The following is a 144179-nucleotide window of genomic DNA, read 5'->3' as shown; positions in this document are numbered from 1 at the left end:
ATGTGGACTACTATATTCAATTTATTAAATTTTGTTCCCTTCTCCAAAAATGTGGACTATCATATGCGATTTTTGGAGTTTATTTCACTTCTCCAAAAAACGTGGTCTATCATATAAAATTCGGAAATTGCTTTCCCCTCTCCAAAAACTTGAACTATCATATGCAATTTCTGGAATTTCTTTCACTTCTCCAAAGTTATGAACTATCATATGCAATTTCTAAAATTGTTTGCCCTCTCCAAAAACATGGACTATCATATGCAATTTTTAGAATTTATGTTTCCACTCCAAAAACGTGGAATATCATATGCAATTTCATGAATTTATTTCCCTTCTCCAAAAATGTGAACTAACATATGCAATTTCAGGGAATTTTTTCCCTTCTCCAAACCGGTGTATATCATAAACAGTTTATAGAATTTTGTTCCCTTCTCCAAAAACGTGGACTATCATATGCAATTTTCAAGAATTCCTTTCCCTTCTCAAAATACGAGGACTATCATATGAGATTTTTGGAATTTCTATCACTTCTCAAAAAATGGTGACTAGTATATTCGATTTATTGAATTTTGTTCCCTTCTCCAAAAACATGGACTATCATATGCGATTTTTGGAGTTTATTTCACTTCAAAAAACGTGGTCTATCATATAAATTTTTGATATTATTTTCCCCTCTCCAAAAACGAGGACTATCATATGCAATTTCTGGAATTTCTTTCCTTTCTCCAGAAATGTGGACTATCATATGCAAATTCTATAATTGTTTACCCTCTCCATAAACATGGAGTATCATATGCAATTTCTATAAATTATGTCCCCACTTAAAAAACATGGACTATCATATCAATTTCTGGAATTTATTTCCCTTCTCCAAAAACGTGAACTATCATATGCAATTTCAGGAAATTCTTTCCCTTCTCTAAACACCTGTACTATCATATGCATTTTATGGAGTTTTGTTCCCATCTAAAAAAACGTGGACTGTCATATGCAATTTTCAAAAATTGCGTTTCCTTCTCCAAAAAGCGTGGTCTATCATATGAATTTCTGAAATTACTTTCATCTCTCCAAAAACATGGACTATCATTTGCAATTTTCAAAAATTTCGTTCCCTTCTCCAAAAAGCGTGGTCTATCATATGAATTTCTGAAATTACTTTCCCCTCTCCAAAAACAAAGACTATCATATGCAATTTATGGAATTTCTTTCCCTTCCCCAAAAACGTGGACTATCATATGCTATTTCTGGAAAGTATTTCCTTTTTCAAAAACGTGGACTATCATATGCAATTTCTAGAATTTCATTCCCTTCTCCAAAAACGTGTACTATTATATGCAATTTCTCGAATTTATTCCCCTTCTCTAAAATCGGGGTCTATCATAAGCAATTTCAGGAATCTCTTTCCCTTCTCCATAAACATGGTCTGTCTTATACATTTCTTGGAATTTATTTCCCTTCTCCATAAACGTGGTCTATCATATGCAATTTTCAAGAACTCCTTTCCCTTCTCAAAATACGAGGACTATCATATGAGTTTTTTTTGAATTTCTATCACTTCTCGAAAAATGTGGACTATTATATTTAGTTTTTTGAATTTTATTCCCTTCTCCAAAAACATGGACTATCATATGCAATTTTTGGAGTTTATTTCACTTCTCCAAAAAACGTGGTCTATCATATAAATTTCGGAAATTACTTTCCCCTCCAAAAACATGGACTACCATATGCAATTTTTGGAATTTCTTTCCTTTTTCCAAAAATGTGGACTATCATATGCAAATTCTAGAATTGTTTACCCTCTCCAAAAATGTAGACTATCATATGTAATTTTTAGAATTTATGTCCCCACTCCAAACACATGGACAATCATATGCAATTTCTGGAATTTATTTCCCTTCCCAAAAACGTGAACTAACATATGCAATTTACGGGAATTGTTTCCCTTCTCAAAACACATGTATATCATATACAATTTATGGAATTTTGTTCCATTCTCCAAAAACGTGGACTATCAAATGCAATTTTCAAGAATCCTTTCCCTTCTCAAAATACGAGGACTATCATGTGAGATTTTTGGAATTTCTATCACTTCAAGAAAAATGTGGACTATTATATTCAATTTAGTGATTTTGTTCCCTTCTCCAAAAACGTGGACTATCATATGCAATTTTTGGAGTTTATTTCACTTCAAAAAACATGGTCTATCATATAAATTTCGGAAATTACTTTCCCCTCTCCAAAAACATGGACTATCATTTGCAATTTCTGGAATTTCTTTCCCTTCTCCAAAATTCAAGGCTATCATAAGCAATTTCTAGAATTTTTTACCCTCTCCAAAAACATGGACTATCATATGCAATTTCTAGAATTTATGTCCCCACTCCAAAAACGTGGAATATCGAATGCAATTTCTTGAATTTATTTCTCTTCTCCAAAAATGTGAACTAACATATGCAATTTCAGGGAATTTTTTCCCTTCTCTAAACAGGTGTATATCATATACAATTTATGGAATTTTTTCCCTTCTCCAAAAACGTGGACTATCATATGCAATTTTCAAGAATTCCTTTCCCTTCTCAAAATACGAGGACTATCATATTAGACTTTTGGAATTTCTATCACTTCTCAAAAAATGGGGACTAGTATATTCAATTTATTGAATTTCATTCCCTTCTCCAAAAACATGGACTATCATATGCGATTTTTGGGTTTATTTCACTTCTCCAAAAATCGTGGTCTATCATATAAATTTTTGAAATTATTTTCCCCTCTCCAAAAACGAGGACTATCATATGCAATTTCTGGAATTTCTTTCCCTTCTCCAAAAATGTGGTCTATCATATGCAAATTCTAGAATTGTTTACCCTCTCGAAAAACATGGACTATCATATGCAATTTCTACAAATTATGTCCCCACTTAAAACACATGGACTATAATATCAATTTATGGAATTTATTTCCCTTCTCCAAAAACGTTAACTATCATATGCAATTTCAGGAAATTCTTTCCCTTCTCTAAACACGTGTACTATCATATGCAATTTATGGAGTTTTGTACCCATCTAAAAAAACGTGGACTATCATATGCAAAAACGTGTACTATTATATGCAATTTCTCGAATTTATTCCCCTTCTCTAAAATCGGGGACTATCATAAGCAATTTCAGGAATCTCTTTCCCTTCTCCATAAACATGGTCTATCGTATACATTTCTTGGAATTTATTTCCCTTCTCCATAAACGTGGTCTATCATATGCAATTTTCAAGAACTCCTTTCCCTTCTCAAAATACGAGGACTATCATATGAGTTTTTTTTTTAATTTTTATCACTTCTCGAAAAATGTGGATTATTATATTTAGTTTATTGAGTTTTATTCCCTTCTCCAAAAACATGGACTATCATATGCGATTTTTGGAGTTTATTTCACTTCTCCAAAAAACGTGGTCTATCATATAAATTTAGGAAATTACTTTCCCCTCCAAAAACATGGACTATCATATGCAATTTTTGGAATTTCTTTCCTTTTTCCGAAAATGGGGACTATCATATGCAAATTCTAGAATTGTTTACCCTCTCCAAAAATGTAGACTATCATATGTAATTTTTAGAATTTATGTCCCCACTCCAAACACATGGACCATCATATGCAATTTCTGGAATTTATTTCCCTTCCCAAAAACGTGAACTAACATATGCAATTTGCGAGAATTGTTTCCCTTCTCAAAACACGTGTATATCATATACAATTTATGGAATTTTGTTCCCTTCTCCAAAAACGTGGACTATCAAATGCAATTTTCAAGAATTCCTTTCCCTTCACAAAATACGAGGACTATCATATGAGATTTTTGGAATTTCTATCACTTCAAGAAAAATGTGGACTATTATATTCAATTTAGTGATTTTGTTCCCTTCTCCAAAAACGTGGACTATCATATGCGATTTTTGGAGTTTATTTCACTTCAAAAAATGTGGTATATCATATAAATTTCGGAAATTACTTTCCCCTCTCCAACAACATGGACTATCATTTGCAATTTCTGGAATTTCTTTCCCTTCCCCAAAAATGTGAACTATCATATGCAAATTCTAGAATTGTTTACCCTCTCCAAAAACGTGGACTATCATATGCAATTTCTATAAATTATGTCCCCACTTAAAAACATGGACTATGATATCAAGTTATGGAATTTATTTCCCTTCTCGAAAAACGTGAACTATCATATGCAATATCAGGAAATTCTTTCCCTTCTCTAAACACGTGTACTATCATATGCAATTTATGGAGTTTTGTTCCCATCTAAAAAAACGTGGACTATCATATGCAATTTTCAAAAATTGCGTTTCCTTCTCCAAAAAGAGAGGTCTATCATATGAATTTCTGAAATTACTTTCATCTCTCCAAAAACATGGACTATCATTTGCAATTTTCAAAAATTTCGTACCCTTCTCCAAAAAGCGTGGTCTATCATATGAATTTCTGAAATTACTTTCCCCTCTCCAAAAACAAAGACTATCATATGCAATTTATGGAATTTCTTTCCCTTCCCCAAAAACGTGGACTATCATATGCTATTTCTGGAAAGTATTTCCTTTTTCAAAAACGTGGACTATCATATGCAATTTCTAGAATTTCATTCCCTTCTCCAAAAACGTGTACTATTATATGCAATTTCTCGAATTTATTCCCCTTCTCTAAAATCGGGGACTATCATAAGCAATTTCAGGAATCTCTTTCCCTTCTCCATAAACATGGTCTATCTTATACATTTCTTGGAATTTATTTCCCTTCTCCATAAACGTGGTCTATCATATGCAATATTCAAGAACTCCTTTCCCTTCTCAAAATACGAGGACTATCATATGAGTTTTTTTTAATTTCTATCACTTCTCGAAAAATGTGGATTATTATATTTAGTTTATTGAGTTTTATTTCCTTCTCCAAAAACATGGACTATCATATGCGATTTTTGGAGTTTATTTCACTTCTCCAAAAAACGTGGTCTATCATATAAATTTCGGAAATTACTTTCCCCTCCAAAAACATGGACTATCATATGCAATTTTTGGAATTTCTTTCCTTTTTCCGAAAATGGGGACTATCATATGCAAATTCTAGAATTGTTTACCCTCTCCAAAAATGTAGACTATCATATGTAATTTTTAGAATTTATGTCCCCACTCCAAACACATGGACTATCATATGCAATTTCTGGAATTTATTTCCCTTCCCAAAAACGTGAACTAACATATGCAATTTGCGAGAATTGTTTCCCTTCTCAAAACACGTGTATATCATATACAATTTATGGAATTTTGTTCCCTTCTCCAAAAACGTGGACTATCAAATGCAATTTTCAAGAATTCCTTTCCCTTCACAAAATACGAGGACTATCATATGAGATTTTTGGAATTTCTATCACTTCAAGAAAAATGTGGACTATTATATTCAATTTAGTGATTTTGTTCCCTTCTCCAAAAACGTGGACTATCATATGCGATTTTTGGAGTTTATTTCATTTCAAAAAATGTGGTCTATCATATAAATTTCGGAAACTACTTTCCCCTCTCCAACAACATGGACTATCATTTGCAATTTCTGGAATTTCTTTCCCTTCCCCAAAAATGTGAACTATCATATGCAAATTCTAGAATTGTTTACCCTCTCCAAAAACGTGGACTATCATATGCAATTTCTATAAATTATGTCCCCACTTAAAAAACATGGATTATGATATCAATTTATGGAATTTATTTCCCTTCTCCAAAAACGTGAACTATCATATGCAATATCAGGAAATTCTTTCCCTTCTCTAAACACGTGTACTATCATATGCAATTTATGGAGTTTTGTTCCCATCTAAAAAAACGTGGACTATCATATGCAATTTTCAAAAATTGCGTTTCCTTCTCCAAAAAGCGAGGTCTATCATATGAATTTCTGAAATTACTTTCATCTCTCCAAAAACATGGACTATCATTTGCAATTTTCAAAAATTTCGTACCCTTCTCCAAAAAGCGTGGTCTATCATATGAATTTCTGAAATTACTTTCCCCTCTCCAAAAACAAAGACTATCATATGCAATTTATGGAATTTCTTTCCCTTCCCCAAAAACGTGGACTATCATATGCTATTTCTGGAAAGTATTTCCTTTTTCAAAAACGTGGACTATCATATGCAATTTCTAGAATTTCATTCCCTTCTCCAAAAACGTGTACTATTATATGCAATTTCTCGAATTTATTCCCCTTCTCTAAAATCGGGGACTATCATAAGCAATTTCAGGAATCTCTTTCCCTTCTCCATAAACATGGTCTATCTTATACATTTCTTGGAATTTATTTCCCTTCTCCATAAACGTGGTCTATCATATGCAATTTTCAAGAACTCCTTTCCCTTCTCAAAATACGAGGACTATCATATGAGTTTTTTTTGAATTTCTATCACTTCTCAAAAAATGTGGACTATTATATTTAGTTTTTTGAATTTTATTCCCTTCTCCAAAAACATGGACTATCATATGCGATTTTTGGAGTTTATTTCACTTCTCCAAAAAACGTGGTCTACCATATAAATTTCGGAAATTACTTTCCCCTCCAAAAACATGGACTATCGTATGCAATTTTTGGAATTTCTTTCCTTTTTCCAAAAATGGGGACTATCATATGCAAATTCTAGAATTGTTTACCCTCTCCAAAAATGTAGACTATCATATGTAATTTTTAGAATTTATGTCCCCACTCCAAACACATGGACAATCATATGCAATTTCTGGAATTTATTTCCCTTCCCAAAAACGTGAACTAACATATGCAATTTACGGGAATTGTTTCCCTTCTCAAAACACGTGTATATCATATACAATTTATGGAATTTTGTTCCCTTCTCCAAAAACGTGGACTATCAAATGCAATTTTTAAGAATTCCTTTCCCTTCTCAAAATACGAGGACTATCATGTGAGATTTTTGGAATTTCTATCACTTCAAGAAAAATGTGGACTTTTATATTCAATTTAGTGATTTTGTTCCCTTCTCCAAAAACGTGGACTATCATATGCGATTTTTGGAGTTTATTTCACTTCAAAAAACATGGTCTATCATATAAATTTCGGAAATTACTTTCCCCTCTCCAAAAACATGGACTATCATTTGCAATTTCTGGAATTTCTTTCCCTTCTCCAAAATTCAGGACTATCATAAGCAATTTCTAGAATTTTTTACCCTCTCCAAAAACATGGACTATCATATGCAATTTCTAGAATTTATGTCCCCACTCCAAAAACGTGGAATATCGAATGCAATTTCTTGATTTTATTTCTCTTCTCCAAAAATGAGAACTAACATATGCAATTTCAGGGAATTTTTTCCCTTCTCTAAACAGGTGTATATCATATACAATTTATGGAATTTTTTCCCTTCTCCAAAAACGTGGACTATCATATGCAATTTTCAAGAATTCCTTTCCCTTCTCAAAATACGAGGACTTTCATATTAGACTTTTGGAATTTCTATCACTTCTCAAAAAATGGGGACTAGTATATTCAATTTATTGAATTTCATTCCCTTCTCCAAAAACATGGACTATCATATGCGATTTTTGGGTTTATTTCACTTCTCCAAAAAACATGGTCTATCATATAAATTTTTGAAATTATTTTCCCCTCTCCAAAAACGAGGACTATCATATGCAATTTCTGGAATTTCTTTCCCTTCTCCAAAAATGTGGTCTATCATATGCAAATTCTAGAATTGTTTACCCTCTCGAAAAACATGGACTATCATATGCAATTTCTATAAATTATGTCCCCACTTAAAACACATGGACTATAATATCAATTTATGGAATTTATTTCCCTTCTCCAAAAACGTTAACTATCATATGCAATTTCAGGAAATTCTTTCCCTTCTCTAAACACGTGTACTATCATATGCAATTTATGGAGTTTTGTACCCATCTAAAAAAACGTGGACTATCATATGCAAAAACGTGTACTATTATATGCAATTTCTTGAATTTATTCCCCTTCTCTAAAATCGGGGACTATCATAAGCAATTTCAGGAATCTCTTTCCCTTCTCCATAAACTTGGTCTATCGTATACATTTCTTGGAATTTATTTCCCTTCTCCATAAACGTGGTCTATCATATGCAATTTTCAAGAACTCCTTTCCCTTCTCAAAATACGAGGACTATCATATGAGTTTTTTTTTAATTTCTATCACTTCTCGAAAAATGTGGATTATTATATTTAGTTTATTGAGTTTTATTCCCTTCTCCAAAAACATGGACTATCATATGCGATTTTTGGAGTTTATTTCACTTCTCCAAAAAACGTGGTCTATCATATAAATTTCGGAAATTACTTTCCCCTCCAAAAACATGGACTATCATATGCAATTTTTGGAATTTCTTTCCTTTTTCCGAAAATGAAGACTATCATATGCAAATTCTAGAATTGTTTACCCTCTCCAAAAATGTAGACTATCATATGTAATTTTTAGAATTTATGTCCCCACTCCAAACACATGGACTATCATATGCAATTTCTGGAATTTATTTCCCTTCTCCAAAAACGTGAACTATCATATGCAATATCAGGAAATTCTTTCCCTTCTCTAAACACGTGTACTATCATATGCAATTTATGGAGTTTTGTTCCCATCTAAAAAAACGTGGACTATCATATGCAATTTTCAAAAATTGCGTTTCCTTCTCCAAAAAGCGTGGTCTATCATATGAATTTCTGGAATTACTTTCATCTCTCCAAAAACATGGACTATCATTTGCAATTTTCAAAAATTTCGTTCCCTTCTCCAAAAAGCGTGGTCTATCATATGAATTTCTGAAATTACTTTCCCCTCTCCAAAAACAAAGACTATCATATGCAATTTATGGAATTTCTTTCCCTTCCCCAAAAACGTGGACTATCATATGCTATTTCTGGAAAGTATTTCCTTTTTCAAAAACGTGGACTATCATATGCAATTTCTAGAATTTCATTCCCTTCTCCAAAAACGTGTACTATTATATGCAATTTCTCGAATTTATTCCCCTTCTCTAAAATCGGGGACTATCATAAGCAATTTCAGGAATCTCTTTCCCTTCTCCATAAACATGGTCTATCTTATACATTTCTTGGAATTTATTTCCCTTCTCCATAAACGTGGTCTATCATATGCAATTTTCAAGAACTCCTTTCCCTTCTCAAAATACGAGGACTATCATATGAGTTTTTTTTTTAATTTCTATCACTTCTCGAAAAATGTGGATTATTATATTTAGTTTATTGAGTTTTATTCCCTTCTCCAAAAACATGGACTATCATATGCGATTTTTGGAGTTTATTTCACTTCTCCAAAAAACGTGGTCTATCATATAAATTTCGGAAATTACTTTCCCCTCCAAAAACATGGACTATCATATGCAATTTTTGGAATTTTTTTCCTTTTTCCGAAAATGGGGACTATCATATGCAAATTCTAGAATTGTTTACCCTCTCCAAAAATGTAGACTATCATATGTAATTTTTAGAATTTATGTCCCCACTCCAAACACATGGACCATCATATGCAATTTCTGGAATTTATTTCTCTTCCCAAAAACGTGAACTAACATATGCAATTTACGGGAATTGTTTCCCTTCTCAAAACACGTGTATATCATATACAATTTATGGAATTTTGTTCCCTTCTCCAAAAACGTGGACTATCAAATGCAATTTTCAAGAATTCCTTTCCCTTCACAAAATACGAGGACTATCATATGAGATTTTTGGAATTTCTATCACTTCAAGAAAAATGTGGACTATTATATTCAATTTAGTGATTTTGTTCCCTTCTCCAAAAACATGGACTATCATATGCGATTTTTGGAGTTTATTTCACTTCAAAAAATGTGGTATATCATATAAATTTCGGAAATTACTTTCCCCTCTCCAACAACATGGACTATCATTTGCAATTTCTGGAATTTCTTTCCCTTCCCCAAAAATGTGAACTATCATATGCAAATTCTAGAATTGTTTACCCTCTCCAAAAACGTGGACTATCATATGCAATTTCTATAAATTATGTCCCCACTTAAAAACATGGACTATGATATCAAGTTATGGAATTTATTTCCCTTCTCCAAAAACGTGAACTATCATATGCAATATCAGGAAATTCTTTCCCTTCTCTAAACACGTGTACTATCATATGCAATTTATGGAGTTTTGTTCCCATCTAAAAAAACGTGGACTATCATATGCAATTTTCAAAAATTGCGTTTCCTTCTCCAAAAAGAGAGGTCTATCATATGAATTTCTGAAATTACTTTCATCTCTCCAAAAACATGGACTATCATTTGCAATTTTCAAAAATTTCGTACCCTTCTCCAAAAAGCGTGGTCTATCATATGAATTTCTGAAATTACTTTCCCCTCTCCAAAAACAAAGACTATCATATGCAATTTATGGAATTTCTTTCCCTTCCCCAAAAACGTGGACTATCATATGCTATTTCTGGAAAGTATTTCCTTTTTCAAAAACGTGGACTATCATATGCAATTTCTAGAATTTCATTCCCTTCTCCAAAAACGTATATTATTATATGCAATTTCTCGAATTTATTCCCCTTCTCTAAAATCGGGGACTATCATAAGCAATTTCAGGAATCTCTTTCCCTTCTCCATAAACATGGTCTATCTTATACATTTCTTGGAATTTATTTCCCTTCTCCATAAACGTGGTCTATCATATGCAATTTTCCAGAACTCTTTTCCCTTCTCAAAATACGAGGATTATCATATGAGTTTTTTTTGAATTTCTATCACTTCTCGAAAAATGTGGACTATTATATTTAGTTTATTGAATTTTATTCCCTTCTCCAAAAACATGGACTATCATATGCGATTTTTGGAGTTTATTTCACTTCTCCAAAAAACGTGGTCTATCATATAAATTTCGGAAATTACTTTCCCCTCCAAAAACATGGACTATCATATGCAATTTTTGGAATTTCTTTCCTTTTTCCGAAAATGGGGACTATCATATGCAAATTCTAGAATTGTTTACCCTCTCCAAAAATGTAGACTATCATATGTAATTTTTAGAATTTATGTCCCCACTCCAAACACATGGACTATCATATGCAATTTCTGGAATTTATTTCCCTTCCCAAAAACGTGAACTAACATATGCAATTTACGGGAATTGTTTCCCTTCTCAAAACACGTGTATATCATATACAATTTATGGAATTTTGTTCTCTTCTCCAAAAACGTGGACTATCAAATGCAATTTTCAAGAATTCCTTTCCCTTCACAAAATACGAGGACTATCATATGAGATTTTTGGAATTTCTATCACTTCAAGAAAAATGTGGACTATTATATTCAATTTAGTGATTTTGTTCCCTTCTCCAAAAACGTGGACTATCATATGCGATTTTTGGAGTTTATTTCACTTCAAAAAATGTGGTATATCATATAAATTTCGGAAATTACTTTCCCCTCTCCAACAACATGGACTATCATTTGCAATTTCTGGAATTTCTTTCCCTTCCCCAAAAATGTGAACTATCATATGCAAATTCTAGAATTGTTTACCCTCTCCAAAAACGTGGACTATCATATGCAATTTCTATAAATTATGTCCCCACTTAAAAACATGGACTATGATATCAATTTATGGAATTTATTTCCCTTCTCCAAAAACGTGAACTATCATATGCAATATCAGGAAATTCTTTCCCTTCTCTAAACACGTGTACTATCATATGCAATTTATGGAGTTTTGTTCCCATCTAAAAAAACGTGGACTATCATATGCAATTTTCAAAAATTGCGTTTCCTTCTCCAAAAAGCGTGGTCTATCATATGAATTTCTGAAATTACTTTCATCTCTCCAATAACATGGACTATCATTTGCAATTTTCAAAAATTTCGTTCCCTTCTCCAAAAAGCGTGGTCTATCGTATGAATTTCTGAAATTACTTTCCCACTCCAAAAACAAATACTATCATATGCAATTTATGGAATTTCTTTCCTTCCCCAAAAACGTGGACTATCATATGCTATTTCTTGAAAGTATTTCCTTTTTCAAAAACTTGGACTATCATATGCAATTTCTAGAATTTCATTCCCTTCTCCAAAAACGTGTATTATTATATGCAATTTCTCGAATTTATTCCCCTTCTCTAAAATCGGGGACTATCATAAGCAATTTCAGGAATCTCTTTCCCTTCTCCATAAACATGGTCTATCTTATACGTTTCTTGGAATTTATTTCCCTTCTCCATAAACGTGGTCTATCATATGCAATTTTCCAGAACTCTTTTCCCTTCTCAAAATACGAGGACTATCATATGAGTTTTTTTTGAATTTCTATCACTTCTCGAAAAATGTGGACTATTATATTTAGTTTATTGAATTTTATTCCCTTCTCCAAAAACATGGACTATCATATGCGATTTTTGGAGTTTATTTCACTTCTCCAAAAAACGTGGTCTATCATATAAATTTCGGAAATTACTTTCCCCTCCAAAAACATGGACTATCATATGCAATTTTTGGAATTTCTTTCGTTTTTCCGAAAATGGGGACTATCATATGCAAATTCTAGAATTGTTTACCCTCTCCAAAAATGTAGACTATCATATGTAATTTTTAGAATTTATGTCCCCACTCCAAACACATGGACTATCATATGCAATTTCTGGAATTTATTTCCCTTCCCAAAAACGTGAACTAACATATGCAATTTACGGGAATTGTTTCCCTTCTCAAAACACGTGTATATCATATACAATTTATGGAATTTTGTTCCCTTCTCCAAAAACGTGGACTATCAAATGCAATTTTCAAGAATTCCTTTCCCTTCACAAAATACGAGGACTATCATATGAGATTTTTGGAATTTTTATCACTTCAAGAAAAATGTGGACTATTATATTCAATTTAGTGATTTTGTTCCCTTCTCCAAAAACGTGGACTATCATATGCGATTTTTGGAGTTTATTTCATTTCAAAAAATGTGGTCTATCATATAAATTTCGGAAACTACTTTCCCCTCTCCAACAACATGGACTATCATTAACAATTTCTGGAATTTCTTTCCCTTCCCCAAAAATGTGAACTATCATATGCAAATTCTAGAATTGTTTACCCTCTCCAAAAACGTGGAATATCATATGCAATTTCTATAAATTATGTCCCCACTTAAAAAACATGGATTATGATATCAATTTATGGAATTTATTTCCCTTCTCCAAAAACGTGAACTATCATATGCAATATCAGGAAATTCTTTCCCTTCTCTAAACACGTGTACTATCATATGCAATTTATGGAGTTTTGTTCCCATCTAAAAAAACGTGGACTATCATATGCAATTTTCAAAAATTGCGTTTCCTTCTCCAAAAAGCGTGGTCTATCATATGAATTTCTGAAATTACTTTCATCTCTCCAAAAACATGGACTATCATTTGCAATTTTCAAAAATTTCGTTCCCTTCTCCAAAAAGCGTGGTCTATCGTATGAATTTCTGAAATTACTTTCCCCACTCCAAAAACAAAGACTATCATATGCAATTTATGGAATTTCTTTCCTTCCCCAAAAACGTGGACTATCATATGCTATTTCTTGAAAGTATTTCCTTTTTCAAAAACTTGGACTATCATATGCAATTTCTAGAATTTCATTCCCTTCTCCAAAAACGTGTATTATTATATGCAATTTCTCGAATTTATTCCCCTTCTCTAAAATCGGGGACTATCATAAGCAATTTCAGGAATCTCTTTCCCTTCTCCTTAAACATGGTCTATCTTATACATTTCTTGGAATTTATTTCCCTTCTCCATAAACGTGGTCTATCATATGCAATTTTCCAGAACTCCTTTCCCTTCTCAAAATACGAGGACTATCATATGAGTTTTTTTTTAATTTCTATCACTTCTCGAAAAATGTGGACTATTATATTTAGTTTATTGAATTTTATTCCCTTCTCCAAAAACATGGACTATCATATGCGATTTTTGGAGTTTATTTCACTTCTCCAAAAAACGTGGTCTATCATATAAATTTCGGAAATTACTTTCCCCTCCAAAAACATGGACTATCATATGCAATTTTTGGAATTTCTTTCGTTTTTCCAAAAATGGGGACTATCATATGCAAATTCTAGAATTGTTTACCCTCTCCAAAAATGTAGACTATCATATGTAATTTTTAGAATTTATGTCCCCACTCCAAACACATGGACTATCATATGCAATTTCTGGAATTTATTTCCCTTCCCAAAAATGTGAACTAACATATGCAATTTACGGGAATTGTTTCCCTTCTCAAAACACGTGTATATCATATACAATTTATGGAATTTTGTTCCCTTCTCCAAAAACGTGGACTATCAAATGCAATTTTCAAGAATTCCTTTCCCTTCACAAAATACGAGGACTATCATATGAGATTTTTGGAATTTCTATCACTTCAAGAAAAATGTGGACTATTATATTCAATTTAGTGTTTTTGTTCCCTTCTCCAAAAACGTGGACTATCATATGCGATTTTTGGAGTTTATTTCACTTCAAAAAACGTGGTCTATCATATAAATTTGGGAAATTACTTTCCCCTCTCCAACAACATGGACTATCATTTGCAATTTCTGGAATTTCTTTCCCTTCCCCAAAAATGTGAACTATCATATGCAAATTCTAGAATTGTTTACCCTCTCCAAAAACGTGGACTATCATATGCAATTTCTATAAATTATGTCCCCACTTAAAAAACATGGACTATGATATCAATTTTTGGAATTTATTTCCCTTCTCCAAAAACGTGAATTATCATATGCAATATCAGGAAATTCTTTCCCTTCTCTAAACACGTGTACTATCATATGCAATTTATGGAGTTTTGTTCTCATCTAAAAAAACGTGGACTATCATATGCGATTTTCAAAAATTGCGTTTCCTTCTCCAAAAAGCGTGGTCTATCATATGAATTTCTGAAATTACTTTCATCTCTACAAAAACATGGACTATCATTTGCAATGTTCAAAAATGTTGTTCCCTTCTCCAAAAAGCATGGTCTATCATATGAATTTCTGAAATTACTTTCCCCTCTCCAAAAACAAAGACTATCATATGCAATTTATGGAATTTCTTGCCCTTCCCCAAAAACGTGGACTATCATATGCTATTTCTGGAAAGTATTTCCTTTTTCAAAAACATGGACTATCATATGCAATTTCTAGAATTTCATTCCCTTCTCCAAAAACGTGTACTATTATATGTAATTTCTCGAATTTATTCCCCTTCTCTAAATTCGGGAACTATCATAAGCAATTTCAGGAATCTCTTTCCCTTCTCCATAAACATGGTCTATCTTATACATTTCTTGGAATTTATTTCCCTTCTCCATAAACGTGGTCTATCATATGCAATTTTCAAGAACTCCTTTCCCTTTTCAAAATACGAGGACTATCATATGAGTTTTTTTTTAATTTCTATCACTTCTCGAAAAATGTGGACTTTTATATTTAGTTTATTGAGTTTTATTCCCTTCTCCAAAAACATGGACTATCATATGCGATTTTTGGAGTTTATTTCACTTCTCCAAAAAACGTGGTCTATCATATAAATTTCGGAAATTACTTTCCCCTCCAAAAACATGGACTATCATATGCATTTTTTGGAATTTCTTTCCTTTTTCCAAAAATGGGGACTATCATATGCAAATTCTAGAATTGTTTACCCTCTCCAAAAATGTAGACTATCATATGTAATTTTTAGAATTTATGTCCCCACTCCAAACACATGGACAATCATATGCAATTTCTGGAATTTATTTCCCTTCCCAAAAACGTGAACTAACATATGCAATTTACGGGAATTGTTTCCCTTCTCAAAACACGTGTATATCATAAACATGCACTATTATATCCATAAACATGCACAATTATTAGAATTACTTTCCCAAAAATGTAGACTATCATATGCTGTTTCTTGAATTTTTTACCTTCTCCAAAAATGTGGACTATCATATGCAATTCCTAGAATTTATGTCCTACTCCAAAAATATGGAATATCATATGCAATTTCTCAAATTTATTTCCCTTCTTCAAAATCGTGGACTATCATATGCAATTTCAGGAAATTCTTTCCCGTCTCCAAACATGAGACTATCATATGCAACTTATGGAATTTTGTTCCCTTCTCAAAAAACGTGGACTATCATATGCAATTTTCAAGAATTCCTTTCCCTTCTCCAAAAAAATGTGGTTTATCATATGAACTTCTGAAATTACTTTCCCCTCTCCAAAAATATGGACTATCATTTGTAATTTCTAGAATTTATGTCCTTGCTCCAAAAACGTGGACTATCATATGCAATTTCTTGAATTTATTTTCCTTCTCCAAAAACGTGGACTATCATATGCAATTTCAATAAATTCATTCCCTTCTCCAAACACATGGACTATCATATGCAATTTATGGAATTTTGTTTCCTTCTCCAAAAATATGGACTATCATATGCAACTTTCAAGAATTCCTTTTACTTCTCCAAAAAAACATGGTCTATCATATGAATTTCTGAAATTTGTTTCCCCTCTCCAAAAGCGTGGACTATCATTTGCAATTTCTAGAATTTCTTTCCCTTTTTCAAATAATGTGGACAATCATATGCAATCTCTTGAATTTTCTACCTTCTCCAAAACCGTGGACTATGATATGCCATTTATGGAATTTCTTTCACTTCTCCAAAAACGTGGACTATCATATGCAATTTCTGAAATTTATTTCCTTTCTTCAAAAATGTGGACTATCATATGCAATTTCAAGAAATTCTTTCTCTTCTCCAAAAACGTGGACTATCATATGCAATTTTTGGAATTTCTTTCACTTCTCCATAAACGTGGACTATCGTATGCAATTTTCAAAAATTCCTTTCACTTCTCCAAAAATGTGGACTCTCATATGCAATTTATGGAATTTTTCCCCTTCTCCAAAAACGTGGACTATCATATGCAATTTTAGGAATTTCTTTCCCTTCTCCAAAAAACATGGTCTATCATATGAATTTCTAAAACTTCTTTCCCTTCTCCAAAAACGTGGATTATCATATGCAATTTCAGGAAATTATTTCCCATCTCCAAACACGTGGACTATCATATGCAATTTATGGAATTTTGTTCCCTTCTCCAAAAACGTGGACTATCATATGCAATTTTCAAGGATTCCTTTCCCTTCTCCAAAAAACGTTGTCTATCATATGAACTTCTGAAATAAATTTCCCCTCTCCAAAAACGTGGACTATCATTTGCAATTTCTAGAATTTCTTTCCCTTTTTCAAATAATATGGACAATCATATGCAATTTTTTTGAATTTTTTACCTTTCTTAAAAAACGTGTTCTATCATATGTAATTTCTAGAGTTTACGTCGCTACTCCAAAAACGTGCACTATCTTATGAGAAATTCTGGTGTGATAGATTCAGCTATTGAGAAAGATATCGAGACATCCTGTCTGTCAAGGAATACTACAACAAGATACAGACATAAAATTATGCAATACTGAAACATAAAGAACACAAGTAATTGTTTCCCCAGTTCGGAGCAACCTCTCCTACATTTGGGGGCATACCAAGCCAGGAACAAGATCCATTATCAGCAGTATTAATTCGAAGCTAAACTCCCCGTCTACAGCTTCTCACTTAATCCCTACCAAATGCAATCTCTACCTTAAAAGATCCATCTAAGACACGAGGAACCCACCTCAATTCCCTAATCTTTCACCTGTACTAATTAACCTTTCAGAAGACATACTTCCATGACAATACCTAGCCAAGCCCCCTTGACTAAGAACACTAACTTAGAGTTGCTTAAAGTTTCCTCCAAGAACAATACACCTTTTGCCTACGGGCTTCAAGGTGAACAACATGTCTGTTGCTTAAAAGCTTCGAGACCTACACAGTTACCTTCCCACAACCCCAGAGGTTCACCTAACCTAGCCCTAATGATTACATCTTTTCAATACTCGACTGCCTTACCAAACCTAGGTTAAAATACTTCTATTTATAACCTATTCCCAACTAGATTTGGTCTTCTAATAGCAGCTTATTTTCTATTAGGCATATTTAGTTACTTCTGCTACAAGCAAGGTCTTCAATCTTTAGCTTCCTAAAATATCTCCATATTTAGAAACTATATATTCTTCATATTCTTTGAATATTCTACCATGATTCTTCTGATTGATTCTTTGAATATTTCTATTGATTCTTCAGACCTGTTTCGCAAATCACACATTGATTGATTGAGTGCATTATATTCCTGAATATTCTGCAATACTCTATAGTAATTAAATCACATAGATTTAATTAAAACTCTTCACTTCAGCTCAGGCATGATGTCGTGACATCCCATGTGACATGTTATTTTAGATGTTGAATTACTTCAACATAGCATGTTCTTGGCATTCCAGTGGGACTCTTGTTGTACCTGTTCTTTTTTATATATTACATTATTAACACTTATTATTTGTTTTACAAAAATTAGGCCAACTCACAAAATAGAGAACTAATAATCTCCCCCTTTGGTAAATTTTTGGCTAAAACAAATAAGTTACATATTACAGCACTTCAAACAAACACTGTCTACTAGTATCCCTCAGCAGTTGGATGGAGTCAATCTTCAATTAAAATGTCAGAGCATCTCGTTCAACATCTTCATCTTCAATTCAGTAGATCAAGAATACCGTCTTTAGATTGATTTCTTCTTTCAGTCTTCTGAGTGAGTTCCAATACAGCACAGACCTTAACACCTACTGCACCACTTATAGTGCTAAGAAGGTTTCGAGATCATTTGATGTCCACGAGGAAGAAGATGACCAACACTCCCCCTTAACCTAGACATCAATTCTTGTCACAGAAGACCTATGGGGCATAAGAGAGTTTACTAATCATTTTCTGATCAACACCCACTAGTCGACCTAGAGCGTAAGAGGAAACTTAAGAAGTATTTGCATGCTCCTCCGGATAACTCAGAACGCAAGTCACAATTGTGTTCATAACTCAGATCACAACTCACAAAGACACACTCTTCAGCAGATGACACGACTTCCTCTTTGACATGTCCAGCAATGGCAAATCAAGTTCCAAATTTATTTGGATTAAACCTAGAATTTTCTCTTCCTTTTATAAAATATTGTTGATATGTAAGCTAATGTGGCATAAGATCGCCACAGATTATCAACTAAAATTTAGAGAAAGACAGTTTGCCTATAAATGCAGTTTATGTCAGTAGGTAGAGGAAATTTCTCAACATTTATATGTATGAACTTTCATTAAAAAAATATATAATTTCTAAAAAATATAATTTTTTTTATTAAATAGACGAGATAATTAAATTTTAATAGTCTAGATTATTGACCCGTGTAGGTCGACTTGATCTACTCTTATCTTTATAGTTAAACATGAAAGAAAAAATGAAAAGAATAAAAACAAAATAGAGAGAGAAATATATGACATTTATGAACAAATACTATAAAGAAAGGAAAAAGTAGACAAATCGGCACCCCACAAATAATACAACAAAGTATAGATAGATAGATTTAGAAATTTATATTTGATTTTTTTTAATAAAAAAACAAAGCAACAAGCACAAAAATGGCATGACACGTGTACTCGGTGGGAGTTGCTTCATGTGAAGCCAATTGCTGGAACCTTCAAGGGTCACATCAATAAATATCACACCATTTCTCAATTTTCAACCAACTTTTTAATATTCTTTAATTTCAATTTTACATTTCTTCCCTAACAATTAAATTAAATCGACATAAATATTGACACCATTTCTTATTTTCCACCCTACTTTTTAATATTATTCAATTTTAATTTTACATTTTTTTCTCTAACAATTAAATCGACATAAATATTCATACCATTTCTCATTTTCCACCATACTTTTTAATATTCTTCAATTTCAAGTTTACATTTCTTCTCTAACAATTAAATCAACATAAATATTCACACCATTTCTCATTTTTCACCTTACTTTTCAATATTCTTCAATTTCAATTTTACATAAATTTTAAAGATGATAAAACGGACACGGTCAGTTAAATATCTTCACTGTATACACAATTTTTTTTCGGAATTTAAATTTTTAATTCAGATTCTTTAATATAATCTGTTTTATATACAACACTTTTTTACGACTTTTGCAAATATGATTAATCATATTTCTTTTAATGTAATTATAAATTTGAAAATTGTAATGTACGCTAAATAGGAATGAGAATAGGCTTGGTCGAGCTAGGCTATGCTAAATTTGAGTATAGTTTGTTAAAAAATTCAAAACTTAAGTCTGACCTGTAGTCTATTGTAGGCTTATTTTTTTGGCATGAGTCTGACATTTTTTAAGGTTTGATTGGCCTATTAGCCTACTTAAAAGTCTATTTCATTTGAATATTTGTAAATAAATCATTCAACTCAACTTTATATAGATTAACAAATTAAAAGATTAGTGAGATTAAATGTTTATTTTCATTGACTTATTTTAGTTTTACCTAGTAGCATGAATTTTGTGATACTATTTATTTGACAAAACTTATGGAAGCAACTTATGACATTGTTCATAAGATTTTTTTCATCTTATTTTGATAATTTCTTTAACATAACTAAGATTTATTTTTATATTTTAATTCAAAATACAAAATACAATATAATAATAATAAAATTATTCATATCTATTTAAATAGGTCGACCTCATAGGCTTAAAAGACTTTTTTAAATGACCTGTGGCCCAGCCTTTTTAGCTAAAACGGCTTATTAAAAAGCCTAGGCCTTTTCTATTTATCTAAAAAGACTAGCCTGACATAGCCTATGTAGGCTAGAGCTGTCAAAATAGACTCGGTCCATCGAGCCGATCCATAAGCCCAACAATTTAGTCGGGTTGGACCACAAAAATACCTTTAAAAAATACGATCTTGTCTTTTTGGGCCAATCCATCGGGCCTATGTTTTCATGGGTTGGGCTGGATCGAGCCAAGCGGGCTTTGGACTGGCCCATTAAAAAAAGATTTTGGTAAATTTTAGAGAAAAAAGATTGAGATAAGATATGATTGCATAAATGTGTTTTCAAATATAAAGAAAGGTTAAAGAGGATGAAGATATATTTTCAAGATGATGTGATCAAGGAAATGAATGTGAGATGAAGAGAAAATTTGATAAGTATTTGTGATAATATTAAGTTACTTTGTACTTTTACATGGACGTTTTTGTGGTATTCATGTATATTTATGGATAAATATTTTAAATCTCACTTATATACGTTTATATGACTCTCTACTTATATTATGTTACATTTATCCATTACATCATTTTTATAAAATTAAAACTATAATATTGAAATATGGGGCGGGCTGACCCATTGGACCGCACGGGCCTTTGAGAAATGGGTCAGACTCATTTTATGTAGTCCATTAAATAATCGGGTCAGACTGGGCTATTCTATTTTAACGTAGGCCCACCGGGACAGGCTGGACTGACCCATTTGATAACTCTAATAGAGGTTGGACCTTAAACCCCTGTTAGTCGGCATTGCCTATTCCCACCCCTAACGCCAGACCACCTCTGGCTCTTTTTATTCAAAATTTTACAATTACACCATCATCTATGTCTTATTCTCTTTTTTAAAAAAAAAAATTGAAAAGAGATTAAACGATACACACTTTAATTTTTTTTATTTAAATTATAAAATGAACATTCATTTTAAGTAAATTCATAAGATTAATTTGAGAAAGAAAATTCAAAAGAGAAAAAGTAATAGAAAAGAATAAAGGAAACTTAAAAAAAGAGAAAGAAAGAATATTAGCCAAGATAAGATGCACTTTCTACTATATTCAACTATTTTATCATTATTATTATTATTTCTATACTAAATAGTAGTAAAAGCAAAGATATCTTTTCCAAGAATAAACAAGCTTTATAAATAGTAATAAAAATTAACTTAAAGCGTTTTTTAATTTCATTTTTTGAATAAATAAATAAATAAATATATAAATAAATGCAACCATAGATCCAAAATCAATATAATTAAATAATATAGTATTAAATAATAGGGTAATGTTACAAAGTTTCAAATTAAGAGATAAATATAATAAAAAAAATTAAAAATTATAAAATAAATATATAATTAATAATTTTTTTTAATACAAAATTTTTATTTATGAATTTATTAACTTGTGTCTCAAGCCCTTAAGGCACAAGTTAGTTACCCTAAATAATATATAAATTAATTAATTATAGTTATAATATTTTATAACATAAAGTATTAAAGTTCCTCTCTCTTCTTCTTCACATTCATTTCATAATAACGCTTTTATTTTTCTTTTTCATTTTCATATTCATTTTCATTATAAGAAAAACTTCATTTTTTTTTTCTCTTTAGCTCAAAAACTTCAAATTAAATTCGAAAAATAAAAAAATAAAAATCTCTACGTTTTCAATTTTCGAAGTTCGTTTCAATGCTAACTGGTTCATACGACAATCTCCATCGAGTTTTGAAAAGTCTCAAACGACAAGTCGTTTTTCGAATCTGAGGTTTTTCTTCGTTTTTCTCTATCTTTCTGTGTAGTTTTCGTTTTCGCATTCGATTTGATTTTCAGATTCGAAGCTGTAGAATCAGCTCAAGTAATGTAGATTTGTATATTTTTAATTTTTTTATAATTTTTTACTTTTTTTTTATAATTTTTTACTTTTTTTTTGGGTATATTTTTCAAGAATTATTGTAGCATTAGTTTAATTAAGCTTTGATTATGATGATGAAGTTGTTATAATGATGATGAAGTTGTTATAGTTTCTGTAGCACTGACACCTCTGAAAAATGGTGGCAGATACTTTAATCTATTAGTTTTTCAAATTATTATTGGTGTTGCCGTGTCGGTATCGTGTTCGGGGTGTCTGTGATTCATAATTGAATTTTTGTTTATTTATTAATTAATTTATTAATTTATTTGTTTGAATTTTGTAGAAATTGGAGGAGTGATTTATGAAGCAGTTTGATGTGAATTTGATTTCCTGATTCAGAAATTAGGTTAAACATTCTTTGGTTTTCAGTTGGATTGAAATGTCAGGTATTGTATGATATTTACTTCTTTTGTAGTGATTTTTTGTTTTTGTTTTTGTTTTTGGGTTTATGATGTGTGTTGTAAATTGTGATTGATGTGATTTTGTGTGTGTGAGAAATTTGATTTTTTGTATTTGAAATGTGGTGGAAGGATTTGAAGGGCAATGTAGTAATGATGAAATTAGGGAGAGGAGATCAGATGTTGAGAATTCGGAAGATGAGAGGCGACAGTATTCTAAGATTGGAACATTGAAGAAGAAGGCGATGAATGCTTCTTCTAAATTTACTCATTCGCTTAAGAAAAGAGGGAAAAAGAAAATCGATTATAGGGTTCCGTCTGTGGCTATTGAGGATGTGAGAGATGCGCGAGAGGAGACTGCGGTGGTTGAATTGCGTCAAAGACTTGTTGAAAGGGGGAGTTTGCCTTCAATGCATGACGATTATCATTCGTTGCTGAGGTACTTTTCTTTATTTTTGTCCCCAAATTGTATCGCCAAATGGACTTTTTATCTTAGCTACATTGGTGAACTGTTCAACTTACAAGTGTGTTTTCATGAATGACAAGTGTTACGTTTTTATTCACTGACACAACATTGACTCTTGTTGCTATCTATTTCCCGGTAGGTTTCTTAAAGCTAGGGATTTTAATATTGAGAACACAATACAGATGTGGGAAGAAATGCTTGCGTGGCGAAAGGAATATGGAACTGATACAATTCTTGAGGTAATGATTCTAATTTATGACATAGCCGTGAAAGGTATAGTCGATTTAGACTGTAGAATGTTTTGGTGTAACAGAAGGACATTAGTATTTGCATTCGAGCTCAATGCTTGTTAGAAGATAGAACCTGCAAATAGTTCTTGATAGCATAAGGATTCAAGTGATTTGGTCCTTCTTGACAGAGCAGAATATTTTGCTTTTGTATTATTTGAATGTTTCATATCAGCATGTGATTGTGTTCTTTGCATAAGAGGCTTGATTCATGTCTTATTTGCTTCTAATGCGACGATTATCCTTTGAAGGATTTTGAATTTGAAGAGCTGGAAGGAGTATTGCAGTATTATCCTCAAGGTTACCATGGAGTCGATAAGGAAGGTAGGCCAGTTTACATTGAGAGGCTTGGGAAAGCTCATCCAAGCCGCTTGATGCGCATCACCACAATAGATCGGTATTTGAGATATCATGTCCAGGAGTTCGAGAAAGCTCTGCATGAGAAATTTCCAGCATGTTCCATTGCAGCAAAAAGACAGATTTTTTCGACAACAACAATCTTGGATGTACAAGGCTTGGTATGTTGGATTATACTAATACTGAAATCTGTCGATTATTCTGCGTGTCTGATAGTCTATGTTGCTTGCTGATAGTAGATTGTTTATATGTTTTGGATTCATTGAAAATGGTATCTGCCTAAAAACCAATCCATTTAGTGATCAATGTGGGTACAGGGAATGAAAAATTTCCCGCCATTGAAATGTTTTTCTGCTGAAATTTGAGCTGCCATTGAAATGTGTGATGCAGGGAATGAAAAATTTCTCGCCTACTGCAACAAATCTCTTGGCTTCCATAGCTAAAATAGATAGCTGTTACTATCCTGAGGTTTTTATCCCGCCATTCTCAAAGTAAATTTTATTTTCAGCTTTTTTCATTTCCGTGTGACAATTCTCCATTTGTATTTACAGACATTACATCAAATGTATATTGTCAATGCTGGTACTGGCTTTAGGAAGATGCTTTGGCCTGCTGCACAGAAATTTCTTGATCCCAAAACTACTTCAAAGATACAGGTGAAGGATATAACTACCAACCAGTAATCTTTAACACGCTCGTTTCCTACAAAGCTGCTGTTTCTTACATTCATTTCCCTAATTTTCAGATTCTTGAATCGAAGTCTCTATATAAATTACAGGAAGTCATTGACTCTAGGTATACCTCTGGCCTTTACCATGCGGCATTGTAGTTTCTATTTAACTAACTGATGTATTTGGTGTGTGCAAATGTATTATGCAGTCAGTTGCCAGAATTTCTAGGTGGTTCGTGTACATGTTCCCGCGATGGTGGATGTCTTAGGACTAACAAGGGTCCATGGAATGATCATAATATCATGAAGGTAATGTTTCTCTGCTATCTCGCATCTTAGCTCTTACTTGTGCATGCTTATGAAAATATATATGGCTTAGAAATGCTTTGTTAAACTAGCATTTGGAAAACTGATGAAGATATTCTGATTTTAGCTGGTACGAAACACGGAGGGAACTTTTGTGAGGCAAATTACCAGGTCGTCCAATGAAAAGCACAATTTTGACTCCTTTCAGTTACAGTCACTGAAGGCAAGTTTCAGTCTTTTGGACATAAAAAAAAATTGGGATTTCACAAGTGCTTACTATTTTACGGTAGGTACACGCGTTCCTTACAATTGTATGGTTTTATAACTTTTTCCTCATCCCCCAGGAACGATGCGGTGATTCGTCAACAGCAGAATCAGGGTCTGATTTTAATGATAACTCATCTCCTACAAGACAACGGAACTATAATTATCCTCGTTTAGCACCCGTTCGGGAAGAAGTGAGTTTCAAAATCTGCTCACTCTTATTTTAGAATCCTCATTCTCATCTTAACATACTCCATGTACATTTTGTGGGATTGTCTTTAGCTTTTAATCATACCTAATCACTATACCTATGCAGGTCAGGGTACCGGATGCCAATGGCTACTACAGCTGTGATGATAATACTTTATTGACTCAGAATGTGATTGAAAATGACCAACTTCACCTTACTCAAAAGCATTCATTGGAAATTAATGATACCGAGAATGGGAATGTTGCTTATAGGACAAATTCAGAAGGTATTGAATCAATTGTAATTATATGTTCCTTTCATATATTCCATGTAGAATTCAAGTTGTGCATATACCTTGGTATATTTGGATGTGGAATTTGGAAATATTGACAAGTATTTCAATATTATCCTTATCTTTCTATAGTCGCACTAATTTTTTTTTAATTTTTCAGGGGCTTTGGTCAGAAATTTGTTGAGCGTTATGAAGGAAAAATTAGCTAAAATAAATTTCTTATATATGCCACAAGCGCTGGCATCCTTCATTGAAAGACTTGTTGAGTTCATCTTCAGTCTAAGATTTGAATTTTGGAGAACACCTAGCATTGTTCACCCATCAAATTCCACAGAACATGATATTAATAACCATTCAGAAGCTATTGAAGCTAGTTCTGAAAGAGAGTGCATTCTTCCTTGTGAACATCGTCTTCAAAGACTAGAAAGAGTATTCGACGAACTTAACAACAAACCCGACGGTATGCCTTTGGAGAAGGAGAAAATGCTTATGGATTCCTTGGATAGAATAAAGTCTGTTGAGTTTGACCTTGAGAAGACAAAGAGGGTATTCATCTATGCTTTTATCAATCGTCTATTTCTTTTGATTATGGTGTCTAAATTTAGTGAGTTTTCTGCAGGTATTACATGCCGCAGTGATGAAGCAACTTGAAATTACTGATTTACTGGAGAATATGAAGCAGCCAAAGTTTCGAGTAAGTTCATCGTTTTATGATACTAGTGATTAACACCCGTGGAAGAAGTTATTTCATCTTAATACTTGTAAAGTTGTTGGGTGGTATAATGTTTGAACTTGGAAAAATATAGAAATATATGAAAGAAATTTAATACTACATGTGAAATAGTTACAACTATATATGATGATGTTCTGCAACATATGATTAAGTGATAACTTTTTCTTGTTTCTTGTCTTATTGAAACTTAACATTTAACAATAAAAAAAATATCAGTCTTACATTCCATGTAATAAACTAATTCTTCATAAAATACCTTGAAAAAAAAGAAAACAAAATATTAGCTATTTTTTCATTTAGCACTACAAGTCTACGAAATATGAAAAAGTTATGATTATAATATTAACTTCATAAAAATAATAAATTATCATACGGATTAACATATAGATTATCAAAGTGTTAAATCTTATAAAAATTGAAATTTTTTAAAAGAGTTAAATTAAGAAAAGTGGAGATGGGTAATTTGTCCTGGTACATTCAACATCTTAAAACATTACAACAAAACATCATTGTACTTGGACACATGCCAAACTAAAACTTAAACACCTTAAACCTACACATTTAAACACATCAAACTTCATATTAAACATAAATATTTTTTCTACAACAAAATGATTGGTACCACTGAGAGTTTATGAATAGTTCTATAGTCCTGCATGCCTCAGGGCGACAACATTGAAGTATTGAGGAGGCAATGTGACCGGAAACACCAACTTATCTCCCAGTTTCTGTTCCTTCACAAACTCATACCAACCCTTGCCAATATATTTTTTCTATGCATCTCTGTTGGAGGTCATTATCTTGCAGTCATGATGTGTTCTAAAGTTTTCATCAACCAAAGTTATAGTTGTTTGTTTGAGACATTTTTCTCTTCGACTAATACACAGTAAGAACTTAAGTGTTGTTACCAAAACCCATTATCCTCACCATCCTCATTGTTACAAAAACACAAATCCAGTTTGTTGCAAAATTGGTTCATCCAAATTATAGACACGCATAGTAACTATTCCTGAGCTCTTTGTGGTACCAATCATTTGTTGCGGAAGAAATATGTTTAATATGAGACTGATGTGTTTAACTGTGTGTGTACGAGTACAATGTTGTTACTATGTTTTATGATGTTGAATGTATCAGGACAATTTACAAATATGTATGATGAGCGTATGCTGTAATATAATAGTATTTATGTTACTAATTTGTTGTGATGATTTCACTTTTTTAATTTAACCTTAAATAATTTTGATATTTATGAAGCTAATATCATAATCTGATATAACCCTTTTAAAAATAAATTTGAAGAGTGGGAAAAACCTCGAAAATACAAACTTTTCTTACTTCTGTAATTAATCTTTTCAATCCTATAGATTGCTTCTGTGAACTTGAGTTGGGCCTGTAATGGTTTCTTATTAACTTTTGCTCTATTATTCCTGCAGCAAAGAAGGCTATTCTGTTGAATCATCGTTTTCAGTTACAGAAGTTCTTAAAATGTCATATACGAAGTCGAAGCGCGACCGTTGATCCTCAAATGTTGATCCGACCCAACCCAACGAAGCATGAGTTGAGGGAGTAGACAATTCAAGCCTAATGGGTTGCTAACAGAGCATACATACATACTAAAGAGATTCATGAGAATTTGGTATAGTACACAGCTCACTTTGTTTTATATATGTTACTAATAAATAATAAACAATATATAATGTAGATTTCTTCTTATATATGCTCCTTTTCCCCTCAATTTTCTCAGTAAATAAGGGACAAAATTTGTATTGTAATGTTATATTCAGTATTATACAGTGTAGAGAATAGAAAGATAACAGAAAAGTTTACAGTGCTAAAAATTTTAAAAATTCGTGTGTATTGTTTATTGAATCTATAGTAGAAATGATAATATTAGACAAAATGTTCGGGGTAAACCTATAATAGAAAAAATTGTCGAAAATAGATTAGATGAAGAGAAATCAAATAATTAGTAAGAGAAATTTTTTTTAAAATTATAAGAGAAATTATTAAGATCTTGAGATTAATGTTAGATAGAAACATGGTTTATATATAATATTATGACGAAAGTTGATTCATGTGGCTGACCGACTTTATTTAGTGAAATAAATTTCGGTTTCTTGTTATTGTTGATGTGTAATCTAAAGTTTTATTCAAAACATTTGGTAGACATGGAATATAATATAATGTATATTAATTAGTAACTAATATGTTGAAAATGAAATTTCTTGTCACATTCCAATGTCCAACATAGTGGCTTTGCCTACTTTGCACTTTTTTTTGTAGACAAAACCTACTTTTCACATAAAACAAGTAAAATCATAAGTAGGATTGCAATGTATTAAGAGCCAAAAAAAAGAAAAGAAAAATAGATAGCAATGCATTACAATCAATTCCACATGAAGCAATATTTTGCACAAGTGGATTACCTAATTCTAGCACTAATTTGTAATTTTCTTATTGTCTTGTTTAAACTTAAATTCAATTTTACCTCACTATTTTGAGAAGAAGGTTGAATTAAAGTGGTATTACTATTAATGAAAGTTGAGTTAAAGTGGTATTATTTGAGTTTGGTCCATTGAAACTACTTTGAATTTTATAACTATACAAGCTAAGAGTTTAAAAAAAAAATTATTTTTGCATCCAAGATTATTGTTATTATTATTTACATGTTTAAAAAACATTTAAAGTTTCATCTACTAAAATATTTGTTCATTTTAAACTTCTAATAACGAGATAAAAGATCTATGAATAAATGTGATAGCTAAAGAATGCACTTTTAAAAACAATAAAAATAGTATTTTGACATTTTCAAGAATTTTAAAAATGCTAAAATGTGAGTACATAGTTTTTGAACATTTCATAATTTTTGTTGCCATTGCTTCAATATAATTCAACTATTTATTTCCACCCTTTGACTTTTTTTTTGGTTAATTGTATTTTCAAAAGTAATTTGACATTATCCAACATTGAATCAATTTTTAAAAATAATAGTTTAAACTCCAATTAGCTTTCCAAAAATATTTCTCTTAACATTAATTTTATCAAAGTCTAAATCAAACTACTAATCTATTGATTGAATGTCAAATAATAATTTTTTTCTTGACTCAATATAACTAAATAATTCAACAATGGTACTCGTCATTAAACTTAAATTTTATTGATTTAAAATTTTAAAAATATTTTTTATGAGAGCTTTTTTTATAATTGTGGTAATCATTTCAAATTTATTTGCTTAAAACTTAAAAATATAATTTTGATATTCTATAACATAAATATTTATCATTAATATAATTAAAATCACATAAAATTTTAAAATTATATAAAAGGAACTAAATTCTGTAACACGAAGAAGAGACACATATATTAACACCCATTGGCTTGTATTTTTTCTTCAACCTAAATTCTTTATATCTTAGACGATCTTTATAAGTAAACAAAATTTGGAGTGCGTATGATATATCAAAGGAGCATAGATAAATAAAAAATATAGTTAACTAAATTATATACTCGCATAATAATATTATAATATAATAAATTAAATATTTAAATTAATATTACAACAGTTTCCCACCAGATAATTATGCATGCATTTAAATATTATTTATCTTTAAATTTTTGAGATTTTTAGTCAAAGAATTTATTATAAGTCGGTTTTTTAGAATTGAGAATTCTGAACATCACAAATCACTCTCTTTTTTGTTTTTGAAGTCACTTGGTCAACATGATCCAAATCATTCTTCTCTTTCATCTTCTACAACTCAGATTTCAAATTTTCTTCCATTTGTTTCGTGAGGCCTGTAGCTTGAACCAGCACAATACTTCTCATCAAATATGTCTCTAGCAGTTGGATCATATTTTTGAAACCTGTCTTTTTGCATTGTTGAGATATCTAGAAGCATTCAAGTGGTCAAAGAGAGAGAGAAAAGTCAACCCATTTTTTCCCAAAAATGGAACTCAGAGGCACCTCGTTGTGAGGTTGTGAGAACTGCTATCTTCAATGCCTTGGAATGACATTTTATGAGTTAAAGGAAGAGGAAGTCTCCAAAACAGCGTGACTTTTCTCAAGACCACTTTTCTGCTTCTTGAGCGAGGAAGATGGCTTTACTTTAGAATTAGTTATGAGCTGTTGAATTTTTAGAGGAAGGCCTGGACAAGTTTCTCTTCAACCATTGTCTTCCTTTCTTTTAAGAGCCCAAGTCATCAAATCGAAGGAACCGCTTTTCTAGTTTGGAGGACCCGTTTCATTCCTCTTGACTTTTTCCCGATTCATCATCATCTATTTATTCTTTTTAATAGACAAGAAAGTCATTCTTATTTTAAAATAAAAAAAGGGGAAACTGAGATTAAAAATAAGGGTTGAATATAACGTATATGTGTTAACAAAGGACATCACTTACCCAAAAAAAATCATGAGAGAAGGAAAGTCTCCATCATACCTCATCAAATCTTTCACACTAAAAGGTTGAAATTTCGATAAGAAGTTAACCCCGTCTTTCTCAGTCTCGTTATGCTTATCAAAATTATAATAAATAATGGATAGAGGCACACATGTCTAGTAGATAGGAAACTAATAGGTGTCATCCTTGTTAAAAATAACCTTGTGGTAATTAACATCACCCCGAACTAGGATGGACTTATCTTTCCAGTCCTTATAGTTAGACAAGTAAGGGGTAAGAAGGACTTTCCAAGAATATTAGTAAAGGAAACTTAACTCCCTTTGTTTATACCCTTTTGATTTCATAGAAATAAAAAAGATGTCCACGTTATGGGTAATGTCAAGACCTCTGCAAATAATTTCAAAACCACAAACAAAGACCCAAATGTTAGGATGAAATTAGGAAGGATCAACATTTATAGCCTTCAATGCCTTCGCTTAAAAACAATGAAGGGTACGCCAACTCCAAAGTATATATCACCCCGGTATAAAAATAAAAATATTCATCGTCTACTCTAGGTCGTCACGTGCACACCTTTTCACCATCCAAAAAGGCCCTAGCACTACGTCGGCTTTATTTCCCGTATTGGATACGTTGAATCCAACTCATAAAGTTTGTACCAAATCTTTGTCATTATAGAGGAAATCATTACTTGTCACTTTATCACATAAAGCGGTGCTTCCTGGAGTGGTGACAACCATAAGCAACCTCGCTAATCTTGGGGGAAGAAGACATTAAATTAACACTATTATCACTAGATAAACTATTGTAGCCACTCAACACTTCCATTTCTACAAATCTCTAATCTACCTAACCATCAACCTGTTTCAAGTTGTTCAAATAACAAATACATAACTCTCATCTCAAAATTTGTTTTTGGTTCAACCTTTTCCCTGAAGAATCATACTCCTTAATAAATACCACGCCTAGATAAGTAAAAATGGAAAAGATAAGATGATAAAAAGAAAGTTTTCTGAGCGTAAAAGAGGAAAAAAAGAGATAACAAGTGTTCTTTATTCATTAAGTTTAAAGAAGACAAATCAGTGTAATAAAAAGAAAGAAAAAAAACAAGAGAAAAATATGACCCAAGGTCTAAAATTTCATTAAAGGATATTGATGCGAAAGATTGAAACCCTAGTTTTATAGGCTAGAAGCTCCTAGGGTCATAATCATTTTTCTAGTTTAAAGTGGAAGACATAACATACACGCCTCGTGTTTTGGAAACTGTGTACCTTTATGTCTATACTGACCTCCATATGCTCGATTTCCTTATAATTTAAAGTACGTTGCCCCTACATCCCTCTTGCTTGAGGGCATGTGTACATATTTTCATATACTAACCTCTATATGCCCAGTTTTCTTATAAGTCAAAGCATTTCGCCCATAATCGCCTCTTGCTTGAGGAACTGTGTACAAGTATGTCAATACAAACCTCTGCACTACATGCATAAAGCCTATAGAGGACTGGGAGGAAAAGAGGACTACGACTTTTGGAAGAGATGGTGAGTTCGCACAATGATCTCGTGATCAACTTAAGTTAAGGGTCAGATACTAGTTCATCGTTAAGCAATCATACTCTTTAATAAGCTCATCCAATCTCGTGGCCGAATTAAGTTAAGGGCACAATGCAAGATCGATGTCAATAAACAATCCATAATTTTAAATAACCGTTTCATATATATATATATATATATATATATATATATATATATATATATATATATATATATATATATATATATATATATATATATATATAGGAGGGATCAAATTACACCCGAAGAGTTACACCACGAGTTACACTCGTTCAATAACTACATCTCGAATTAATATTTTTTAAATTTAACCGTTGGATTGAAACATAATATCATATAGATCATACCTATAAAGTTTGAGCTTAATCTATAATGATTTACTATATCATCAAGATATCCAAAGATTAACGTCAAAATGAGCTTTCATATAACGTTAATTTTAATGTAATTCAATGACATAGTAAATCATTATAGATTAAGCTCAAACTTTATAGGTATGATCTATATGATATTATGTTTCAATCCAACGGTTGAATTTATAAAATACTAATTCGAGATGTAGTTATTGAACGAGTGTAACACGTGGTGTAACTCTTCGGGTGTAATTTGATCCCTCCTCATATATATATATATATATATATATATATATATATATATATATATATATATATATATATATATATATATATATATATATATATATATATATATATATATATATATATATATATATATATATATATGAAAAGTTAAAATATAAAAACACATAAGAATAACCGCTCAAACCGTACCGCAAACATTCCTATCCATATCTATACTAACATCAAAGCTACAAATTTCATTCTTCATAAAGCCCTTTTTACTGCCTCTAGGAGACATGTTGAAAATTTTGAAATTGAAAAAGAGAGTGGAATATAAAAAGAGCATTTACATTTGCAGCTAGTTCTTTTTATTTTTGCGCGTTTTCTGTCTAGTGTGTGCTGTCATACATTAACTTGTTATGGATCCTCTCTGTCATCTTTTTTTATTTTATTTCCAAATGTTAGTTCAACCTCCACACGTATATCATTGCCACTCATTTTTCTTTTTCTTATTATAAATCTTTTTATATATCAATATTCAATATCATTATATCAAAATTAACTAACCAACACATTTTTGATAATGGGGGATTTTTTTAAGTATAATTTCTTTACTTTAACTAAAAATAACCATATTCAATCTATTATCAAATATCAATTATAAATAAATCTTTTAATTTTAATTTTTTAAAATAAATTATAAATAATTTTATAAAAATTTATCAATGTTGATTCAGTTGATAAAATTAAGAAAAAATGGGTGATGCACTGGTTAACCAATCACAATCATGTATCCAATTCTATCACACATTTATGTTTAAAAAAATTTAATGACATAATAAATTGTTTGTTTTCTATTGGATGACAGTGTAAAATTGTTTTACACTCTCATGTGCATATCCATTAAACCCTAAAATTAATATAAATTACTGATTTAATATTTAATATTTAATTATTATATTTATATGTAATTAAATATTTAATAAATTTTTATTTTTATTTAATAATCATTGATATTTATAAATATATTAAAATTTAAAATAAAATATTCAACGAGTTTCAACTCTAATCTCGAACACCAATTCACATAAATTTTAAAAGTTTTTATTTCAAAAGTATACAATAAATAAAAATTTGAATCTTAGATAAAATAATTAAAATTCAAATAATTAATATTAAGTTGAAATAAATAATTTTGTTTTTAAATTTCTTATTATTTTAAAAATAATTTGTATAATATTGAACAAAACAAAAATATCATAATTGTATTCTAGCTGTTTTTGTTTCAATATGTGTTTCATATAATAACATAAACACTAACACTTATTTAAAACGCATTAAAAAAAAAGCACTTCTCAACAAAACTTCTTCCCAATTCACTCCTCCATTTGAAGAAACAATAGAAAGAGAAACAAAAAAAACACATTTTTTTCTGCAAATCTAGAACAACAATTGGATCTGTCTCCAACATCATGTCTTGTTCTTTCAACCAACAAAGCTTCTTGCTTTGTTCTTCACTTCTCCTTATCATGGCTCTCTCTGTTACTTCTTTTCACCCAACTTTTCTAAACAGTAACTCTTTCTCTTTCTCTCTCTTCTTCACTTCACAATTTTTCTGTTCAAAAGTTTATTAATTTTTGTAACAATTATGAAAAAAGTTCAAATTTTTATATCTGGGTTTTTTTTTTTTGTAATTGCAGATACTATTTTTGATTCTGAGATACTCTCTGGTCGTCATCTTCTTCAAGCTAAAAAAGGTATGCTTTTGGATCTACCAACATTTTTTATTTTTCATAAAATTATCTAATTTTTAATATTGATTTCTTGTCTCTTTTATTGGTTTATTTTCTTCATTTGGTTTTTTTTTTTTATGAAAAAAATAAGTTATTTAGTTGTTGTTAATTTTGTTTATTGTTATTATTATTGTTGTTGTTTGTAGTTATGGATTTTTCTATTTATAGAATTTGTTTTGATGTGATTGAAGAAAATTATGTTTATTAACAACAATTTGTTGTCTAAAGATTCATGTTAACAAATTAATAACATATGTTAGTGTTCTGTTTGTATCAGAGTGTTTGTACTCTGACACAGACACGACTCTAACATATGGATCAACTTTAAATGTCGGTGTCTGTATCAGAGTGTTTGTACTCTGACACAGACACGACTCTAACATATGGATCAACTTTAAATGTTGGTGTCTGTATCAGAGTGTTTGATACAGACACGACACTATCATATGGATCAACTTTAAACGTCGGTGTTTGTATCAGACACTCTATACAGACAAGACACTAACATATGGATCAACTTTAAACGTCGGTGTCTGTATCAGACACTCTATACAGACAAGACACTAACATATGGATCAACTTTAAACGTCGGTGTCTGTATCAGACACTCTATACAGACACGACACTAACATATGGATCAACTTTAAACGTCGGTGCTACATATAGTTCAACCTTAAACACGGTTAGATATTCGTTTTCTTGATCGATAATAGAGTTTTGACGAAACTGTTTCACATTAAATTTGCAGGTTGTTCTGTGAATTTCGAGTTTCTAAACTACACCATAATCACAAGCCAATGCAAAGGGCCTAAGTACCCTCCTAAGCCATGTTGTGGATCGTTCAAAGAGTTTGCTTGTCCTTACGTTGACGTGCTCAACGATTTAACCAACGATTGCGCTTCAACCATGTTTAGTTACATTAATCTTTACGGAAGATACCCTCCCGGTCTCTTCGCGAGCGAGTGTCGCGAAGGAAAAGAAGGTTTGGCTTGCGATGCGTTGCCTCCATCAGAGTCGGCCAATGATACCGCAAATCAAGTCGTACATACTCCGTCTCTATTACTGGTAGTTACTGCCTGCATATTCTTGATCTTGTTATTCTGATATCGAAATTTCTGAAGTTCAATTCATTTGTTCTATTGTTGTATTATCGATGAACGTATTTTATTTTATATAATACGAAAAGTCGAAAGTTCGTTATTGTCGATGCGGATTGATTGTGCTAGAGATGTTACTCAGAGAATGTACTTATATATAATATATAGTTACAACTTAACATACTCAACTATGTTGTATTTGAGGGTTGTTTAATGATTGCATGTTTTGTTGGATCTTGTATTCTTGCAAATGAATCACACTTAAAAGTTTTTATCCAATGGCTCGTTAATTCAATTCAGTTGATAGCTATAGAATTCAGTTCAATTGATAGCTGCAGATAGCTGTAGAATTCAGTTAATATTCAGTTCAATTGATAGATGCAGTTCAGTTGATAGCTGCAGAGACATTTGATGATAACTATAGAATTCATAACTATAGAATTCAGTCAATATTCAGTTCAATTGATAGTTACAGAGACATTCGATGAACTCTAGTTAATATCTAGTTCAGTTGATAGTTGCAGAGACATTTGATGATAACTATAGAGTTTAGTTAATATTCAGTTCAACTGATAGTTGCAGAGACATTCGATGAACTCTAGTTAATATTCAGTTTAGCGATGAACTCTAGTTAATATTCAGTTTAGTTGATAGCTGTAGAGTTTAGTTAATATTCAATTCAATTGATAGTTGCGGAGACATTCAATGAACTCTAGTTAATATTCAGTGAGTTTAGTTAATATTCAATTCAATTGATAGTTGCGGAGACATTCAATGAACTCTAGTTAATATTCAGTTTAGTTGATAGCTGCAGAGACATTCGATAGCCGCATAAACATTCAATTGAATGATGTATGTTCACATATGTGACTTATTATTTATACATATTTAAACTACTTTAAGGGCTCGTTTGGTGCGCAGGATAAGAGACAGGATAGGATAATTGTATCATATCCTATCTCAATTCAGTGTTTGCTGACACAGCAGGATATGATAAGTTAATCCTGAAACTTATCCTATCCTACCACACTAGTTCAAATTGTTATCCTGAATATAAGCTGGGTTAGAATCCGGCAGGATAGGATAAGAAAATGATCTTATAATTTATCCCTATAAAATATAATTTAAAATAAAAAATTAAATATGACAAAATATAAATAAAAATTAATTTAATATTAAATTAAAAATATTAATAATTAATTTTTTAAAAAAAATATATGAATGTCATAAGGATAATTTTTTAACTTAATAAAATATAAAAAATTAGAATTTTTAAAAATAAAATAATTATTAAAATTTTAAATATATGAATACTAATTTTATTTTTTATCAAATTAAATATATGTTCTTGCAAGGGTAATTTTGTCATATATATATATATTATTTCGTTTATCTAATATATACTAGATAAATTGAAATTGAAATTATTTACTCAATAGTGTTAATGAGTTTTTTTTAATTATAGAAAATTATTATTTTTATTACCAATTTATAAAATTTAAAATGTTTTTCCTGCTTGCTATCCTTTTTGAACCAAACACATGATAGGATAAGTCTTATCTTGTCTGTATCATATCCTATCTTTATCCTGTTTGTTATCCTATCATGTCTCTATCATATCCTACGCACCAAACGGGCCCTATAGTATGGTTGGTTTTAAGGTGGAATTAATGGATGCACGATGCAACTACCTAAAAGCAATTTGACATTATAAAATTTTGGTTTGGTACTTTCTTGAGGAATCAATTTTAGTGGCTAAGCTCAATTTTATACGTTTGGTTATGTGGTGATATTAGTTGATTTCAATATAACTAATTTTAATAAAATTGATTTTGGTCAAATTTGTGTTTGATTTTTAATAGAATGAATTTTGATAAATTGATTTTGATTAAAATTGTGTTTGATTTCACTTTTTTTAGCAGTCATAATTGATTTAGAAATATAATTGATTTCTAAATCAATTATAGTTGTTTTTCAAATATAGTTGATTTTAATTTTTACTGTCTAAATGAATTTTAGCTTAAGATATATTGCTTGCACCTTTTAAATATAAATGTGATTTCTATATTTAAATGTATTGTTCTTTTGTTAAATTTATTTTACATTACTCATTTTAAAATAAAATCAATTTATTTTAAATTGAATTTTATAAACAAAAAATTATAGTATGGATTAAAATTAAATTTAAGTAGGTAATATCGAAAATGAATTTTAATTATACTTAAAAATAAATACTTAAAATGAATTTTAAGTAGGCTATTAAGGGCCCGTTTGTTTTGGTTTTTTTTAAAAATGATTTTTATAGTGTTACCAAATTTTGTGAAAAAAACTTTTACAAAGAATTTTTTTATAAAAGCTTCAAATGAAAAATTTGTTTGAATAGTTATTCTTAAAATGTGATTTTAGGTATTTCATTTATGGGGAAAAAATTTGGATATCAAAATTTCAAAAAATCACTTAATTTTGAAGCTATTTCAAATAGATTTTCATAAAAATCATTTTTGAAATACAACTTTTTGAAAAAATTATGATTTTGACTAAGTTTTGGTCTTCAATTATGTATGTTTATGTTATATGATGTCAAATTAAGTGTTTCATTTTAAAAAAAACAAATATAAAAAAATTTGTAATATTTTCAAAAACAGTTTTAGAAAATCTATTTTAAAAAATACAAAGAAAAAATATATTTTTTAAAGCTGAAACAAAGTGGCCCCAAATTCAATGCGTATAGTATGGATTAAAATCTTAAAAACTGTTTCGCTTATTTCAACGGAATCATTCAAACTTAGTTGTGTGCTTAGTTGTCTAGACCACAGACAACTAAGCGTGAATGACTTCGTTGAGATAGAAAAAGAAAAATCTGATTCCATTGAAAATAAACTATGGTACACGCAAACACAACTTATTACTTTTCAAATAACTTAGTGGCTCAAATTGAATAACCGAAATGTCATGAATTTGAACATCCTTAAAATTTGAAAATTTGATGTCCCTATGCAGCTATCAACTGAGCTGATTTAACTGGACAATTTATTACATTATTCTTATCAAGCCTAATGTTTATTATATGCTTTTAGTCACCATAGACATCATTCTATTTATAAATATACAAAAGTAATTTACATTAATCACCATATGAGACTGAGCCTAGGCTTCTGGCGGAACTTCGATTTTTCCACACACCAAGGACCGGGAAATGTGCTCAACTGTAAATCAATTTCGACGTTATTTCATCTTTTGTTATAGAAATAGCTTATAATTAAACATTTATATGAAAATCACTTATGTTATAAGTGCTTAATTAAGTTGTTTAGCCAAACAGAACCTTAAATATTTATCATCGAAGTGGGAGGGAACTTACATTGCCAATCATCTTTGCTCCGAACCATGGAGTATCGACGCCGTATGGAGGAGGTACGACTCTAATTCCATTGGATGCGTGTGGAGGAAGAAAGCTATGGAGTTCCTTCTCTAATCTTTCTGCACAACATTGGTCCCGAAAATAATAGAATTAGAACATGTTTGGATCGACTTATTTGAGTTTTTTTGTGACCCTGTTTGAGAGACCTTGTTAAAAAAACTTATGACATTTTTCATAAATTTTTTGAACTTAGTTTTATAAGTTATCTAAGATAGTTTATACAAAAACAATTTAAATTAATTTTATAATAAAATAGCTTATTCGTAAGCACTTATTTTGATAAGCGCTTATGCTATAAAATGTAAATAAGTTGTTTATCCAAACATGCACTTAGGCCAAATTTGAATAGCTTCTAGTTTGTGGGAGTTTACATGTAAGGACGTGTTTGGATTGATTTATTTAAGTTTATCTATTGGTAAAACAATTGCGAGAATGTTTGAGAGAGTTTATGAAAGCAATTCGTAACTTAATTTTCGCGAACTCTTTAGAATAGCTTATATGAAAAAGTGATTTGCATATTTACCTGCCAAACCTGGCAAACATGCAGTTCCTCCCGATAAAACGACAGTTTTGTACCAATCACTTTCGCCCGGTAGCTCTGCGGAATGGCAATGCAACATACAAAGCGCTACGACCTGGTGCAAACCCATCGATTGCCTATACAAAGAAGTGAAACATTCGCTTAAACTACGATTAAGTGAAAATATAAAAATAAACTAACAAAGACGATATAATATTGTAATAGCAGGTGATCCAACAAATCTTGAATAGACTCTGATACCGTAGTATCAGGTGATCCACCAGATCTTGGATAGACGCTGATACCATATAAATTTTTTACATTAGAATACAAACATCTTCGAAAAAGTTATACATCGTCAATTTGTTGTAACCATATTGCAAGAAATACGAATAACTTACATTCCAGCAAGATGCGGCTTGAATAAAACCTCGGCTGCCTGAAACCGCTCTTTCGAAAGTGTAAACAATCCATCTCCCGCAGCTTGAAATGATGCTTGTGTGTTTTTCTTCAATAGCTCCGCTTCGTAATCAAGAGCAACGTAGCATAGATTCTGTTACAAAACCAGAAAAACCGTAACGAAATAAAATGAATTGTGAGATTTGAAAACCGAATAGAAATAATCATATTTATCTCCCGACTAAACTTCGGATTACTATAACCGGAGAAAACTAATACCTCTTTCAAAGCGCGAACAGTGTACAAAGATTGAAAGTTTAAGTTATTCAATTGCATCTTTTCCTTAAGAAATCCCGTAACTTTCAGCGCTCCGAATCCCATAACTTCCACACCGATCTTGCGCATTACTTTACCATTAAAAACTGTAAAACGATAATGCAGCTCACATTAACACAACAAAAAAAAGTGTGAAACAAATCGACAGACCTTTTCTTCTAATACTGGTATCGAGAATCATGCAACACGAGAAAAAGAACGAGCGAAGAAAAGAAAACGGTAGGGCATACTTGGAACTATCGATGTGACTTGAAAACCTATATTAACCACTATTCCAGAAGTTCGTTTCGCAGCATATAAAGCTAGAGTCGCCTACATTTTTTGCAAATTATACAATAAGTTAAGACATAAATAACCGATTCGTATATATGGTATTCGGTAACTTATCTCGTTTTTTTTGTCGGTTAAAATATATTACCTGGTTGACAGCACAAACAGAAGGAACATTCAAGTCGAACAGGGAAGCATAAATCGCTTCTTTAAGTTGTCGTCTCGATGCTCTGGCTGATTCAGAATCTGGAAAAAACGAGGCAACAGTTTGTAAAGCAAGAAAATCATGGTCGGTTGAAAACACGAAACCGTTACGTGTTCATCACCGTCGCTTAAATCACCATACAATAACCGAAGAAAAACGTAAAATGTAACTTACCTTCATAATGGCATATCGGTATAGTAACAATAACCGGTTGATTATTCGGTTTCACTTGCATCCTGCCGAGAAATCGACCAATACATTAAACATCAAACAAGAACAACATAAAAAATGATTAGGGAGAATCAAAATGCCGATATACCTGTTATAAATAGTTGCGAAAAAATGTCGAAGTCTAGTATACATTGGTGACTCAATGTTGCCGAATTCCTGCATACCGAAAAACGGAAAAAGGAAATGCTTAGTATCAGCGAGAAGTGTTTTCTGCAGCTTAAATCTTTTCTCGTTCGAAGTCAAAATGATGATGTATATATATATGATGAACAAAGAAAAAACCGAACACGGTCAATTTTCATCAACTAGTCATCGTTACCAAAAATGTTGCGGATCGGCCTGACGGACAAGCGTATTTGCTCCAACCAAATTTGCAATAGCCAGAACCGCCTTAAGAAAAGAAAAAAAACAGATAAAAGAGAAATGTTTAAGTTTTAAAGTAAAAATAAAAATCGAATCATAACGCAAGATCATAGAATGAAAATATGCGAAACTAACCGTCGATGATAATAGCACCGGGAACTTTTGCTCTTTGGCCATAGATATGTTTGAATGACAACTGAGGCCTCTGACCAACAAAGGATCTGCAATTCATGGAATTTCAAACACTCGATTTCACGAAATACCGATCACTCACAAGACCAATCAAAACACAATATGACACTCGTTTAAACGATAAACCATAAAAATTGTCAATCACATTAATCCTTTTGGGTCGATCAACTTATTTTCACGACCGAGTTGACGATCCCTACAATTTGAAGGATTGAACTAATGATTCCATCAAAATCACTTGCACAATTTCACGATGATTCAATCATCGTTTTAGTCCATCAGGTTGTAGGGGTCGCGCAATTCGGTATCAGAGATTACCAAAATTTTAAAATAGTCTATGAAACTAAAACTATTCTATCACAATAAGCCTTTTCGGTCGATCAACTTAGTCCTAACAATCATTTACATCACAAAGCATCAAAATCCTCAATCACATTTAGTCTTAAAATTTATTTGAATGGACAAATGCAATCCAAAATTTTCAATTTCAAAGACCATTTCTAGATTACGTCAAAATAATCACTTGCAAAACCCATCAAATAACAAAATCACATGCACCACAATATATCAAAATTAATCACTTTTCACCCATAACAACAACAATCAAGCCTTATTCCACTACATGAATCAACTTCTGCCATAATGTTTTATCAAAGATCATGCTTCTATCCAAATCGTTAAAATTAATCACTTTTCATCAAATCACATATTTTCAATAATACAAAACCTACCAAAATCACTTATTTGCAATCCCAAAACCACAACCATTTCCACAACCCATCAAATTTAAACCAAATCACAAATCATCAAAATCACTTATTTATAATCACAAACACAACCCATCAAAACCACTTATTTGCAATCACAAAACAACAATCATTCCCTCAACCCATCAAATTCAAACCAAATCACAAATCATCAAAATCACTTATTTCCAATTACAAACACAACCCATCAAAATCACTTATTTGCAATCAAAATCATTTATTCCCAATTACAAACACAACCCCTCAAAACCCCTTATATACAATCACAAAACAACAATCATTCCCACAACCCATCTAATTCAAACCAAATTACCAACCATCAAAATCACTTATTTCCAATCCCAAACAAAACCCATCAAATTGAATTCAAAGAACCCTCATAAAAATTCAAACTTTGAACCACTTACGGAATAGGGTAACCAGAAGTCAAATTAGTTTCAGCAAAGAAAACAGAATCCCAAGAAGGATCAGATTGATGAGTCTGAAGGAAGTGAAGCCACAAGCGATTATCAGACACAAAAAACCTCAAAGACTTGCAAATCACACTCAGTTTTGCAACCTCTTTGGGACCCAAAAGCCTCAAAATTTGTACCAAAATATCACTAGGTAGTTGATCCAATTCACCCAAATTGAAATCACCACGCTCCAACAATTGTTTTGAATTTTCATCTGAACATGTTGTTGGATTTCGTCTCAACATGATCTCAAACAGTTTCCTTAGTAACATCGACATGTTGAGATTTGGGTTAGGAGAGAGAAAGAGTGATGAAGAGATGTTTGGTTATGTTTGTGACATGATGAAAACGAGTTCAGGTATGCTCCATTTAAGATAAATTCCTTTTACTCCTTTTAGGTTTATGGATGTAAGACATGTGGCAAATAACAAATTAATGGTTGAGATTTAAAATTAATAGCTTTTTTTATTTAATAAAAAAGAGAGAGAGAAAACCACTTTCTCTTCCCTCACGTTGCAATTTTATTTTATTTAATAAATAGAGAGAAAACCATTTTCTCTCCCCTCACATTGTAATTTTTATTCTCTGTCAAATTTTCTTAGTCTCATTCTTTTTTCTTCTTTTTTATCTCATCTCCTCCGCCACAATTCATAAACTATTATAATTCTATTATTGTAATTTTATTATCGAAATTTATAAATTATTGTAAATTTGTAATCAAAATTCATATATTATCGTAATGCCGGTGCCGGAATTCGCCGGCATTTAGCGTTGCCTGCAATCACCTGCAATCACCATTGTTGGCCATAGTCATATCTCCAATAACAATTTAATTCAATTAAAATCTGGAAAATTCAATGTCACCAATAATTTAATATCGTTGCTGTAATTTCAAAACAAATCACAACGTTATAGTAACAACACAACACATGAAGATTTCTCTTAAATGCATATTATCAAATTAAAAATCTGACAGAAATCACAACATTACAGTAACAACACATAAGGTAACAATAAATATGTTTCTAACAAATATATCAAAATACTTAGATATAATATGTCTAAAAAAAGTTGTGAAATCCCAATGTGTCAATTTGACTTGATTGTGTTGTATGGATAGTAGCTTGATGTTGAGTTTCATTCTCAATCTGACTTGATTGTGTCGCTTGAAAGTTAGCTTGATGTTGATATTGATACATGGACCATTCCACTTGATTTTTCATCCACATATTCTTTTGCTAACATATCATCAATTATTTTGCTCGACTCTTCATAGACTTTGGACAAAAATGTGTAAGTTTCATGTGATTCCGAAGCTCTGTTGGTCAATTTGATCATTCGAGGACATAACTCATTGTATCGCTTCATGAAGTGTGCTTTCATGTCTAATTCAACATGCCTTCCATCCCAATCTTGATTACTTCCCAACCTTGCACCTCTTGTCCATCTCTTGAGTATATACTGTTCCGGAATTAATTTTATGTTCATGACATCTAGAACTTTCAAAGCGTGACTACATAAGATGCCATGTGTCTCAAATTTACGACAAGCACAAGAAACTTTTTGTTCCATAGGATCTCCCATTACTATCCTTTCTTTTGTATTGTCATAATTTGTGACAACAAACAAACCTCCTTTCAAATCCTTTACACAAGTGTCTTGATATTCTTCATACTCCTCTTGGAATTCCTCAAAAATTCTTGGAGTGTAAACACTTCCGGCTTGTATGAGCATACGAGCCTTCTTCATTTTCAATTTAGGCAACTTATGTATTGACTCATATTCAGCTTCTGACTCATTGTTCCGTTTACCATTAACAGCCCTTTTAAAGTGAGTAAAAAATTGAACCAAATTTAAATCTGACTTCAAATGGTTTTTCAAATCAGCATTAAAGCTTTCACTTAATTGAGTAGATCTCATACCTGCAGTGAATGTTTTTCGAACATAAGTCCATGCCCATTTTTCCTTTGATTGAAAAATTGTATGCAACCATGAACCTTCCAGCACATTATGTTCAACAAGTAAAGAATCCCACGCATTCAAAAAGTCACCTTCCTCTTCGTGTAGATCTATACATGCTTCAAAATCCAATCCGAATTTTGAACTCTTCTGATATAAATGATTCACATGCCTTAAAGCATTTTGTCTTATATGCCAAGTGCACAATCCATGAAAAGTTTCTGGCATAACCAAGGAAATAGCCTTAGCCATTGCAGCATCTTGATCTGTTAGAATGGTTTTAGGCTTTCTTTGGGTCATCGCTTTGAGAAATGTTTCAAACAACCACTGAAAAGAAGGTATTGTTTCATCATATAACAATGCTGCCCCAAAAATGATTGTTTGCCTATGATTATTAAGTCCAACAAATACTCCCAACGGTCGACAATCTTTATTTGTCTTGTAAGTGGTGTCAAAAGTGACGATATCACCAAAGTACCCATAATCATTTATCATTTGTGCATCCGCCCAAAATATATTTGTTATTTGTTCTTCAACATCCATTTGAAAATCATAAAAGAATGATGGATTTTCACTTTCTTGTTTGAAATATCTCATCAATGCACCCACTTCACCGTATTTTAGAGATTGCTTCCTTTTGGTTTTAAGCAAGTTCTTCAGGTCTTGTCTGGTAAAACCAACTGTCTCTATTCCACCGGATTGCTTGGATATATATTCATGCAAATCTTTTGGTCTTAATCCAGATTCTTCTCCCAAGATAATTTGTGATGCTTGTGCCTCAGAAATGTGTCGATGAGAGCGAATCATATGAACATACTCCTGCGGCAAAAGAGGGTGGTTATGTTGAGCTACAAAGTCAACAACTTTATATTTCTCAATCTTCCGATCAAGTGAAATAACCATACGTGCTAGACATCCTGTTCTGGTTTCTGCTCTAGGTTCTCCCGTTGGGTTGCGTCTTTTGTCAATAACTCGAGCACCCTCTTTGAAGCATGTGAATCTTCTTGAAGTCAAAACTCCATCTATTCGGCTTTTATTTGAATATTCTCGGCGAATACCAAACCCAAATCCTTTACTATATTTATTATAAAACTCATAAGCCTCTGCTTCAGATAGAAACTCCATTCCTAAGTGAGGCTCAATTTTGTCAATACTTTCTTGGCTTTGTTCCATACTTTGTTCATGTATATGGTTCACCCATTTATCAACACAATCTGGAATTGATGATGTGTTCATAGTTTCTGAAAAATATAGGCACGATGTTTATAAAACAATAAGATTTGAATAAGCATAATAAAATAAGAAAATTTCATGAAATAATATCAACATAACTAAACTTACAGCAAAGATGAGTAATCAGATTTTAAAATTAAAATGAATTGCAGAATCATATTTTCCTAAAATAATAACAATGTAAAAGTAATAACAACGTAAAATTTGAGAATAACCGATGCATGCATTTAGCTTAAATCATTCTAGTAAGATTATTCTTCCTATTTTGCCACAGGTACCCATATCCAAGATGGTATCATCTAGTTGAAATGGATACACTTCACATTTGAAAATAAGAGAATCTGTGTTATTGGCATTGCAGATCTCTAACAAAATAAAATAAGAGAATCTGTGTTATTGGCATTGCACTTCATTTTGCAAGGTAATATCCGTCATAATTCATAAAAACTGCTGGGTAAAAAATACTAATGATTTCCTTTTCCTTCTATAATAACAATTTGTACATTGAAAATAAGATGAAGGAGAATAAAGATCTTTCGCATCAACTAGTTTCAACACTAAAATCTTAAAGGATTAGCTAATAACAACTTTTTTTCATGTAATAACAAAGTAGATTAGCTAATAACAACAAAAAACTTAATGAAGTAATTTCTGTGTGCATAAAGTATACTAATTACATACCTTTGACAAGACAGTAACAACGATAAGGGAGGTGAAATAGTGAAATTCGGCGGCGGCGATGAAATGAAGATATCTAACTGCGGTAATACGATAATGACTGATAGAGGTGAAAGATTATTAGGTAGAGATGAATGAAGAAAAAAATGAATCATAGGAGTCTATAAGCATTTAACAAGAGAGAGAATATATTGGAAAAATGGTACTGTAATATGAAGAAGATGGACTGCTGGAAGTTAGAACGTGAGGGAAGAGAGAACGTGATATTTTTTTCCCTCTCTTCATTTTTATTAAATATTTAAAAAAGTTATTAATTTTAAATCTCAACCATTAATTTGTTATTTGCCACATGTACTACATCCATAAACCTAAAAGGAATAAAAGGAATTTACCTTAAATGGAGCATACCTGAACTCGATGAAAACGGGGGGCAGATTCTGTCCATTAACGTTTTCTAACATTCCACCATTGATTTTTCCAAATAATCAATATAATGTATTTTATTTATTTTTAAAGCTGAATTTTATGTGTTTGATTGTTGAAAAGATTAAATTATTTTAACAAAATTAATTTTGAGATATGGTTATGATAATACTTATTTTATTTTATTTTACAATTTCTCTTTACACCCCATGAATCTCTTAGACACCATGCAAAATTTTAGTTATGTCCTCTGTTTTTGTAGATGTCTTTTCGGAAGCATTATTTTCAAAAAAATTGTTTCTTTCTGTAGGCACATCTACGGAAATATAATAAACTAATGTATAAACACACATAACTTCAGTTCAGGAATAATTATGTGGGCGCATCTACAAAATAGCTTAGCGCCACAATATTTCGTAGATGCATCTACAGAAGTAACTGATATAGTTTGAACCAGTTTGATCACTCCCCCACTGCTACATTTCTTCATCAACACCTATGTTCTCTTTTGTTTCTTCTACAATGTTGGCCACAAATGAAGCTACTACTGGATGTTGCTGACTATTTTCTTTTTGTTGCAGACTATTTTCTTCTCTGAGATGTTTTGTTTCATGAATCTGAACCTCCAAAGTATAAGTCAGAGCCATGAGTTTAATATCAACATCTGATAGAGTCTGTAGATCACCAATAACCCTAGCAAATTTGACAACTATAACCATGTTCAATTTGTAAAAAGATGTCCAAGTTAGAATTAAAAAAAAAAAAACATCTTTGTATACCAACAAAAACATCTTCATATTAAGGTCTTGTTCGGATAAATACCATGACAAAATAAAGTCAAACTTTTGTCATGTTAACTATAAGTTGTTTTTTTAAGTTATCCTAGAGAGTTTGTGAAAATAATCTGAAAACGGATCGCCTTGCAACATATAGACATGTCATAAGTTATTTTCATAAGCTCATCTCATGGTTTTAAATTGCAGTCGCAACATTGCTGGTGTAGTAGCCTCTGCAACCGCATCAGACCGCAATTGCATTATAATTTTAAAATCACGAGTTTGGCCGCATTAGGAACTCCATCAGACAATTTCTTCCTTATTTCTTCAGTATTTTTATCAAAACTCATAATTTCATAAACACAAAACTCAATTTATTTACTATTAATACTAAGTGTTTTTCAAATTTTGTTTAGAATGCCTCTTAATCAAAATTCACGCAGCATCGACCATAATATACATCGCAGCAACTGCATTGACCACAATAGGAACACTCGCAACCTCATCCACAACAGCAATTTAAAAGCATGGCTCTTCTAAACATCACAACGGGACAAGTATTTATATCATTAGATAAACTCAAATAAGTTTATCCAAACACACTCCAACAACTAATTCTACAAAAATCCTCATAATCATAAAATGATAACAATGTGAAAAAACTAATAAAACATAAAAATCAAATAAAAAACACCTTTGTTAATGGATTCAGGGGTTGGTTCCATGGTTTGTATAGTAAACGGAAGAAAAGAAAGTTTATGCCGAGAAACAAGATCACAGATTTCCTCCAAAATCTTCGGGACAGACACAAACTTATCAGCAATACTATGAAGCTTCTCTCCACTTGCAATAACAGCATTAGCATCAACAATGGCAACCGATATCCCATGACTATTACGTGCATCTTCCAAAACTTGTTGAGTCTCTAAAAGTGGCGAAGGTTGTTGAGGTGGAGGTGCCTCCTTCTTCACTATGTTACTCCAGCATGATGCTTTTGGTGGTGGCGGTGTTGTTGCTGAACTTCCTCCATGATTCACGATTATAGTACTGTAGGTAATATTTAAATATACTCATTTCAGTGTATTAGATGTAACATGAGATTAATATTGGTATTAATTTGTGGTCTAGCGATGAAACGCTTAGGTCTTGGGAGTATGCTCCTCTCAAAGACTAAAGTTTGAATCCCGTTTAACAACTTAAAATCTATATTTAACATACATCAAGACAAGTAAGCAAACATTCCCTAAAAAACAATGAATCAATCGGGTAAGCAAAGATTGTAGCCTCTAAATTCTATGTTAAAATGAGAGAGAATGAGACACATTTAGTTCAATCTTGAAGGTTCTATTATGAGACATAGGAGCCTTCAAAATTAACCTCTCACTTGCATCGATAACTCTTGTCATCTTGTCTTTGATCGAAACCTTGTAGTTCTTTTGAACCAACTGCCTAATGTTAAGCAAGTTGCTTTTCATGCCTAGTATGTACAACACAATGGAAATTACTGATCTTTAACAATGTTGAAGCATGCATAGCGGCAAGCAACAAAAGTTTTGGAAATATTACTTCGGGAATTATCGTGTCCACGGAGATGGTAAGAATGCCATTCTACACTTTATATGGTTTCGAACTCTGGTTTGAATGAACAAAAGTGTAAAAACAGAAAAGTAAATATCAACACAAAAGAATTCATTCTTCATAAAGATAAGACTTATCAAGCTTTGCATAAAATCTACTTCTCACAAACTTAAACTTGTCGACCAGTTATACTCAACCCACGTTATTCGTCTATGTTATCGCGTATCTCTTACATAAGTTTTCATCTCTGAAGCACCTACGAGACAATTCACAACTAAGGTTATCTCTAACGCAAAGCTGCGAGAACATCCGTATTCTCGCGTCGGCGATCTCTTGCGCGCCACTTAAACACGAAAGCATTAAGTACGGATACCCACAAGTGATTGTCAGCTCTAAATCTATCTCTATAGTTCAGAAGCTAATAGATAATCATCCTAGATAAGGATTCAAAAAGTTTATGTCTAAAGCAACTCAAATCCCAAGCACAAAGCAAAAATCTAAGACAACAATCAACACAGATTTATAAAGCAAGTTTTATATAACGCCATAGGCAACAAATATACATGAGTTCAAAGTAAATACATACATAAAACCCAACTATAAGAGAAAACACAAATAGGAAGAGAAATGAACTGAAAATCTCCCAGTTTGTCAGCTTCGATCGATGATCAATCCACCTCCAATCATCCAAATGCAAGTTCCATAGTTGTTTTCTAATTGAATATACCCTAAGAATGAAGGTTTGATGAGTTGGGAACAAATACCCCAAAACATAACCTAAAAAATGTGATTTTCCCCCTTTTAACGAGCTGCTATATCAGGAAATCCCGCTTAGCAAGCATGGTCTCGCTAAGCGGGTAGCAGAAAAAACCAAATTTTGTTTTTCGTCATAATTTGATAACCGTAACTCCGAATTGCGCCCGGTACGAAGCGTTGGAAAGCTTATTCAATGCTCTATATAACAATGATTAAATGGCAACCAAATTGATGATTTTTATCATCTTTATTTTGAGCCTTATTCTTTGATGAATTGGTAAAATTTGCATTCTTGAAGCTTAGCCTTTGGTCTTTATTACTCAATGCTCCAAATATGCATGAATACCTATAAAATGAATGGAAAACTATTAATTGGTATAAAAATGAATCAAAAACACAAGTATGCACATATTTACACATAAGTTAGGATTTTATTACAAAAACCATAAGAATGGAATCGATAAGTGCCACAAACATATACTCAAAATATCGACATTTTGACACTTATCAAACATCACAATACCTTTAGATGCTAGAGTATTGTCATTTATAAATTTCACCATGTTCTTTATCGAGGGCTTTATATTGACAAACCAATCTTTCTTTCCAGACATGTGTGATGAGCATCTTGAATCTAAGTATCATTGGTCCTTGAATTTATATTCATTTTTTGTTGTGACCATCAACAACATCTCTTCTTCTTCTTCTTCTTGTTCTGCAAAATTTGCATCACTTTCTTGATTTTTTTTGCTTTTCTGGACAAACTAAAGAATAGTGACCACACTTCTAACAATTGAAACACTGAATGTGACTCTTTCCAGGCTTTCTACCACCACCTTTTCCTCTACCTGCAGTACCACCTCTTTAGTTGCTTTGGTATGAGGATTTTCTATGATTCGACCAACTTCCTTCTTGTTGACTTCGACTAATTGAATTGTTGTAGCCACCTGTACCTTTATTTCCATTCCAACTTCCTTTGCCATTCTTTTCATTTGCTGACTGAGCCTGTAGAGCCACATCGCTCTTCCACTTGCCTGCATCTCTTTCAGCCGTTCTTAAACCAATATCGCACACTTTTTTTATAGAAGAAATTAAGAGAAATATTTATCGATACTATATACATTTCTAAAGAAATAAGTGTCATTAAAGTGGCGAAGCCAGGAATTTTATGCAGCCTGGGCAAAAACTTTACATCATTGATTATTCATCTGTTTTAATTTTCACACCATATTTTTACTAATTTTGCCCCTGATTTTGTCTAAAAATCAACAATTAAATTGGGGAAAGTACAAAGAAAATAGGGGTTGAGCCTGGGCGCCTGCCCAGGCTAGCTGGGCCTTGGCTCCGCCCCTGATTTTGAATATAGTATCATGTGATTACTAAACTGATAAATTTACTCACGACTTTAATAGTTTACGAAAGGCTAAATTACTCCCAGGATCCTTTAAGTTATTTAATTGTAACAGTTTGGTCCTTCAAGTTTTTTTTGTAACAACTTGGTCCTTTTGGGGGATTTCTGCCTCCTTTTTCTCTCATTTTAAACATTTAGAAATGTTGATTGTTGTATTTTTGGTTGCATTTCATCATTTTTACCACTCAATATAATTGCATCCACAATTAGCACATTTTCTCTGTTAAAAAAGGATAACGGTGTGCACATTAGATAAAATAAAGGACCTAGTTGTAGCGAAAATAACACGAAGGACTAAACTGTTACAATTAAATAACTTAAAGGACTTTGGGAGTAATTTAGCCTTTACGAAATTATCAAAATTGAAAATGTTCTAAGTTTTTGAAAGATTAAATTTCAAAATAAAAAACATATCCATATAATTGCCACTCTTCTAACTATATCAAACTCAATGAAAACGATAAACCAAAGTAGTATATATTAGTAAGAGAAATGTTTGAAAAATAAAAGTAATGTCAATCCAATTAACCCAAACAAGTGATTCCTATAGATAATCAGGAGCAACCGGTTGTTTAATTTTATATACTTATTTACTTTATTTTTATTTTTTTATTAATTACAAATAAGAATTGTTTTAATATGTTAATTGGGATTTTTAAAGTGTAGAGAAATTAAAAGTTTAAACTCACTACAATAAGTTGCTTGTTGAGTTTTTATTTTCTCCTCAAATAGTCAAATGTATATATTACAAAGGTATTATTTATTTCTAAAATTGGTTTTACATGAGTATTATTTTTGACCTATTTTGCCTATTGTATATTTATTAAAAATAAATAAATACTTAAATTATTGACCCCATATTATATATTTATTTTAAAATTAAAAAGTACATTTAAATATTATATTTAAACAATTTTAGAATATTATAAAAAATATTTTAGAAAAGTGAATATTGTATCATATGTAATATTTAATAATTAAAAAAAGATAGTACTATATGAATATTACTAAAAAAATGAATATAGTACTGTAGGTAATATTCAAATTACTCATATGTAACATGATATCAATATTAGTACTAATCTACAGTAGAATTTAACAACTTAAAATCTATATTTAACATGGTATTTTTTATAAAAATATTGGAATGATAATAATTAATCGTTTTTTTTTTTGTATAATATCAGTTGTTTGTTGTCGTATCTAATCCAAGTGAAGAAGATGAAGCCCTCATATCCTAACCTATTATCCTGACAGCCATTGCTCCTGGATCCTGAAAGCTATGTTCAAGCATAGGGATGACCTTGTTCATACAGACATTTAGAAGGACTTCTGTAATACAGGTAAATATATTACTCGAAAAGTTTATAACTTGTTGCGAGGGGAAAAACCTAAAGTGACTTGGAGAAAACTCTTCTATGGGAATTTGGCTAGATCCAGAGCCAAATTTATTCTCTGGATGACTTGTATGGAGAGGCTTCAAACCAAAGATCGCCTGCAGCATTTTGGTATGATCAATGATGGTAAATGTGTTTTTTGCGAATTAAATGAGACGAATAACCATCTTTTCTTTGAATGCGTTATCACAAAGAGAATTTGGCATGACATCCTCAGTTGGATTAATATAGTACACATTCCGGGAGGATGGCAGTCAGAATTACTTTGGCTATGCCATGCGACGAGTGGAAGAGGTAACAAAAAATGTCTCCTTAAATTAGCTATATCTGAGGTTGTTTATGCAACATGGATATGGCGAAACAAGATTATTTTCCAAACCAATCAGGGGGGTCCGATCCGCAGTAATGAAGTGATTGATGTAACACACTTCTAAACCCCGCGGCAATTTAATAATTAATCAGAGTAAAAAAAACATACGCACAAGGGTGCCACAATTATTTAAAATAATTAAACCAACCATAGTCAAGTCATGCTTCATTAGGAAACGGTTCACCAAATCATAATCATGTTTATCACAGCGGAATAAGAAACATCATCAAATACATCCAATGGAAATGTAATCCAACACCAATTAAAATGGAATAGTCTCATAAAACGCTAAAACTATCGTTCCCCAGTGTTACAGATCAGAGCATGACCGACACGACCCAACATAAATGGATAAACTCTATGAGTCATCCTCACCAAGCACTAATGCCGCTACTCCTCAGTCTGAAAATGACAACATGTAAGGGTGAGTCTCATTCTCAATTAGTAAATATTATGCAATTCATAAGTAACAAGCATCATAATATACCGTTCACCCAATTATACATGTTCAAATTCACATCTATTATTCATTAATTCACACAATAATAGATTACAACACATACTACAGAAATCCATACAATCATGTTATGACAAAATGCATATGACACAACTGACACTATGCATGTGGTACCAATAAACCGTGGAATAAATTCACCTAACCGATCTACGCCTCATAGAGATACGACCCACCGACACAATTTCCGCACAATGGAAAATATGTCCACCAACGATCCTCTCATCAACGGGATCCATCATCAAATGCACATGAATGAATGAAACACACATATCATACTTAAAAACATCACCGAGTCACGATGAACAATTTATCTCAACACCACATCACCGAATAAGTATGTACATGTTTTCAACATCATTCAAATAGTCATGCATCCATCACAATCATAATGACAATCACAACCAATTCATCATCACATCAACCACATTGTCACACCTATCTCATATGCACACAATGTTCAATTCTCATCAAGTAATTAAATCGAGTTTTTAAAGAAATAAAGTCAGCTACTGCCAATATTCATCATCCATCATATAAAACATTTAATTACTTGCACAACGCCCAAAACGGCACTAAGAAATGATTCACGGATCAAAAGATACGTTATTTTAAAGTTTGGAAAAATTCACACACAGCAAGGTTCGCTCAGCGGAGCAAGGCAGAAGCGAAATCCTTCAGACCTCCGCTCAGCGGACCTCAAGCGACGTCAAACAGAAGCGAACTATGTGGGGACCTCCGCTCAGCAGACCCCCTCCGCTCAGCGGACCTACGATTTCAGCAAACCCCAAGTCTGCGACAGACCCTGCGATTTCACATCCTTTTCACCCAAAAACGATTCCAGACATCACATACAGGCATATAATCATCATAAATTCAATTATACACCATAAAACATCATCCAAACTCATTATTAACCAAATAGTTCACACAATTATCATCAATTCAATCCAATTATAACACCCTAACCTAACAATCCCAATATCTAATTGAACCAAACCATACATCAATCTACCTATCACCTAAGACCACATAAGAGATACTAAAAGGAAGAGTCCCCCCTTACCTCGATGAATTTCTTGAATGCTCTTCTTTCGGTTTCACGTTCTTGCCTCTTTCTCTTCTCTTGCCCTTTACACGTGTTCTTCCTTTCTCCCTTCCCTTGGCTCTTTTCTTATTTTATGAAAATAAAATAAAAATGAATACAACTTAGTAAAAGGCTTAACCAACTAGCACCCCTCTTTACTATCATCACACCATAAGCCCAATAGCCCTTATTCCATCATTTTCCAATTAAATCCAAATAAAATACTAAAATTCCAATTATTTAATTTAAATCCAAATTAAATTAATAAACTGAAATTATGGGGTGTTACAATTGACACTATTCTGCTGAGAGCTAACAACAGTAGGAAATTGAATAGATATTGCAAGAGAACCTTATTTGTTGTTTCTTTGTCGATTTGGTTTTCTTTTTGTAAGGTAAGTCACCTTGTTATTTTGATACCTGGATCGTTGTGATCGGTTTATAATATCCTGTTTTTGGAAATATATTCTTCTTTTGATCCAAAAAATAAAATAAAATCCCAAATCCAGTGACCAAATTCTATAATAAAATCCTACTTAATCAAGACTTCAAACAAACACCTCCTAACTCTAACAAAACTAAGACACACATAAGATACCCAAACATGCAATAAGTAAGCAAAATACCAAGTTTAATCATTTATGCAACCACCAAAGCATCAACAAGACAAGTGATTAAAAACAAGACAAGTGATTAAAAACAAAGCATCATCGTAATTACAAACCGTTACTATTACCAAATATAGTACAAAATAAGAGTTTTGTTGTTATTGTTATTTTGTTGATAACAAAACTATACAATGTAATAGAACAATGTATCTTTTAAGAGTGCATAACCAAACTCATGTGAATCTCATATTTCAATCATCTACTATTCCTTTTCAATTTGGCTGCAAGTAATATGTAAAAATTATACTACTATGTAATTTGTTTGAAAAATCAATGGCAAGTACAAAAACATTAGAACATAGTCAACAAATGTCGCAGTTAGATCTTTGGTTCCTTTTGCTCATTCTTCAAAGTTCAATGGTCAAAGACATTTATATATCTACATCTTCCACTGGCAGCACCCTCACCTGTCTATCACAAAAATTGAAACAGTTTCCTATCAGATAAATTCAAAACATCAACATGACACAATCTGAGCTAACAACCATGACACAGTTAGACCCACACAATGTTACTCTAATCAGAACAATAAAGAAGATCCACCTCAATACCATCCCATCCCAAATAACCCCCAAATGAAGATGAAGATCGACCTAAAGGACAAGTATTTTAACAAACTTCAAACACACAACACAATCCATTACAACAAATCATGTCAGCGAAGATCGACCTAAAGGATAAGTATTTTAACAAACTTCAAACACACAACACAATATCCATTACAGCACAAATCATGTCAGCGTTCTGTGTAAATTTCAGAAACACAAATCATATACCTGAATATGCAGCGGTGACCAGTACCCAGGTATATTCAGCACCCACCTGTGATCAGTACCCGAGTTGTGGACTTGAATCCCTACCCACCCGTGACCAATACCCGAGTTGTGGACTTGAATCTCTATCCACCCGTGACCAGTACCCGAGTTGTGGACTTGAATCTCTACCCCACCTGTGACCAGTACCCGAGTTGTGGACTTGACTCTCTACCCCAGTGGTTGATTGTGGGAAAGAAGTTTTTATATAGCATTGGCTATAATGGTCCCTTCATCTTTGTTAATTTATAATATCTCAAATTGCAAAGATAGAATTTCCAAGATTCTCTACTAACCACTTCGAAAATACTTGCAATATAATATTTAATTTTTTTTTTGTAAAGCAGATAAATAAGTTTTACAGAAGAACATTATTGTGTCTTGAGTGCGGTAGTGTTTACAATCAACTTCTTAACATTAAGGAGGCCCGCAGACATACAAGAGAGGTTGCTGGATGTTTGCAGGGTCTCTCCTGAATGTTTGCAGGGCCTCTTTAACGTTAAGAAGTTGATTGTAAACACTGCCGCACTCAAGGTAGAATAACATTGTTCTTTAAAACTTATTTATCTGCTTTACTTGGAAATTCTATCTTACAACTTGAGATATTACAAATTATTTACAAATTAACAAAGATGAAGAGACCACTCTACCCAATGCTATATTAAAATTTCTTTATGACAATCCACCCTGGGTGGAAATTCAAGTCCAGAACTCGAATATTGGTCACAATTAATTCTTGGGTCTATCATATCCTATCCCGAATACTGGTCACAATTAATTCTCAGGTCTATCTCGGGTCTATCAAATCCTATCCAAGTGAAGAAGAGAATCCTAACCTGTAATGGTCATGGTATATGAAAAATCCGCAAATCCAAAGACCAAGTTCTATAGTAAAATCCTACTTAATCAAGACTTCAAACAAACATCTCCTAAGTCTAATAGACTAAAACACACATAAGATACCCAAACATGCAATAGGAAAGCAAATTATCAAGTTTAAGCATTTAAGTAACCACCAAAGCATAAGACAAGTGATTAAAGCATAGCATCAATATTACCATTTAATGAAGTATCATACAAGCATGTACCAACAAAGATTCAAGAAGGTACTTAAACAAGTATCAAGTTGTTATATGATCAAACCGTAGCATAAAAGCAACACTTAACTAAGTATTGGACAATCATGCATCAAAAGACTTAAGAAAGCATCTAACAAGTATGAGATAAACAAGTGATCATAGTATCTTAAAAACAATACTTAAACAAGTATCAAGGAGACCTTTGATCAAGGAATCGTCATGCAACAAGTAACACAAACAAGTAACATCAACATGATATCAAAGCATGGGATAAAGAAGGATGTCTATTAAACAATCATACATCAATCCTTAAGAAAAGTGTCAAAACATATAAAAGGAGGCCTTTTTAAACCCTAAAGGTTATCCCAGTTAAACAAGTAAAACATCAATACAAATAAGCAAATATTCACTAAAAATAATAGTGAATCAATCGGTAAGCAAAAATTGTAGCCTCTAAATTCTATGTTAAAATGCGAGAGAACGAGACACATTTGAATAAAACCGTTTATATGAATAACTCTACAAAAATTGGATTATAAATAAAATATACACCTCATTGCATTAATTAAATATTAAATATTTTATGAAATATTTTATATATACAAATATAAAAATATAAATAGTATAGATTTGAGATTAGTTGACTTAGAGTTCGGAAGAATTGATTTAGGAAGTTTCTTATGAGTTATAATGAAGATAATAGGTAATTAAAGATGTTTTAATATTCAAAACAATAATGGCTTGTGGAGCCCTCAAAAACAACTATTCATAAAATAACAATTATAAGATGTATATAATAAAGATTAAGGATCTTGCTAACGAGTGTCTCAGATGCTCCCTTTAAGCATTTCACATAAATGCGCAGATTTTCAAGAGAAATTTACTATTTTAAGATTTTAAAGAATGTCTCCAGGTTACTCCTAATTTCTCATCACACAAAATAAATGTCCATATAGTTCTATCGTAGCATTAATTTATTCATATATCTCAAAAGAAATCAAAACAATTCCTTCCAACAAACAGAAGCTCTTCTAATTAATCAAAACATGCCTCATCAAAAAGGAGATGATGTTGAACATTTGAGGGAAGAAAACATAATGAAAGATGTAGAAGATGATATGGATATTCAATCTATTAATAGAGAAAAATACTATTTTGATTATGATGAAGACGATTTCTCGGTAAGTAACATATTTCTTAGTATGTTTTGACAAATTTTTTTGTTTATGAATTAATATGATGCTAATGATGTTGCTATTGTGTCGTATATTAGATACGTCTTCAATTAGAAAAGTCGATTCAGACAAGTTATATATACTTTTCTATGAGTAATATTGCAGTTATTTTTGCAGAATAGAAAATTGTTGGATACTACAGCTGCTCAAGCTAAAAAAGGAAAAGACATCCAAGGGATTTCTTGGGACAAAATTAATGTCACTAGAGAAATTTATCGACAAACTCGGCTAGAACGATACAATAACTATGAAAATATTCCACATTCAGAAGACATATTAGGGATGGTAACAAAAAAAGGATACTCATTTTATGAGTTTAGAAGAAACTCGAGATCAGTAAAACCAACAATTCTTCATTTTCAGGTATGTTGTATTATTCTTTTTTCTTTTTCTGGGTTTCTATAATCGTCTAAGGCTTCATTAGAATGGTAGTCCATGAGAATATAATCTTTCTTATGGTTATGCAGTTAAGGAATTTGGTTTGGGCTACCTCAAAGAATGATGCATACTTTACGTCGAATTTCTCAGTTATGCATTGGTCTTCTTTAACTTGCACAACTTCTGAAGTACTCAATGTTTCGGGACATGTCGCACCATTCAAGGTGAATGTCTTTTTTAAAAATAATACTTTTGAATTCGATAGCACGGACTTCTGATAGTTTCTGATTATTGAGACCAATAACTCGTAACACAAACTCCCCTTATTTTTAATAATTGGTTTTCTGTATGACTTGTGTTACAAGTTACTAATTTGAGTCTAATTTTGATGTTATCAATTTTCATTGAAGAATCATTTTGGAGGTGTATCAGAGGGACTCACACAAACAAAAGTCACTACACTTGCAGTTAAAGATAATCTTCTAATTCTCGGCGGGTTTCAGGGCGAACTCATTTGTAAGGTAAATGGTTAACTTGCTCGGGTATACATAATTACATATTTCTGTAATTTATAGTGAATAGAATTGCTAACTATTCTATTTTTATCGCTTTCTTTGTTACTGAAAATGCAGCACCTAGATCAACCTGGTGTTAGCTTTTGCACAAGGACTTCTTATGATGAAAATGCAGTCATCAATGCCATTGAGATTTATGCTTCTCCTAGGTAACATCTTTAATGTACTTGCTTATAACATTTATATGTAACATCCTTAATTTACTTGTTTTATGATTTTTAGTGGCGCGGTTCATTTTACGGTATCAAATAATGATTGTGGAATCAGAGACTTTGACGTGGAGAAATTTCAACTTTCAAAGCATTTTTCTTTTCCCTGGCCAGTAAATGTGAGTCTCTTAGATTTTGTTCTCGTCTTAAATTTCCTACACCCTCGTAATATTGATAACCGATTACCTTTTTGTGCTATGTTGCAGCATACTTCTATCAGTCCAGATGGTAAGTTACTTCTAGTTGTTGGAGACAATCCCGAAAGTATGTTGGTGGATTCACAAAATGGAAAGGTAGAATTCATATTCCTTTTCGGTCAAGCAACCAAACAATGCTTCTATTACTTATATCCTAAGATATCTATGATGAAAAAGTATCTAATCCCCGAACTCTTTTTTTGCAGACTGTTACTGCGTTATCCGGACATTTAGATTTTTCATTTGCATCGGCATGGAATCCTGACGGCGTGACCTTTGCTACTGGGAACCAAGACAAAACATGTAGAATTTGGGACATACGAAATCTGTCTAAATCAGTAGAAGTGCTGAAGGGAAACCTTGGAGCCGTTCGTTCAATCAGGTATACTTCTGATGGTCGGTATATGGCTATGGCTGAGCCTGCAGATTTTGTGCATGTATATGACGTGAAAAACGGGTATGAGATGGAACAAGAAATTGACTTCTTTGGTGAGATATCAGGTATTTCATTTAGTCCAGACACTGAATCTCTTTTTATTGGAGTTTGGGATCGTGTGTATGCTAGCCTCCTTGAATATGGTTGGAATCAAAATGTAAAATGTGAAGAAGACTGATTTAGTGTATGTTTGGATTGTCGTGTTATCTTGCGACTTAGTGTTGTATGTTTAGATTGTCCTATTGTTGCATTGTGACATGCGAGGCACCATGTTTCTTAACATGATATCAGTGTTGATTTGTAGCAAAGAGAGCAGCTAGCATTATTAAAAAGACTAAAAAAGCACATTCTAATATAAACACTAATCAACAGATTCAAAACACCTCCAAGATACAAATATTAAAAAGACAAGACATATTATTTAGTTGGTGACAACATGAAGCATTTAAAAATATTAAAATGACATTATTTATATGGTTATGATCTAATGATGGGATTGATTGGTTCTGTTAGTAAGAAATTATTTTTTGTTCTGCAAATACGTGAGTTTAACTTTCGTTCTCAAAATGAGAAACTCTTTCGTGCAAAATTAATAAAATTATTTTTAAGTGTTTTATGAATTTTGAGATATAACATCGGTTTGTTTCATCTATAAAAAAATGGTTTTTTATTTATTTTTTAAAATAGATTTTACAAAATTATTTTTCAAAATATTATAAGTTTTTTTATATTCGTTTTTTTTTTTAAATCAAACACTAATTTTGATATTCTATAACATAAAGATACATTATTGAAGATCAAAACCTAGTCAAAATCGCAATTTTTTCAAAAAGTTGTATTTCAAAAATGATTTTTATAAAAATCTATTTGAAATATCTTCAAAATTAAGTGATTTTTTAAAATTTTGATATCTAATTTTTTTTCATAAATAGATAAAATACCTAAAATCACATTTTAAGAATAACTATTCAAACCAAATTTTTATTTGAAACTTTTATAAAAAGTTTTTTTATAAAAATTGTACGCAAAATTATGTAACACTATAAAAATTAATTTAAAAAAAGTCAAAACAAACGGACCCATATATTACGACTCAAAGATCATAAGGGAGTCTCTAAAACTTAAATCTTATAAAGTTTGTTATATGAAAAATAAACAAAACAGTCTATTAAATCATCTCAATTAAAAATTGTACAAAGACATCAAATATAAAATTGCATGTAGAAATCCGCAACATCTCATTTATTCATTAAAAAATATGTAAAAGCCATATGAAAAAACAAAAGTAACGAGAGAGAAGATAAACTATTTTAAATGTAGGATACTTGAGTTAATTATTAAGAGGGGACCATAAAGAATAAAATCAAAATCTATAAAAAAAAAAAACAAATTTTAGCTTTCCTCCAAAATAAGACCATAATTTTATTATCTGGACTTAAATATTATATTCAATAACATCTTTAAGTGCCACAATTATAATAAAAAATTAATTTTGTATTTTCTCTTCATGAAATTATCTCAAATCATCTATCGTACAAAACATTTAAAAAATACAATTGTCTTTTTCTCCATTCCTTTTGCTTTCACTAAATTTTAAAATTCTTTTCATGTGCAAGCGTAGGAAGTGTTATAACATAAGGTCTTAAATTTTGGGAGGCTTTAAATTTTAAAAGGTTCAATTTTTCAGAACAAATTGTATTTTTTAAATCAGAAATTTAGCTAAAGATTAGGTATGAAATTTTTATGGGCTCAAGTATTATATTGACTTTAGCCACGTGGCATATCACGTCAACATATTTGAAAGGTGACACTGTCATGTCAACTCTGTTAACGGTCGTTAGCAGAAGGAACCAAAAGTGTGAATGAAAAATTTAGAGGGACTAAAAATGAAATTTGAAATATTTTGAGGGACCTAAAATTTATTTAACCCTTATTTTTAAATGTGTTTAATTGGAAGAAAATGAAACAACTAAGAAAAAATGGATATTTTTTTTTTAATTTTAGATGTTTAGTTTGAGAAAAAAAGTAAAATATGCACTAACAAAGAAAATAGAATATACACTAACAAACCATGTAATTTGTCAACTAATGATTATCGTGTATTTTGTTCAATTAGATAAAAAAATTTTAAGTTAGTGATATGACACGGTAGAATGATAATATTTTTTGGACGACACTTTAAAATTATTAGGGCAAGTTCATTAAGTTTAATTTAATTTGGGTAGTTGTGTGTCATATGAGGGTTTAGAGAGAATTTGTAATTTTTTCGTTTAAAAATTATGGTTGCGAGGATTTATAATTTTTCCACCTACAAATTATGATTGAAAGAGTTTGCAATTTTTCTGTCTAAAAATTGTGATTGAGAACGTTTGTAAATTTTCTGTCTAAAAATTATAGTATAGTTGAGAGAGTTTGTAATTTTTTCATCCAAAAATTGTAGTTGAGAGCGTTTGTTATTTTTCAATCCAAAAATTGTAGTTGAGAGGGTTTGCAAATTTTCTGTTAAAATATTATGGTTGAGAGAGTTTGCAATTTTTCTGTCCAAAAGTTGTGGTTGAGAGACATTACAATTTTTCCGTTCAAAAGTTATCATTTAGAGAGTTTGCAAAATTTTCGTTCAAAATTTTAGTTAATAGTGTTTGCAATTTTTTGTCCAAAAACTGCAGTCGAGAGAATTTGTAATTTTTCCGTCCAAAAATTGTAGTTGATACGGTTTACAATTTATTTGTCCAAAAATTGTGCTTGAAAGGTTTGCAATTTTTTCGTTCAAATTTATGGTTGAGCAAAGAGAGATTATTGAGAAACAAATGTGAGTTAGAAGTTTCACGTTGCTTGAAAAAGTGGAGGTTGAACACTTTGTAAGTGAGAGGGTCCATATACCTAATGTCTTAAGGTTTTTAAAGAATATATGATATCTTTCTCACTAGGTTAGGCGAGTCTTTGACCAAATGTGGATTATTCCCCTCACGATGACCACCAGTGGTATTAGAGTCAATGGTTCGAATAAGGAACCAACTCCTTGTATTAAAAGTCTTCCTAACATGGTGGTGGTCAGACGACATTTGTCCCATTAAAGTATTAAGGGTGTCAAAGACGATACAAATGTATGTGAATGAAAAAGTTTCCGCTTGAGAGGGGCATAGTAAATAAACTCACACTTAAAGGGGAGATTATTGAGAAACAAGTGTGAGTTGTAAATCACATTGCTTGGAAAAGTGAAGATTGAATATTTTATAAGTGATAGAACTTATATACCCAACGCCTTAAGAATATTTTATGAATATTTAGTGTTTCTCTCATTTATTTGGGCAGACCTTTGACCTAATATTGACACTTTCCTTTGTAATCATTCGTTACTCCCGATAAAAAATTTCATATTCTCCCACAATGTAAGTTCAAATCTCATTATCAAAATAAGAAACTATTTAAAAGAAATTTAAAAATATATTTATAAATGTTTTATGAACTATTCTGACAAGTAACTCTCTAAAACTTAAATCACATAAATTTTGTTATTATAAAAAATAAACAAAAGACAAATTATTTTTAATTTAAAATATTTGAGTCAATTATTAAGAGAGGACCATATAGAATGATATCAAAATCTCTAGAAAAGGTCAATTTTAGCTTTCCTCCAAAATGAGACCATATTTATATTATTTGGATTTAAATATTTTTATATTTAATGATATCTTAATAATAAAAATATAATTTTGTATTTTCTTTCTATTAAAATATCTCACATCATTTATCTGACAAGACATTAGAAAAAAGATATTCTCCTTTTCCTCCATTTCTTTTCCTTTCTCTATATTGAAATACTTTTCATATGTGTTTGGTTGGAAGAAAATTAAAGAGGTTATGATTTTAAACTTGAGATATGTGATTCAATTATTTAGAGGGCACATATGAAAAGAAAGTAACTAAAGTTATTTCATATTTGAATTTAAATACCATTTTATTTCATTTGATCTTAAATACGACAATTGTGTAAAATTTAATTTTACAATTTTTTTTTCTCATTAAAATCTCTCTTCCTCTTCCAGTCTTCCATCTATTTCATTCTCAATAAAAATCTCTCCTCGTCAATTTATTTATGAATAAAATAGACTCTAAAATGATAAATAACTTCAAAAATAATATTATAATATTTGGTCATAAGAAAAATTAGAGACTCTTTTCAATATGTTTGTTTTATATTAGCATTGTAATCATAAATTAAAGACTTGTAAAATTATTTGAATTGAGTTAGAGTACTCTTTGTATTTTTTTTAATATCATTCTTATGAGAAAATCATGAAATAGAACAAAATATTATTTGAATTTAAACGAAAAGTAAAATAGATTCGTCTAATAAAATTTATTTGATAATTTTGTTAAGGTAATTTAATTGATAGCCGTGCAGAAATATTGATGCAAAGATCGACATTCCATTTGTTTAATTTTAAAAATAAATTCTAGCTACTAAACTATTTGAATAAATTTTTTTTAATTTAATAAATAACAAAAACTCTATTTAATAAGTATATATATCACCACAATTATAAAAGACACATATGTTATTTTTGTTACTTTTCCTACCACTCATAAAATAAAATAAATAAAAAGAGCATTTAGAAACATTGAAAAAACTAAAGATGGTTAAGAATTAATATTCGTATATAGAATATTTCTTATCCTATCTAAAATAAAATAGATTATACTGTAATATATTTCTTATGTAATTAATTCAATAAACTATAAATCTCACTATATAGTACAACCTTTGTAGTGATATTCAAACACTCGATTTTATTCAAATGTCTCTCATTCTTACTTATTTTAATATGGTATCTAGAGTTTGGTGAGAGGTAATTTTTCACTGTGCTTTACCTGATTGATCCATTGTATTGTTTCAAGACCAAGTTCCGTAGTCTATCTTAAACATGCAATAGGATCTCTACCTCCTTCCTCTATGCATCTTTGGTTGCACATGCTTTGTTCATGACCTCAGTCTAGGTAAAACCAAATTGTTAGTTTCATGGTTTTAGGATTGACAACAATTTTGCTAAAATATAGTTCTTGACAAATGTTGAATAAGATGTCGTAACATCTTGATCATACTGATACAACCAAGTTTGAGCTTACATTTAAGACAAATGTTGTACCATGTTGAACCATAACATCTAGGTAAAAACAAATTGTTAGTTCCATGGTTTTAGTATTGACAACAATTTTGCTAAAATACAGTTCTTGACAGATGCTGAACAAGATGTGGTAACATCTTGATCATACTGATACAACCAAGTTTGAGCTTACATTTAAGACAGTTGTTTTGACAAATGTTGTAACATGCTGAACCAGAACATCAATACAGACTATTTTAAATCTTGACAGATTTGATTTGATATTGTGATATTTCTTTCAGATATATCTCAATCATATTCGCAGGTTAAGAAGATTTAATATGGAACAAGTGAATCAAATCTCCAATAGAATAAAAGTTTCTAAAATTGGACATTGAGATAACTTATGAAACTTGAAGATTTGTTCCAAGATTTAAAAATATTTTCTGTAGAATTGTTGCAGCTCTCAGCTTGTGGATCAGGTAATATTTGGGTAAAAAGTTCAAAGCCCAATGACTACTGAGTAATATTTAAAGAGAACCCTAGACCTAATGTAATCAAGTCTTTCAAAATTGTAAAATTAGGGGAATGTTAGAAGTCTTAGGTTTTGAGAGTCTCTTGTGTTTTAAGTCACCCACATATCTTTTAATACGATATGGTAGACTGATTGTTACTTGACTATTTGTCAAGTTGCTGTTCTCATTCTTTAAGCTTTTAAGCATAGAGTTGAGTATTGTTCTCAGTTGAAGCTTTGAAGCAAGACTAAGTATATTGTACTGGAAGTGTAATCTTCTTTTTGTCACTAGTTTGTGATTAGTTTTGTCACTGAGATTGTGACTTATTTTGAAATAGTAAATGGGATTGAGACTGCTTGTTTATCACTGAGGTGATTGAAAGTGAGATGTCGATTTCTCATATCTAGATGTTGATTTCAAGGTAGAAGTTAAACTGGGTAGTGATTAAGTGAGAAGTTATAAACTGATATTATTTAGCTTTGAATTGATATTACTAATAGTGGATTTCATTCCTGAATTGGTAGCCCCCAAATTAGGAATTGTTACACTGAACTGGGTTAACAACTGACTGTGTTATTAACCATTTTGCAATTGAACTTTGCATGCTTAAGTTGGGAGATCTTCATGCCAAAAAACTCATATGCGACAATTAAACGACACTCCATATTGCATCTAATTCAATTTTCCATGAATAAACTAAACACATAGAACTAGTTTGTCATTATGTAAGAGATAAAGTACTTTAAAGAGAAATCATCACAAAGTTGGTCGAATTTGAAGACTGATTGACTGATATGTTCACTAAATCTTTTAAAGGTCCTCGAGTGGATTACATTTGTAACAATCTTAACTCATATGCCATATATGATCCAACTTGAGGGGGAGTGTTAAAAAATAATATTCTTTATTCTATCTAAAATAGAATAAAATTTACCGTAGCATATTCCTTATGTAATTAATTCAAGAAGTTGTAAATCTCACTATATAAAAGTTGTAAATGTCACTATTATTTATTTAAATGTCTCTCATTCTCTCTCTTATTTCAATAAAGATAAACAAATATGATGGTGGAGAATAAAGTAAAATATTGATTGACATTATTTTTAAAATTATGTTTCATTGTAAGAAAATGAAACAAATAAGAAAAATAGCCTTTTTTTTAGTCTTAGATGTTTAGTTTAAGAGAAAATATGATATGTACAAGTTATTAAATTGTCAAACAATAATCATCGTATATTCTATTAAATTAGATTAAAATTTTAAAGTTAATCGTACGTCATAGTTGAATGATGGATTTTTATTGAACGAGAGAGTAAAATTATGAATTTAGTTGTTATGTATTGTCGTTAAAAATTTTACATCATTAATACATTATAACCATTCAATTGTATTATTTAAAAAAATTAAAATAAAAATCAAACATTTTAAACTAACCAATAATTATAATTAAATTGACACACTATAAATTCTTTCCACATAAGTGTATTTCAATTAAATTTTAAAATTATTAGTGAAGTCCATTGAACTCTTATTTTAATTATTAATGATAAGAGGATAAAAATCCCTCTCTTTAAAGATACTAGATTTTATCTATCTTATTTTTTCCTAATAACATCTTAATCATAGATTTATGTTTCCAATTAACTTTTGTAATCTTTCATCATAACTTAGATTATTCATAGATTATATAAACATAATTTAAATTTAGAGTGTAAATTATTTTTATAGAGTCATTCAATAAAAATAATTCATTTTTCATGTTATATATTATTTTTTCCTAATTTAGAGTGTAAATTTTTTAGAACATGTAGTTAAAAATTATTTACTGAATATTAAAAAAAATTCTATTTATTGAATTTAGTGAACAATAGATTTGTCATTTTTGTCTCAAGACACAAACCGTTAAAAAATAAAATAAAATAATTAAAAAGAGAAATAATTCATCATCATCATATTTATATATATTCATTTGTTAATTTGTAGCATTTCGGAAATTATTAGATCGAAGAAGCTCCTTCTGATAAACAAACAAAGGTTCGCATCATATTCTCAATTTTCGATTTTCCTTTCAATTTTTCTCTCTTCCAGATCTATAAATTTTCATCAAATTAACTTCAAATTCTTGATGAATTTCAGAAATTATTATCGTTAATCAAAATTCTGCTCGTGATTTTTTTTTATCATTTCATAGGTTATTTTCCTGGAACCCTAATTTCTGTGTTGTATATAGGTTATGGAATTGAAATTCCAGATGAATTTGATAAAATTGTTTAGTTTTTTAGTTTTTATTTTTTTATATGCAATTGTGTTATTTTGGAGGATATGTTATGGTGAAACCCTAATTTATCGGTTGTTTTAAGTAATTATTTTTAATTTCTATTTATGTTTTATTTTCTTAGGGTTCGTAGCTACGTAGCACCGACTTTTCTGAAAAAAATGCGTGTCTGTGTCTGGACAATTGTAATTACGTTTAATTTATTAATTTTTTAAATTTATTAGCGGTGTTAGTGTCGGTGTCGTGTTTACGGTGTCTGGGCTTCATAGTTTCATAACTATTTATGGACAATTGTGATTACGATTAATTTATTAATTTTTTAAAAATTATCGGTGTCAGTGTCGGTGTCGTGTTTACGGTGTCTGGGCTTCATAGTTTCATAACTATTTATGGACAGTTGTGATTACGTTTAATTTATTAATTTTTTAAAAATTATCGGTGTCAGTCTCGGTGTCGTGTTTACGGTGTCTGGGCTTCATAGTTTCATAACTATTTAGGTAACATGTGAATCATGATTTTTCTATGGTTTTGCAGTTTGTGAAACATGTTGGTTATAGTGTTGTATAATAAGAAAAAAAAGCTAAAACGCGCCAACGATGATTTTATAATTATGGTTTAGTAATTAGTGAAATATGGTCTGGATAGAATATTATGACAAAAGTTGATTCATGTAGCAGATCCCACTTAATGCGCCAATTGTGATTTTATTATTTCGGTTTTGAAATTGCGGAAACATGGTTGTTACTTATTATGACATTGTGTAATGTTTACCTTGCTTGTTTTTTCATCATTAACGTAGTTATCCTCGAGGGTCAAAAACATGTCTCATCGCCAAGGGGGTGATGCTGAATATTTTGCGGATGAATATGAAATGGATGATGTAGAAGAGGATATCGATATTGATGGTGAATCTATTAATAGAGAGGGAGGTGACGTCGACTCTGATGTTGATGAATATGATTACTCGGTTCGTAGTATGCTGTTTCTTACATTTTTACTGTTATGAATATGATGTATGTACATGATGATGTTTTATTGTACAATAACTCATTTTTTATTTAGGAGGTGTCATGAATATGATGATGTTTTATTGTACAATAATAACTCATTTTCCATTTATAGGGGCGTCGACTAACCCTCCTTCTAATTAAATAAATAATTCATCAAGCAAATGTGAATTATGTATATAGTTATATTTATCGTTCTACGAGTAACATTGTAGTTATGGTGGCAGAGTAGCAAAGCGGTAGACACTACAGCTGCTCAAGCTAGAAGAGGACAAGACATCCAGGGGATTCCGTGGGATAGCCTTAGCATCACCAGAGAAAGGTATCGGCAAACGAGGCTCGAGCAATACAAGAATTATGAAAATATCCCCCAATCAGGGGACAGGTCAGGGAAGGTAACAATTTGATGCATTTTCTCTTTGATATTTCAGAGAAAAATCTTCTTCATATATGTCATTGGCTATAACTACGACCGATACAAACCATAAGTACATAATTCGCCACAGTAGACAGAACTGCGGATGGGTCCTTTGCGATATGGTTCACACAATTTCATGAGGAATTTGCAGGAATCCGCATACCAGAGAGCAAAAACGATCTCCGGTTTAATTGAGCATAATAATAGCTAAGTAAAATAAAAACCGGCTAAAGAAAATTTTATTTAAATACTGCACTGGCAATGGGAAACACTCAATGCCTCACGTGCACTGTACCTTGCTGTATACCGGAACGTTGTTCTACACTTTTTATATTCAATTTACCTCTATGTTTTCGAAGCTTCCAATATGGGACTATTGTGCTATCTCGTTATGTCGGACTACTGCTATAGCGCTATCTCTCTATAATTGACAAGCAACATACGTCAGGTGCATATCCTCTTTTGCTGACGACTATTGGACTATCATTTTTAATATGACTTTTGTTGGAATCTGATAACAGATGCCTAGATAATAGATACTCAAATCATTATTTAGACAAAAGAGAATTAGTTCCTAAAATTAAATTGAATTTTTTAATATTAAAAAATGCTATTGGTCTATTATATTATAAATCACAACTAAACAATATAACACTTAACACCTAATTATTTACTGCTCAATTTTTTAATAATTAGAATTTTTTTGACAATTTAAATGATATAAACTTTAATTTAAATTACAAAAGATGTATTTTACATAATTCGTAAACTGAAAATATTTCTAAAACTTTCATTTATTTGAAAATGCGAACTATCAATTATTTCATTACTATTAAAACATATTTATGGATAGATTGAGTTATTTTTTAATCATTTACCCTGTTGTTTTTAACTACATATTTTTAATTCATAGTGTACCGATTAGTATATTAGAATGTACTGCGAACCGAAATAGTGCATTGACTATGTATACCATGTACCTAATACTTTGAGGGTTGTGTGCCACATATCCGAAACCATCACATGTACTGCAGAAAATTGTGAACCAGGTACCTATGATATAAATAACACCATGCTTACTTGTTTATTATTATCTATTACAAACAGGATTGTAACAGTACAGACAAAGGATACTCATTTTATGAGTTCAGGAGAAATTCAAGATCAGTAAAATCAACAATTCTTCATTTTCAGGTAAGCTGTAGCTTGTATCTACTCCGGTTTCTATAATGGATTAAGGATGCACTAGGACATTTTACTGCACAATGGCTCTGTTTAACCTTTTTATATAAAGTTAGAAGTTAGATCAGCTTATTACTGTTCGAAATATACTAAACCAAAGGTTCAAACTGTAAGTCAAGTCTGTAAAGTCTTAGTACTTAATGCACCTTGTATTGAAATTGATTGCAAAAGCAAAGGGAGGCGGAAGTGACTCTACATCACTCACCCATACCGAATGTGCACCCGATAAAATGCTCATAATTATAGAGTAGGTTCAAATTTAAAAAAAAATGCAGATAATCCATGCCTACGACATTTATCTGGTGGACAGTTTAAAACACGCGGTTGCTGGTTTGAATTAGTAGGTGGTATGTAACTGAATTTGGTAGAGAGCTCTGTGAGGTTTTCACAGCTGCAACACGCGATTGACGATTCATTATATATTATGTCAAAATTTGCAGTCTGTTCATAGGATGTGAAGCTTAAGCAGTACCTGGCACTGGCATGCCATAGGCATTGAAGAGATATGATTTCGCGTGGTTTGACTGATATTCCCTCCTTTTTTTGATACTTATGCAGTTGAGGAATCTGGTTTGGGCTACATCAAAGCATGATGTATACCTTATGTCACAGTTCTCAGTAACACATTGGTCTTCTTTGACTTGCACAAGGTCTGAAGTACTCAATGTTTCAGGACATGTTGCACCATCAGAGGTGAATAGCCCTTTAAATAATGTTTTTAATTGGATAGCCCTCTAAAGCATGTTGCACCATCATGTAGCACAAGGTCTAAATAATGGTTTGCCTCCTGATTGTTCATTGCGTTAATTTTGAGAAAAAAATTATCCATCATGTTCGTAATCTTCCATGCCATCAATTTTCGTTGTCAGAAACATCCTGGAAGTCTATTGGAAGGATTCACACACACTCAAGTTAGTACACTTGCTGTAAAAGATAATCTTCTAGTTGCTGGAGGATTTCAGGGTGAACTTATTTGCAAGGTAAATGTTAATCTGCTTGTGTTTTGAGGAATATCGATTTTTTAAATCTGTTGTGGATAGATCAGTAAGTATAAATTACAATCCTGGACATCCACTTTCTGATCACTCTGAGAAGCATTTTAACATAATTTAAAGAATGCAATGCACTACTTTTATAAGTTCATAAGCAACACGCGCAAGCAGACATGTGACTTATATATGGTAATGAATAACTCTTTTAGGTAATATTGTAAAGACTGAAATAACTTTTTTGTCTATGTAAAGATACTGGTTTTTCCTTCAATCGCGTCAAAAACTTTTTTTTTTTTAAATTTGTGATCCCTGTAAAGTCCAAAAGTCTCTGCACTGATTCCCTACCACCGCTCTCATATAAAAAAAGTTATGACTTAGCTAATAGACGTCCATCTCAATCCCATATAGTGTCTAAATTGGATGATAGTGTGGCATTGAGCCTTATTTTCCTCTTTCCACTCTCCCTTGCCACCCCTACTTCAATGTGTTTGCTGTGGTGCTTAGTTCATCATTGTACTGATTATGGTTTATGTGTCAGATTCATGTTTTGGGAAGATCTGCCTAATTTTATCATTTCGTGGCTTTGTAAATATCCCACGTAATGTTTTTAAAAATTTACAGACCATATGGAACATAAGAACAATTAATGAGAAGCATTGTTTTTAGAACCATCAGCTGATATTCTTCCATCACTTTCTTTGTTACTGAAATGCAGCACCTAGATCGACCTGGTGTCAGCTTTTGCTCAAGGACTACTTATGATGATAATGCTATCACCAATGCCATTGAGATTTATGCTTCTCCTAGGTATTTAATTTTCCTTCTCCTTAATGTTGTTATTTTAATAATGGATATAGGTACCCGTGTTTAATATGATTGGTTCCTGCTTTTTAGTGGGGCAGTTCATTTCACAGCATCAAATAATGATTGTGGAATCAGAAACTTTGATATGGAGAAGTTTCAACTCTCTAAGCATTTTCGTTTTCCCTGGCCAGTGAATGTGAGTCTCTTAGATTATATTCTAATCTTTTAGCTACCTACCCTCTCTTAAGATTGATAGGTGAATACTTCAATTTTGTGCTTTCAGAAGTTTTATTGGCATTTCTTTTTGCATTATGAAACATTGCTTACACATTGGCAATCTTTGTCATCTATTCCCTGCCTACTTTGACTACTTTTATTCTTGATGTTAAACAATTCGATGAAATAATGAACAAGTTCGGGTGTCAATATGGCCTTCAGCGATTAACTAGAGTTCTCGATATCTTTCTGTTTTTGTGACATTCCTTTGCTTTCTATTTATTTTCGATTTTTCTCATCTTTGTCCTTTTTTGCTATGCTGCAGCATACTTCTCTCAGTCCAGATGGTAAGCTACTTTTGATTGTTGGAGACAATCCTGAAAGTATGTTGGTGGACTCTCAAAATGGAAAGGTAGAGTAACCAACCACTTCTTCAAATAGTTGTATCCTAATTGCAAATCATGCTAATCTGAATTTCTTTATTTTGCAGACTATTTCTCCATTATCCGGGCACTTAGATTTTTCATTTGCATCATCATGGAATCCCGATGGTGTGACCTTTGCTACTGGAAACCAGGACAAAACCTGTAGGATTTGGGACATGCGAAATCTATCCAAGTCAGTGGCAGTGTTGAAGGGAAACCTTGGAGCTATCCGTTCAATCCGACATTCTTCTGACGGCAAGTATATGGCTATAGCCGAGCCTGCAGATTTTGTCCATGTATATGACGTGAAAAGTGGGTATGAGAAAGAACAGGAAATCGATTTCTTCGGCGAGATATCAGGCATATCTTTCAGTCCAGATACCGAATCCCTTTTCATCGGGGTCTGGGATCGTACTTATGGCAGCCTTCTCGAATATGGCCGGCGTCATAATTACTCATACGCTGACCTAATGTTTTAGTCGGATAAAGTGACATAACCGACGGAGCACTTGAACAAACAGCTTGCTTTATGTATCCTTTTGGGGTAGGTTGTTAATGTATAAATTGAGTGTCCTGCAAATTACCTCAATTTGTAGTTATAGTAGGGCGTGTTCGTGTTTATACTGGTGTGTGTATGGAAAGCGAGGTAATAGGAGGCTAGAAGAAGATGATGATGGTGCAAATAAAGTGGAAACTGCATCATCATCAGTATCACTATGTAATGCAGTAACTTCCTGTCTTGAAAAAACTCACTATGGCAATAACATATATTGTATTTTAGAATGAATTTGATTAGTACTATTAGCCTTTTGTATTTAGTTTCTCTATGTGAAGTTTTTATGTCCATGGTGATATATATATTACAAAAATTGTTGGAATAAAATAAATATTTAACATATTAGAGTTTTATAAGCTTATTAATTTTTTTTATCGATAAAATATTTAAATTTATTATGCATAAAAAAATGCAAGCTTATATCAATTTTAGAAATTATCATAAATAAAAAACTAATTTAAATTTAGTGAGTACACATACCATTGAATTTAATTCAAGTGGTTGATACACAAGAGTATGTGATTATTGTAGATTTAAGGTTCTTAATCCAATTTTAAATAATAAAAATTTATGAGATTTGAATAAAAAATAGTTTTAAGCTTAATTTTTAATGATAAAAAATAATGTTATTTGGGTTTTAAAAAAAGTAATTTGAGGGAAAATTTTAAGAAGGTCAATTAGATTTTTTTTTGGCAGAAATTAATCATTCAAAAAGTCATTATGAATTATACAAATTTAGTCACAAGTATTTTTCAATGTATATTACAAAATTATACACAAAGACATTCAATGTACATATACCACAAAGAAGAAAAAATCTACAATCCAAAAGAAACCAATAAAACCAAGCCAAGTCACTAGCCAAAATCTTCACTCCATGGTCTAAAATCACAATCACAAACCACCTTATCTTTCTCTCCCACCACATCTTTTCATACTATATCATATAATTCCATAACCAATCTTCTCTTCCATTCACTCATCAAACCAAAAACAATGGCAGCATCAGCCTCATCCATGATCTCTACAAACGCCCTAACAACCACCATCCAAAAACACCAAACCCCTAACCTCAAACCATCAAACCTATGCTTCCAAGGCTTCAAACCCTTAGCAAGATCCACAAAACTCACACAAACCAAAAAGAGATTCTCATCTCTTGTTGTCAAAGCTGAACTCAACCCCTCACTTGTGATAAGCTTAAGCACTGGCCTCTCATTGTTCTTGGGAAGGTTTGTGTTCTTCAACTTCCAAAGAGAGAATGTTGCCAAACAAGGCTTGCCTGAACAAAATGGTGTGACACACTTTGAAGCTGGTGACAAACGTGCTAAGGAATATGTTAGCTTGCTTAAGTCAAATGATCCTGTTGGGTTTAACCTTGTTGATGTTTTGGCTTGGGGTTCTATAGGCCATATTGTTGCTTATTATATCTTGGCCACTTCTAGCAATGGTTATGATCCTAGTTTCTTTGGTATTTAAGATTACTATGTTGTTCATGGTGTTCTTCATTTATGTTGTTTTGATTTGTCTTTTGTTGTTCCTTTTATGTAATGTATAGTTTATTTGTATGAGATATCCAACATGTTAAGTTCCTTGGATTAAAGCAATTTTATTTGGATTAAAGCTTCTATGGACTATGATGAATGGATATTGAGTTATGTTTAATTTTGTATTGTTAGCATTTGATTATTAGTAGGTGTGATGTTGGGTTTGGTGGCATCTTAAATATAATTATTTTACTTGCAAAATAAAATTATGAGGTGGAAACCCTTAACACGATCCACAAAACTCACACAAACCAAAAAGAGATTCTCATATAATTATGAACTTACATTATTTCAGTCTTGGTTGGTGCACACTTAAAATCTTTCTTACCTTTTGGTGAGTCCCCTTATTGCCTTACGCAAGAGGGATTTGTTTCCTCTGCGATCCCCGAGTCATGAGTTTTCAATCCCCGAGTTGTAGATGTTTATCATATACTTCCAATAGTTGTTTATCAACACCTGGTTATCTTTACTGGTGTCTTTCATTCGTGAGTCTCCATAATGTCTATTCTCTCCCTTTTGCACGAGAAGCCTTATTCTCTAACGAAATCTGTGTTCACCTTTGGCAAGTGCGCTTGGTTAAGCATATTTTCCATCTTTCATTTTGTTTTTGCAGATATGCAACACAATTTCTCTTTCCTTTGTGAAAAACCTTCGGAAATATCATTTCTTATACTTTTCAAAGCTTGTTAGTTCAGGCATCCAAAAACAATATATCATCCACCTGTTCTTTGGAGCGCAAATTTTTTCAGTTCTTTGGTATTTAATATTCTTCCACCTTAAAGTTCGAAAGGCTAGTGTGGATATCACTTTCAGGTTTAAGACGATTAAATAGGGACAACTGTTTCACCCAAAAATTTGCCCTCTTTCTTATCTTGCTTTTATCTGACTTAGCCTTCTCATTTCATCAGCATAACATACATGCATGCATGAAATACTTTGGTTCAAAAGGTCAGCAATATAAGGTTTCACAGTGGTTTGAGATTTCTTCATCAAATAAAGCCTGATTCTTTTGGTTCTTCTTTAAGCAGTGAAGTACGGAATTAGGGTTATGATTTATAGTCATCCTGAATTTCTTTTCCATCAAGCTAACATGATTATTCTTCTCCAAAATTCACCAAGGTTTTGAATCAGAGTTTATTTCTATGTACTTCAGAAGATCTGTGTTTGAGTATGGAGTGAATTTGGGTTTCTCCTAAGCTTAAAAGGGCTTTCCTTCATCAACCTTCTTCAAGATTAAAGTTTCTTATCTTTCTGCTTCAACTCAAAGTGTTCGGTTGGAGTTTCTTCAAAGTATTTCACTTGAGAATCTTATGAGCTAGAATTTTTGTCATGAGCACTTCCCTTATCAAAGTGTATCAAATTTCTTCAAGATCTCTCAAGGATAATTAGGGTTTCATTCATTATGCGCGAGCATGTACGTTAATCAATGATCATGAGATTATGACTTGATTTTCATCAAAGGATTTTCTCAAAGAACATTATTTTTGTGTTAAAAATCTGTTTGGTTGAAATACAAAGTGTGAACCATGGTACAAGGTATTGAGTTTGAAGACTCATTCAGTTCAGTTCATCATTCTTTCAAGTACTCGTTACTTAAACAACAAGATAACTTGGATTTGAAATTGAAGTTTTGGTTCAAAGTATTACATGATCAAGTTTCTTTGACTTTGGTCATAATCAATTTAGAAAAGTTGACTTTTTGACCAAAGGTGCTAATATTCATCAAAGGTATGGTACTAATTTCAAACAATGAACCCAAAGATTTTTTCAATCAAAGCATTCAAGACAATATAAATCCGAGGTTAGGCTACAATACTTCAAGTCATGTTGATTGTGTTGCAATTGACTTCATACCAACCATTGGATTCCATACAAGACTACAAATCTTGCAGCCATCATACTTAAAATTGTCCAACCATTACCAAAAGAACTTTTCATCATGAAGCTTGCAACTGAGTGACTCTATTCATAGGCAATGATCCAAGCTACAATGTCACTTCCAAATCATATGCAAAACAAGCTGTTACATTAAACCAAAAAATAAATCAGTTCAAGTTATATCCAAAAAAAAGTCAGTTCCAAATCTCACCAAAATAAACACAAGTTCAGGCCCTGCTATACTAAACAGAAATACTAGGCTACACATGAACCATGCCTCAGTGAGAAAAAGGGCATTAAAGTCAGAGAAAATATCCAAACCTAACTTGTCCTTGAAACCGTACTGCGGAATAAAAAATTCAGAAATAAAAGCTCAGAGATTGATCCTAACACTCCAATTTTGTACCTAACCTTTTGAGTTGATGGCTCAGATTTCTTCTGATATAACGACTCCTTCCTACTTTGAACATGTTGATGCATTGATCCCGGATTCACCAACACCAAAGCCCAAGTGTAGTGCTAATAAAAGAGCCCGTATTTCGAAGCCGCCGTGCACACCTCCTATCAAAAAACCTCTAATGATATACATTGATGAGATGCCGCTTTTTATGCAAAAATATATTGATAACATAGTTGATGTTGGCACCGACGGTAATTGTGGATATCGGGCCGTTGTAGGTTTGCTCGAAAAAGGAGAAGAAAATCACACTCTTATTCGACAGGCACTTATATCGGAGTTGACTTCGCATAGGGACATTTACGGCCGCCTTTATGAGAATCATGACAACTTTCAAAAAATTCATGATTCCCTTGTTCCATCACTAAGCGGTCACACCCTCATTTCAAAATGGATGTCATTCCCCGAAATGAGCCATCTTATAGCAAGTGCGTTCGATCGGGTGTGTATCCATTTGACGAGATTTGGATTATGTGAGTCATTTTTTCCGCTTCATAGTCGCCCGCCTTTGGACGCGTCTAGACGCATCATATGTATCAGGTATCTAAGGTCGCGCCACTTTGTGCAAGTCTTTTTGAAACCGGGGTGTCCTATACCGGCTACTTCTTGTCAGTGGACGACACATCATACAAATGAGGCGGATACTTGACCGGATTCTTTTGTTGAAAGAATGGCGGAGTTTGAAGAAATGATGAAGCAAGAGCGTGAGGAAAATAGAGAGCGGTCGAAGGACTTACCGGTTTTAGATTTAAGCGCCACCGATTGGTTCGACGAATTTTAGTTTTTACCGGACCCTTTTTGTTTGTAATGACTGAATGCGTGTCATTTTTTGTATGTATTGTCGTTTAAAATGTAAAATCAAACCGATTCAATACATATATAATATGCCTATATTTTATGTTGTCATTGTTTATGTTATGCTTATGCTTGGTTCAATTTGCGGTTAATTGTCAAAACACACTACACAGTCCAAAACTCAATTTTCATTTCTATTTCTGCTAACTTCGAAAGTATATTTCCGAAATTTGGGGTGTTTTCGGAAGTACATTTCTGAAATATCAACTGAAAGCAATATAAGGTTTGTTGGGTCATTATTACTCCAATAAGTCTATAAATACTACTCCAATCCTTTTCATCAACATCAAGCTTCAAAACAACAATGACACAGACCTACCCCCACCTTGCGTTTGTCTACTTCAGCAGTGGCTACCCGACGCCGTTCCAATTTTGCTTTTCGCGCGACATGCCGTTCGCGGAATTGATAACGTTGCTCAACACTCTCTTACAATATCCGGAAAATCGGAAGGTTGTCAAGCTTGAGTACCGCTCGCTTTCACTTAATGACGAGGGAGACGTTGAGTTCACCCCATTTGAAGTCAAGAACGACGAAGATTTAGCGGTTTTGTGGATAACTTTTGATCGATTTTCTTCGAAGGGTCCGATCGAGTTGGATGCGAAACTTCAAAGATCGGGGGCCGACGTTATCAAAATGTTGACTCATCCTTACCTACCCGTATTTAACAATATGTAACTTTAATTTTAATTTTATGTTATGTGATGTTTGTAATTTCCATGTTTTATAATAAATCGAAGCGTTGTTGTTTGTTTCATGATTTCTGTATCAGAGAAGATTTTGGAAGTACATCTCCGAATTCTTCCAAGGGGGTGAATTCGGAGATGCACTTCCGGAAACACTTTTTTTTCTGGAAAATAACTTTATTTCGGATATGCATTTCCGAAAACACATTTTTAAAAAAAAAAGTGTTTTCAGAAGTGCATCTCCGAAACCACCTTTTTTTTCATAAAATGTTGACTTCGAAAATGCATTTCCGAAATAAAAGAGCATTTTAAGGATTTCAGTGCGGGTGACCAAGAAGACTAGGGGGTCTAATAAGAAATTCTCTTTTTTGGTTTGATATTTTTAGCCCAATCGAAGCCCATGGTTAAGGCGAATAGAGAGGTTATATTGAGAATGATTAAAGCCTAAAATAAAAGTAGGAAATTGAGGAATTTTATTTTATGTGAAACAATTAGGGCATGGAAAAGTTAAAGGAGACGAAGAAGAATGATAATTCAGCAGCGAGTGTGGATATCGATTATCTAGATCCACCTCGACTGAGATACATGTTCACTCGCAAGAAAATTGAGGAACCACCTAAGATTGAAAAAGAAACTCATAGGCTCGCTGTTGTTAATATGAACTGGAGGAATGCTAAGATATTGGGAACTGTTGCTAGCGTATGACGATGAGGACGACGCCAACGGAACAGATGACCGTCTCAAGTTATTTACTGATCATAATATTTAACATCAACTAGTAATCTTTTGTCAAGAAAGAACTTAATCATGCAATGCTTATTATTTACTTTTTTTTTCTTTTTTTCAAACTAGCTGGATATTTTCTGTTTTGTAATATATAACTATATAAGAGAAACCACTTTTTTTTAAGTATCTAGTTACATAGTTGATACATACACCTCTTTGCTACACTTCCTAATAACAATAATTGCAATAAAAAAAGAAACAAACTTCATAATAATGCTAACTGCTCTCTTTGCTACATATCAATGCAACAACTGGATAATCCAAACACACTAAGTCGTGCAATAACACGACAATCCAAACATACACTAACTACGTCTTCTTCACATTTTACATATGTCATTTCTGATGCCAACCATATTCAAGAAGGCTGTCATACGCACGGTCCCAAACTCCAATAAAAAGAGATTTAGTGTCTGGACTAAACGATATACCTGATATCTCACCAAAGAAGTCAATTTCTTGTTCCATCTCATACCCGTTTTTCACGTCATACACATGCACAAAATCTGCAGGCTCAACTATAGCTATATACTACCCATCACAAGTATACCTGATCGAACGAATGACTCCAAGGTTTCCCTTTCAGCACTTCTACTGATTTTTACAGATTCCGCATGTCCCAAATTCTACATGTTTTGTCTTGGTTCCCGATAGCAAAGGTCACGCCGTCTTGATTCCATGCCGATGCAAATGAAAAATCTAAGTGTTCGGATAATTCAACAACAGTCTGCAAAAAACAAAAGAGTTCGGATAATTATTTTTCATCATACGATATCTTAGTATACAAATAATAGAAGCATTGTTTGGTTGCTTGACCGAAAAGGAATCTGAATTCTACTACCTTTCCATTTTGTGAATCCACCAACATACTTTCGGGATTGTCTCCAACAACTAGAAGTAGCTTACCATCTGGACTGATAGAAGTATGTTGCAACATATGTTAGGCCGATTATCAATATTACGAGGGTGTAGGAAATTTAAGACGAGAACAAAACCTTAGAGACTCACATTTACTCGTCAGGGAAAACAAAAATGCTTCGAAAGTTGAAATTTCTCCACGTCAAAGTCTCTGATTCCACCATCATTATTTGATACCGTAAAATGGACTGCACCACTAAAAATCCTAAAACAAGTACGTTAAGGATGTTACCTATATCTGTTATAAACAAGTACATAAAAGATGTTACCTAGGAGAAGCATAAATCTCAATGGCATTGGTGATAGCATTTTCATCATAAGTAGTCCTTGTGCAAAAGCTAACACCGGGTTGATCTAGGTGCTGCATTTTTAGTAGCAAAGAAGGCGATAAAAATAGAATAGTTAACAATTCTATTCACTATGAATTACAAAAATATATAATTATGTATACCCGAGCAAATTAACGGTTTACCTTACAAATAAGTTCACCTTGAAACCCTCCGAGAATTAGAAGATTATCTTTAATTGCAAGTGTAGTAACTTTTGTTTGTGTGAGTCCCTCTGATACACCTCCAAAATGATTCTTCAATGAAAATTGATAACATCAGAATTATGCTCGAATTAATAAATTGTAACACAAGTCATATAGAAAACCAATTAATAAAAATTAGGGGAGTTTGTGATACGAGTTATTGGTCTCAATAATCAGAAACTATTAGAAGTCCGTGCTATCGAGTTCAAAAGTATTATTAAAAATGACATTCACCTCGGATGGTGCTACATGCCCCGAAATATTGAGTACTTGAGAAATTCGACATAAAGTATACATCATGCTTTGATATAGCCCAAACCTAATTCCTTAACTGCATAACCATAAAAAAGATCATATTCTCAGGGACTATCATTCTAATGAAATCTTACACGATTATAGAAATCGAGAAAAAGAAAAAAGAATAATACAACATACCTGAAAATGAAGAATGGTTGGTTTTACTGATCTTGAGTTTCTTCTAAACTCATAAAATGAGTATCCTTTTTTTGTTACCTTCCCTAATATGTCCTTTGAATGAGGGATATTTTCATAGTTCTGGTATTGTTCAAGCCGAGTTTGTCGATAACTTTCTCTAGTGACATTAATTCTTTCCCAAGAAATCCCTTGGATGTCTTTTCCTCTTCTAGCTTGAGCAGCTGTAGTGTCTGACAATTTACTTATAGAAAAATATATATAACTTGTCTGAATTGACTTTTCAAATTAAAGGCGTATCTGATAGACGACACAATAGCAACATCATTAGTATCATATTAATTCATAAACATAAAAATTTGTAAAAACATACTAAGAAATATGCTAGTAACCGAGAAATCGTCTTCATCAGAATCAACATCATCTTCTACATCTTTCAATATGTTTTCTTCCCTCAGAATCAACATCATCTTCTACATCTTTCAATATGTTTTCTTCCCTCAAATATTCAACATCATCTTGTTGTTAATGAGACATATTTTGATAAATTAGGAGAACTTCTGTTTGTTTCAATTTCTTCTGAGATAAGTATATGAATAAATTAATGCTGCAATAGAATTATATAGATATTTATTTTGTGTGATGAGAATTTACTTTTATGATAGAGAATCCACTAACTTTATATTTTGCCGACTCAGTAGAAACTTCCTTCCTAAATCAACTAATCTCAAGTCTATACTATTTATATTTTTATATATAAAATATTCTATAGAATCAAGGTAATCAAAATTGAGATCCTATGCAGAATCAAAGAGAGGTTACAAGATCGTGAATGTGAGTATTTGTAACGGATCATAAGATCTTACCAAATTCAGAAACTCATATATTGTATATATATTCATATAAAAAACATAATATAGAAGAAAAAAAAATCAAATCAGAGCATAAAACTAAAAATATAAATAAAAATTCTTATAAAAAAATTTAAATGGATTGAATATGAATAAAAATAAAAAAGTGACACAAGGATATAATGAAATAAAATTCAAAAACTTTATTATGCGTGAAATGAATACATAAGATGTAATTGTATTGATAAGTTAGGTGGATCTTTACCCAAAATATACAATGAGAATTACTTTAACAAACATTAATAATAATATTGAGAACATTTTCTAAAAGTATATAGTTTATATATTATATTTTTTCAAATGATGCTTGAAAAAAAATATTGACAATTTACCATATACAAAACATTAATAACATTATTAAGAATATATTATAAGAATGAATATATCTGATATAAATTCCCAATAACTCTAGTGAACCTTCACGTCCCTCTACATTGTAATAATGCTTCGTTCAAGTATAACAAATTGCACAAATTTACAAGATTATCATCAAAAGAATCAAAGAGTTTTCAAAGAAGAATTGATGGTGATTTCACGGTCATTCATTACAAATTGTTTGGTTTACATCCTATACCAAATACTACAAAGGCACATAATTTGAAAGTTATGTTACTTGTTTATGCACAACTTTTCATGGCATTTCAATTGTTTATAAGGAGTTGCCAAGATAAAAAAAATTTACAAGAATTTTGCTACTAAAGGTGGAGAATGTTACAATGGTATACAAGTACCTATGCTTCAAGCTTAGTCTTCAAATCCGATCATTCCCTCCAAATTGTGTCCATAAAACTACAAACCCATGCATCTGCCCCTACCTGCAAAAACAGTACACAATAGTCCAAACTTTGCTCAAAATGGACAAACAAAAACTTGTATAAAAAAGCATTAAAACAGTTCCACAATTTTGTTCAAAAGCTATCCTATCCCCCTACCTACTTCAGTCCTTGAAACAACAACCTACCTCCTTCAGTCCTTGAGAGCCACATAATACCAATACAAAAATCGTATGAAACTCCTCTCCTTCAATTCATTACCTTAAACCACCGTTGTTAACTTCACCTTCAGCAACCCTATCAAACTCACCCCCACCCCACCATCCACAATCTGACTTATCAAACATCACTCAATCACTTTCACTCAAGCCGTCAACAGATTCATTTCAACCCGGTAGATCTTTTGTTGTTCTCCAGTTTTCCTCTTCGAATTTGCATATGCAATTGTAAGTCCATCACTGAATTAATGAATTTGGGGATTTAGGGTTCTGTGATACTTCTTGTTTTGTTGCTTTTTCTACATCAGCTGCTAGTGATACTTGTTGTTTTGTTGCTTTTCGATTTAATGAGGTAGCAAACGAAGGTCGAGAGTCGAAGAGAAGAAACCCTATAGGATCGGAGATGAGAAAAAGCAAAGGAAGTTGCAACTGAGAAGAGATAGAGATCATGAACGGAAGTTCGAGTGACCAAGACGAAGACGTGAGGCCTGTTGATGTTGTGTTTCAGAAACACAAATCAAATACATGAATATGCACCCGATATATTCAGCACCCACCTGCTACCACTATCTGAGTCGTGCACTTTAATCTTTATCTTCAGTGGTGCAATGTCATAAAAAAATTTAATATAACATTGGGTATAGTGGTTCATTCATCTTTATTAATTTGTAATTATCTTTGTTTGTCTTATTTAGGATTGGCTGAGATAATTACAAATTAACACAGATGAAAGTACCATTATAACTCATGCTATATTAAATTTTTTTTTCTGACAATGCAACACCGGAGATAGAGATTCAAGTGCACAATTTATATACTGGTCGCAGATAGGTGTTGAATATATCCGGGTAGTGGTCACTGTTGATGCATATTCAGGTATTCGATTTGTGTTTCTGAAATTTACATAGAACCCGACATAATTTGCTGTAATGGGTTGTGTTGTGTGTTTGAAGTTTGTTGAAATACTAGTGGTTGATCTTTATTGTTCTGTTTTGAGTAACATTATGCGGGTCTATATGTGTCATGGTTGTTAGGTCAAATTGTGTTGATGTTTTGAATTTCTGTGATGGATAGGTGAGGTTGCTGCCAATGCAAGATGTAGATATATGAACAAAAGGAATCTGAAAATATCTAACTGCAACCTTTGTTGACTATGTTCTAATATTTTTGTACTTGCCACATATTTTTCAAACAAATTACATAGTAGTATAATTTTTACATATTACTTGCAGCCAAATTTAAAAGGGAGAGTAGATGATTGAAATATGAGATTGTCATGAGTCTGATTATGCACTCTTAAAAGAAGCGGTATTACATGTATAGATTTGTTATCAACAAAACAACAACAAAACTCTTATTTGGTAATAGTAACTATTTGTAATGACGATGATTTTGCAACTAAGTCTAACTTTATTTTATTCTTTCTAATGTGCTTTCTTTAAACATCACTCAAACACTTTCACTCAAGCCGTCAACAGATTCATTTCAACCCGTTAGATCTTTTGTTGTTCTCCAGTTTTCCTCTTCGAATTTGCATATGTAATTGTAAGTCCATCACCAAATTAATGAATTTGGGGATTTAGGGTTCTGTGATACTTGTTGTTTTGTTGCTTTTCTATATCAACTGGTAGGTGATACTTGTTGTTTTGTTGCTTTTCTATTTCGTGAGGTTGCAAACGAAATTCGAGATTTGAAGAGAAGAAATCGTATAGGATATGAGGTGAGAAAAAACAAAGGAAGTCGCGATTGAGAAGAGAGGGAGATCACGGATGGAAGTTTGAGTGACGACGACGCGAGGCCTGTAGTGTTGATGTTGTGTTTTAGAAACACAAATCAAAGACTTGAATATGAATATCTGGCGTGTGACCATTACTAGATATATTCAGCCCCAGCGGCTATGAGTAATTCAATTGTGCACTTTAATCTCTATCCCAATTGTCAGAGAAATTTTAATATAGTCTATTCATCTTTGTTAATTTGTAATTATCTTACTTAGGATTGGCCGAGATAATTATAAATTAATAAAGATGAAGGGACCATTATATCCAATACTATATTAGAATTTCTTTCTGACCATTGAGGATAGTGATTCAAGTCCCCAATTTGGATACTGGTCGCTGGTGGGTGCTGAATATACCCGGATAGTGGTCACCACTGATGCATATTCAGGTATTTGATTTGTGTTTCTGAAATTTACATAGAAGCCTGACATGATTTGCTGTAATGGGTTGTGTTGTGCGTTTGAAGTTTGTTGAAATATTTGCTCTTTATCTTATTTATTTGGAGGTGGATGGTATTGAGGTGGATCTTTATTGTTCTAATTTGAGTAACATTGTGTGGGTCTAAATGTGTCACGGTTGTTAGGTCAAATTATGTCATGTTGATGTTTTGAATTTCTGTGATAGACAGGTGAGGGTGCTGCCAATGCAAGATGTAGATATATAAAAGTTTTTGTCCATTGAACTTTGATGAATGAGCAAAAGGAATCTGAAAATATCTAACTGCAACCTTTGTTGACTATGTTCTAATGTTTTTGTACTTGCCACATATTTTTCAAACAAATTGCATGATAGTATAATTTTTACATATTACTTGCTGCCAAATTGAAAAGGGATAGTAGATGATTGAAATATGAGATTGTCATGAGTCTGGTTATGCACTCTTAAAAGAAGCTGTAAATAGATACATGGTTCTATTACATTGTATAGTTTTGTTATCAACCAAACAACAACAAAACTCTTGGTAATAGTAACGGTTTGTAATGACGATGATTTTGCAACAAAGTCTAACTTTATTTTATTCTTTCTAAAGTGTTTCTTTTAATAGAAAAAGTATTCCTTTTTATTGAAAAACACTTTTAAATCTTTGTTCCTTTTTAAAAGTTGATATTTATCAATTTTATTATTATTTCAATTTTTTGTAAATTATTTTATTATTATTCTTTACAATGGAAATTAAAGAGTATGGTTTCAAATAGAAAATGTTTATCACTAGGAGATTAATTTTATTTAATTTTGTTTTTTAAATAATAAAAATTTAGCTTATGGTTTTATTCCTCTCTCCAATTGAATTTGGTTTTACAAGCTTTTGAGGTATGTTTTTAAGAGTTTACATGATAAAAATGTAGCTGTGTTGTGAGTTTACATGATTTTTGGTTGCATTATTTTAGCGCTAAGATAACGAAGTATATGTGTTTATTCACTATTTTGAATGCACTATTTTATCCACTAGTCGCACCGATGGACTCATCAAAATCAAATCAGTAGCTATTTATCCAACTCTGTTTGGCCTTCGACGTATCAAACAGATCAAACAGGAGGAACAAGAGGAACTTGGTCGTCAAGTTGAATATCAACAAGTCATGGATGACCTTGACAAACGTAACAATGCCTGGCTTATTTATACATTTGGTGAAGATAAGTTCAATATTGGTCAGCAAACACGTTGTCCTATTGTTCAATTTGACGATGATCCATGGAAAACTTGGCCTAATATTCTATATGATAATGATGAGAAAAGCAGGTACTATTTTGCTGTGGTCGAATGTTCAAATCATTAGATAGTAACTCATAAAAATAGTAAAACAAAAAATGTTCACTACATCCCTTTAGGTTACAAAGCTAAACTCTTGCCACTGAGTTTGAAGTTATATATGGATAGAACTATTTATATTGAATATGTCTATGTAATAATTTACATTTTACCACTTTTATAAAACTTCTATTAGTAAGGAATTTGGTAAATGTATAAATTTTTTCATTTTAAAATATTTATCAATGCAAATTTTTACTTTAGACGCTTAATTTTTAAAATATTAATGCAAATTATTTTTTAAAAAAATTATACCGAGAGGTATATGTATATTCTCTTCGAGATATCAGTAAAAATAATATAGGAAAAAAGAGTGAAGAGAAAAATTTTCTCAAGAAAGTTTTGACTTATGTATCTAGAAAGTCAGCCATTAATCAAGTAGGATCATCTCTTTTAAAGATCTAATATGTGTGTATTTCGGATAATTTGAAAATGTATTTATTCAGATAAAAAGTGGCATATATATCTATATGTATTCAAAAAAAAAAAAAAACTTTGGAATAGTGTAGAAGTGGTTTGGTAGGTCGACAAGTACTCCATTTATTTCGGAAATGCATTTTCGAAGTCATCTTTTTATGAGAAAAAATGTGATGCACTTCCAAAAATATGTTTTTTAAAAAAAAAAACTGATTTTCAAAATGTACATCCGAAATAATGTTTTTTTCTAGAAAATAGATGAATTCGGAAGTTCATCTCCGAATTCACCCCCTTTGAAGAATTCGGAAATGTACTTCAGAAATAAGGTCTGATACAGAAAAAAAATCAAACAACAACGATTCGATTTATTTAAAGCATGAAGATTACAAAAATCACATTATATAAAATTAAAGTTACATATTGTTAAATACGGGTAGGTGAGGATGAGTCAACATTTTGACAACGTCGGCCCCCGATCTTTGAAGTTTCACATCCAACTCGATCGGACCCTTCGAAGAAAATCGGTCGAAAGTTGTCCACAAAACCGCTAAATCTTCGTCGTTCTTGACTTCAAATGGGGTGAATTGAACATCTCCCACGTCGTTAAGCGATGGCGAGCGTTACTCAAGCTTAACAACCTTCCGATTTTCCGGATATTGCAACAGCGTGTTGAGCGACGTTATCAAATCCGCGAATGGCGTGTCGCGCGAGAAGCGGAATTGGAACGTTATCGGGTAGCCACTGGTGAAGTAGACAAATGCTAGGTGGGGGTAGGTTTGTGTCATTGGTGTTTTGTGGTGTCATGAGGATGAAAAAGATTGTGTTGTATTTATAGACTTATTGGAGTAATAATGGTCCAACAAACCTTATCTTGCATTCAGTGGATGTTTCGGAAATGAACTTCCGAAATAAATCCAAAAACACCTATATTTCGAAAATGAACTTCCGAATTTAGCAGAAACAGAGGTGAAAAATCAAATTTTGTGCATTGCATTCTGTTTTGAGATAACCATAACAAATACACATAATATTACAAGATAGACACAACATAAACAATGACAACATTAAACATACTTATATTATATATGTATGGAATCGGTTTGATTTTACATGATAAACGACAATACATACAAAAAATGACACGCACCGGTCATTACAAAAAAAAAGGTCCGGTTAAAACTAAAAATCGCCGAACCAATCGGTGGCGCTTAGATCTAAAATCGGTATGTTCTTCGACCACTCTCTATTTTCCCCACGCTCTTGCTTCATCATTTCTTCAAACTCCGTCATTCTTTCAACGAAAGAATCTGGCCAAGTCTCCGCCGCATTTGTATGATGTGCCGTCCACTGACAAGAAGTAGCCGGTATAGGACACCCCGGTTTCAAAAAAACTTACACAAAGTGGCGCGATCTTAAATACCTGATACATATGATGCGGCTCAATGCGTCCAAAGGCGGTCGACAATGAAGTGGAAAGAATGTCTCACATAATCCAAATCTCGTTAAATCGACACACACCTGATCGTACGCACTTGTTATGAGATGAACCATATCGGGGAATGACATCCACTTTGAAAGCGGGGCGATACCGTTTCGTGATGGAACAAGTGAATCATGAAGTTTATCAAAGTTTTCTTGATTTTCATAAAGTCGGCCGTAGATGTCCCTATGCGAAGTCAACTCCAAAATAAGTACCCGTCGAATAAGAGTGTGATTTTCTTCTCCTTTTCCGAGCAAACTGGCAACGACCCGATATCCACAATTGTCGTCGGTGCCAACATCAACTATGTTATCAATATATTTGTGCATAAAAAGCGGCATCTCATCAATGTAAATCATTGGAGATTTTTTGATCGGATGTGTGCAAGGCGGCTTCGAAATACGCGCTCCTTTGTTAGCACTACACTTGGACTTTGGTGTTGGTGAATCCGGGATCAATGCATCAACATGTTTAAATTAGGAAGGAGATCGTTAGATTGATGTGTCTTCTTGGGTATTTTTTCGGCTTTTTTGGCGCACCTTTGGTTTTAACCGGTTGAGATGGCGATTTCAAATTGGTGGTCTTCGCAAATGCAATTTTTCGCAATTGTTCTTCTATGTGCATTTTCATGGTGTCATCCGCTTTAGCAAACTTATCCATTATCACTTCCAACTCGTCGGAGATGGTGATTTTGGAATCATTTTTTTCGGCGGCTCGAAATCATCAAAATAGAGCTTTTTCCAATGGTCAATTACTTCATCCATGCGTATCAGTGAATTCAACTTCATCTTTTAGAAAGTATACAAGCACATGGAAGCCCGTATGTTTTTCTGATTGTGCACCCGCATTTAGAACTATCCGGACCCGTTGTTTCCGCCCGCTTCGCCTCATGAAACATAAAATTCAACCCCGAATGGGATATGTTGTAAATCAATTGCGAGAATAGATTTTGGCCCTTAAACCGGTGTTCCATAACCGTCTTGCTCCGACCAAAAGATGTTTGAATTTTATTGTGTTGATTTTCGAGCATTTGGTTCACAGTGTCCCATCCCCGACATAAATCCCCCTTGCTATCACCCAACCATCTCTTCAACGCCGCATGTGCGGATTCAACTCGGTTAGTTACAGTGCAACCAAGATATCTTACTCGATCCGTCCAAGCACAAATAACTTTTTCCTTTACTTTGTCAAGGATAGTGGATTTGACATAATGAAAAAAAATCTTAATAGAAACGCATAAAGACCTAAAGTGTACCAATTTCTTGGTATACAACTCTTCGGAATGTGCATCTAAAATCTCCCTCCATGCGGCCATAATCGTATCCACCACAACACCGGCTTTGATGACTTTACTGTTTTCACCCGGTCTATCTTTCATGCCAACCGCGGGTTTGAGCTTACTTCTCACTTTGCACGTTATGTGATATCGACAAAGTAATGCGGTTGATGTCGGGAAGACGGTATCGACTGTATTCATCAAAGCATTGTCTCAGTCGGTAACAATGACACATGACATATTTTTTGATCAACCAACAAAGACTTGCATATTTCCAAAGCCCATGTAAAGTTATCTTCTTTTTCACATTCCAAAAAAGCAAATCCAACCAAAAATGTCTTGTCCGTCGAGGTTACACCGACAATCTCTAGAAGCGGAAGTCTATACTTGTTGGTCTTGTACGTCGAATCCATCACAAGAATGGTTAGAAATGTGTTGAACAATTTGATACTTTCGGGATGAGTCCAAAAAATGTCACACACCGTAACTTTGTCCTCGCACGTTCGTAAGCTTGACACATATTGGTTATCGCCTAATAGTTTCAAAAGTTGTTGCATTTCCGACCTCGGACCCGTTTTCAAGACTTTAAGATTGTGTCGTTCATTGTATACTTGCTTGATATTTGAAACGCTATCCGGTTTTTTCATTTCAAATCGGCAAGTATGTTTCTCGGCGCCACTTTGATTATCGATAAATTCGAAATAACATTCTTCTCTTCGTGGGACAACCGACACGCCGTTGGATGCCTGTGTAGCTTGACATCCAAGGCATGATTATGAATTCCACAAATGACGCTTAAATGCCACAAATCATCAATCCTCCGAGTCACGCGCAACTTAAACGGACACCCACATTTTCTCGATCCCGTGTCTTCGTGTTTTAACACCGGTTTGTTGGTACATACCTCCCACCCCTCTCGCAATTCAAAACGACAAAAGCTTTCCGTCTACTATTTCTATTGTCGGACCTTAATATAACAATGCCAAATCCAAGTTTACTAGCTTCACTACGAACCCAATCAAACAATTGTTCACGACAAGCGAAGCTCCTATCATTTGTAAATTGTTGTCGTACATCCACCGCATCGATCATGGATTTAACATCGTTAACCAGATCGTTATTAACGTTAACATCTTCCGGAACTACTACGTCATCAGCGACAATGTTGTCCGGATGCACCATACCTAACATATGCAAAAATTAGCAAAAATGGTCAAAACTGTTTTTTTTAATTCTGCCAGACATTATTTCGGAAGTACATTTCCGAAATTTGTTAGGTGATTTATTTCGGAAATGAACTTCCAAACTGACGGAGTTGTCATCACAGAAATCAGCAATAATGTAGTGAAATAGGGGATGAAAAGAGAGATGTTTACCTCAAATCATAGCTTTCTATGCTCCCTTTAACGTGATCAACGGTTTGAAACTTGATTTTGATACGAAAAATGGATTGATATTAATGGAAGTTTTGGAGAGGGTTTGAGTTTGTTTTGGAGAAAAATGATAAAATAGTGAAGGAGGAAAAATGGTATATGAACACATTATTTCGGAAATATGCTTTCGAAATAATACCTGACCGTTAAAATCAACATATATTTTGAAATTTGATGCATTTCGGAAATGCATCTCCGAAAACACTAATTTTTTGGTGTTTTCGGAGATGCATTTCCAAAGTGAAAAATCTAAAAAAAATATTTTAAAGATACATCTCCGAAACAGAGGCAAGTTGAAAATTTTGCTGGAGGTCACCCCATAGGAAAGTCAATAAAAAAATTCTCATTTTTAATTCTTTGAATGTCTTTTGGCCACAGTAAAAAAATGGATGTCACAAAACTATTGATTGCACACAAATAGGAAAGAAAGCTGGAGGAGTTGGACAGCTGGCCCCAACTTTGCAAGAAATATCCTTTCAAAGCAAAACTTAACCTTTTTCCACTGTGCTCCTATCTGCTGCCCCTACGTCTGTGCACAGGCCTACACTTTGGTGATTATCTGGTTGAACAGCCATCTGAAACTCATAAATAGGTTCAGTTCCTTTCCTGATTTGAGACCCTACTTTTGACCATCCAATAGCAAAAGGATACGTGCCTCACTTATCATGCTGGACTCATTAGTACTGCTAGATGGTAGAATAGAATCATTGCAAGCTTATAAAGATTGTTAATTCTCTACTGAAATTGTTGCAGTACAACTCGGAGCCTGAAATTGTTGTCCTTTTAATGGAGATATCTTTGCTTTGTAACTTGTGGTACCTTGGTTAAGGTAAAGCTAAGCCCAATGATTTAGAGATGTTTGATTTACCTTATTGAAAAGGCTTTGCTTACTTGTCTTGATGTTTTACTTGTTTAAGTGGGATAACCTTTAGGGTTTAGAAAGCTCTCCTTTTGTATGTTTCGACACTTTTCTCAAGGATTGATGTATGATTGTTTAATAGACATTATTCTTTATCCCGTCCTTTGATATCATGTGTTGATGTTACTTGTTTGTGTTACTTAGGAAACTTAAGCTTGTTGCATGATGATGCCTTGATCAAAGGCCTACTTGATACTTGTTTAAGTATTGTTTTTAAGATGCTATGATCATTTGTTTATCTCGTACTTGTTAGATGGTTTCTTAAGTCTGTTGATGCATGATTCAATACTTGTTTAAATGTTACTTTTGTGCTATGGCTTGATCATATAACAACTTGATACTTGTTTAAGTACCTTCTTGAATCTCTTTGGTACATGCTTGTATGATACTTGCTTAAATGTTAATATTGATGCTATGCTTTAATCACTTGTCTTTTTTATGCTTGGGTGGTTAGCTAAATGCTTAAACTTGATATTTTGCTTACTTATTGCATGTTTGGGCATCTTATGTGTGTATTGAGTTTTGATATTGGTAATATCTCAAGTTGCAAAATAGAATTTCCAAAAGTTCTGTACTAACCACTTTGAAAATGCCTGCAATATAATAATATTTAATTAAGTTTTTTTGTTAAGCAGATAAATAAGTTTTATATAACAATATTATTCTACTTGGTGTTTACAATCAATTTCTTAACATTAGGAAGACCATGTAGACATTCAATAGAGGTCGCTGGATTATTAGCGACAGGTGGAGAATAATGAATTTCTCACACTTTCAACTAAGATCTTGCACCGTCAGATCACCCGATTCTTGGAACTCTCCTTGCATATACATCCACCACAAGACTAAGTGCATGAAGTTTTGGGCTATCAAGTAAGATCCCGTTGATTAAAACAGAATTCACTGCCAGTCCTAAGTAAGACAAATATGGATTTTCAATCAAAAGAGTTGTGGTACTACGCCCGCAATGGCCGAGAATAAGTTCTTCTAACTTCTCAAAGGAAGCAAATGGTTTTACCGCCACATTACAAGTGTAGGGTAACTTGTAATGTGGCGGTGAAACCATTTGCGTCCTTTGGGAAGTTAGAAGAACTTATTCTCGACCATTGCGGGCGTAGTACCACAACCCTTTTGATTGAAAATCCATGTTTGTCTGACTGGCAGTGAATGCGGTTTCAATCAACGAGATCTTACTTGATAGCCTAAAACTTCATGCATTTAGTCTTGGTGGATGCATATGCCAGGAGAGTTCAAAGAATCTGGATGACTGACCGTGCAAAATCTTTAGTGAAAAGTGTGGGAGTTCATTATACTCCACCTGTCCTTAATCATCATCCAGCAACCTCTCTATAATGCCTACGGGGCCTCCATAATGTTAAGAAGTTTATTGTAAACTACAACACTCGAGGTATTGTTCTTTAAAACTTATTTATGTGCTTTAAAAAAAACAATTAAATATTATATTGCATAGATTTTCAAGGTGGTTAATATAGAATATTGGGAGTTGTATCTTGCAACTTGAAATATTACAAATTAACCAAGCTGAAGGGACCACTATACCTGATGCAATATTAAAATTTCTTTCTGACAATGCACCATTGGGGTAGAGATTCAAGTCCAAAACTCCAGTACCGGTCACAGGTAGGTGCTGAATATATCTAGGCAGTGGTCACCGCTGCATATTCAGGTATTTGATTTGTGTTTCTGAAATTTACACAAAACACTGACATGATTTGCTGTGTTGTGTGTTTCAAGTTTATTGAAATACTTGTTCTTTAGGTCGTTCTTCATCTTATTTATTTAGGGGTGGGATGGTGTTGAGGTTGATATTCTGTATTGTTCTGATTTTTATAACTTTGTGTGAGTCTAACTGTGTCATAGTTGTTAGTTGAGATTGTGTGTGTGAGTCTAACGGTGTCATAGTTGTTAGCTGAGATTGTGCCATGTTGATGTGTGAGTCTAACTGTGTCATGGTTGTTAGCTGAGACTGTATCATGTTGATGTGTGAGTCTAACTGTGTCATGGTTGTTAGCTGAGATTGTGTCATATTGATGTAAGTCTAACTGTGTCATAGTTGTTAGCTGAGATTGTGTGTGAGTTTAACGGTGTCATAGTTGTTAGCTGAGATTGTGTCATGTTGATGTGTGAGTCTAACTGTGTCATGGTTATTAGCTGAGACTATGTCATGTTGTTGTGTGAGTCTAATTGTGTCATAGTTGTTAGCTGAGATAGTGTGTGAGTCTAACGGTGTCATAGTTGTTAGCTGAGATAGTGTGTGAGTCTAACGGTGTCATAGTTGTTAGCTGAGATAGTGTGTGAGTCTAACTGTGTCATAGTTGTTAGCTGAGATTGTGTGTGTGAGTCTAACGGTGTCATAGTTGTTAGTTGAGATTGTGTCATGTTGATGTGTGAGACTATCTGTGTCATGGTTGTTACTAGTTGAGATTGTGTCATGTCGATGTGTGAGTCTATCTGTGTCATGGTTGTTAGGCGAGATTGTGTCATGTTGATGTGTGAGTCTAACTGTGTCATAGTTGTTAGCTGAGATTGTGTCTGAGTCTAACTGTGTCATAGTTGTTAGTTGAGATTGTGTCATGTTGATGTGTGAGACTAACTGTGTCATGGTTGTTACTAGTTGAGATTGTGTCATGTTGATGCGTGAGTCTATCTGTGTCATAGTTGTTAGCTGAGATTGTATCATGTTGATGTTTTCAATTTCTATGAAGGACAGGTGAGGGTGCTGCCAAAGGAAGATGCAGCTATATGAATGTCTTTGTCCATTGAACTTTGAAGAATGAGCAAAAAGAACATGCAACATTTGCTGACTATGTTCTAATGTTTTTGTACTTGCCACTGATTTTTCATACAAATTACATAGTTTTACATACTACTTGCAGCCAAATTGAAAAGGAATAGTAGATGATTGAAATATGAGATTGTCTTGAGTTTGGTTATGCACTCTTAAAAGAAACAGTAAATAGATACATTGTTCTATTACATTGTATAGTTTTGTTATCAACAAAACTCTTATTCTGTATTATATTTGGTAATAGTAACGGTTTGTAATGACGATGATTTTGGAAAAAAACAACAACACTATATTTTTACTAAACTAAGTCTAACTTTATTTTAATCATTTTAGAGTGCTTTTTTTAATAGAAAAAGTATTTATTTTTTATGGAAAAACACTTTTACGTCTTTCTTCCTTTTTTAAAATTGATATTTATCAATTTTATTATTATTTACAATGGAAAGTTAAAGAGTATGGTTTCAAATATAAAATGTTTATCAGTAGTAGATTAATTTTATTTAATTTTGTTTTTTAAATAATTATAATTTAGCTTGTGTTCTGGTTTTATTCCTCTTTTCAATTGAATTTGGTTTTACAAGCTTCTGGTTTTAATCGTGGGGTTATAATAATGAAATATCGTTGGTATAATGAAATAACATGATTGAATGTATATGGTATCGTGATGCTGATATCGTGATGATGTTGTAATTACGTGGCATATACAATTATATACATGCAGAATTGAGACGTAATTATAAACTTGAATACAATAAACAGAATAAAGAGCATACCATGACAGAATTCCAAGGCATTGTGGGAAGGAGCTAATTGAACAAATCAGTGAAGCCTAATTCTTCAATCAACCAGTTATCACTGTCCCAATCAATGATGGTTTTGTCAAAGTCAAAAACAATAATAATATTAGACATTGTTTTGTTTGTGAGATTGAGGATGGCAAAGATTTGAATGACAACTGGTTCACCATGCTTCTTGGCTTGAATTAGAACACATGAGATAAAGGTATTAATAGGGAAGAAGTCGGAGAACATTTGAATTTGATTCTAAAGGAATATTACATTATATTCTTTGGCCAAGAAGCTAATACTTAAGTAGTTAGGTTTAGGAGAATTAATTTTAATTAATCCTCGTGGCATTTCAAATTCCATCTCAGCCGTTCAATTATATTAGATTTTTTCTGGGTTAGTTTAGAGGAGGTTTAAAACCCCCGCAATTTGTGCCACGTCAGCTTCTGTCAATGAAACTTGACGGCAGGGATCAAAATTGCGGATGGAAAAGTTTGTGAGGATCATTATTCGAAGAAAAATTTTAGTGGGACCAAAATTGCAGGGTCGCATATTTATAAGGACCCCAAACATATTTAACCCTTGTATAAAATCGACGACTGTAGTTTTGAGTGAGGTACCTCCGCGGCGATGGTTGGGCCATGCGGCCCTTGTGTGACAGTACTATTAAGTGCTAACAAACTCTAGCTGAGCTCAAATAGCTTTATTTTTTTTGGAACACTCAATTTACATTTATCTAAGAGAAATAAGTTTATTTAAGAATCTAGTTACATAGTTGATACATACACCTCTTAGATTTATATTTAAGGGTTAATAGCTATTTTACCCCTTGTCAGATGGGATCATTATGAAAAACTCTCTGTAAGAAAAAAAAAGTCAAATGGATTACCCTAAAATTTGGAAAAAGTCACTATTTAAACCTTTCCCAGACCAAGTCACCCAAAATGCTAATTTGTCAATGTTTTTATGATTTTTTCATTTTTTTAAAATGCCACATGTGTTTAGTCAGTTTTGCTTGGACCATTTTTCCCTTACGTTCAATTCATAAAGGGGCCAGTACAAAATCCCTAAATTTCCCATACGTACAAGGAGATCAACTCTTCTCGTCCTCCGATCGAAACAAATGGCAGTGAATCCCTCCGATCTATTCTCTCCGTTTCGACTTCCGTCTCACTCTCATGTGTCCTCCGCCCGTCTCTCCTCTCGTCTCCACTCTCAGCCTCGTCATTAACCTTCTTCTTCGCTTTCATCTCTCATGTTTCACATATTCGAGTTTGTCGTGAATTAGTGCGATGACTCTGTTGTGACGGGAAGTTGCAAAATTGAAGAATGAAGGAGCGACTTCAGTTGCAGTATGTGAAATCGCTTTCGTCGGTTTCGCATCGGCGTAGAAGGTAATTCGATCTTGATGAAATGTTGTAACATTGTGTCTATGTTGTTGAAGATGATGGAGACCGCATTCGGTTGTGTTGATATGAGTTTGAAGGTGGTGCGTCTTGCGATTCATTCAGCAACAATCTGTAAGAAATGAAAGAGTTCAGATAATTTTTTTTTCATAATACGATATCTTAGTATACAAATAACAGAAACATTGTTTGGTTGCTTGACCGAAAAGGAATCTGAATTCTACCTTTCCATTTTGTGAATCCACCAACCTATTTTCGGGATTATCTCCAACAACTAGAAGTAGCTTTCCATCACGACTGATAGAAGTATGCTGCAACATAGCACAAAAAGGAGAATATAAGAACATATGTAAGGCGACCGATTATCAATATTACGAGGGTGTAGGAAATTTAAGACGAGAACAAAACATTAGAGACTCACATTTACTGACTAGGAAAAACAAAAATGCTTCGAAAGTTGAAATTTCTCCGCATCAAAGTCTCTGATTCCACCATCATTATTTGATACCGTAAAATGAACCGCGCCACTAAAAATCATAAAACAAGTACATTAAGGATGTTACCTATATTTGTTATAAACAAGTACATTAAAGATGTTACCTAGGAGAAGCATAAATCTCACTGGCATTGGTGATAGCATTTTCATCATAAGTAGTTGATCAGTGGTTTTCACACATATATTTACCGTTGTTTTTAAGTATATTTAAGTTATATTATTTAGTGTTTTATTTTATTATTCGTCATTTTATGCTTTGGTTGTATGTTTTAATTTTTTCAGACTCATATGGATAAATCGAAATAAATCAGTGCAAAACTCGGAGTTTCGAGGAAGTTTAGAAAGCATGTTGCAGGAGGCCTGACACGGGTGGCCGTGTTGCTCAACACGGACCGTGTCAGGAAAGGAGATGGGTGTGAAGTTTCCAAAGAAAGGAAAACAATGAAGCAACACGGGTGCCCATGTTGCACAACACGGCCCGTGTTGCACAACACGGCCCGTGTTGCACAACACGGCCCGTGTTGCACAACACGGCCCGTGTTGCACGTCCTGGGACTAAATAAGAAAAATAAAAATAATAGTGAAGCAACACGGGTGCCCATGTTGCACGTCCTGGGACTCAACAAGGAAAAGAAAGATAACAGGGGACCAACACGGGTGCTCGTGTTTCTCAACACGGCCCGTGTTGGGTGATGACGCTGATTTCAGTGATTTTTCCTATTTTGTCCAGTGGATGGCCTGCAAGGGTGTTTTTGGGATTTCCAACCAACTTAAGTGAGACTGCACTATTTAGGAGGGTTTTGAAGATGAATGAGGAATCTTTTTGCCACACGAATAATTTGAGGATTGAGAGAAGAAGCATATGCAATTGGAGAAGAATAGAGAACTCTCATGAGCGGAAGCCATTGAAGATCAAAGTTCATCATCTCTATTGTAATATCTTTATTTGATATCTTTGTAATTTCTTTGGACGATATAAGTATCTAAACCCCCCAATGCTAGGGGGGTGTCCTTGATTAACATTTGTGATGATTTTGAATTCCGAATTTCAATAACATATTTCTCTTTCACGTTCAATTTAATGGTATAAGGTTTTTAACGCTTTCCTCGTCGGACCAACTGGATTGATTCATGACTGAAAATTAGGATGGACCTCCATTGTTAGGGTTTTTATACCATTATACTATAGTAGATATCATCTAAGACTAGGGATACCCTATAGTAACCGGAACATTCTTGATAATAATAATGCTTGAATTCATCACTAATATCAAAGGACTTTGGGATTAGGATTGAATGTTCAAAGGTTTGCCCACTAAGGACTTAGGAGCAAACACCCTTAAGAACTGGTAATTGATAAGTTGGATTTTGTTATGAAACAAGGGTTCAGAATTGTTACATGTTAATGCACACACCTACCCTGGCAGATTGCTCATATTTGACCAAATATTTCTTTTACTTTTAGTTGCAATTATAATTACCAAACCAAAAACCCCAAGACTTTTTGTTTAATTGAATTCCTAATAACTCTATAATATCACGCAGTCCTTGAGATCGATATTCGGGGAATTTTCCCTTTATTACTACAAAGGCAAAATAGTACACTTGCTATTTTACCGATCAAGTTTTTGGCGCCGTTGCCGGGGACTGCCGAAGATTATAGAGTTTTTAGATTTATTTCAATTAGAATTTTGTTGCTCTGCGACTAAAATTTTATTTTATGCACTTTTTCTTTTTTTTCCTAATTCTAATATTTGTCTAATCTGTGTATGCGAGGTAAGGCCTCAGCTGAATTTCTTTTTGACGCAGAAATTGAAAGAACCCTGCACGCAAGGCGTCGACAAGCTCGATTGGCTAAGCTGGAATCTGAAGAAGAAATTGTTACAGTTCATTCAGGTTCAGGTTCTGAAAGTGAAGAAGAAGTTATGGGCGAGAATCCACCTCCACCTGAGAGACTTCTCGGAGACTATGGTGCGGCGAACACACCGGGTGGTAGACTAACAATTGTCAACCAACCGGTAAATGCGGCCAATTTTCAATTGTATCCGAGCACAATAAATCAGCTGGAAAGAAAACCTTTCACCGGAAAGGTTAATGAAGATGCAAACAAGCACCTACAGAGATTTCTGACCATGAGTACGACTCTAAAAATTGAAGGGCATACAGAAGAGGCGAAGAAGCTGAGAATGTTCCTATTCACATTGGCCGAAGAAGCAGAAGAGTGGTTTTATTCTCTTCCAGCATGCAGTATTACGTCATGGGAAGAGATGGAGAAAGCTTTCTTAAATGAGTATTTTTCTGCATCTGTATTTATAAGGAAGAGGTATGACATCCTGAACTTCAAGCAGAAGGAGGGGGAGCCCTTAGGAGATGCCTACAAAAGATTCAAAAGAATTCTAGTAGCATATCCCACTCATAATATGGACAAGACTGAACAGATGCAAGTATTTGTCAATGGGCTCATAATGAAAACAAAGCAGTTGATTGATACAGCAGCTGGAGGCTCAACAAATCTCACAACAGCCTCCGGCATCATAAAAATCATTGAAGTAATAGCTGCAAATGAGCATTTGGAGCTGTATGACAGGTGTGCTAGCAAACCGGAAGGAATCATTGATCTTAAGCTCAAAACTTCAAAAATTCGGGTTGAAGATGCCATAGCTGCAGAAGTTGAAAAGAAACTGAAAGCTATGAACATAGGTACACAACAAGTGGCTCAAGTTCAACAAGCTCAACCTGTAAGTTGTGAAATTTTCCATGGGCCACACCAAACTGTATACTGTGTTGCTACTCCCAAGCAGATTGAAGAAATCAAATTCCTGAGGCAAAACAATCCGTATTCTAACACCTATAATCTAGGGTGGAAGAATCATCCAAATTTTTCTTGGAAATATCAACAACAACAAGGCCCTCAGAAGGCAGAGTGGGAAGTGGCAATTGAAAGATTGGCTGGGCAGTGCTCTCAATTCCAAGAAGAAACAAGAAACAACCACAGAAACACCACCGCCTCAATTAAAAATCTGGAAGTTCAAGTGGGTCAAATAGCACAGCATCTCACTCTACAGGCACAAGGTGCCTTTCCGAGCTCAATTGTGAAAAATCCGAAAGACTAAGAGAAGATTAATGTTGTTACAACAAGGAGTAAAAAAGTGTCGAAATCGAAAAAAGAGAAAGAGGAACTTGATGACCCCATGGTAATAGAGGTGGATTTAGAAATAAGAGAGAATCCAAAAGAGCCAGAAGTTGTGGTACCACCGGTTGCACCAATTGAAGAAAAAATAAGAAAGATGCGGAACCGATGATCAAACTACCTTTTCCTTCTCGAGTGAAAAAGAAGGATTCAAAAGATAAAGACTTTGAGAAGTTTACGGCCTTGTTCAAAAAGTTAGAGGTCAATCTACCCTTTTTAGAAGCACTTGAGCATATGCCCTTGTATAAGAAATTTATGAAGGAGGTAATGACGAAAAAGAGATCAGTGGAAGGAGAATAAAAGATTGCAACTGAGAAGTGTGGTATAGTCTCGTCAGTAAGGAAGATCCCAACCAAGAGAAAAGACCCTGGAGCTGTGGCGATACCATGCACTATCGAGAATAGAATGTTCAAAAAGGTACTCATCGATTCTGGTTCCAGTGTGAGTTTAATGCCACTATCTATTTTCAAAAAGCTTGAATTGGGAGAGGTTAAGGAAAGTAAGAAAAAGTTAAGGTTCGCTGATCACACCATTAAGAAATCATATGGGGTAGCTGAAGATGTACTAGTAGAGGTTGATAAGTTTGTATTCCCTGTTGACTTCCACAACATGGACATTTCGGAAGATGAAGAAACTCCTATCCTTCTTGGGAGACCCTTTCTAATGACAGGCCGCTGCAACTTTGACATTGAAAAAGGGACACTAACGCTGAAATTATTTGATGAAGAAGTAACCTTGAAGATGTTAGGAGTTAAGAAACATAGGACAAGTGTAAATGATCAAACTTCTGTGGATATGGTGGAAAGTGAGGAAAAAGACAAAAGGCCTGAACAACTCCAAGAAAAAGTTTCAAGCATAGCCTCTTGGGTGAAACTAACTTATGTAGCTGGCAAAAGTCCTAAGAAGGCTAAAGAAGTCAAGAAGAAGGTGGAAGAGAAAGATCAAGGTGAGAAGAAGAATGTGGGAAGTGAATTGAAGAGAAAAGTTGTCCATGCTTTTCATCTTTATGAGTTCGTGGTCGTGGAAGTGACAAGCAACAAGGTTTGTAAAAGGAAATACCCTCCATAATAAAGGGTAATGGACCGTCGAGCCATGCGACGTTAAATGAAGCGCTTCATGGGAGGCAACCCACGGTTTTAATAATTAATTTCTCTGTTTGTTTATTTTATTTGCAGGAAATAAAAGAGGATGTCTCTAGTGAAAGCTCGGAAGTGATCATTGGAGTGCAATACCCTTTGTGAGTCACCTCTCTCAAGCTCGTTCTGAAACATTGATGCCAATGTTTAGTTCAAGTTTGGGGGAGGCTCTTCTCTTTGCATTTTATATTTTTATGTTATTGGTATGATGTGAAACCATAAAGTGAACTCTTCCCAAATTTTGACCAAAATTTTAATTTTTTTTGAAGAGTTTTGATCTTAAAAAGCAATTGGGAATAGTATATAGAGATGAAGGGAGGATTGTTTAAAGAGAGAAAGTTCAGAATAATGTGACAAGAAGAGGTTTGTTTAAACACCATTGGTTCCCTAAAAGAAATACGAGTCTAACATGTAGATTTGCACCATAGTACTTGTCTCCTGAGAAGTACTCCTCGAGTAGTTTATTGATACAGTCTGGCATAATTCAGATTCACGTGCATGATGACTGGTTGAAAAAAAAGAGATATAAAGTTGGCACAAAATGATGAAAAGGCGGTAAAAGGCAATCGGCTCGCTAAGTTGGGTAACCCTCACCCGGTTATTCATCCCAAAGGAGATTGATCCCCAAATGTCGTCAAAAGGACAATATATAACTACAAAGTTTGAAAATTTCATCGGTAATTTAAAGTAGCAAATGCTGCTAGTTTGGTGCCAGAAAAAGAAAATAAAAAGCCTGGATTCGTCTCATGCATGTGATGATTATTATAAGAAATGCAGTTCCTTAATGTGATTGTCCGAATGAAAGAGGAGGAAAATCGAAAAGATACTTAAGTGCAAAGCATAGTTGGAGAGGTATCCGAAAGGGGAGCTTAAGGTTTAATCTTGTAACAGAAACTCGTCGCTTCATGTGAATGCCGGACCAATTGTTTCTTGATCAATCAAAACAGATATCTCACGTATGAACACCAGTGTGCTCTAAAGGTCAATAACTCTTGTAATTGTCGCTTGAGGTCAAGCAACAGTTTAAGTTTGGGGGAGTTTGATCAGTGGTTTTCACACATATATTTACCGTTGTTTTTAAGTATCTTTAAGTTATATTATTTAGTGTTTTATTTTATTATTCGTCATTTTATGCTTTGGTTGTATGTTTTAATGCTTTCAGGCTCATATGGATAAATCGGAATAAATCAATGCAAAACTCGGAGTTTCGAGGAAGTTCAAAAAGCATGTTGCAGGAGGCCTGACACGGGTGGCCGTGTTGCTCAACACGGATCGTGTCAGAAAAGGAGATGGGCGTGAAGTTTCCAAAGAAAGGAAAACAGTGAAGCAACACGGGTGCCCGTGTTGCACAACACGGCCCGTGTTGCACGTCCTAGGACTAAATAAGAAAAAGAAAAATAACAGTGAAGCAACACGGATGCCCGTGTTGCAGAACACGGCCCGTGTTGCACGTCCTGGGACTCAACAAGGAAAAGAAAGATAACAGGGGACCAACACGGGTGCCCGTGTTGCTCAAAACGGCCTGTGTTGGGTGATGACGCCGATTTCAGTGATTTTTGAGAAAAGAAGCCTATGCAATTGGAGAAGAACATAGAACTCTCATGAGCGGAAGCCATTGAAGATCAAAGTTCATCATCTCTATTGTAATGTCTTTATTTGATATTGTCATACCCTAAAATTTGCCCATACTATTTCTCTTGTACAAATTCAAATCAATACACAAAGCTCCTAAACACACTCTCCTATGCAAGGCTCTGAACTAGGGTTTGATTTGTTCAAAGGGAAATCAGTGAATCAATGGCTCCAAGACATCTCATATGATTCAAAGAACCTCTATGCCAAATTTCAAGCCCTGATTCAAAGGATAGCTCAGTCAATGGCCCAAACGATCAATAATCGACTGGTGGATCTAAAAGTCAAACAATGGTCAAACCCCAGTCAAAACTCCTGATTTTTTTTTGTCGAAATCCTCATATTGAAGTATCACTCACCATTTGATCAAGAATTGATCATGGTTCATTAAGGAAAGATTAGAAATCAACAAAACCTAAAGTTTCTAAATCAGGGTTTTATAGGAGAAAGTCAACCCAACTTTGACTGATCATATCTCTCTCATACTTCATCACAAATTCCCCAACCAAAGCCTATTCCCAAGGAAATTTCATTCTCTACAACTTTGATGTTGGGCTCAAAGTCAATAAATGCACCATTTGAGAGATATAAGCCAATACATTATAGGTCTTCCAAAAGGTCAACAAAAAGTCATCTTTTTCAAAAGCTCATAACTAGAACATGGTAAACTCAATCGAGATGAAACCAAAAGGATGCTTTAGAGGACTATTTAAGCTTTCTAAAATGGTCAAGAACATCTTCATATGATAGAAATTGAAGGAGATACAAGGCTCAGAAGTTGGTCGATTCTCAAGAAAAACACAAAGCCCTAATTGCACAAATTGATGTTTTTGGACTAATGGGCCTAAAAGATGCATTCCAAACTTATCCATGGGTCTTAAAATAATCTTTAAATTAATTATTTTATATTTAAAATATTTATTTCATTTACTTGAATTTTAGTTCATTTAAATATGGAATAAATTATTATAAAATATAAAAATTAGTTTTAATCAAAGATTTGATTTTTAATCATTTGCAATCAATCAAGATGATCCAAATAATCACATGGGAGAGTCTAAATTCGTGGAAAACACCATGGAAAAGATATCATGCAAATTTGGAAAGATTTAGAATGATTTTTTAAAACAAATATTTTCTTTTTCCAATAACTCAAGGACCAAGCCCATTCATGACCTAATTCTCACACATAAATACACTCCACAATGTTAGAATAAGGGGAGGACGAAAATTGGAGAATAAGGCTAGGGTTCTAAAAGTTGCAAAAGTTCATAAGCTAGGGCAAGCTAGCATTCCTTGTTTAAGGCCGGTTCAAGGGCAAAGACTCGTTCCATTCACATTTTAAGGAGTTATAAGGCCGATCCAGGTAGCCTTTATGCATTAATCACGTCTGGAAATTACATGCCATACTCACCATATACATTCATATTTTGAATCTTCACATATCATGTTTCATTCCGTTTCAATGTTATCTAAACACGTATTTGAGTTTTTGAAGGTGTTTAGAGGCCATTAGAACTGTTAGTTCGAAGCTTTCACGCGTAAACTTGAAATCACCATTGCTAGGGCACAATAACGTATGCCTTTCGTATTCGTATTTAGGGAAATGTTCTGGCCAAGATAATGGTACTAATCGATTCAGGGGATCCCAATTATAGGATCTGGGTCACTTCTTGTTTCGTTGGATCACTATTTTGCAGGTATTAAATCATGGTATTGACTGGTTAAGAACCTGCGGGAAAATCCGCAGGTAACATCACAACTGAATCCGCAGAGATTTCCGCAGGCGAATCGAGGAAGAAGATGAACAGCGCCGCACGCGTGTCCCTCTCTCCATTCGCTGGTCCACCGGTTGACTCCCTCCGCCTACGCGTGGCATGCACAGATTCGCCAGTCAACCACGCGTGCTTCTCTTCCCTCCTCTAATTGGCTGAACGCGCAAGACGAGGGGCCCACTCTTTGACTCTTACTTTTGAATGAGTTATTTGATTTACTTTTATTATTTAATGATTGATGATTGTTATTTTATCAAATAACCTGCGCAGCACATCTGGTTGAGAGAAACAATACTACCCTCACAGACCTGGGTTCGAACCCCAGGCTATGCAATGATATTTTTCAGTTTATTTGTTTCCAGATCCCATGCACGCTACTGCAGGAGGATTCACGATACACCCTCCATCTATGGCCATTAGACTGCTTGCGTCCTGAATCCGACGCACCAGATGGAAGGATCATATCATGGACCTCCAGGCTGAATCACACATGATCCAAAGCTAAGTATTTTATATTATTTATTTTTAATTACACAACCATTCATTTATTTATTTTCTTTATAGTTTATTGTTACTAATTTTAGATTATTTAATTAAAATATTTTTTTTAGTATATGATAGTTTTATAACTATTTATATTATCGAAAACCCTTTTTTTTCGCAATATCAAAATTCCTTTTACAATAATAATTTAATGTTTTTATGCCTTACGAACCCTGTAGGTCACGATAAGTTTTCTTGAATAAACCTGTTAGGTTCAGGGTTTGTAGATCTTTCATACATTAAAAATGCTTTTCTCTTGTGTAAATTTTCAGGGTAATCAAAATCCCCCGATTACGCGCCTTACTCACTAAAAAGCTAAGTTTTTAACTCTTTCTTGGCTTAAATACCATTTTAATTTTAATTTTTATTTTTTGCTTTTATTTAATTTCTGCGCTTTATTTTTGCCTTCGCGCCCAATTCTTTCCCTTTCTCTTCTTCACTTTTCAGGGATAGCCAAGATTCTCCGACTACACACCATCAGAGCTAAGTTTCCAATCCTTTATTTTATTTTATTTAAATATTATTTACTTTTTGCCTTTTGCCCGAAATAGGGTTTGCCTCGAATAGTCAATGCACTCACCCTTATTTATTCTCCTTTTAATTTTCAGGGTTCGAGGAAGATCAAGGCGCTTAAGGATTTTTTTATAATTATTGATCCTTCTTATTTTCATTTGTTAATTTCCCCCATCCCCGCAGGTGTTTATTGTAATAGCATAGGTTTTATTTTCCTGCCTTTAATTTCTGCCATTTTAAACTGCGTGGTTAGTAATCTTAGGGAGTGCAAGCCTTTAACAGAAGTAGATAACTAATTACAAGATAAATATCTAAATTAACCACCTGATTGTGCCACACACGCACCTTTAGGGTAATCCCTCTGGTTGCCTTGTTGCCTTATACTGTTGCCTTATTGTTGCCTGTTGCCTCTAAACGTATTAATAGTCAAAGTCCCTCGATTCCGAGGATACCTAAAGCAATGTTGCCTGTCGCCTTCAGAGTTATTGAAACTCTCTCGATGTTGCCTTATAAGATGATTGTCCCAATTGCTAAGGTATCCTCGCATGATGCCTTAAATGACTATTATGTCCTTCCCTTAGACTACCTGCCTTCTTTGTGGCAAGGGACAGTCTTGTGGCGAATGATAATTTCTCGATGACCCTTCAAACATCCAATTGAAAGACTTCCCGCCCTCTTATGGCATGGATAGATCCTTTCGCCTGAAAAGCTAAAAGAACGAATTTTCAAACTTAGGGTAGTTGCTACTAATTGCTTGCTCTAATTCAAGTTACTTTTTACACCTCTTTTCCGAATCAAATTCAAAAAGACTACGCTTATTTACAAGCTAAAGTTCTTCTTCGAAAATCTTTTCAAACAATTCAAACATTTCAAACAAAGTGAGCTAAGCAATTAAGAGCCCATGGATAACCATGGATACAAAGGGTGCCTTACACCTTCCCTTTGTATAACTTACCCCCCGAACTCAAAATATTTTTAAAAGGTCTTTTCCTGTTCTTTTAGCCTTTCTTTAATTGGATAAAATAAAAGTCGGTGGCGACTCTTGCTATCCGCAACATTTTCTTTAAAAGTCAGTTCACCGTATTACAGAACTGGCGACTCTGCTGGGGATTAAAAATTCGATAAAAGAGGGGTTATCTTAAAAGTTTAGGATTCACTTTAATTGTTTTTTGTTTTGCTTGTTTTAATTTTCAAGGCTGTTTTGGGAATTCTGCTGTGTGAAAGGTCCTACACCCGGATCTAGTGTACCTTAGGTATGTGGCATTAGACCAGGGAGGCTGTACGACATGTATCGTTATGGTTGAACTGGTGGCCACCGTTAGTGCGACGCTTTGGTTTGTCCTGATGGCCCTTGAATCTGATCGAGGAGACGTTTGGCTACCGCGTGGTGTCATAAGCACTAATTCGCCCTTAGAACCTTAGTTGAACTTGACTTTGGCCTATAGGAAGTAGCGAGATGGCTGGCTTTGGATTCCTGACTGAAGCTGGTTGATACTCGATGCTACACTCATTGAGATTGGACTCAAGGGATGCTTTTGGCTGGCCGATTGTGCGCTATGTTGAGACAATGCCCACGAGAAAGATCAGAGATATGAGCACCATAGAATCCGATCTTTATCTAGGACAGGTTGAACCAACTAGACTTCAGTGGGGAGGGTACTTACCTACGAACTTCACGCGAGCCTTTAAACCTAAGGACACTTGTGTGACTCGTCTGTGTTTGCTACTAACCTTTGTTTTCTTGCAGGTTTTGTTAAAAGACTTGTTTGCCCTCACTATTCTATGTTGTGCCTAATGAGGTGCATTCACATAACATACTAACTGTTGCTTCCTTGCAGGTTTTGTTAAAGGACGGGTTTACCCTTACTATCTCACACTATGTCTAATGAACTGCATTCGCATAACATCATGACATCATGACATCATTAACTAACCCTTTCAAGGATCTTAGGAATTTAGGAAGCACAATTTCAGGTGCCTTTATCAAGGACTGAATTCCTATCTAGGGGCAAGAGGATTTATTTTCCTCTGGCCACGTACCTTCCAATTCAAAGACACCGCACCTATCAAAGGGCAAGAGGATTTACTTTCCTCTTGCTATGTATCTTCAAATTCAAAAGTGTCCCGAATCAGAGGCGATGACCCACTCGATATGGTGAGCTCGACTCTCAAAGAAGGATGTTCAAAAACGAAATTCAGAATTCTTCAAACAAAGATGCAACCAAATCATTTTCTAAAGTTGCTAACTAAATTCCTAAAGATCCTTGAAAGTATTGCATTTGCATTCATGACATCGCATATTCCTAACCTTGTTTTCAGGTTCCGCCTCGACAATCATTCCTCTCAGATATAATCGAGCTGGAGATTCATTCTGACAAGCCCTTTTTACATTCCAAAACTTCGTCAAAATAACTCATCGACTCTAACAAGCAAGCATTCTCTATCAGATATGGTCTAATATATGATCCATTCCGGTATCTTTAGTCAGATATGGTCTAATGTATGACTCGTTCTGACATTCCAACAGATATGGTCTAATGTATGACTCGTTCTGCCATTCCTCAACAGATATAGTCCAATGTAGGACTCGTTCTGACATTCTAACAGATATGGTCTAATGAATGACTCGTTCTGACATCCTTCATCAGATATGGTCTAATGCATGGCTCGTTCTGATTGTTCTCCTTCAGATATGGTTTAATGAATAACTCGTTCTGATTTCCCACTTCCAGATATGGTCTAATGTATGACCCGTTCTGGCATTCCTCTTCAGATATGGTTTAATGAATAACTCGTTCTGATGTCCTATGTCAGATACATTCCGGAAGCTCGAATCCCGGATACTCTGAATCTCTACACCAGTTCCACAACAACGAAGAAAGCCAGACGTACCCAAGCATCAATTCACCGAGATCAATATGTCATTGGTGCAAGCATTACAACATCTATTGAAGATCGAATTGATTACTCTGAGGGACCCTCCTAAAAATGCTAACAACTCCACTCCTGACTATAAACTCAACGCGAGGTGCGCGTACCATTCCAACAGTCCTGGACATTACAAAAACAATTGCTGGACATTGAAGAATAAGATTCAAGATCTGATCAATGATGGAGAAATCTAATTCACCCCTCTTGAGACTCCTGTGGTGATCGCCGCTCTTATGCCTAGTCATGACAAGACTGATTGAGATCTAGACGGACGAACTATTGGATCATTAGATCTACTTTCATGTGCAATTTCTATTCTGTTTGTTTAAACATTTGACTCATGATAGACATTATCTGTTTTAATAATCATCATCAGTGCATTGCATATGTTTGTCTTGAATAAATTATTTCGTTATCACTCATTTTTAATTATGTCTTTATTCCGCATATGTTTTTGTGATATTCAACTCCTGCTAAGCTGTAAGCCTTCTGAGGGAGGATGACGAAAGCGATACCGCAACCTCACACAGTATGCTTTTGAGCGGACTATGCTGACGATGTACAGGCATTGTTTCAATTCCTAAACAGTGGAGATATAAGGATGTTAATCCCTCGTCAACCCCGTTGAGCCTAAGAAGTAGAAGATTTTCTTGTATTAATTAAAACCCTTGATCATAACCTGGGGCAAGGTAGTTCTCAGTTAATTTGGCTGTGCATTCTATTTTAAGAGAATCATTTAGTACACCTTTCAACAAAGTTTCAATCACAAGCATTCATCCGCACACATCAAAGAAGTGTTAATCAAAAGCCAACGATGGTTCATCAAACATTAAGCAAGGCAGTCAATATCTTTCAAAAAAAAAAAAGAGAAAAATGAAAAAACATATATACAAAGAAAAGCCTGCTAAGTCAAAAATCAAAAAGAAGACTTAGGCAAAAATCAAGGCATCCCGCTGACTGTAAGCTCAAAATAGACAGTTTAGGCAAAAGTTAGGGATATCAAAAAGATGGAAAAAAAAGTCAATAAATTCTTGAACAACTCAAAGTTGTGACTACCAAAAGGAAGAAGTGACTGCCATCTCAAAAGTTCTCTCTGCTTGTGAACCATCATCATTATCAAAGGTGCAAATCCAAAAGTCTCTTGGAACCTGAATGCATAAGTCGAATCAACTGAACTTAGGATTGAAGATCATCACGAAGAGGGGTGGGTACAATCAAATTTTGAGCCTTTATCCTTTGTTTCTTAAACCGTGAACCAAGCCACGTTACAACCCTTAAAAGTCCTAATTGAAGCATGGTTAGTTCGAAAGCATACTGTCATCAAAAGGGTATCCCGACTCCTTAAGGTTTACTACAAATGTTAAGTTGATATCCTGTTTTTACAATCACATTGTTACAAATAGCATGTTTTACAAATATCACGCTTTTGCATCTCTTGTTTTAATGTTTTTCAAAAACTCAAGACAAACGTGTGCATTGCATCTCATGAATTCATTATTAAACAAATTCTGCTACATAATTTCAAATGTTAGCAACAGAAAGAATTTGCACAGGGTACAACTAATGACTGAAAGTTATCCCGACAGACAATATTACTCCAAGAAGCAATGTCTCCTACGTATACAAGGGGCATGACACGTTTTCCCCAATCAATCTGGGGCAATCAAGTCAAGATTCCAAGAATCTCTCAAAAAGCCAAACAGTCAGGGGCATCATCCTAAGTTTGATTACTAGAGGCATGTCACTTACAATATACACTTCATAAAGTCCTTGCGAGGTGAATCCCTTCAAGTTCCTACTAGCTAGGGGCAAAGTACACGAGGCATGTTCAACACTTCGATCAATATTTATTGGTGTTTTCCAATCAATACGAACCCAGGAATGGTAGTTACTATAATACTGGGGGCAATGTTCAGGGCATCCATGCCTTCCTGACTTCACAAGATCATATCCCTACAGAGCAATCCTCAAGAAGATATCTTCAAATGCTCTCGTCCCTACAAAGACATAGCTCCTCAACAGAGTTCACATCTTTGACACCGTCTGTTCCCCGATACTATTTCTTCTCCAAACAAAGGTCATTCATCTCTCTTATCCTCATTCAGGGTACATCAAGTTACTGATCATCCCCAAGAAGAAATCATAAATCCCCAGCTATGTATCTTCAAAACAAGATCAGTCATCAAAATCACAAAGGATACAGGTACCGACAAATGAACGAAGTCTCCAACTTTCCAAGATCTAATTCAGCTACTACGAATGGTACTGACACGGTCAGCGCTCGAAGATCTAATTCATTTACCACAAACGGTAATGACACGATCATTTTCAAAGATCTAATTCGGTCACTACGAATGGTACTGACACGGTCAACGCTCAGAGATCTAATTCTATCATCACGAACGATGTAGACACGATCAATGACCAACTAAGTCTAATTCAGTTACTACGAACAGTGCTGACACGACAAGAAAATCTAATTCTATCATCACGAACGATGTAGACACGATCAATGACCAACTAAGTCTAATTCAGTTACTACGAACAGTGCTGACACGACAAGAAAATCTAATTCTATCATCACGAACGATGTAGACACGATTGTCCCTCCAAGATCTAATTCGGTTACTACGAACGGTGCTGACACGATCGACCTTTAAAGAGATCTAATTTCATCATCACGAACGATGTGGACACGATCACTGACCTTCCCAGTCTAATTCAGTTACTACGAACAGTGCTGACACGACAAGAAAATCTAATTCTATCATCACGAATGATGTAGACACGATTGTCTCTCAAAGATCTAATTTGGTTGCTACGAATGGTGTTGACACGATCAACCTTTACAGAGATCTAATTTCATCATCACGAATGATGTGGACACGATCAACTATTTCCAAAGTCTAATTCAGTTACTACGAATGGTGCTGACAAGACCAACTCTCCAAAAATCTAATTCATCTACTATACGATCAACATTCAAACAACTGCTTCTCAAACACTTCAGTCTCGACATCTGGATGGCATCTTTAAGCCCATCTCCAACAAATATTCCTCAATACAAAAAATTTTAGCCTAACGCACGGCATTCCAGACATCTACGGATGCAATTTGGATTAGTCTGACGTACGACTTATCTTTCAGCCTAACACACGGCCTTCCAGACATCTGAGGATGCAATTTGGATTAGTCTAACGCACGACTCATCCATCAACCTGACGCACGGTTTTCCAGACATCTAAGGATGCAAATCAGAGTAGTCTAACGCACGACTTATTCTTCAACCTAACGCACGGTTCTCCAGACATCCGAGGATGCAATTGGGATTAGTCTAACGCATGACTCATTCCTCGACCTAACGCACGGTCTTCCAGACATCTGAGGATGCAATTGAGAATAGTCCAACGCGCGGTTTATTCTTCGACCTAACGCACGGTTTTCCAGACATCTGCTGATGCAAACTAGACCCTGTCTAACGTACGACACAACCTAAGTCTATTCCTCAGAAACAGTCTAACGTACGACATATTCTGACTCTCAAACACCTGGATGGCATCTTCAAGCCCATCTCCGACAAAAGTCCCTACTTCAGCTAGGGCAAATTTCTTGGTATTCTAGTGTTCAATCATCTTCCACCTTCAGATACCGACTGGCATATAAACCACTCTATATCTTCAGGTTTAAGATAATTGAACAGGGGCAGCTGTCATACCCTAAAATTTGCCCATACTATTTCTCTTGTACAAATTCAAATCAATACACAAAGCTCCTAAACACACTCTCCTTTGCAAGGCTCTGAACTAGGGTTTGATTTGTTCAAAGGGAAATCAGTGAATCAATGGCTCCAAGACATCTCATATGATTCAAAGAACCTCTATGCCAAATTTCAAGCCCTGATTCAAAGGATAGCTCAGTCAATGGCCCAAACGATCAATAATCGACTGGTGGATCTAAAAGTCAAACAATGGTCAAACCCCAGTCAAAACTCCTGATTTTTTTTTGTCGAAATCCTCATATTGAAGTATCACTCACCATTTGATCAAGAATTGATCATGGTTCATTAAGGAAAGATTAGAAATCAACAAAACCTAAAGTTTCTAAATCAGGGTTTTATAGGAGAAAGTCAACCCAACTTTGACTGATCATATCTCTCTCATACTTCATCACAAATTCCCCAACCAAAGCCTATTCCAAAGGAAATTTCATTCTCTACAACTTTGATGTTGGGCTCAAAGTCAATAAATGCACCATTTGAGAGATATAAGCCAATACATTATAGGTCTTCCAAAAGGTCAACAAAAAGTCATCTTTTTCAAAAGCTCATAACTAGAACATGGTAAACTCAATCGAGATGAAACCAAAAGGATGCTTTAGAGGACTATTTAAGCTTTCTAAAATGGTCAAGAACATCTTCATATGATAGAAATTGAAGGAGATACAAGGCTCAGAAGTTGGTCGATTCTCAAGAAAAACACAAAGCCCTAATTGCACAAATTGATGTTTTTGGACTAATGGGCCTAAAAGATGCATTCCAAACTTATCCATGGGTCTTAAAATAATCTTTAAATTAATTATTTTATATTTACAATATTTATTTCATTTACTTGAATTTTAGTTCATTTAAATATGGAATAAATTATTATAAAATATAAAAATTAGTTTTAATCAAAGATTTGATTTTTAATCATTTGCAATCAATCAAGATGATCCAAATAATCACATGGGAGAGTCTAAATTCGTGGAAAACACCATGGAAAAGATATCATGCAAATTTGGAAAGATTTAGAATGATTTTTTAAAACAAATATTCTCTTTTTCCAATAACTCAAGGACCAAGCCCATTCATGACCTAATTCTCACACATAAATACACTCCACAATGTTAGAATAAGGGGAGGACGAAAATTGGAGAATAAGGCTAGGGTTCTAAAAGTTGCAAAAGTTCATAAGCTAGGGCAAGCTAGCATTCCTTGTTTAAGGCCGGTTCAAGGGCAAAGACTCGTTCCATTCACATTTTAAGGAGTTATAAGGCCGATCCAGGTAGCCTTTATGCATTAATCACGTCTGGAAATTACATGCCATACTCACCATATACATTCATATTTTGAATCTTCACATATCATGTTTCATTCCGTTTCAATGTTATCTAAACACGTATTTGAGTTTTTGAAGGTGTTTAGAGGCCATTAGAACTGTTAGTTCGAAGCTTTCACGCGTAAACTTGAAATCACCATTGCTAGGGCACAATAACGTATGCCTTTCGTATTCGTATTTAGGGACATGTTCTGGCCAAGATAATGGTACTAATCGATTCAGGGGATCCCAATTATAGGATCTGGGTCACTTCTTGTTTCGTTGGATCACTATTTTGCAGGTATTAAATCATGGTATTGACTGGTTAAGAACCTGCGGGAAAATCCGCAGGTAACATCACAACTGAATCCGCAGAGATTTCCGCAGGCGAATCGAGGAAGAAGATGAACAGCGCCGCACGCGTGTCCCTCTCTCCATTCGCTGGTCCACCGGTTGACTCCCTCCGCCTACGCGTGGCATGCACAGATTCGCCAGTCAACCACGCGTGCTTCTCTTCCCTCCTCTAATTGGCTGAACGCGCAAGACGAGGGGCCCACTCTTTGACTCTTACTTTTGAATGAGTTATTTGATTTACTTTTATTATTTAATGATTGATGATTGTTATTTTATCAAATAACCTGCGCAGCACATCTGGTTGAGAGAAACAATACTACCCTCACAGACCTGGGTTCGAACCCCAGGCTATGCAATGATATTTTTCAGTTTATTTGTTTCCAGATCCCATGCACGCTACTGCAGGAGGATTCACGATACACCCTCCATCTATGGCCATTAGACTGCTTGCGTCCTGAATCCGACGCACCAGATTGAAGGATCATATCATGGACCTCCAGGCTGAATCACACATGATCCAAAGCTAAGTATTTTATATTATTTATTTTTAATTACACAACCATTCATTTATTTATTTTCTTTATAGTTTATTGTTACTAATTTTAGATTATTTAATTAAAATATTTTTTTTAGTATATGATAGTTTTATAACTATTTATATTATCGAAAACCCTTTTTTTTCGCAATATCAAAATTCCTTTTACAATAATAATTTAATGTTTTTATGCCTTACGAACCCTGTAGGTCACGATAAGTTTTCTTGAATAAACCTGTTAGGTTCAGGGTTTGTAGATCTTTCATACATTAAAAATGCTTTTCTCTTGTGTAAATTTTCAGGGTAATCAAAATCCCCCGATTACGCGCCTTACTCACTAAAAAGCTAAGTTTTTAACTCTTTCTTGGCTTAAATACCATTTTAATTTTTATTTTTATTTTTTGCTTTTATTTAATTTCTGCGCTTTATTTTTGCCTTTTATTTTCGCGCCCAATTCTTTCCCTTTCTCTTCTTCACTTTTCAGGGATAGCCAAGATTCTCCGACTACACACCATCAGAGCTAAGTTTCCAATCCTTTATTTTATTTTATTTAAATATTATTTACTTTTTGCCTTTTGCCCGAAATAGGGTTTGCCTCGAATAGTCAATGCACTCACCCTTATTTATTCTCCTTTTAATTTTCAGGGTTCGAGGAAGATCAAGGCGCTTAAGGATTTTTTTATAATTATTGATCCTTCTTATTTTCATTTGTTAATTTCCCCCATCCCCGCAGGTGTTTATTGTAATAGCATAGGTTTTATTTTCCTGCCTTTAATTTCTGCCATTTTAAACTGCGTGGTTAGTAATCTTAGGGAGTGCAAGCCTTTAACAGAAGTAGATAACTAATTACAAGATAAATATCTGAATTAACCACCTGATTGTGCCACACACGCACCTTTAGGGTAATCCCTCTGGTTGCCTTGTTGCCTTATACTGTTGCCTTATTGTTGCCTGTTGCCTCTAAACGTATTAATAGTCAAAGTCCCTCGATTCCGAGGATACCTAAAGCAATGTTGCCTGTCGCCTTCAGAGTTATTGAAACTCCCTCGATGTTGCCTTATAAGATGATTGTCCCAATTGCTAAGGTATCCTCGCATGATGCCTTAAATGACTATTATGTCCTTCCCTTAGACTACCTGCCTTCTTTGTGGCAAGGGACAGTCTTGTGGCGAATGATAATTTCTCGATGACCCTTCAAACATCCAATTGAAAGACTTCCCGCCCTCTTATGGCATGGATAGATCCTTTCGCCTGAAAAGCTAAAAGAACGAATTTTCAAACTTAGGGTAGTTGCTACTAATTGCTTGCTCTAATTCAAGTTACTTTTTACACCTCTTTTCCGAATCAAATTCAAAAAGACTACGCTTATTTACAAGCTAAAGTTCTTCTTCGAAAATCTTTTCAAACAATTCAAACATTTCAAACAAAGTGAGCTAAGCAATTAAGAGCCCATGGATAACCATGGATACAAAGGGTGCCTTACACCTTCCCTTTGTATAACTTACCCCCCGAACTCAAAATCTTTTTAAAAGGTCTTTTCCTGTTCTTTTAGCCTTTCTTTAATTGGATAAAATAAAAGTCGGTGGCGACTCTTGCTATCCGCAACATTTTCTTTAAAAGTCAGTTCACCGTATTACAGATATCTTTGTAGTTTCTTTGGATGATATGAGTAGCTAAAACTCCCAATGCTAGGGGGTGTCCCTGATTAACATTTGTGATGATTTTGAATTCCGAATTTCAATAACATATTTCTATTTCACGTTCAATTTAATTGTATAAGGTTTTTTACGCTTTCTTCGTCGGACCAACTGGATTGATTCATGACTGACAATTAGGATGGACCTCCATTGTTAGGGTTTTTATACCATTATACTATAGTAGATATCATCTAGGACTAGGGATACCCTATAGTAACCGGAACATTCTTGGTAATAATAATGCTTGAATTCATCACTAATATCAAAGGACTTTGGGATTAGGATTGAATGTTCAAAGGTTTGCCCACTAAGGACTTAGGAGCAAACACCCTTAAGAACTGGTAATTGATAAGTTGAATTTTGTTATGAAACAAGGGTTCAGAATTGTTACATGTTAATGCACACACCTACCATGGCAGATTACTCATATTTGACCAAATACTTCTTTTACTTTTAGTTGCAATTATAATTACCAAACCATAAACCCCAAGGCTTTTTGCTTAATTAAATTCCTAATAACTCTATAATATCACGCAGTCCTTGAGATCGATATTTGGGGAATTTTCCCTTTATTACTACAAAGGCAAAATAGTACACTTGCTATTTTACCGATCAATAATCCTTGTGCAAAAGCTAACACCAAGTTGATTTAGGTGCTGCAATATCAGTAACAAAGAAAGTGATAAAAATAGAATAGTCGATGATTTTATCACTTTGAGTTACAAAAATATATAATTATCGAAACACGAACAATTTAACCGTTTACCTTACAAATGAGTTCGCTCTGAAACCCTCCTGCAATTAGAAGATTATCTTTAACTGCAAGTTTACTAACTGTGGTTTTTGTGAATCTTTCTGATACACTTCCCGAATGTGTCTTAAAATGAAAATTGATAACATTAGTATTAGGATCAGATCAATAACTTGTAACACAAGTCATCCAGAAAACAAATTAGTAACAAGAAAGTGAGTTTTTTCGATTAACTGACTTGTTTTGCAAGTTATTCGTCTCAATAATCAAGAATTATCAGAAGTCCGTGCTATCGAATTCAAAAGTATGAAAAATGACATTCACCTCGGGTGGTGCTACATGTCTCGAAACATTGAGAAATTCGACATAAAGTATGCATCATGCTTTGATGTAGCCCAAACCAAATTCCTTAACTGCATAACCATAAGCAAGGTCATATTCTTGAAGTTCGATTTTGAGTCTTGCAGTGAGGTATAACTAGTCGAAGGTTTTGAAGAAAATCGGAAGTGAGTAAATATTGCGACTGAGAAGAGAGGGAGATCGCCGACGAAGATCGCGAATGGAAGGTCGAGTGACGAAGACGTGAGGCTAGTGTTGATGTTGTGTTAGGACGGTGAAACAGATAGAGACCGCGGTGGTGAGATTATGGAGCCGCGGAGGAACGATTTTCGAAAGAGGAAGAAGAGTTTATTTCACGTGATAGTTATTTTTGGCGCCCAAATCACAACGCACAGTTTCATTGCGATTTCTCAATTCGTTTTTTCTTTCTTCTGTCAATTCGTTTTTGATTAACTTTTTGTTGCTAATTTTTTATCGTCACTTTTGTTTTTTTTCAGTTTCCCAAAGCTATGGAAAAATCCAATCCTGTTAATGAGCAGGCTTATGCAGCGTCAACTTCTCTTTTGGACACATAGAAGAAGAAAATTGAAGATGCAGAAACAACTGACAAGTCCGTTGAGACCAGTGAGTCTGAACACTACTCTACTATACATGCATAAATTTTAATTGTATTTTTTGATTTTTTATTCCTTTTTTTTAACTATTGGCTGTGATCTCATTTTTTTCTTCCTCTTGGGAAGGTAGTTTTTAGAATTGGAAATCTAGTTTTTTTTGTGTGAGGTGTAATTTGCTCTATGTAAGGATCTTATATGTGCTTTTCTAAAGATTATTTTTTAAGATAATTTGCTCAGGTTAAATTTTTATCTTTAAGCTGCCATTGTTTCCATAAAATTTATAGCAAATGTGATTTAATCCGAATGACTTTTCTAGCTTAAACGACTTTTCCATCTTGTATATGCGATTGTTTCCAACTTCAAGTAATTAATTTAAGGACATTTAAAAGTTTCACACGGGTTAGTCTCATTTTGTAGTTTATGCCTTTAGAATGTGCTAAATTAAATCTATTAACTCCTAAATATAAAAGCCAACTTAACTGTTTACACACTCCTAACTTAAAACCTTGCTTAACTATTAACCATTTTTTAAATCTGAAATTGTCAAACATTGACCTTTTCTTTGAAATCAAAAGCCATGACCCAAGTTTTGACATGACACACATAAAAGCAACTAACATTATGTTTTTTTTATGCTTCTACAGTGACTTCTATTTTAGATAACTTGAGTTTCAATGACACAAAGACAATTGAAGAGAAATCTGCTTCTGCAACGGCTTCTTCTGTTAGTCTCAATGAGAAGGCAGAATCATCTGAGAAGCCAATTGAGCAGGAAAAAGGTAATAAGAGTACATATATTTTGTTTTTATTGTTCTACTAATGAAACTTGTTTAAGTTGATTGATGACCATGATGATAATGCAGGGGAGGCTTCTCTTTTGGAAGCAGAGAAGAAAAAACTTGAAGACAAGTCTGCAGAAACAAATGAGAAGGCAGCTAACAATGAGTTCTACTGTACATGCATGATAATAATTGCTTTTACTTTGTATTCCATTTTATTAAACTATAGGCTGTGATCTCCTTAGTTGTGGCTTGATGACAACTTGATAGTATCTTCTTCAATCACTTTCTGTGGATGTTGCTTCTGCAGTGTCTCCTATTTTGGATGCTTCTACAGTGACTTCTATTTTAGATAACTTGAGTTTCAATGACACAAAGACAATTGAAGAGAAATCTGCTTCTGCAGCGGCTTCTTCTGTTAGTCTCAATGAGAAGGCAGAATCATCTGAGAAGCCAACTGAGTAGGCAAAAGGTAATAAGAGTACATATATTTTGCTTTTATTGTTCTACTAATGAAACTTGTTTAAGTTGATTGATGAGCATGATGCTACTGCAGGGGAGGCCTCTCTTTTGGAAGCAGAGAAATAAAAACTTGAAGACAAGTCTGCAGAAACAAATGAGAAGCCAACTACTAGTAAGTTCTATTGTACATGCATGATAATAATTGCTTTTACTTTTTATTCCATTTTTTAAAACTATAGGCTGTGATCTCCTTAGTTGTGGCTTGATGACAACTTGATAGTATCTTTTTGAATCACTTTCAGTGGACGCTGCTTCTGCAGTGTTTCCTATTTTGGATGCTTTAACAGTGACTTCTATTTTAGATAATTTGAGTTTCAATGACCCAAAGACAATTGAAGAGAAATCTGCTTTTGCAGCGGCTTCTTCTGTTAGTCTCAATGAGAAGGCAGAATCATCTGAGAAGCCAACTGAGCAGGCAAAAGGTAACAAGAGTATATATATTTTGTTTTTATTGTTCTACTAATGAAACTTGTTTAAGTTGATTGATGAGCATGATGTTACTACAGCGGAGGCTTCTGTTTTGGAAGCAGAGAAGAAAAAACTTGAAGACAAGTCTGCAGAAACAAATGAGAAGCCAGCTACCAGTGAGTTCTACTGTACATGCATGATACTAATTGCTTTTACTTTTTATTCCATTTTTTTTAAATTATAGGCTGTGATCTCCTTAGTTGTGGCTTGATGATAACTTGATAGTATCTTCTTGAATCACTTTTAGTGGATGCTGCTTCTGCAGTATCTCCTATTTTGGATGCTTCAACAATGATACAAAGACCATTGATGAGAAATCTGCTTCTACAGCGGCTTCTTCTGTTAATCTCAATGAGAAGGCAGAATCATCTGAGAAGCCAACTGAACAGGCAAAAGGTAACAAGAGTACATATATTTTGTTTTTATTGTTCTACTAATGAAACTTGTTTAAGTTGATTGATGAGCATGATGCTACTACAGCGTAGGCTTCTCTTTTGGAAGCAGAGAAGAAAAAACTTGAAGACAAGTCTGCAGAAACAAATTAGAAGCCAGCTACCTGTGAGTTCTACTGTACATGCATGATAATAATTGCTTTTACTTTTTATTCCATTTTTCTAAAACTATAGGCTATGATCTCTTTAGTTGTGGCTTGATGAAAACTTGATAGAATCTTCTTGAATCATTTTCAGTGGATGTTGCTTCTGCAGTCTCTCCTATTTTGGATGCTTCTACAGTGACTTCTATTTTAGATAACTTGAGTTTCAATGACATAAAGACAATTGAAGAGAAATCTGCTTCTGCTGCGGCTTCTTCTGTTAGTCTCAATGAGAAGGCAGAATCATCTGAGAATCCAACTGAGCAGGCAAAAGGTAATAAGAGTACATATATTTTGTTTTTATTGTTCTACTAATGAAACTTGTTTAAGTTGATTGATGAGCATGATGCTACTGCAGGGGATGCATCTCTTTGGGAAGTAGAGAAGAAAAAACTTGAAGACAAGTCTGCAGAAACAAATGAGAAGACAACTACCAGTGAGTAGGGGTGACAATTAGATCCATTAACCAAAAATTCATCCAATCCATTCACCAAAAAATCCATTCAATTCATCCACCACATAAAAAAATAATTTAATGGATGGATTATTTTATGCTTTGAAATTTGAATCTAAATTTAAATTATACTATATTAGTCAAAATTGTGTATTTTATGTTTGACATATATACATGGATGGATCCAATCCATCCAACACATTTTGATAATCCAATGGATTGTTTTTATTTTATACTTTAAATCCATTAAATTATTTTGTTTAAAATAATAAAAATAGTTCTTTTTTAAACATAACAAAAAAATAGTTTTTTCAAAAAATCGAAACAATTGAGTTTTTTTAGTAAAACGAAAAAAACGAGTTTTTTTCAAAAAACAGAAAAATCAAGTTTTTTCGAAAAACGAAAAAATCGAGTTATTTAAGTTGATTGATGAGCATGATGCTACTGCAGGGGAGGCCTCTCTTTTGGGAAGTAGAGAAGAAAAAACTTGAAGACAAGTCTGCAGAAACAAATGAGAAGCCAACTACCAGTGAGTTCTATTGTACATGCATGATGATAATAATTGCTTTTACTTTTTATTCCATTTTTTTAAAACTATAGGCTGTGATCTCCTAAGTTGTGGCTTGATGACAACTTGATAGTATCTTTTTGAATCACTTTCAGTGGACACTGCTTCTGTAGTGTCTCCTATTTTGGATGCTTCTACAGTGACTTCTATTTTAGATAACTTGAGTTTCAATGACACATAGACAATTGAATAGAAATCTGCTTCTACATCGGCTTCTTCTGTTAGTCTCAATGAGAAGGCAGAATCATCTGAGAAGCCAACTGAGCAGGCAAAAGGTAACAAGATTACATATATATTTTTTTATTGTTCTACTAATGAAACTTGTTTAAGTTGATTGATGAGCATGATGCTACTACAGCGGAGGCTTCTCTTTTGGAAGCAGAGAAGAAAAAACTTGAAGACAAGTCTGTAGAAACAAATGAGAAGCCAGCTACCAGTGAGTTCTACTGTACATGCATGATACTAATTGCTTTTACTTTTTATTCCATTTTTTTTAAACTATAGGTTGTGATCTCCTTCGTTGTGGCTTGATGACAACTTGATAGTATCTTCTTGAATCACTTTTAGTGGATGCTGCTTCTGCAGTATCTCCTATTTTGGATGCTTCAACAATGACACAAAGACAATTGATGAGAAATCTGCTTCTACAGCGGCTTCTTTTGTTAGTCTCAATGAGAAGGCAGAATCATCTGAGAAGCCAACTGAGCAGGCAAAAGGTAATAAGAGTACATATATTTTGTTTTTATTGTTCTACTAATGAAACTTGTTTAAGTTGATTGATGAGCATGATGCTACTGCAGGGGAGGCTTCTCTTTTGGAAGCATAGAAGAAAAAACTTGAAGACAAGTCTGCAGAAACAAATGAGAAGGCAGCTAACAATGAGTTCTACTGTACATGCATGATAATAATTGCTTTTACTTTTTATTCCATTTTTCTTAAACAATAGGCTATGATCTCTTTAGTTGTGGCTTGATGACAACTTGATAGAATCTTCTTGAATCACTTTCAGTGGATGTTGCTTCTGCAGTCTCTCCTATTTTGGATGCTTCTACTGTGACTTCTATTTTAGATAACTTGAGTTTCAATGACACAAAGACAATTGAAGAGAAATCTGCTTCTGCAGCGGCTTCTTCTGTTAGTCTCAATGAGAAGGCAGAATCATCTGAGAAGCCAACTGAGCAGGCAAAAGATAATAAGAGTACATATATTTTGTTTTTATTGTTCTACTAATGAAACTTGTTTAAGTTGATTGATGAGCATGATGCTACTGCAGGGGACGCGTCTCTTTGGGAAGAAGAGAAGAAAAAACTTGAAGACAAGTCTGCAGAAACAAATGAGTAGCCAGCTACCAGTTAGTAGGGGTGGCAATTAGATCCATTAAGCAAAAATTCATCCAATCCATTCACCAAAAAATCCATTTAATTCATCCACCACATAAAAAAATAATTTAATGGATGGATTATTTTATGCTTTGAAATTTGAACCTAAATTTAAATTATACTATATTAGTCAAAATTGTGTATTTTATGTTTGACATATATACATGGATGGATCCAATCCATCCAACACATTTTGATAATCCAATGAATTGTTTTTATTTTATACTTTAAATCCATTAAATTATTTTGTTTAAAATAATAAAAATAGTTCTTTTTAAAAATAACAAAAAAATAGTTTTTTCAAAAAATCGAAAAAATTGAGTTTTTTTAGAAAAACAAAAAAATCGAGTTTTTTTTCGAAAAACGGAAAAATCAAGTTTTTTCGAAAAACGAAAAAAAATCGAGTTTTTTAAGTTGATTGATGAGCATGATGCTACTGTAGGAGAGGCCTCTCTTTTGGGAAGTAGAGAAGAAAAAACTTGAAGACAAGTCTGCAGAAACAAATGAGAAGCCAACTACCAGTGAGTTCTACTGTACATGCATGATACTAATTGCTTTTACTTTTTATTCCATTTTTTTAAACTATAGGCTGTGATCTCCTTAGTTGTGGCTTGATGACAACTTGATAGTATCTTCTTGAATAACTTTTAGTGGATGCTGCTTCTGCATTATCTCCTATTTTGGATGCTTCAACAATGACACAAAGACAATTGATGAGAAATCTGCTTCTACTGCGGCTTCTTCTGTTAGTCTCAATGAGAAGGCAGAATCATCTGAGAAGCCAACTGAGCAGTCAAAAGGTAACAAGAGTACAAATATTTTGTTTTTATTGTTCTACTAATGAAACTTGTTTAAGTTGATTGATGAGCATGATGCTACTGCAACGAAGGCTTCTCTTTTGGAAGCAGAGAAGAAAAAACTTGAAGACAAGTCTACAGAAACAAATTAGAAGCCAACTACCTGTGAGTTCTACTGTACATGCTAGATAATAATTGCTTTTACTTTTTATTCCATTTTTCTTAAACTATAGGCTATGATCTCTTTAGTTTTGGCTTGATGACAACTTGATAGAATCTTCTTGAATCACTTTCAGTGGATGTTGCTTCTGCAGTCTCTCCTATTTTGGATGCTTCTACAGTGACTTCTATTTTAGATAACTTGAGTTTCAATGACACAAAGACAATTGAAGAGAAATCTGCTTCTGCAGCGCCTTCTTCTGTTAGTCTCAATGAGATGGCAGAATCATCTGAGAAGCCAACTGAGCAGGCAAAAGGTAATAAGAGTACATATCTTTTGTTTGTATTGTTTTACTATTGAAACTTGTTTAAGTTGATTGATGAGCATGATGCTACTGCAGGGGATGCTTCTCTTTGGGAAGTAGAGAAGTAAAAACTTGAAGACAAGTCTGCAGAAACAAAGGAGAAGCCAGCAGTGAGTAGGGGTGGCAATTATATCCATTAAGCAAAAATTCATCCAATCCATTCACCAAAAAATCCATTCAATTCATCCACCACATAAAAAAATAAGTTCATGGATGGATTATTTTATGCTTTGAAATTTGAACCTAAATTTAAATTATACTATATTAGTCAAAATTGTGTATTTTATGTTTGACTTATATACATGGATGGATCCAATCCATCCAACACATTTTGATAATCCAATGGATTATTTTTAATTAATACTTTAAATCCATTAAATTATTTTGTTTAAAATAATAAAAATAGTTCTTTTTTAAAAATAACAAAAAATAGTTTTTTCAAAAAATCGAAAAAATTGAGTTTTTTTAGAGAAACGAAAAAATCGAGTTTTTTCGAAAAACGGAAAAATCAAGTTTTTTCGAAAAAATCGAGTTTTTTCTTCTTCCGAAAAACGAAAAGTCGAGTTTTTTTCGGAAAAACGAAAAAATTGAGTTTTTTTGGTAAAATGAAAAGTCGAGTTTTTTTCCAGAATAACAAAAAAATCGAGTTTTTTCGGAAAAACGAATAATCTAGGTTTTTCGAAAAATCAAGTATTTTCAGAATAATGAAATAATCGAGATTTTTAGAAAAAACTACAATTCGAATTTTTTCGGAAAAACAAAAAAATTGAGATTTTTTTGGAAATACGAAACATTGAGTTTTTATGGAAAAATGAAAAAATCGAGTTTTTTTGGAAAAACAAAAAAAATCTAGGTTTTTCAAAAACACAAAAAATCAAGTTTTATCGAAAAAAAGAAAAAGTCGAGTTTTTTTCTCCCGAAAAACAAAAAATTTGAGTTTTTCAGAAGAACGGAAAAAATATTTTAGAATATTTTTTTTATATGAAATTTTAAAAATATTTTAGATTATTTAAATTTTTTTTTTTTATGATATTTAAAAAAAATTAAGAATTTTTTAATTAATTTTTGGATGGATTCCATCCATTATAAATATGTTAATGGATGGATTGGATGTATTTTATTCTTTAAGGGATGGATTGGATTGAATTTTTATTAATAGAGTTTAGTGGATTGGTAATGCATTAATGGATTGATTTGGTCCATCCATTAAGCATCCAATCCATATCCATCCATTTTGCCACCCTACATGTCGTCCCTCCTTAAGCTCAGATTAAGGATGATTAGTTTCTTAAAGGAGACAACCCTTAATTCGCCTGAGAAACCATTTGCTAGCTTTGAGAAGTTGGAGGAATTAACTATTGATCACTGTGGCCCTAGTATCACCATCGTTTGGATCGAAAACCCCTTTTTGTCATATCTTGAATTGGTAGTGAACGATGTTTCAATTAATGTGGTAGTGGATAGCCCTAGATTTCTTGCACTCCATCTAGTGGTAGATGGATTTAGCAGAATGGTTCCAAGATTGAGGTTGTCTGAAAATACCAAGTATTCAATTAATAATGTTGGAGTCCATTACAATTCCCCTGTCATGAATCATTCATTCTATTCCCTTGAATGGCTTTAAGGCCTTTCAAATATCAAGAAATTAGCGGTAAACGTAACTACGTTGCAGACATTTTCCAATTGGTTGGTGCAGAATGCTGGAAATGCTCTCTTGAAACTTGATTCATTAGACATTTACCAAGATGAAGAAGGGATAGATATACCTACTCCAATCTTCAAATTCCTCACCGATAATGCAATGGGAGGAAAGATTAAAGTGCACAATTTGGGTGGTGGCAGCTGGGAAATGAATATACCTGGGTAGTCTGCATATTCAGGTATGAACTTTTTTAAAAGACTTCGGTCGATCTTCATCTTCTTTATTTGGTGGTGGGCTTCTTTATTGTTGTGATATGAGTAACATTGTGGGTTTAACCGTGTCATGTTGATATTTTGAATTCATCTGATAGGAAATTGTTTCAATTTCAGTAATGGACAGGTGAGGGTGGTGCCAATGGAAGATGCGCACCTATGAACGACTTTGTCCATTGCTCTTTGAAGAACGAGCAAAAGGAATCTGAAAAAATTTAACTGAAACATTTGTTGAATATCTTCTAATGGTTTTGTATTTTTTGTACTTTGTTATGCTCTAACTGCAACATTGTTCAACTATATTATATAGTTTTGTTATATCAACAAAACAACAACAGTAGAACTCTTATTTTGTGGGGTACTATATCTGTTGAACAGAATCTGGGTCTCTCAAAATAATAAACTACGCATTGGCGCATAATGTGCAAGAAATTGAGCTTAACTTCAGGTATTTTACCCTTATTAGTTCAATTACCCTTACTTCACTGTCTCTCTTGAACAACTCTCCAGATCCCAAACGTTATTTTCCAGACAACTTAGACTTGTCGTTAGGGGTGACAATTAGATCCATTAAGCAAAAATTCATCCAATCCATCCACCAAAAAAATCCATCTAATTCATCCACCACATAAAAATAAGTTAATAGATGGATTAAATCCATCCACTTATATACATGGATGGATCCAATCCATCCAACATATTTTGATATTCCAATGGATTGTTTTTATTGTATACTTTAAATCCATTAAATTATTTTGTTTAAAATAATAAAAATAGTTCTTTTTTTAAAATAATAAAATTTGAATTTTTTTCGAAAAAATGAAATGTCGAGTTTTTTCAAAAAAAATCGAAAAAATGAGTTTTTTTAGAAAAACGAAAAAAAATCTTTTTTCGAAAAACGGAAAAATCGAGTTTTTTTCTTTTGAAAAACAAAAAAAATGAGTTTTTACAGAAAAACAAAAAGTCGGGTTTTTTTTAGGAAAAACGGAAAAATTGAGTTTTTTCGGAAAAACGAAAAGTCGGGGTTTTTTTTCTTTAGAATAACAAAAAAATCAAGTTTTATCGAAAAAAATGAAAATGTCAAGTTTTTTCTCTTCCGAAAAACGAAAATTTGAGTTTTTTCAGAAGAACGGAAAAAATATTTTAGAATATTTATTTTTTTTATGAAATTTAAAAAATATTTTAGATTATTTAAATTATTTTTTTAATTATAATTACAAAAAAATTAAGAATTTTTTAATTAATTTTTGGATGGATGGCTAACCATCCATTATAAATATGTTAATGGATGGATGGATTTCATTCTTTAATGGATGGATTGGATTGGATTTTTATTAATAGAGTTTAGTGGATTGGTAATGCATTAATGGATTGATTTGGTCCATCCATTAACCATCCAATCTATATCCATTCATTTTTGCCACCCCTACATGTCGTCCCTCCTTAAGCTCAGATTAAGGATGATTAGTTTCTTAACGGAGACAACCCTTAATTCGCCTGAGAAACCATTTGCTAGCTTTGAGAAGTTGGAGTAGTTAACTATTGGTCACTGTGGCCCTAGTACCACCATCGTTTGGATCGAAAACCCCTTTTTGTCATACCTTGAATTGGTAGTGAACGATGTTTCAATTAATGTGGTAGTGGATAGCCCTAGACTTCTTGCACTCCATCTAGTGGTAGATGGATTCAGCAGAATGGTTCCAAGAATGAGGTTGTCTGAAAATACCAAGTATTCAGTTAATAATGTTGGAGTCCATTACAATTCCCCTGTCATGAATCATTCGTTCTATTCCCTTGAATGGCTTTAAGGCCTTTCAAATATCAAGAAATTAGCGGTAAACGTAACTACGTTGCAGACATTTTCCAATTGGTTGGTGCAGAATGCTGGAAATGCTCTCTTGAAACTTGATTCATTAGACATTTACCAAGATGAAGAAGGGATAGATATACCTACTCCTATCTTCAAATTCCTCACCGATAATGCAATGGGAGGAAAGATTAAAGTGCACAATTTGGGTGGTGGCAGCTGGGAAATGAATATACCTGGGTAGTCTGCACATTTAGGTATGAACTTTTTTAAAAGACTTCGGTCGATCTTCATCTTCTTTATTTGGTGGTGGGCTTCTTTATTGTTGTGATATGAGTAACATTGTGGCTCTAACCGTGTCATGTTGATATTTTGAATTCATCTGATAGGAAATTGTTTCAATTTCAGTAATGGACAGGTGAGGGTGGTGCCAATGGAAGATGCGCACATATGAACGACTTTGTCCATTGCTCTTTGAAGAATGAGCAAAAGGAATCTGAAAAAATTTAACTGAAACATTTGTTGAATATCTTCTAATGGTTTTGTATTTTTTGTACTTTGTTATGCTCTAACTGCAACATTGTTCAACTATATTATATAGTTTTGATATATCAACAAAACAACAACAGTAGAACTCTTATTTTGTGGAGTACTATATCTGTGGAACAGAATCTGGGTCTCTCAAAATAATAAACTACGCATTGGCGCATAATGTGCAAGAAATTGAGCTTAACTTCAGGTATTTTACCCTTATTAGTTCAAATACCCTTACTTCACTGTCTCTCTTGAACAACTCTCCAGATCCCAAACGTTATTTTCCAGACAACTTAGACTTGTCGTTAGGGGTGGCAATTAGATCCATTAAGCAAAAATTCATCCAATCCATCCACCAAAATAATCCATCCAATTCATCCACCACATAAAAAATAAATTAATAGATAGATTAAATCCATCCACTTATATACATGGATGGATCCAATCCATCCAACTTATTTTGATAATCCAATGGATTGTTTTTATTGTATACTTTAAATCCATTAAATTATTTTGTTTAAAATAATAAAAATAGTTCTTTTTTAAAAATAATAAAATTTGAGTTTTTTTCGAAAAAAATGAAATGTCGAGTTTTTTAAAAATCGAAAAAATGAGTTTTTTTAGAAAAACGAAAAAAATCGAGTTTTTTCGAAAAACATAAAAAACAAGTTTCTTCGAAAAACAAAAAAAACAAGTTTTTTTCTTCTGAAAAACGAAAAAAACTAGTTTTTACAGAAAAATGAAAAGTCGAGTTTTTTTCGGAAAATGAAAAGTCGGGTTTTTTTCCCTGAATAACAAAAAAATCGAGTTTTTTCGGAAAAACGAAGAATCTAGGCTTTTCGAAAAATCAAGTTTTTCGGAATAATGAAATAATCGGGGTTTTTAGAAAAAACAAAAAATTGAGTTTTTTCTAAAAAACGAAAAAATGAGATTTTTTTCGGAAAAACGAAAAAATTGAGATTTTTTTGGAAAAACGAAACATTGAGTTTTAATGGAAAAACGAAAAAATCGAGTTTTTTTGGAAAAACGAAAAAAATCTAGGTTTTTCAAAAACATAAAAAATCGAGTTTTATCGAAAAAATAAAAAAGTCGAGTTTTTTTTCTCCCGAAAAACGAAAAATTTGAGTTTTTTCAGAAGAACGGAAAAAATATTTTAGAATATTATTTTTTTATGAAATTTAAAAAATATTTTAGATTATTTAAATTATTTTTTTAATGATATTTAAAAAAAATTAAGAATTTTTTAATTAATTTTTGGATGGATGGATATCCATCCATTATAAATATGTTAATGGATGGATTGGATGGATTTTATTCTTTAATGGATGGATTGGATTGGATTTTTATTAATAGAGTTTAGTGGATTGGTAATGCATTAAAGGATTGATTTGGTCCATCCATTAACCATCCAATCCGTATCCATCCATTTTTGCCACCCCTATATGTCGTCCCTCCTTAAGCTCAAATTAACGATGATTAGTTTCTTAACGGAGACAACCCTTAATTCGCCTGAGAAACCATTTGCTAGCTTTGAGAAGTTGGAGGAATTAACTATTGATCACTGTGGCCCTAGTACCACCATCGTCTGGATCGAAAACCCCCTTTTGTCATACCTTGAATTGGTAGTGAACGATGTTTCAATTAATGTGGTAGTGGATAGCCCTAGACTTCTTGCACTCCATCTAGTGGTAGATGGATTCAGCAGAATGGTTCCAAGAATGAGGCTGTCTGAAAATACCAAGTCTTTAGTTAATAATGTTGGAGTCCATTACAATTCCCCTGTTATGAATCATTCATTCTATTCCCTTGAATGGCTTTAAGGCCTTTCAAATATCAAGAAATTATCGGTAAACGTAACTACGTTGCAGACATTTTCAAATTGGTTGGGGCAGAATGCTGGAAATGCTCTCTTGAAACTTGATTCATTAGACATTTACCAAGATGAAGAAGGGATACATATACCTACTCCTATCTTCAAATTCCTCACTGATAATGCAATGGGAGGAAAGATTAAAGTGCACAATTTGGGTGGTGGCAGCTGGGAAATAAATATACCTGGGTAGTCTGCATATTCAGGTATGAACTTTTTTAAAAGACTTCGGTCGATCTTCATCTTCTTTATTTGGTGGTGGGCTTCTTTATTGTTGTGATATGAGTAACATTGTGGGTCTAACTGTCATGTTGATATTTTGAATTCATCTGATAGGAAATTGTTTCAATTTCAGTGATGGACAGGTGAGGGTGGTGCCAATGGAAGATGCGCACATATGAATGACTTTGTCCACATAATTGATCTCTCATTTCGTAATTAGAACAATGACGCAATTTGTTGGAACCGAATTCTGATTCTTGTATATTTCAACACCGAATTCCTTAAATTCTAAAAGTCTCTCTTTACTAGTGATGATTTTGTTTGATCAATAATGGTAACCTATGATCCTTCTACTAGAGTCGTTGCCTCGACTTTGACGTCAAAAACATCAGCAAACCTCGTCACTTTAGCAAACGTCAGAGGATCGTCCATTTTGAGAGAGCCAAGCAAGGGATTCATGAAAGGGAATGTTCCATGTCACTTATATCAAAAGGGGAATTAGAGAGAAAAAGAATTGATCTTAGGTTCCGAGAAAACGAAAAGGTAGATGGAATTATTCTTATATACATACGTTTTGCAAAGGATAAAATATTAGTCTCCTTCCTATAAACCCTTATTTGTAAAGTGACTTATAATTTAGATCAAGTATTTTTGGCAAAGTGACTTATAATTTGGGACATTGGGGTAATTTGTCATTATTTTGCTATGTTTTATCCATTCATTTTATTTCAATGTATTAACTATTTAGTATTTTGGTCATGAGTTATAATTACTTTCACGAGTTTCATGAGGTTTATAATATTATTTGTGAAGTGTGAAATTTTGGGAAGTGTTTGATTTGTGTTGCCGGACCCTAAGTGATGAGGAAAAGTAAACAAGAAACAAGTATCTGCCCATACACATCCAAACACGACCCATACGCTCCTATGTGTGTTTGGAATGTCTTTAGTAGGATAATATTGCTGACCAAAGGAGTCCCGTGTGGAATCTTGTTTTGCAGGTAACATATGTTGTTTTGATGATGACAACTACAAAGATCAAGAACATATATTCAACATGATAAAACATGATGACAAATGTAAAAGAGCAGATAATATAACACTCAACATAGTAAAATATGCAACCTTTTAGAAAGTAAATGTACTGCAGTAGTCAAAGATGAAAGCCATGGGTTTGATATAATATTGACAAAGTCTCGGTTGAAGGACTGACAAAGTTTTAAAACAAAGCTTCTTTGGACAAAAGAAAAAAGAAAGAATACATCACAAGCCTCAAAAGAAGATACCAAATAAGATGTCAACTCAACTAATACATTAATACACATGCTTAGAGAAGTTACCTAAATTTAGTAAGTGAGTGAAACTTTTGTAAAAGCAAAAGTTCTTTCTTTACGGAGGTAATTGACTATAAGTGTGTGCGCGCCCACACACACACACTTAAAACCTTTTAAAAAATGATTTTGAAAAGAAATACTTTTGAAGAAATATATAGGAGTTGCTTGAAAAGTATGGTAACATTAAAAAAATTTATTTAATGATGTTTCCTCTTTTGGAGGATTTGAACCCTATAAATAGAAGTTTCATTCCTCGGTTCAAATCATCCAGAATGGGAAATTTGCATTGACACCCTCTCTTTATCTCTCTAAAGTTTTCTTTGTCACTTTCTCTCACTAGTTCTTATAGTCAAATGCTTTTGTGAGAAAAGATACTTTGTGAAAATATGTTTATGTAATTCCAGATGGGTAGCAATGTATAAGTTCTTCAAGGTTGTTATTGTTGCACCTTGATGACATAATCCATTTGTTGGGAAATATCATGTGGTTCGAATCTAAACCCGGCAAAAGTTGTGGTTGGGGATTTGAGTGATTAGTTCTCATGTTCATTGAGGTTGAAGATTGTTATTATTTATGAGCTTCCCATAAGGCTATTATAAAGCTTTGTGGTTAGCCCGTTATAAAACCATAGGTTAAAAGATCATTATATTAAAATCTTAAGAGGTTAATGATTATCCTATTAAACCATATTGAGCTCAAATATTTCGTGGAGAGAAGTTTAAACACTTCAATCTACAGTTGGAAAGAAATTTTGGCCACTTCAGGCTCAACAATGGAGAAGACACAAACGATCACATTATCCGTCTTGTACTATCATGGTTGTACGACAACCAAATTTTCTTGTATAAGGGAGTTCATGAGCTTCACCTACTAAAAGCTCTCAAATATATAATGGAAACTCTCAAGACTAGTTCTTGGAGGAGAGGAGTAGGTCCTTTAGTTTGACCGAACCTCTATATATCGTGGTGTTTTTCTTTTCTCTCAACTTTTACTTTCCATGCTTTACTTAAAATTATTTCCTGCTGCTAAGTTATAGGAAAAACCTTTTTGAAACTCTGATAGATCTTAGGTTTTAGAAAATGTTTTTTAAAATCTTATTTTAATCTCGAAAAAGTTTTCAAAATCATGTTATTCCAAATCACACAATTCACCCCCTCCCCTCTTGTGTGTGAAGTCTCAAATCTAACAAGTGGTATCAGAGCCTAAATCCTGTTGGAAGATGACTTCCAACACAAGAAACTTTTCAAAATTAAGTATCTAGATCATTTTTACTAATACTTATCTAGAAAATTATGAATTGGAATATATCCAACTCTTAAACCTATAGATAGAAATCTCTGAGTTTCAGGAAGATCATAGAAGCAGTGCAACTAGGAGAAACATTACTTGGATCATCTCATTGTCTAGTCAAATCAAAATAAATCTCTCGTTCAAGAACATCATAGAAATAAGAGAAACCAGTTTTGGAGGAGGTACCTCCAAGTGAAAATTGAATTGTGTGACGTTACTGCTAACAAACTCTAGCATAACTCAAAAAGCATTTATCTAAAATAAGAGAAACCAGTTTTTTTGAGTATCTAGTTACATAGTTGATACATACACCTCTTTGCTACACTTCATAATTCCAATAATTGCAATAAAAAACAAACAGACTTCATAGTAATGCTAACTGCTCTCTTTGCTACATATCAATGCAACAACTGGACAATCCAAACATACACTAACTACGTTTTCTTCACATTTTACGTAAGTGATTCTGATTCCAACCATATTCAAGGAGGCTAGCATACGCACGGTCCCAAAATCCAATAAAAAGATATTCAGTGTCTGGACTAAACGATATACCTGATATCTCACCAAAAAAATCAATTTCTTGTTCATTCTCATACCCGTTTTTCAAGTCATACACGTGCACAAAATCCGCAGGCTCGGCTTTAGTCATATACCGACTGTCACAAGTATATTTGATTGAACGAATGGCTCCAAGGTTTCCCTTCAGCACTGCTATTGATTTTGACAGATTCCGCATGTCCCAAATCCGACATGTTTTGTCTTGGTTGTCCGGATAATGTAGCAACAATCTGCAAAAAACGTAAGTGTTCGGATTAAGAGATTTTTCATCATACCATATCCTAGGATACAAGTAATAGAAGCATTGTTTGGTTGCTTGACCGAAAAGGAATCTGAATTCTACCTTTCCATTTTGTGAATCCACCAACATACTTTCGGGATTGTCTCCAACAACTAGAAGTAACTTTCCATCTGAACTGATAGAAGTATGCTGCAACATAGCACAAAAAGACGAAGACAAGAACATATGTAAGACGATCAGTTATCAATATTACGAGGATGTAAGAAATTTAAGACGAGAACAAAGCCTTAGAGACTCACATTTACTGGCCAAGGAAAACAAAAATGCTTCGAAAGTTGAAATTTCTCCGCATCAAAGTCTCTGATTCCACCATCATTATTTGATACCGTAAAATGAACCGCGCCACTAAAAATCATAAAACAAATACATTAAGAATGTTACGGATATCTGTTATAAACAAGTACATAAAATATGTTACCTAGGAGAAGCATAAATCTCAATGGCATTGGTGATAGCATTTTCATCATAAGTAGTCCTTGTGCAAAAGCTAACACCGGGTTGATCTAGGTGTTGCATTTTCAGTAACAAAGAAAGTGATAAAAATATAATAGTCGATGATTTTATCACTTTGAGTTACAAAAATATATAATTATGAAAACACGAACAAATTAACTGTTTACCTTACAAATGAGTTCGCTCTGAAACCCTCCTGCAATTAGAAGATTATCTTTAACTGCAAGTGTACTAACTGTGGTTTTTGTGAATCCCTCTGATACACTTCCCAAATTTGTCTTAAAATGAAAATTGATAACATTAGTATTAGGATCAGATCAATAACTTGTAACGCAAGTCATCCAGAAAACCAATTAGTAACAAGAAAGTTAGTTTTTTCGATTAACTGACTTGTGTTGCAAGTTATTCGTCTCAATAATCAGGAACTATCAGAAGTCCATGCTATTGAATTCAAGTATATTTTTAAAAAAGACATTCACCTCGGGTGGTGCGACATGTCCCCAAACATTGAGTACTTCAGATGCTGTGCAAGTTAAAGACGACCAATGCATAACTGAGAAATTCGACATAAAGTATGCATCATGCTTTGATGTAGCCCAAACCAAATTTCTTAACTGCATAACCATAAGCAAGATCATATTCTCATGGACTACCATTCTAATGAAGCCTTAGACGATTACAGAAATCGAGAAAAAGAAAAAAGAATAATACAACATACTTGAAAATGAAGAATTGTTGGTTTTCCTGATCTTTGAGTTTCTTCTAAACTCATAAAATGAGTATCCTTTTTTTGTTACCTTCCCTAATATGTCCTCTGAATGAGGGATGATATTTTCATAGTTCTTGTATTGTTCAAGCCGAGTTTGTCGATAACTTTCTCTAGTGACATTAATTCCGTCCCAAGAAATCCCTTGGATGTCTTTTCCTTTTCTAGCTTGAGCAGCTGTAGTGTCTGACAATTTACTAATCTGCAATCATAGAAAAGTATATATAACTTGTCTGAATCGACTTTTCAAATTAAAGACGTATCTGATATACGACACAATAGCAACATCAACACATGTTACTATACTCTAATATTATTTCATCAGCATCTTATTAATTCATAAACATAAAAATTTGTAAAAACATGCTAAGAAATATGTTACTAACCGAAAAATCGTCTTCATCAGAATCAACATCATCTTCTACATCTTTCAGCATGTTTTCTTCCCTCAAATATTCAGCATCATCTTCTTGTTGATGAGACATGTTTTGATCAATTAGAAGAACTGTTAGTTTTGATTTCTTCTTAAATAAGTATATGAATAAATTAATGCTGCAATTGAATTATATAGATATTTATTTTGTGTGATGAGAATTTACTTTTATGATAGAGAATCCACTAACTTTATATGTTGCTGACTCATAAGAAATTTCCTTCCTAAGTCAACTTATCTCAAGTCTATACTATTTATATTTTTATATTTGTATATATACAACATTCTATAGAATAAGGTTGTCAAAATCGAGATCTTATAGAGAATCGGAGAGAGGTTACAAGATCATGGATCAAAGTATTGTAACAGATCATAAGATCTTACCAATTTCAATAACTCATATATTGTATATATATTCATATAAAAAACATAATTTAGTAAAAAAAAAATGAAATCAGAGCATAAAACAAAAAATTCAAATGGATTGAATATGAATAAAATTAAAAATAGTGACGCAGGGATATAATATTGACAATTTACCATATACAAAACATTAATAACATTATTGAGAATATATTATAAGCATGAATATCTGATATAAATTCCCAATAACTCTAGTGAACCTTCATGCCCCTCAACATTGTAATAAACAATGATGGACACAAAAAATGGTTTAACACAACATTACAATCTTTCCTATTCAAAACAAAACTTCAAACTTCACTCTAAAATCTCCCCCTCCTCTTCCTCAAACTCAACCATTCCATCTCCATTATCACCATCATCATCATCATCATCACTTTCTTTTACAAATGTTTCAACTACTCCCTTGGTACCATCTTCAATAACATCTTTTTTTCCATCATAAACTTCACCCCCCATTTCTTTCACCGAAACCGATGGATATACCAGAGGCTTATCGGGATAATCTTTCAAGAACGAATTCGCTTTCATGAACCTGAATACCTGAAACAGGTAGCTATGATCCCTCTTTATATCTGCACTCAAGAGTTTCTGTAATAAACTTGGCTTCTTCTTTTTGTTTTCTGAGAAATCTTTGTCAGCCAGCTTCTGCTTCTTTCCGTTCCGACGTTTTTTATTCGGATTCTTTTTTCCCTTGTTTTTGAATTTTCTTTTGTTGGTATTCTCTTCACTCTGAAGGCCTTGATTTGTATCATTCTTCAGATAGTATGAAGGTATTTCGGCAACTTCAACTCCCAACTCAGCTTGCTTTGCTAAAACCTCTTTGAGCTGCAATGACAAAAATATACGCTAAGTTCGAGATTTGCAATACTATGCAGTGTTGTCGACTGCGTAATGCAGAAAATATCCGTTCGTTCAAGTTTTGTTGTGCAATAATGCTATAGTGGCTACCCAACAACATTTTGAACTAACTAGCGTATCTCAGAACAATAACAATTTGTTCAATGAGTATACCTCTCTTTGTAGAACCTCTCGATCAATGCACTTGGAGTCATTCGATTGTTCACTCGGCTTCTGCAAGTAGTAATTCAGTTATTTTTTTATCACAGATAATAGCATTTTAATGAACAGAACAGACAGATAGAGTATATTGTTTGAAACCTTCTCATTTTTTTCTCTGGAAGGGTGATTCTTCCTCCGTGATTCACGCCATCGTAGAACTTCTTGCTCAGAATAAATCGTAGAAAAGGATCTAATGATTAGAAGAAAAATAAGTGTGTAAGTGCTACGATATTATCAGTGCAGAGATCGAACTAAAACCTGATATATAATATACAATTACTAAAATCAGCACCGCAAACGAGACTTATGTTCCATTTGGATGGTAATTTAAAATTTTAAGTTCCGAACCAAAATCGTGAAAGATGTGAACTAGTGAAACGTAATGCACTTCTCCCACCTGTGAATTGGTACTTGTGAACCAATTAACGGAACTTTTGAGAATCAATTCTTGCTGATTCACCGTGTAACTTATAGAAGTGATGAAAGTTGGATTTTGGAGGAAGATTGGTGAGTGAGAGGCAATGGTAGGATGTAAAAGATTGGTAAGATGTAACTGGAAATTCATGCAATGTTAAAGCTACCTTTTCGGTTGCTGCTGATGTTCCTCGGAATTTAAACCAAAAGATCCTGCTCTCTCATTGTTGGGACCTGTTATTTTGTCACAAGTATTAGTCTAACAGCAAAAAATTGTTTTCATCTCGGTACAAATACGAAGTAGAATAGTTCAAACCTCTACCCTTACGATTTTTTGAAAACTCTGCTCTCCTGTTTCCTTTGTTGTTATCACGAAACTTAGACTTTTGGAACCTACATGAATTAGACAGTGATTCCAAATCACAGGAAAACTATGCAAGTTATCAAATTATCATCGCAATAAACCACGAGATATAAAAGAGAAGAAAATAACATACCCTCCTTGAGATCCCCCTCTATTTTGTTTGTTTTTGAAGTCATTGTTTGGCGATCGTTTCCAGTTAGAGTTTGCAAAACTAGTGTTGATGTTGCTACTAGGATTTTCCTGCCGCAGCAATTCAGATTTGCATTAGATTAAATCCTTTTACAATTATAGGTAGCAAATTGACAAACATGATACTAATACTCATTAAAACAATGTCGTAAATCGCCGATCGTAGAAAATAGAAGTTTGTTCAACTTCAAATTTCGCTACACTAGTGCTAAGGCCCTGCTATAGTCAGGACCGTCCTTGAGAGTGCAAGATGGATTACTGCACAGGATCCAAATTTGACACGGTTATGCCGTGACTAAATAGAGTCTTATAAAATATTTATCACAGCTAAAACTTGACAAAATAGGACCCTCTAACCCTATTTGTTTGGCCACGGTTAAACTCTGGCTAACCTACACAGAACCTCCGATAACATAATACTATCCACTATTTGACAACACTTTACACTAAATCATGTATCACTGAATAATTGCGGTTAGTTAAAATTTCACTACCGTACAGTGCTATAACACCGCTATTTGACAACACTGCAATGAAAATACCTGTGAATGTGAATTCCTAAATGCAGAACTTTGAGCATTGCTTGCATTATGCGGCACAGAACTTTGAGCATTGCTTGCATTATGCGGCACAGAACTATTCCCTTGTAACAGCTGAGGTGGAAAAGGACCCGATACAAAACCATTTGAGTTCCCACCTGCCGGATTCGGGGTAATCTGTGGCCTGACTTGAGAATTTCCAGAAAACATTGGATTATGAGGAACCATAGGACGAGGAGGAAACCCATAGATAGGTCGTTGTTGTTGTTGTTGTTGACCAGGATGCATACCATATGGAACAGGTTGAGAAAGGTTTGGTCTCTGCATTTGCATAGGTAACTGTTGATTCATATTCTGCATTGGACCATTAGGCATACTCATATTCATGTTCATATTAGGTTGGTTAAGCAAATTGACAATATTTTGAGCCAAAATTTGTCCTTGAATTGGAGACAGATTCACTTGAGGTAATTGTCCTTGTCCATGAATTTGAGGAGCAAAACCTAAAGCACCCATATGAGGAGGCGCATTCATGTATTGGGGTGGTTGTTGTAACTGATTTGGGACATTCATATATTGGGGTGGTTGTTGTAACTGATTCGGGGCATTCATATATTGAGGTGGTTGATGTTGTAACTGATTTGGGGGATTCATATATTGGGGTTGTTGTTGTTGTAACTGATTCGGGGCATTCATATACCGGGGTGGTTGTTGTTGTTGCATGTTTGGCATAAAGGGGGGTTGCATCAAGTTTTGATTTTGATAGTTTCCGGAAACACCCATTATAATCCCTACAAGTAAATCAACATAATACCAAGAACCAGTTGAGAACTTCACTATATTCACAAAATTACAACACAGTTTCATAATTATTCACATTCAAATCACATAAAGTATATTCAACACAGTAAGTAATTTCAAAAATCTATAAGGCACGGACATCCAAATTTAACCCGACACTGACACGGCGACACTGATAATATTTTATAAAAAATGAATAAATTAAGCGGCGACACAGTACCGACACGCGTAGGTGCTTCATAATCAATCATATTCACAATATATTCAGTTTCAACATATTCAAAATCCAAGTTACAACAGAACAATGGAGTCACAATATATTGAGTTTCAAGATATTGAAAATCCAAGTTACAACAGAACAATGGAAGTTACACTAACCTGGAAGTGGAAGAACCGAATGCAGGAGAATCACGAACGAAAGAACGCTCCAGAATCGTGAATCCAAGTTTCACGATTTAGGGTTTTAGGCGTGCTTTCACGGTTTAGGTTTTAGCGGTTTTTCTGTAAAGAGGGGTTTTTTATATTTTTCAATGACATCTATTTGTCCCCTAATTTTTTTATGTATAGATGAAAAAAAATCTAATATATTTCTACTTTAACCAATGACATTTTTTTAAGAATCAATTATAAATATGAGAAAATGGGTGATGCACACTGTCAATCAATCACAACCATGCATCTAATTACACTACACTTTTATTTCAAGAAAGTTTTAATGACATCACAGATGACTTGTTTTATTTTACACTATCAGTGCATATCCATTAAACCCTATAAAGATTTACCTCGTGTTTTTTATACTTATCAATCATAAATATTTATCAACTTTTTTTGTATAATTATTCGTGACAAGGTTTTAATTAAATATTACGGTCGTAGAAAGACTTTCGCGATTTTTGTAGATTTTATGATATTTTTTTAGTCGTCGTGGTGTGAATTAATCATAATTTTTATATCATAAAAACAGTAAATTATAGTATCTGTATTGACACCTTCCGATATGGTATTGTCTCATTAACGCAAATGTTTGAAAGAGATTATGACGAAAATAGATTGATTTTCTATATGTTTTTGATGAAGTTATTTAGTCAAGATGCTCCTGGTAGTATATCATCTGTGTTACATTTTACATGAAATTATGACATTAATTTTGAATAGTCTCTTCACTGATATATGGTTAGTTATATTATAAAGACAAAACTTAGCTACGATTTCTCATGTGTCATTGTTATTATTTTCTAATAAAAATATGACAAGTATATAATTTTCTTTTACACGTATGCAAATTTCTCCTATTTTCACTCACTAAATTATATTTACGTATATTTGTCATATTTTCATTGAAAAATAGTAAGAACCATACCTAAAGAAGATGTGTACCTAAATTTTGTCCGTATTATAAATCATATATAGTATATTAGTATCATCAACTACAAGACTTTCCAACTTGGTTCAAACATTGAATGATAACTAATTCCATTGAGTCAATGTGGAAGGTAAAATTTTCATTTTTAATTGTTGTTGGCTCTAAGTTTTATCTTATAATAGAAGTCTAGACTTCAAATCCAAACTTATGTTAACTGTCTATAGTTTATATGAAAGTAGTTTGATTATATTTTATTTTGTTATAAAAATAAGGGTTAAATATACTATGCCCCCTGCCATTAGAGCGAGATTCGGTTTTGGCCCCCTAAAAATATTTTTTTTTATCCGCCCCTTATAAAACCAAAACATCAATTTTACCACACCTTATTACCACAGATGCTAACTGTGTAGTTGACTAAGACACATTATATTTTTTTATGCTGACTGTGTAATAATTTATCTACCATATCACACTAACCTTCTTCCATTTTCTTCATCTAATTCAACCTCTTCAATTCTCCATTCTCTCTGCAAATAAGCACAAATCACCGCAACCCACCACCACCATTAATTTTCATTCTCTTTAATTTCCACCGTCATCACATATCTCATCACCGAAGCACAAACCGAAGCACACCAACACAATGAAAAACTGCCGGCCAGACAACAAATCGAAGCACACCAACACAATGTGCAGAAAGTGAAACCAGAACACTACTATAAAAAATATCCCAATATTTTTTAAAGCACACTAACCTTCTTCCATTTTCTAAAGCATATTGGTAGAAGTGTATAACACGTGCTTCTTAACATGAATAAAAACATTGTAATATTGTTGTTTTGGTTATACTCCCTCCGTCTCATAATAAATGTCCTATTTGAGCAATGCGCGGTTTTTAAGAAAATGATTGAATGTGTTGGTTTTAGTAAAAAAGTTAATGTCATTTACTAGAATACCCCTATTAATAGTAGTTGAATAACGTGAAAGTTACTAAATAGGGGTATAATAGTGGAAAAATAATAATGATTGATGCATTGGAATTGTAAATGGACAATTAATTTGAGACAAGGAAAAAATGCAAATTGGACACTTATTATGAGACGGAGGGAGTATCATTTAGGAACGGTGATATAGTTGTTGGCTACA

At 33.2% G+C, this 144179-nt stretch overlaps 11 protein-coding genes, 1 long non-coding RNA gene and 2 pseudogenes across 17 annotated transcripts; 8 read left to right on the top strand and 6 right to left on the bottom strand.

Annotated features, from left to right (window-relative positions):
• The first annotated feature begins 22363 nt into the window (after positions 1-22363).
• LOC131593495 (phosphatidylinositol/phosphatidylcholine transfer protein SFH13) lies at positions 22364-28601 on the top strand. 2 transcript variants are annotated; one of them, XM_058865997.1, is made up of 15 exons: positions 22364-22580; positions 23011-23113; positions 23258-23564; positions 23731-23830; positions 24130-24396; positions 24626-24703; positions 24787-24891; positions 24981-25030; positions 25115-25214; positions 25339-25434; positions 25556-25669; positions 25792-25951; positions 26118-26503; positions 26577-26651; positions 28124-28601. In XM_058865997.1, exons 2-15 carry the CDS (start codon positions 23107-23109, stop codon positions 28142-28144), a joined length of 1866 nt encoding a protein of 621 aa, XP_058721980.1. In that variant the 5' UTR covers positions 22364-22580; positions 23011-23106; the 3' UTR covers positions 28145-28601. The 2 variants fall into 2 exon arrangements, with proteins under 2 accessions (XP_058721980.1, XP_058721981.1); XM_058865998.1 differs by lacking the exon at positions 22364-22580 and adding an exon at positions 22630-22670.
• Positions 28602-34564: 5963 nt separating this feature from the next.
• LOC131657333 (GPI-anchored protein LLG1) lies at positions 34565-36411 on the top strand. The gene is made up of 3 exons (XM_058926739.1): positions 34565-34814; positions 34943-34999; positions 35784-36411. The coding sequence occupies exons 1-3, from the start codon at positions 34715-34717 to the stop codon at positions 36137-36139; spliced, it is 513 nt and encodes a 170-aa protein (XP_058782722.1). The 5' UTR covers positions 34565-34714; the 3' UTR covers positions 36140-36411.
• Positions 36412-39034: 2623 nt separating this feature from the next.
• LOC131593494 (actin-related protein 8-like) lies at positions 39035-43643 on the bottom strand. The gene is made up of 12 exons (XM_058865996.1): positions 43244-43643; positions 42013-42098; positions 41834-41904; positions 41603-41670; positions 41458-41519; positions 41227-41324; positions 41039-41120; positions 40752-40894; positions 40475-40626; positions 40077-40210; positions 39494-39612; positions 39035-39338 (listed from the first exon to the last, which is right to left on the bottom strand). Exons 1-12 carry the CDS (start codon positions 43567-43569, stop codon positions 39261-39263), a joined length of 1419 nt encoding a protein of 472 aa, XP_058721979.1. The 5' UTR covers positions 43570-43643; the 3' UTR covers positions 39035-39260.
• An 821-nt stretch (positions 43644-44464) lies between these two features.
• Positions 44465-46560, bottom strand: LOC131659898 (protein FAR1-RELATED SEQUENCE 5-like). Its single transcript, XM_058929017.1, has one exon. It carries the CDS (start codon positions 46484-46486, stop codon positions 44465-44467), a length of 2022 nt encoding a protein of 673 aa, XP_058785000.1. The 5' UTR covers positions 46487-46560.
• A 1500-nt stretch (positions 46561-48060) lies between these two features.
• LOC131659897 (RNA-binding NOB1-like protein) lies at positions 48061-49835 on the bottom strand. The gene is made up of 3 exons (XM_058929016.1): positions 49738-49835; positions 49055-49407; positions 48061-48293 (listed from the first exon to the last, which is right to left on the bottom strand). Exons 1-3 carry the CDS (start codon positions 49833-49835, stop codon positions 48061-48063), a joined length of 684 nt encoding a protein of 227 aa, XP_058784999.1.
• Positions 49836-58889: 9054 nt separating this feature from the next.
• On the top strand, positions 58890-60722 carry LOC131659896 (uncharacterized). Its single transcript, XM_058929015.1, has 7 exons — positions 58890-58945; positions 59027-59213; positions 59385-59630; positions 59735-59869; positions 60056-60166; positions 60278-60548; positions 60636-60722. Exons 1-6 carry the CDS (start codon positions 58890-58892, stop codon positions 60371-60373), a joined length of 831 nt encoding a protein of 276 aa, XP_058784998.1. The 3' UTR covers positions 60374-60548; positions 60636-60722.
• On the top strand, positions 60432-61240 carry LOC131659894 (uncharacterized WD repeat-containing protein C2A9.03-like). The gene is made up of 3 exons (XM_058929014.1): positions 60432-60548; positions 60636-60722; positions 60833-61240. Exons 1-3 carry the CDS (start codon positions 60432-60434, stop codon positions 61238-61240), a joined length of 612 nt encoding a protein of 203 aa, XP_058784997.1.
• A 7339-nt stretch (positions 61241-68579) lies between these two features.
• LOC131593492 (uncharacterized WD repeat-containing protein C2A9.03-like) lies at positions 68580-74848 on the top strand. Of its 2 annotated transcripts, none has more exons than XM_058865993.1 (10): positions 68580-68716; positions 69757-69924; positions 70192-70359; positions 71490-71576; positions 72183-72317; positions 72494-72604; positions 73332-73423; positions 73511-73616; positions 73962-74048; positions 74127-74848. In XM_058865993.1, exons 2-10 carry the CDS (start codon positions 69778-69780, stop codon positions 74538-74540), a joined length of 1347 nt encoding a protein of 448 aa, XP_058721976.1. In that variant the 5' UTR covers positions 68580-68716; positions 69757-69777; the 3' UTR covers positions 74541-74848. The 2 variants fall into 2 exon arrangements, with proteins under 2 accessions (XP_058721976.1, XP_058721977.1); XM_058865994.1 differs by lacking the exon at positions 68580-68716 and adding an exon at positions 68746-68873.
• Positions 74849-75555: 707 nt separating this feature from the next.
• Positions 75556-76282, top strand: LOC131593493 (photosystem I reaction center subunit V, chloroplastic). Its single transcript, XM_058865995.1, has one exon. It carries the CDS (start codon positions 75614-75616, stop codon positions 76094-76096), a length of 483 nt encoding a protein of 160 aa, XP_058721978.1. The 5' UTR covers positions 75556-75613; the 3' UTR covers positions 76097-76282.
• A 4731-nt stretch (positions 76283-81013) lies between these two features.
• Positions 81014-83243, bottom strand: LOC131593490 (uncharacterized WD repeat-containing protein C2A9.03-like; annotated as a pseudogene).
• Positions 83244-84333: 1090 nt separating this feature from the next.
• On the top strand, positions 84334-85770 carry LOC131593491 (uncharacterized). Its single transcript, XR_009280984.1, has 2 exons — positions 84334-84836; positions 84965-85770. It is a non-coding gene; the product is annotated as an uncharacterized LOC131593491 (long non-coding RNA).
• Positions 85771-120646: 34876 nt separating this feature from the next.
• Positions 120647-126459, top strand: LOC131659893 (uncharacterized). Its single transcript, XM_058929013.1, has 22 exons — positions 120647-120668; positions 120950-121084; positions 121169-121258; positions 121395-121501; positions 121641-121718; positions 121827-122028; positions 122113-122202; positions 122322-122470; positions 122555-122644; positions 122742-122943; positions 123028-123105; positions 123787-123830; positions 123885-123966; positions 124050-124139; positions 124259-124407; positions 124492-124581; positions 124679-124873; positions 124965-125042; positions 125513-125603; positions 125722-125870; positions 126142-126343; positions 126428-126459. Exons 1-22 carry the CDS (start codon positions 120647-120649, stop codon positions 126457-126459), a joined length of 2445 nt encoding a protein of 814 aa, XP_058784996.1.
• Positions 126460-135651: 9192 nt separating this feature from the next.
• LOC131593489 (uncharacterized) lies at positions 135652-138198 on the bottom strand (annotated as a pseudogene).
• Positions 138199-138398: 200 nt separating this feature from the next.
• On the bottom strand, positions 138399-142204 carry LOC131593487 (uncharacterized). Of its 4 annotated transcripts, XM_058865992.1 has the most exons (9): positions 142046-142204; positions 140966-141657; positions 140870-140932; positions 140272-140378; positions 140091-140167; positions 139942-140008; positions 139460-139550; positions 139313-139372; positions 138399-139126 (listed from the first exon to the last, which is right to left on the bottom strand). In XM_058865992.1, the coding sequence occupies exons 2-9, from the start codon at positions 141647-141649 to the stop codon at positions 138596-138598; spliced, it is 1680 nt and encodes a 559-aa protein (XP_058721975.1). In that variant the 5' UTR covers positions 141650-141657; positions 142046-142204; the 3' UTR covers positions 138399-138595. The 4 variants fall into 4 exon arrangements, with proteins under 4 accessions (XP_058721975.1, XP_058721972.1, XP_058721974.1 ...); XM_058865989.1 differs by having other exon boundaries at positions 140870-141657; XM_058865991.1 differs by having other exon boundaries at positions 140103-140167; positions 140870-141657.
• Positions 142205-144179: the final 1975 nt, after the last annotated feature.

This window comes from Vicia villosa, linkage group LG3 (genome assembly GCF_029867415.1).
Source record: "Vicia villosa cultivar HV-30 ecotype Madison, WI linkage group LG3, Vvil1.0, whole genome shotgun sequence".
Classification (NCBI taxonomy): Eukaryota; Viridiplantae; Streptophyta; class Magnoliopsida; order Fabales; family Fabaceae; genus Vicia; species Vicia villosa.
Note: the sequence above shows the minus strand (reverse complement) of the source record. Positions and strands in the feature narration are given on the sequence as shown.

Excerpts from the sequence above, each read along its gene's own strand:
- LOC131593495 (XM_058865997.1), top strand. Across the intron at positions 24,704-24,786 it reads ATAGCTGTTACTATCCTGAG|ACATTACATCAAATGTATAT; the intron begins GTTTTTATCCCG and ends TTGTATTTACAG. Across the intron at positions 25,031-25,114 it reads CAGGAAGTCATTGACTCTAG|TCAGTTGCCAGAATTTCTAG; the intron begins GTATACCTCTGG and ends TGTATTATGCAG.
- LOC131657333 (XM_058926739.1), top strand. The coding sequence starts at position 34,715 with ATGTCTTGTTCTTTCAACCAACAAAGCTTCTTGCTTTGTTCTTCACTT. Across the intron at positions 34,815-34,942 it reads TCACCCAACTTTTCTAAACA|ATACTATTTTTGATTCTGAG; the intron begins GTAACTCTTTCT and ends TTGTAATTGCAG. Across the intron at positions 35,000-35,783 it reads TCTTCTTCAAGCTAAAAAAG|GTTGTTCTGTGAATTTCGAG; the intron begins GTATGCTTTTGG and ends TTAAATTTGCAG.
- LOC131593494 (XM_058865996.1), bottom strand. The coding sequence starts at position 43,569 with ATGTCGATGTTACTAAGGAAACTGTTTGAGATCATGTTGAGACGAAAT. Across the intron at positions 41,325-41,457 it reads ACCGATATGCCATTATGAAG|ATTCTGAATCAGCCAGAGCA; the intron begins GTAAGTTACATT and ends CGTTTTTTCCAG. Across the intron at positions 39,613-40,076 it reads ATGTTTGCCAGGTTTGGCAG|AAAGATTAGAGAAGGAACTC; the intron begins GTAAATATGCAA and ends AATGTTGTGCAG.
- LOC131659898 (XM_058929017.1), bottom strand. The coding sequence starts at position 46,486 with ATGAACACATCATCAATTCCAGATTGTGTTGATAAATGGGTGAACCAT.
- LOC131659897 (XM_058929016.1), bottom strand. The coding sequence starts at position 49,835 with ATGAAAAGCAACTTGCTTAACATTAGGCAGTTGGTTCAAAAGAACTAC. Across the intron at positions 49,408-49,737 it reads GTTATCGATGCAAGTGAGAG|TACTATAATCGTGAATCATG; the intron begins GTTAATTTTGAA and ends TATTACCTACAG. Across the intron at positions 48,294-49,054 it reads CCCTGAATCCATTAACAAAG|TTGTCAAATTTGCTAGGGTT; the intron begins GTGTTTTTTATT and ends ACATGGTTATAG.
- LOC131659896 (XM_058929015.1), top strand. The coding sequence starts at position 58,890 with ATGCGCAGATTTTCAAGAGAAATTTACTATTTTAAGATTTTAAAGAAT. Across the intron at positions 59,631-59,734 it reads CAACAATTCTTCATTTTCAG|TTAAGGAATTTGGTTTGGGC; the intron begins GTATGTTGTATT and ends ATGGTTATGCAG. Across the intron at positions 60,167-60,277 it reads AGGGCGAACTCATTTGTAAG|CACCTAGATCAACCTGGTGT; the intron begins GTAAATGGTTAA and ends CTGAAAATGCAG.
- LOC131659894 (XM_058929014.1), top strand. The coding sequence starts at position 60,432 with ATGATTTTTAGTGGCGCGGTTCATTTTACGGTATCAAATAATGATTGT. Across the intron at positions 60,549-60,635 it reads CTTTTCCCTGGCCAGTAAAT|CATACTTCTATCAGTCCAGA; the intron begins GTGAGTCTCTTA and ends GCTATGTTGCAG. Across the intron at positions 60,723-60,832 it reads TGGATTCACAAAATGGAAAG|ACTGTTACTGCGTTATCCGG; the intron begins GTAGAATTCATA and ends CTTTTTTTGCAG.
- LOC131593492 (XM_058865993.1), top strand. The coding sequence starts at position 69,778 with ATGTCTCATCGCCAAGGGGGTGATGCTGAATATTTTGCGGATGAATAT. Across the intron at positions 72,318-72,493 it reads GACATGTTGCACCATCAGAG|AAACATCCTGGAAGTCTATT; the intron begins GTGAATAGCCCT and ends TTTCGTTGTCAG. Across the intron at positions 74,049-74,126 it reads TGGACTCTCAAAATGGAAAG|ACTATTTCTCCATTATCCGG; the intron begins GTAGAGTAACCA and ends TTTATTTTGCAG.
- LOC131593493 (XM_058865995.1), top strand. The coding sequence starts at position 75,614 with ATGGCAGCATCAGCCTCATCCATGATCTCTACAAACGCCCTAACAACC.
- LOC131659893 (XM_058929013.1), top strand. The coding sequence starts at position 120,647 with ATGCGATTGTTTCCAACTTCAA. Across the intron at positions 122,944-123,027 it reads TCCAACTGAGCAGGCAAAAG|GGGATGCATCTCTTTGGGAA; the intron begins GTAATAAGAGTA and ends ATGCTACTGCAG. Across the intron at positions 124,874-124,964 it reads CTGAGAAGCCAACTGAGCAG|GGGACGCGTCTCTTTGGGAA; the intron begins GCAAAAGATAAT and ends ATGCTACTGCAG.
- LOC131593487 (XM_058865989.1), bottom strand. The coding sequence starts at position 141,649 with ATGGGTGTTTCCGGAAACTATCAAAATCAAAACTTGATGCAACCCCCC. Across the intron at positions 140,009-140,090 it reads AAAAAATCGTAAGGGTAGAG|GTCCCAACAATGAGAGAGCA; the intron begins GTTTGAACTATT and ends ACAAAATAACAG. Across the intron at positions 139,373-139,459 it reads CCAGAGAAAAAAATGAGAAG|AAGCCGAGTGAACAATCGAA; the intron begins GTTTCAAACAAT and ends TACTACTTGCAG.